This window comes from Pezoporus flaviventris, unplaced genomic scaffold (assembly GCF_033815535.1).
Source record: "Pezoporus flaviventris isolate CSIRO_AGI_PZ_B2104156 unplaced genomic scaffold, CSIRO_AGI_Pfla_v1 ptg000031l, whole genome shotgun sequence".
NCBI classification, from domain to species: Eukaryota; Metazoa; Chordata; class Aves; order Psittaciformes; family Psittacidae; genus Pezoporus; species Pezoporus flaviventris.
In genome coordinates, this window is record NW_026892579.1 from 22,483,170 (window position 1) to 22,605,065 (window position 121,896).

The window sequence follows — 121,896 nt, forward strand, 5'->3', positions numbered from 1 at the left end:
GAGCAAAAGGTCACTGAAGGTCTTGCCTGTGTCAGGGCAGAAGCCAAGACTACTTGACAGAGACTAGAATAACAGATATCACGAAAACCTACCAAGGATCTTCTTGCTTTAGAACTGCATTGAATGCTGCAATCTGCATGACTGTATCTTGAGATGTTACCTAAATCAAGCTTCCCTTTTAGGCATGAACATTAATCAGTACTGTAGTTCTGAGCAGCAGCTCTGCAAAACACGCCACATTTCATCATGGATCTAAAAAAAGACCCCACTTAAGTACATGCTTGGGTGTCATGATTTTAGGAAGATATTCTAGCAAATATTTAAGTACATGCACAAAATGTAAACAGACAGCTAAAGGTTTCAGTATTTTCAGTAGAACAGAGAAAACGTGGACCTCTAGTCAACAAGGTCTAATCTGAAGAATTTAAAGGTTCTTCTAGGGACTACTGGGTAAATGACATGAGAATAATCTGACTTGAACAGTGAAGACAATTCGTCTTTGTTCATTAGATAGAGGAGTAATGAGCCTGTTATGTGTCATTTCGTTAGGACTGAAAGGTGTTTTGACTAGTAGTATAAAGTAAATTAATTTGATACTTTAAAATTATATTTATGAGACAAGATGTTTTGACTTTGAAAGAATTCAGTTGTAAGAATAAAGTTAACATTTTTTTCCATAAATACAAAACTGTCTATGATAAATCAACAGAATATCATGCCCTGCTTTATCACTGAGTCATAATAGCCATGTGCCATAATTTAACAAGTATATAGGCATGCTGGTATGAAAACAAAAAGGGTCTAAGAATCAACATTTGGAGGTGTTCCCCAAAGTGACAACATGATGAACTTCGTTCAACCTTTCTTTCTGAGATTTTTAACGAGCTCAATCTTATAACTGACTTTGGTTTAGCAACTGAAGGAATATGTTTTATTTAGTGTGGTTTAGATTGGATTTTTTTTGTTGTTGTTTTTGCTGTGCAAACACACAGGTCCCTAAAAGGGATCTCAGGTAAGGTGTAGATCTACAATTATTCCAAGCTGGAGAATTGCTGAGTTACTTTGGCTTGCTTGCTGCTAGCCTAGGAAGGATAGACAACAGTCTCTAAGATGCAGAACCAGGGGAGTTTCTCTTCAAAGCCAAAAGGCAGGATTGCTTGGAACAGAAGACCTGCAGAGAATGCCTGTATCAAGATATCAATATCTGATGCAGCTGTCATGAGAGGGCTCTCAGGGCTGTGGCTGACATGGGGTAAGGCACTCTGCTACACACTCAAGAGCATATAGTGCAAGTTTTCTTTGGTCTAAATGAAGGAACTTGAAAGGCAAGTGTTGGAAAATGGTGTCTCCAGTGCTTATCTTGTTAGCCCTTTTTTTTGACACTATCAAAATCCAGCTGCCAGATTTTCACTCTCCCACTGACCAGAAAGGAAAACTTCCTTCTATGAAACAATTAACAAGCATTAACTTTGCTTGAAGTTTCCCACTTTGGCTACCATTAACCTCTCTGTAACAGAAATATTCTTCTGGGATAGTGCTGAAGTTTCTTTGATATGAATCAAATTATGAGAAAAAAGACTCATACAAAGATTTAAACAAGGACACCAATAGTTATATTTTTTTTGCACCATCCACTACATTTGAAAGGACTCATTATTCTTCCACTAACTTATTCTGATTCAATGACATACTGCAATTAATTTACAGTGAGGCTTTGTTATGCTTATTATTCTCAGAGAAATATTTAAATTATATTCTTTTCTTTATAGGTTCCAAGAGCAGGCTAATAAGGTGCATACCTCTATTGGGAAATCTGAGAGTCATTAAAGATCCACTGATTAAAAGAATATTACAATAAAAAAATCTTCTTACTGTTGAATCAATAACTTAGATTCTTTTTAAAGGTAGCTTTCTGGTTTTGGTATAGTGAGAGGATTCAGAATTCTGACACACAATTTTCCAAATACAGGATGATTTTATCAGCTTGGCATGCTGCTAGGGAAGTAACACATACTGTGCTGCACATTAACAGAAGGAAAGAATGCAACAGAATGCAAGAAGAACTTCTTTAGATAGATAAAAATACAACTTAAGAACCTATAGAAAATCACGTTTGAGTAATCAGATAACATTTTGCCAAAATGCAAACTCCACTGAAGAACATTTTACCTTTAGAAAGAGTGTCCCCCTTCCCCGTCTGTAGCAGTGAACTGCTTTTCCTAAAAATAAAAACAACAAAAAAAACCCAAAACAAACAAAAAATAAACAACAACAACAACCAAAAAAAAAAGAATTTTTCTAAATTTTCCTTTCAGCATTATATAAAAATTGAAACAGCTGTTCAACCAGGAGAAAAAAAATGCTTATTTTCTCTGCTGGCCAACCCAAATGCATAAGATCAAAATCCAAGGAAAAAATACAAAAACTGTAAGGAGTTCCTGATTTCGGAACTGAATTTGAATCTCAAAGGACAAAACAACTCTTTTATGCCATAGACAGCAAAGGAGGGTTGTGATTTAGGATAGCATCTTCTATAAAGTCTTAAAATTGAACATCTCTTAACCTTTTTTAAAAGGGTCAAGACTAATGTGAAAATGGGATATTATGTATTTCTGTGATGAAAAAGAGAATATACACTCCACATTTTCAACCACACCTCCGATAAACAGTGGTGAGAAATTCTTGTGACCATCTGACTCAGAGGTAAAAATGATGGGGGTAAACTATCCTATCCATCACCTATCTTTCCTCAGCGACAATAGGAGTTATAATGCCAAGATGGTAGACAAAACTTTTAGCTTTCAGAGAGCTAAGCTAGGTGAAACTAATTTTTCCTAAACAATGTGAAGCATGTGCTTCCTATTTCTAGGTTTATCTGTTAAACTGTGAGAAATCACAGCAACCAATCAAAAATCAGAGATAATTCATTATAAGCTGTAATTATGTAGCACTGGGGGAGTAAGTGTACAAAAGGTTTTAAATCTCTAATTAAAAAGGAAATAGGAAATAAAAAATGAAAAGTGACTGAATGTGCATAGTAATAAATGCAAGCTAAATTATGCTGCAGTGACAGCTCAGACAAAAGACTCCTTTTTCAGTGAAAAAAAAAAAAGATTTCATATTTAAAATGAATTCTTGAATACTAAGAATAACTGAAACTTGAATACTAAGTTTGTAGAGGAAAACTAATATAAGATATCTAAGATAATAGTGAAATGCCCACAGCTGTTACATTATTTTCTCCAGTCCAACACCTTCAAAATATTGTGACTCCTCCATCTGACAGAAGTTTACTCACCTTGCAAATTCATGAGGGGAAAGATCCTTAGAAGAATTTCAAGGATTTTCAGTTGCAAAAGCTCAACTTATTTCTATTTTTAATGTAGCATTCCTGCTTCATGTACATAATGAACAGCATTCAGGGGAAGGAGCAAGATAATCTACTGTGTTGTCATAGAATAACAGAATCATAGAAGAGTTTGGTTTGGAAGGGACCTCCAAAGGTCAACTAGTCCAACCCCCCTGCACTGAGCAAAGACATCTTCAATTAGATCTGGTTGCCCAGAACCAAATCCAGCCTGGGCTTGAATGCCTTCAGAGATGGCGCATCTACCACCTCTCTGGGAAACCTGTTGCAGGATTTCAGAAATGTTTATGACTTATAATTTGCAGCTGCACCTGAAATTGATGTTAAGAAATTTAACCTAAACCAACAAATTTCAAGTCCTAGGAGCTACAACAGGGAGACTAATTTAATAGAATGTACTCTTTTGGATGAAGTCACTTGTAAAACAGATATGTTCCGTTTAAGGAGTGCTGCCAATATGATTTTTTTTGAAGCACTCAAATTTTATGTGATGAACCATAAAGCTACAGTATTTTTTATTTTATGGGAGTTTGATTAGTGTGCAAGTAAATAATATATATGCATACATTATCAAAAAAGCAAAGTCAAGCATATGAAAATGTGTTTCCAGTCTTAATTTCAGCTGTTTTATATATATATAGCTATATATATATATATATATCTGTGTGTCTATGTATATGTATATATAAATAATATCTTTTAAAGATACTTGAATATAACAGAGCCTTGGACAGAGCCTTCACTAACATGGTTTAGTGTGAGGTATCCCTGCCCATGGCAGGAGGTTTAGAATTAGATGACCTTAAGGTCCTTTCCAACCCTAACTATTCTATGATTCTATGAATATATTGCAATACACACATACATGTACTAAAGGAAAAAAAAAAAATGTTTTTGTTGATCAAATGTCTCATCACCATAATTTTTTGAGAGAAGCATTACCTACTTGGGAATTATGCAGACAGTCACAGAAAGAATTAAAAATACATTTAATACAGTATTTTACATATTTCGGGGTGGGGGGGGACCTATTCTGAGATGTTGGAGCATTTTGGAGAGAAAATGGTGTATGAAAATCATGAAGCTTTTCAAAATGAAAAAAGGTTTGAGGAAGAGAAAGAGAAGATACATTTAGGATGGTCCTTTAAAATAAAAAACAACAAACCAAAACACAACTCAAACAACTGATGTTTTCCTATCACAAACAACCCTGCTTTAGTATTCTATATTAGTCTATTTCAGACTTTTACAGAACCAGAAGCTGAGCTGCATGGCTCTACTAGACATCCAGGAATTTCTACTCTCAGGAGATATGAACTCCACATGTATTTTTTTTTTTGCTTTGAAGGTCTAATAAATATAAGATTCTCAGTCATCATTTGTGCATAATTGAACAACACCCTCCTGTACTCAGACCAGCTTGTTTTGGAAGTAAAACCCCTCAGCTGAGAGACAACATGATTTTTAAAAGATAGAATGTCTATTTAAAGCTGCTTAAAGACTTGAAGCATTAAAATTTTCCTAGCCAAGGTAGGTTCATAGAAAGAAGAATGATGAAGTAGAGAAAATATTAGTGGCATAACAATTGCAGTTAATGATCTGACCCTGCAATTTATGATACATTTATTACTCTTGCCAACAGTCACTGTCTCTGTAATAGAAATAAGTAAGTGACCAGGCCAAAATCATAACAAGCCATTAATCTGCATTCAGGGATTAATTAAATGAACAGACAGTTTTAAGATAAGGACCAAAAAAAAAAAAAAAAAGTGGATGAACTGCAATGTAAAAAAGAGAGTTCTGACAAGACTGAAAAGAGAACAGATCAACTGAACCTGCTAGCACAGGAAAAGCCAGTCTGAACAGCTGATCTTTCTTTCATACTTAAAAGAAATACCTGGATCTCAAGGACACACTGTGGTGGGTTGATGCTGACTGAACACCAAATGCCCACCAAAGCTACTCTATCATTCCTGCTCCTCACCTGGACAGGGGAGAGAAAATATAAAGGAAGACTCCTGGGTGGAAAGAAGGGCAGGGAGAGATCATTCATTCACAATTAATGTCATGGGCAAAACAGACTTCACTTAGGGAAAAGTATTCTAATTTATTATAGATCAAAATTAGAGTAGGATAATAAAAAATAAAACCAAACCTTCCTTAAACCACCTTCCCTCATCCCTCCTTTCTTCCTGGGCTTAATTTCACTCCCTATTTCTCTACTTCTGCCTTAAAATACTCCTCCAACTTCTTTTATATTATTTGTTTAGAATACAGTAAGTTTAATCCTATCTTTCTGGAGTACTCCAGAATTTTCCCATACATCTATGCCCATTTTTTTCTCATAGGAGGCCAGTAAACATGAAAACAATAGGAGCTTTGGAATAAGAGGCAGCTTGGGAAGAGACGTCACATACAACACTGCTACAAAGCTGCTAGGACTCTTAAGAAATGAGGTAATAGAGTAGACAGGAGTCAGCTGGGGGAAAGAAAGGCTGGATATAACCCGTAAGAGCAGAAAATATATGTTCAGCATAGCTGCCATCATGGAAAGTAAGCACTTTCTTGGCAAGGAAAATGAGCCTGAATTTCAGCTTCTCTCTTAAAACTCCATTTGCTTTTCCTGCTCCCTGTTGTAGGACCTCAGGAGCTCTAAAAAATGCAGTATCTTTTGAGTAATACGACAAAATTCAACGTTAAGTTTGTTCGAGTTATTTTAATTCTCTTGCTGTGATTTCTGTTCATATGCACAATTCCTGCTGCTGCAGAATATAAGGTGATATTTACCATTCATATCTGTAAGCAGATTTATATTTAACATTTTGTATTTAGCAGAAAGAAATACAGACACTAACACAGTTCACTTGAAATATGTTCCTGCTACAGAAATGACATTATTCATTGACCAACAACTTTTGCTCCTAATTTGTTTCCTCACAAGGCAACCATCACGGTCTCATGCCATGCAAGAGTGCTTCAGCCTGAAACATTAGCTGCTAGCATCCTGACACACAACGTTGTCATGCCATTTTAAAAAACATTTATCTGGTTAAGCAACAATCTCCAGAGAGGCCTTCTTAAAGCTAAGTATTCTATAAGGAAACACAACTTTTAAGAAAAAAATAAAACCAGGAGAATATGCAGTCTATATGCAGTATTTAGTTCCTTAAGGTTTACCAGTTCCTGCAACATCATGCTCAACTGCATCAAGCTGCTGTAAAGGTGTATGAAAAACTCCCCATTTCCTTCCTCTGCAGAGTTTTCAACTATTTAGATTTCCCAACCTTCAAACTCACTTCAGATTACAGCTTGGAAGTAAGCCACTGTTTATTATATGCTCTTTCACATATTGTTGTTTTTCTTCTTCTCTTTCCAATATACTGTTATTAAGACAGACTAACACATTTCATAAAAGAAAATGCAATAACTATGTTCAATAACTTTACTTCAGAGCCTATGCCATAAACCCATTAAAAAGCAGCTTTACATCGTATAGCAGATCATACATTCACTTTCTGTTTCGCTCCTTTTACAAAGAATAATTTTTACATTTTACAAAGAATAATTTTACAAGGAGGATGGTGGATCAAAGCCTTATACCCCTTCAGTATGAAAACTTGTATTTGTCACCATTGTCCCTTTTTAAGCTTTCCAAACTGCTGTGCTTCTAAACAAAAGGTGCCACAAGATGAGCATATTCTCCAGAGGGCAAACTTTAGGCTCAGCTATTTCCACTACTCAGCCACTGAAAGGCTTATATGTGTATGCAATCACCAGCATGAGAATATCTGACAAATGGAATTGTAGATAGGAGAATAAAATGGGAACTAATAAATGAGAAAGCACAAGATAAATTTATTCTTGAAAACTCAAGTGTGCTAGTACAGGAAGAGTATTGTGTTCAGTTTAGTCCAAGATAGACCATTTACAGATTGAATGAGTTTCAAAACTGCATTCCCAAAGGAAGTTTTTTTAGTGTTGGGAAGACTGTGCATATGTCAGGATTCTATCTGATCCTTTTAATACTCAGGGGAAGAAATGCATCAGTGGATAAGGCAAGTAGATCATATAGCAGATAACAATTTGGTGAAGACAGATTTTTCATGACAGTTAATGTAACACATCTGCAAGAGATATTACCCATGACAGTCCATACACTGATAGAATGTCTCATAAAGGGGGGGGGGGGGAAGAGAGGGGGAAGATATTTCTCTAGCTTTTTTTTAGCATGTTATTTTATTTATCATCTTATTATTACATTTAGTTTTCATAAATAACTCATCTGCCTCACTTTTATTACTGAAGGCCAAATGGAATTGAAAAGAAAGCCTTATTAAATACAAAACCTAAAAGGAACGTGTTAGCCTGATCACCAAACATCCCCAGACAAGATGGTGATAATTTCTTTACCAGTGCAAAGAAAAATATTTTCAGTGTAAACTTAGATCTTACAAAACCAGCCATAAACAACCTGCCTTCCCAGTGCTACATCAGACAGATATTGCATTAGGAAGAAACTTTAAAATGGCTTGAAAATTAAATAATATCCAATAACTTATAATGATGTTAGGCATTAGGATGTTGTTTTAATGATATCTTTATTATGTCATGAAATCATAATGTAAGTGGTTATATGAATAATGAAATCTGAATCCATTGAAGATGTCCAGTTTTATATGGCACATTTATTCTAAATGTATATGTTTATATGTATATTTGCAACCAATTACACCACTAGCTTCAGCTAGTCCTACCATTTGTCACCAGGGTTCTAATTTGGCCTTTATCTAGCTGCACATTTCCAAAATATTAGCTGTGAGATGAAAATCTCAATTTTCTTATTGTAAAGTTCACTATTTAATATTGCAAATGCTGGTACACAGAAGATGGAAAAGAAGTACCTACAGATCACGTGGACTGTGAGAAACATTTGTATGCAGACACATGCAAACACGTAGCTTTTCTGTCCATCCTTCTGAAGTCATGATTTTCTTATGCACCTTCGTGTTATATCCTAGCAATTAAACAGACTTTAATGAACAAAATCTAGAGGCCCACTCCATTAGCACTTGAATGAGAACACATCGAAACAGCAAAATCCTATCTTTGCACCTGGTAGATAATGCATTCTTTTTCAGGCACACACAGTCTTTGCCTCAAATGAAACAGTCTTTTTGTATGCACAGAGCATTCAAAGCCAGGTGCATTGACAAGAACACATTATTTTCAATCACAGAGCCCAAGCACAATCCCACGCCCTTAGCTCATATTCTATCACAGTACAGCAGCTATCTCTTCACAAGAACAGTTCTCATCCTGCATCACAACTTAACAGCAATTCCAGAACAAAAGCATATGAAGTGTTATTACAGACCTGAAAGCTTTCTGGATAGAAGGAGCATGTACAGCAAAGGATGCTCCTTACATTGTTATTCCTAAAATACGGCAGCTACATATTTTGCAGTTTTGACTTGTGAACGCTGGTGGATTTAACTTGGTGGCTAAAGATGTTCCTGCCACAAGATATCCACCCATATATGTTCCTTGATTGCTGTTGCTATTCAGGAAGTTGGAATAGCCCCAAACCCACTGCAGCGTAGTCATGTAAACTAACATTTTCAGTTACCTTAGTACGCTTGACTGCAAATGATTCAGCCCAGGAATCGGTCCATGTATGCTTCAGCTAGTCCTGCCATTTGTAGCAGCAAGATTTGTTACAGAGCAAATAGAAAGCACCAGCTGCCTCAGACACACAACTTTAATCCGTTTTCTCTGCATTTCATTAATATCTCAATAATGGATAAAAATTCTCCCTTGCTGCTGTAAACAACAGCGAAGATGTGTAACAGATGAACAAATGCTGAGTTCTGTACATATGCAGTCTGAAAATAACATGAAAAGCGTCAGAGTGCCAACTAACAGTGTATACAGCTGCTATGCACAGTAATCTGTTCCACAAGTTGTATTTTTTTGAAAACCATACAATTTGTAGAGACAAGAGCAAGATCGAAGAACAAAATGGGAGACCATGTGCTGAAACTCATTTACACTGAGAAAGATTCTGAATTCATAGCAAATGAGCTAATTCAGCATCAACATTCAGCACAGATAAGAAAATAAGTGTGATTCCTGGATGTTTAGGACAGCAAATACTAAGCTTACTGAAGAGCTGCTATTTGTCTCTGTAAAGAGTATTGGTGAGACCATTACTGGAATATTATGTCGTGCTGTGCAGTGCATACTTTAAAATTACTTGGTAAGAAGTTAAAAGGGATTCAAAAGGTCTTTGAAATAACTTGTAATATGGAAAGTCCATCTGTGAAAGCATTAATAAGCTCTAATTAGTTTATCAATAAGATGTTACTTGAACAGCATCTACAAATACATGTATCTGAAAGATACCTGGTTTATAGGTCCTTAAAATAACAATTTTATAAACATCCAGTAACCAGAAAACAATGTAAGATAAATTCAGGCTAAGATTTCTTTTGCAACTCTGAGCCTAAAGGGTATTAGGAGGGAGGTGGGTTCTCAGACATTTTGTCTTTTTTAAATCTTTTCTTTCTTTGTTTCTTTTTTCAACTTACGCAGTATTCATGCCATATCTGCTGTATCTTATGCAGAAATTATATGCAGCCTGGGGACTGTCACTAAATTAACATAATGGTCCCTTTTGCTCTTAAAATTCAGGAAGTTCTGGGTATTCCTCAAATTGTATGGTTGAAATAATATATTTTTTTTGAGCAAGAGAGTCCCCAGGAAAAATATGTTTACTTTCCTATATGTTTCTCAAGTGGATGTCATCTAGAACAGTACCTAACTGTATTTCAAACTCTATTCATAACCTATTTGTCATATTCAGTACTCAAAGATTAGTTCCTAAAGACTTTCAAGAGACACGTAAACTGAGCATCAGGAATACCGAAGACAATCACAGACAACAGCAAGACCTGAAGCACATGGTGTAGACTGACTTCCAGCAGACTCTTTCTAATTAATCTCTTGCTTATAATACTCTAAACAATGCCTCTGCTTTGACCATCCTAGAATAAAATCTTCCACTACTCTGTATAGCTTGATTTTCAAAGTTTTGCACTTGCTCTTGTGAAGTCTCCCCTGTATACGGTAACAACTGTCAACAGCTGGACAGCCATCCCTTCATGTCTGGGATGCTTACAAAAGTTTGAGAACATTTAGGCTCCCAACTCTAAAGTAAAAAAAAATTCCTTTCTAGGTGAGCAGTTTTAACCTAATGTAATATATTCCCCATTTTTGATACCTCCATTTTACCCTATGGTTAAATCATATACAAGGACTGCAATTTTACCTTTACTTTGCACAGGCTTGGGCCAATAGAGTCCTAGGACATACATAGGTCCAGCTACCAATAAATAAAAAAAATAAATACATTTAACTGACAAAAGCCTTGAAGTTTACAATATTTTTGTATCTTTGAAAACGCTGAACTGTGGATAGAAAGTGTAATTCTCTAGCTTATGTTTATTGTTGCTGCTGTCCCCATCTGGAAGGTGACCTTATGGTGCAGACACGAGTCTTTTAGGACTGAAGTCTCACTTCAGTTCTTGAAAGTGAGTTCAGCTAAGTGCATCCTGTCATGGTTTAAACCCAGCCAGTAATTCAGCACCATGCAGCCACTTGCTCATGTCCTCCTTCCCCCCACACCAGGCAGAATGGAGGGGAGAATTGAAAGTAAAACCCACAGGTTGAGGTAAGAACAATTTGATAACTAAAATGAAGTACAATATGTTATTACTACTAATAATAGAATGGAAATAACAAGAGAGATAGCAAACTAAAGGGGAAAAAAAAAATAAAAAAAAAGCAAACAACAAAACACAAGCGATGCAAAATACAATTACCTGGCACCTGCTGACTGACCAGCCCAACCCAAGCAGCAATCAATCCCTTCCTAGTAGCTCCCCCCAGTTTATATACTGGGCATGACATGCTGTGGTATGGAATACCCCTTTGGCTAGTTTGGGTCAGGTGTCCTGCGTCTGCTTCCTCCCAGCTTCCCCTCCTCCCTGGCAAAGCATGAGGCTTAGAAAGTCCTTAGCCAGAGTAAACATTACTGAGCAACAACTAAAAACGTTGGTGTTATCACCACTGTTTTCAGACTAAAGCCAAAATACAGCACTGAATCAACTGCTAGGAAGAAAATTAACTCTATCCAGCCAACACCAGGACAGATATACAAAATCAGACTGCTTCAGAAATTAATATGAAGTTACTGCACAGTGTTTTTAAGCAAGTTCATTGAGTGCAAGCATCGATTTGTTTACTTCACAGTCACTTCTTTCACAAATACTTTTCTTATCCTGGCAGCATCATCTGCATCTGCTTCATATTAATTTGTTTGATTTTTCAACACTGTATAGCTATATTGCTGCTCATACAGTCTTAAGTCACCTGCTACCCTTCTTTACAAGTCTCATGCTCCCCTCTGCCAGTGGCCATTCACATTCCTTCTGTTGACCTCTCTCAAAATCTCTCTTCCATTGTTTGTCACCTGATTCCTGTATGCAGAAACACCTTTTTAAATATGTATATACATAAAACTTCCACTACCCTCTATAATCTCTCCTCTTTACCTGGTATTTTTCCTACAGTCTCCCCAGAAATAGTTTTCTGATTTACTACAAACTGAGGAGTGCTGCCTTGCTCTCCCCTGATTCATCGCTCATAGCTGAACAAATCTTGTAGTAATCACTTTTTAACATCTGTAAGATCATGTCTAATTCACTGATGTTTCTAAAGTTAATCTGTCAAGACGTGTACCATATGTAAATAACCATATGATATTGTTTCCATTACTTTCTTTTATTCTTACCTTGCATTTCATATGATTTGTTATTCTTGTTGCAGGGTGTCACAATTACACAGTAAGTCTCTGTAGATATCTCTGCTTACTCCACAATACATCGTGACCACTTTTGACTGCTACAGAGATGATTTAAGCAATGAAAGTTTTGTATGAATAACATGAAAAGAATTTTGTTAATTATAAGGAGCACTTTAAGAAAGCAGAAATCCCAGAGGGAAAAAAGAAACTAGAATAGTTCACTGCAGTGGGAGAGCACTATGAAGCAGTAACAAAAAGACAGGTGGTTAATATCAAAAAAATATTAGCTATTGATGATATAAAATATTATTTGGTAATGTTCTCATATACAAGTGCATCTTCATTTTAAACAAGTGAGCTATTACAAATTATACACAGCTGTGCTGTCAAGAAAAGGTAGCTCAACAACCAGGACAAAGTTGAAGTGGAATCTGACACAGAATGTGCAAAAATGAACAAACCAAAGCTCTTAAATATATATATATTGCAATTAGCCCTGCCTGTTGAAGTACAAGAGATACTGCATTGAGTCGTCTAGTTTCAGAAAGCATTAAGAAAACTAATGTGTGACAGAACATGTTAAACTATTTCCTATGTAAGGGGACATACTTTGACACCCAAAATTTACCACTGACCTTTTCAAAAAGTGCTTATGCACATAAAATTACATTTTCATTTACATGAAAAGCTAATGTGGAAAGTTTACATCTAGTGGTCCTTGTTGATTAGACACCTTCTTTTTACCCCTTGCATTAAATTTGTTAATAATGACATGTATTACCAATGCCATTCCCTTTTCATGGTTACAAGCCTTCAGAACTCTTCTTCAGGTTACACAGTGCTGTAGCTTTGATAGATAATTGAGGTGAGTATGTCCCTCTTCTTCTGTCTTTTGACCATGCTCCCACTCTCATAGAAACTTAGTTACAAACGCTAAAACAAACATCAACACACTTGTGCTTTGTTCTAACATTTTGTTTAACCAGACTTGATCTTGATAAGCACACTTTTAAGACTGCAGGCTGCATAAGAGAGGTGCATTAATCAAGCCTGATAACAAAAGAGATTTAATATCAGTCTTGCTTTGCAAAAACAGGAGGCTCTTTAGACTTCCTGTTTACATGCCATGTGGAGCATTCAGCAAAATGGGGCTGATTCAATGAAGGAAGGTTCTTTTAAGATGAACTGAAAGGAATAAGATGCTTTAGAGGGAAAACAACAGTCTTCATTCTGTTGCAGATGTCTGTGCAAATCTGGCTTTACTAACCTGCTAGTGCTACAAAAGTGCATGCATAAGAAAAAAGAAATTTACATGTGGCTGTCTTGGGGAGGAGGCAAAAGCAATCTTTCTGAGTTCAGTTAAAATAAACAAAGGCAAAATTATTATATATTAGTGATATATATATATACTGAATTTATAAATAACATTATATCTCATGAGGTCTTCATCTTATTAATTAATTTCTGGTAAAAGATTTAGAGCCAAATTTTGACAACCAACACCCTCCAGATCTTAAGTTTATGTTCAGAAGGATAATTCCTGACCTTAAATGTGTCTGGAATCATATGTGTCTTTTTCTATCTTATCCTAGTATATTGAAAGTCAAAATCCTGTTGTTTGTGCACACATCAATTATGTTAATCTGTGGATGGTGGCACAAAGTCAAAACCTGATTTTAAAACTTGTTCTGGAAATACTTTACCTAAGCTTTTCTGTAAAAAGAGAAAAAAAACAAAAAACAAAAAACAAACCAAAGGGTAAACAAACAAAAAGCAAAATACATTCCTGCTACTTAGCACAGCCTAGATGAAATTACATTCATATATAATTCATTTAAACTCCAATATTAAACAGGTTAAAACATTTTCATTTAGTGGGTTTCAGTCCTATGAATCCTTCAGTATAATAGTTAAAAATTGAATAATCTTGCATTATTTGTAACTATGGTGGAGATATGTGTTTTGGTTAGTGCAATTATAATGGAACTTCCCTGACCTGCAAATGTACTTTATGAAATTACCAAGTATTGTTATAGATGGATGTGCTAGGAAATGCTTGTTTTGCCCAGGACAGCGCAAATTAGAATAAATGAAGCAGCACTGTTCTTCTCAAGCTGCATCTCCGTATTTCTCTTCCTGCTAATTCTGAAATCGAGAGTATTCTAGACTACCTGCTGTACTATCTACTCGTTCTATAAATAAATTCATTTCCCATACATATTTTAAATCTATGATTTTCTCTCTTCAAATGATTTTCCATTTTAATGACAATTAAAAAAAAATGTGGAAAAATATGTATTTGGATTCAAAATGTAAACCTTTGTTTTCTTCAACAGAGCAAAAAGCAGGATTTTTTGTTTGTTTGTTTTTATTTCAAGATGAATTAAGATTCTCTTTTCCCCCATTTTTTAATAACTAACAGTTAATGGGATACACTGAGAAGATATTCACAGAAATGATGGGGAAGATCTGGTTGGTTTTTTTTTCAAGCAAGCCAAAACAGGGCCTTTCAGTCAGATGTGAGACTCATGTTCAAGCACATACCTGACCTTTCTGACAGAACTTGGACCTTTATATACCAGGAGAGTATCTTTATCAACAGATTCCAGTATATTTCTCTGTAAATTGTTCTCAATCCCTCTTCTTGACACCAACACTTCTTATAGAAAACTGCCATATATAATGCATTAGAAAGGGAATAAGAAGTGTTCTACAGATGAAAAATATCTTACTTGCAAAACCCAGTTTTCAGTCAATGCCTCAACTAAGATGCATTTTCTGCAAGTGGAATAGCAGGAGAGACCACTAGAGAAAGCATGCTTGCAATTTGCTGTGGAAAATTTAGACTAAAAGAGGCTACAAAACAATCTTTGGTTAAAAAGTGCTGCCTCCTTCTTATAGTTCTGAAATATTAATTCTTAGAAACAAACAGAAAAATCCAGTTCAAAAATCACAAACAGTTTTCCACTAAAGTAATTTTTAGTATCTTAAGTAAATAAAATCACCTTAAATTATCTATATCATTGAGCCAAAGGCCACCTAGATATTTCTGAGAAAACATTGTTATTTTGACACTTGAAGCAAAACACTTGCAAATATGGATTTTAAGACACATCTATTTCACTGTTTCAGATAGCAAGTTGGCTTATACCTAAAAATATTACAGTTGTTAGTTGAAGTTTGCACTTGAAAAACTTGTAAGGGTTTGCAGATGCCTGTCTTATGTTCAGCTATAATTTTTCCTCTTCTTGATTGTTTTTCGTAGCAGACTCCTATTAAACCAAATGAAAACAAACAAGAAACACTCCCACAGCTTGGTAATTCACCACACTCAAAATATTACAGTGTGTCTCCATATCAACTGGATAACCAACAGAGACTATAGAATAAGATAAATAATAATAATAATAAAAATAATAATAAAGATAATCACTTCTATTTTCCTGTTGAAGTATGGAAGGAGCTGATATATTGACCAGAATAAAAATATATATATATATAGCAGAAAATATTTTAAGTATCAAACTGAACCCCTAGTTAGATCACACAATAAACTTCAGATGATAAAATATTTGCAACTGACAAAAGGGGCTGTGAATACAGAATAACCCAAAGCAGTGCATTCCATGAAAGAGCCCAAGCCTCTCTGTATGGCAAAACAACACAGGCAGACACAGTGAAATGATTTTAGCTACTGGTCCCAAAAGAGAACAGGGGTATCCCAGTAACACTTGGTTAAACAAATGAACTGTGCTTCATAAGCAAATAATGATGCTTAGCATAAGTACTCCACTGCTGAGAGATGGCTGCATTGCCTCCAACTCTAGTTTGTTGGGAAGGAGTCTAGTGAGTACTAATTCAGGGTTGTCTCTATTGGGCTCTACTGCATGACATGAGCATGCTCCGAAGAGCTGAGGGACACAGCTCCCAGTGACTTTCAGTGGAACTGCCATAGCCCACCCTTGTTTTGTAAGTGGCTGTGACTTAAAAGTGAATATTTTTGCATTGGTGCTGTTAGGTGGAGCACCTGAGATATACACACTCATTTTAATAAAGAATGCTTCCCAAAGAGCTGGAGCAAGTATCAAGAAAGGAAAACATAAGCAGTACCTGTTGAAATTATCTTAGGAATCATTCCAGAGTGCCCAAAAAGCAAGGCAACTCATCGAGATGTTAGCAAGACAGGCAGCTGGCAAGCCCACAGCATTTCCACAGCAACAGCCAGAGCAGATCAGCTGCCAACTGATCAAATGTTGTAGCTGATGAGACACATATTTCCTTGTATTTAGCTCCACTACTAAAACATACTTTTTTGCTCACAAAAATAGAGTATGCAATGAAAAACTGATGTGAAAAAGAAATTTAGAGGCAAAATTATATATTCAATGTTAAAATGGCAAAGCTACATGGCATGTTCTAAGAATGCACAGAGACCTGAACTGTAGCTCATGACCTCTGCCTTAAAAGGGACATAGTATATGAATAAACTCAAACCTTCAAAAATCCCTTTATTCTACAGAAAGGCTTTACATATTATCCACACATTACTCTGCAGAAGTATTTTCAGACAGAGGCCATGGGAGCCCACCTGTGCAGATCAGATTATAAATCCAAAAGGAAACGCTGACAGGATCATCTCTTGGGCTTCAAACCACCTTATAAGACATCTCTTCATCCATAAGAGAGTGTATGCTTTAAGGTATAAAGTCCGAACTCCTGTGATAAAAGCAGCTTGTACCCTACCTACCAAGCCAAAGTCCAAACTACTGGTTCCTCTGGCAAAGCTACCACCACTGCTTGAAGGCAAGGGCTTAACTGAAAGGTGACAACTCATGGTCTAAGTATGTTGTTCTAAAACCAGGTCCCTGAACTCTACACTGGCTCCTGGCCACTGAGTTGCATAAACCTTTCACAAGGCATAAAAATGGAATATTTGCACACTGTTAATTATAAATACTAAACTATTTATACCAGCTGTTGGTGTTTGCAATAATTTAAACACTTCAGTGGCTCACTAGGCATTTATTTCTAAGCCTCTAGGACGTGTAGTAAGGGAAAGAAAACAGAAATACTATAAAACACTAAACTGGTCTCTCAAAGCGATGAAATTCAAATGGCCGCTCAAGTATTTTAATGCTGATTCGGTTTTGTGGGCTATGATCAGGTACTAAGTAAGGAAGTTAGCTAGAACCATGATGTCTTCATAAAAGCATTATATGACAGTTTGACTAGAACATTAGTTGAGAATATCTCTTTCCCAAACCTTTTATTAAAAATCTCAGTGTTCAGAGGCCACAAATTGAAAGTCTTATTCAAAGTTTGTTTAAAGACAATTCAGGAGAGAGGGACTTAACCTCACAAGCACTTGAATGTGCAGCATAAGGCAAGATACAAGACTCTTCAGCATAGTGTCTGAAGAGGTGAAGAATATGAAATAAAAACTCTGTTTGATTGAAATAAAAGATAATTAGAATTTCCTTGAATAGCAAGCTTCCCTGACAATACTGGCTTAATTAGGCTGTAAGCTAGCTCTGTCACTGACCACTACTAAGACACTTCCCTCCCATTCCCTGTAACACTGGTCCTTCCCTCCCCAGTGCAACCTGCAGGCTGTAAATCACACCAGCTACTGTGTTAGCGGTTTCATGATGTAAACAAACAGGGAATAGATGTTCAAGCTCTTCTTTTTGTAGACAGGAGACAGCCTCCTGCTTAAATTGCATTAAGGTTATGTTAGTGATCTTAATTCAAACCCCATCTAAATCACAGAGATCCCTAATCCGAAAGCCTGGTTTGGTTTCTTTTTTCTATTGTACCTAAGAGAATTTCTTCTCTTGCTCCGTCTACAATTTTCACATCAGAACTTCTTCTCTGAAGTTCTCAAAGTTCATCTCTTTGGAAAATACAGCCTTCTGGAATGGTCCAATCTGTCACCTTATTGCTTAATCATATTTTTAATGGTATTTTCAGCTCTTCAAGATTTCGATGTCTACAGAATCTAAAAAGGCAGTTCTCAATTCAAGAGGCTTTTCTTTTTTTCAAGGTCAAGTACAACCTGATCCCCTTATTTCTTTCCTTTCAACACTCAAGAGATGACATCTTAAGGAAAAGAGCAAGTTACATGAGGAAGGACAAAGGAGCCTGAGGTATTCCTACCTGTGTTGCTTGTAAGCCTCTAATATACTTTACCAAGTCTTTACCAAGTCTTGGGAAACGGGAGAGGTGCCTGAGGACTGGAGGAAAGCAAATGTCACTCCAGTCTTCAAAAAGGGCAAGAAGGAGGACCCGGGTAACTATAGACCGGTCAGTCTCACCTCCATCCCTGGGAAAGTGATGGAACACCTTATCCTTGGTACCATCTTAAGGCATATCAAGGATAAGAAGGTTATGAGGGGCAGTCAACATGGCTTCACCAGGGGGAAATCATGTTTGACCAATCTCTTAGCCTTTTATGAGGAAATAACACGGTGGATGGATGATGGCAGAGCGGTGGATGTGGTCTACCTTGACCTCAGCAAAGCATTTGACAGTCTCCCACAGCATCCTCACGGCTAAAATGAGGAAGTGTGGACTGGATGATCAGGTAGTGAGGTGGACTGCGAACTGGCTGAAGGAGAGAAGCCAGAGAGTTGTAGTCTATGGGGCTGAGTCTAGTTGGAGGCCTGTAACTAGTGGAGTGCCTCAAGGGTCAGTACTGGGACCGGTATTATTTAATATATTCATCAATGATTTAGATGAGGGAATTGAGTGTACTATCAGCAAGTTTGCTGATGACACTAAGCTGGGAGGAGTGGCTGACACGCCAGAAGGCTGTGCTGCCATCCAGCGAGACCTGGACAGGCTGGAGAGTTGGGCAGGGAGTAACTTGATGAAATATAACAAGGGAAAGTGTAGAGTCCTGCATCTGGGCAGGAACAACCCCAGGTTCCAGTATAGGCTGGGGAACGACCTGTTAGAGAGCAGTGTAGGGGAGAGGGACCTGGGGGTCCTAGTGGACGACAGGATGACCATGAGCCAACACTGTGCCCGTGTGGCTAAGAAGGCCAATGGCATCCTGGGGTGTATTAGAAGGGCGGTGGTTAGTAGGTCGAGAGAGGTCCTCCTTCCCCTCTACTCTGCCCTGGTGAGACCGCATCTGGAGTATTGTGTCCAGTTCTGGGCCCCTCAGTTCAGGAAGGACAGGGACCTGCTGGAGAGAGTCCAGCGCAGGGCAACTAAGATGATTAGGGGAGTGGAACATCTCCCTTATGAGGAAAGACTGAGGGACCTGGGTCTCTATAGTTTGGAGAAGAGGAGACTGAGGGGTGACCTTATTAGTGTATATAAATATATAAAGGGGGAGTGTCACGAGGACGGAGCCAGGCTCTACTCAGTGGCAAACAATGATAGGACAAGGGGTAATGGGTACAAACTGGAATACAAGAGGTTCCACTTAAACTTGAGAAGAAACTTCTTCTCAGTGAGGGTGACGGAACACTGGAACAGGCTGCCCAGGGAGGTTGTGGAGTCTCCTTCCCTGGAGACATTCAAAACCCGCCTGGACGCATTCCTGTGTAACATTATCTAGGTGTTCCTGCTCCGGCAGGGGGATTGGACTAGATGATCTTTCGAGGTCCCTTCCAATCTCTAACATACTGTGATACTGTGATACTGTGATACTTCTGAGAAGATAAATAGCCATTGTTTAAATCAGAATAACTACTTTGGCTATCTGGGTTGTCAAAGCCTGATCTGGAAGACAGCGGGTGTGTGTGAAAGGAATAGCTTCTGCAAGGCTGATTCTCAAATCACAAATATCTGGAAGGATAGTGATATGTTGGAACAAATTCAAAAAGAGAAACAAAGAGTTGGGGCAAATATTATCCTCGTCACAGAACAAAGATGACAAAGTCACCTGATTAATCACAAGCAGGTTCCTATCTTCTTGATGCAAACTAAACAAATGTTGTCTTGAGTTACAAAAACTACAAAAATAGCAAAATTACAAAATAATGGCACACAAAATAATCTGTTAAGAGAACATTATTAAAGTTGCCATGATGGAATTCAGACTTAGGAAGTGACAGAACTGTCTACAGACATCATCATTCACCTCTCATCTTCCCCAGGAATATATTATCTGCTGCAACATTTTGTTGCATAATCATATTCTAATCAACATTTAGACTCGGAAAATGGGCTCACATCTCTTTCTTTCTCACTACAAGCTCTATACCTTCCAGCACAACACTGGACTTTCCTCTTGTCCTGTAACTTTGCATTAGGCTTCCCCAGGTGCATGGATCTGAGGCAGTCTGTATGCAGCCCATGGATGAAGCACAGGGAGAGGACTTGTGCCTGATGAGTAATGTGCCACCCAGTGCTTTACCACTGTGGTCCACTTTGTGTCATGGTGTCCAGATGTATTGGATTGAGTACACTGAGAGGGGGAAAAAAGTGAGATGTACATCATCTCTTCAGGTGCAGAACCTGTCTGACTTGATTTACAGAATGGACTGTGCTCAGCTAATGGCTTGCCTATTTCCTGCACACTCTTCAAACCTGTTTATATAATATAGGCAGTATGATTAACTTATTGTCCTGGGTTCAGCAGTAGCAGTCATGTTTTTTTTCCTTTGTGTTAACTGGTGCAGTGCTGTGTTTTGACTTCTAGTTTGAGAACAGTGTTGGTGAAGCCGATGTTTTCGGTTGTTGCTAAGTGATGTTTACCCTGACCAAGGACTCTGTGAGGCTCATGCTCTGCCAGGGAGGAGGGGAAGCTGTGAGGAAGCAGAGACGGGGCGCCTGACCCGGGCTAGCCGGGGAGGTATTCCATACCACAGCACGTCATGCCCGGGGTGGGGGGGTAACTGGGAGTTACCCGGAAGGACAGGGGCTTCCGGGTGGAACTCGCTTTCTTGGCCGGTGGTATCGTATTCTCTTCCCCTGTTATTTTCCCTTATCATTGTTTTAGCTGATAGTAGCGGTGGTGATTTGTTGCTGGACTGTTCTTGTCTCAACCCATAGGAGTTGCACTCTCTCGATCCTCCTCCCTGTTCCTCCGGGAGCGGGGAAGGGGAGAGCCCCGGTGCAGGGGGAGGGAAGACGGACACGGACTTCGATTGTTGTCAGCTCGGCACCACTCACTGGAAGTGAGCGAACGAGTTGCCTGACTGGGTTTAAACCACGACACTTATTCACTACTCTTCCTACAGAGGTCCTCAGTAGAATTTTGGAGAACTCTGTGGGCATTCAACCATCTTCCCAAAGCACATCTGTGAAAGAGACTAGTGGCATTAACATTGTATGGCTGAACTTGAAGCGGATGATAAAGTCGTAGTTTTTCTCATACCGTTTCCAGGCCTGCCTCACTCAGAAGATCCTGAAGTAATTACCCTGTTGTATGAATTGGTTTCTGATGTACTTGGCAAGCCTGGTTCATCCTCTGACTCTTCCACTCTAATTCCTGTTCTCATCATTATGCTTTTGAACAGCTGACTCCCAGTTTCCCATTGATTTCCCCTTCTCCTATCATAACAGCAGGATCTCCATCATTCTTCATCCAGCTACCACAGCAAATTCCAGTATTCTGTTTTCTTCTTTTCTTCTTCCAACTCCTTTTTTCTTTGCTTTCCTTTCTTCTTCCAACTGCTTTTTTTGTTTGTTTTCTTTTCTTCTACCAACTGCTTTCTCCAGTTCTGGGCAGGTGAATAAGAGATGATTCTTAACATTTTAAAGAATTGCCAGGAACTGCTTCCTTAGCTGGATAAGCTAGGTAACTTGTGAATTTGTGACTACCATCTTAGCTGAACTCTTCAGATATACTGCAGCAAGAGAAAACCTACTTTACTTTTTGTTGGGGTTATGCAGGGCTAGATGCAGAGAATCTGGGAGGACTCTGTGAAATGAAGGATTTACAAACTATTGTAGGGTAGCCAGAAGCTACCAATTTCTAGATTCCCAGAAGTCCCCATTATAACCGAATTCTAAAAATTTAAGAGGAAGCTTTGATGTAAACATATGTATTGTGCTAGTTATAATGCTTGCAGTACAAGTAACTCTTACCCAAATAAGGCATTTAAATTAATTCTTCTGATGAGCAAGGGAGATCCTCTGCTTATTTGTCTAGTGTGGGTGAAGTGACCTGTGTGTGTGTGTGTGTGTGGAAGGGTTGGGGAGCTGTTTGTTTGGTTTAATGAGTATAATTTCTGTATTGAATTTTCAAGCATACCTGAAGTTTCAAGCAGACCATTATTTCTGTACTGAGCCTCATGGAAATATGCCCTTATAGATCTTAAAGAGAAGCTCATTATGTAGTTTGAGATATTTCTCCCTTCTACTTTTCCATAGAATGAAATAATAGTAATAATAATAATAATAATAAAAAATCCCACAGCAAAACTTGTAACTTTAAAAAATAGTATTCATCAAATATGTAAAAATAGTATGATGAAGACTCAAGTCCCTGATCAGCTTTCCAACCTTCCCAATTCGCCCAGCTACGGCCAGTCCAGTAAAAAGAAATAAATCCTTGATCCATATCTTAGGCCAGGTATTATTTCTTTGACATATTTCTGTCTCTGCCACAAAGGCTTGAAAGATTTTTAAATCTTTTTGTTTTACCAGGGCCAGAAGATTCAAATGCAAAAAAAAGAAATTTTACTCCAATAGTTAATTAATGATAAAAAGCACCGTATTCGTATTGTGTATTCGAATAATAATAATTAGAAAAACTTCTGTTCTTTGTCTGTTAGGTTTGAAAGTTCCCTACTGCCCAATATCTGCTCCCTTTTTTCCTGTAGACTGTAGTCAAATAAATTCTTAACTTTTCCTTCTGACAGAAATAATTTCCTTAAATGTATGAGTGTAATCCCTTTTTCCAGATACAAAATAATTTCTCTGTTTCTTTCCTAAATATATACCAATTTTTCAACTCATTTTTAAGTGTGAATTCCAGTGCTAGACTTTAAAGCCAGAACTTTGCCAAATATGGGCAAAATGTTATGTGAAGGCCAATCTTCTATACTGCCAAACTAGAAAAGAAAATCTGCCACCACTGAAGTGTTTATGAAAGTCAGCCAAAGCCCAAGTGAAACAGAATGGTACAAACTGCATGGTTTAAAACCTTTCTGAGAAAGGGGTCTTAAAAGTGCCTGATATGATTCTAGATGAGCATGATTCTGGACTGAATGATTCTGCCAGCAAAAGGAGACTACAAGCAAAACTGAGGTCACTTATAGATACCTTTTGTGTACGTTGATATTGGGTTGAGCCTGCTTCTCCCTCTTGAAAATGGTTATAAGCCAATCCGTGGAAACACAGGAGGTGACTGGGATTTACTGTCAGCTTTGTCATCATAGTAACCATACCCAAACCCTGAAATCCTTTAGCCCAGTTCATGATTTCATAGACCTTGCCTTTCAGAGGCATTGACTGTAGATCAGGTCAGACTGGACTAAGTTATGAATGGTGTGCAGACTTGTAGCTGTGCTATTAATATCACCTGCCTATGTTTTTTCTTTTCACTTTTCTAACCCTTTTTTTTCTTTGGCATATTTCTGTCTTAATTCAAGAATCTATTGTCTTAGCAGACCAGGAATATCTCTTTTGAAATATCTTTTGAGTTCATGGTTAGTGAAGGACTAGAAGTAATACTCAGCAAAACGTGACCAGCACAAATTTGTTCAGCTTTGGAGTGTGCTATTGTAGCAGTCTTCCAGCAATGAAGTTAAGAGTCATTATCATCCTCAAAACTACCAAAACCAAGTCAGCCAGGCGGGTTTGTCTTCTAGAAGTACTCACTAGACGAAGGAATAAAGAGGTTTATATAAATAAAGCTTGTATTTCACAGCTGTTGCTGAAGTTGACATACATTTCAAGTGCTATAACATCCATCCTAGATGTATTAACATTGAATACTGGTCATCTACCATAAACCCTAAAAAAAGTTTTTAAAAGAGAAACCTCCTACCCCTTATGTGCATTTACCACTTTACTGGCAGACTAGCCACTTTTTGACTCTCCAGCTTGAAATAAGAAAGGGGAAACTGGCTTCATATCCCAGTGAACAGAGAAGTGTGCAGACTTGTCCTCATTCCCCCACAAGGGGGTCATCAAGAAGGGATGTGATGTAAATTCACCTATATACACATCAGAAGACCCCAATACAACTCTACTGGATCTCACACAAGGCCTATGCTTTCTAGGATTACAGTAAAAAAGTTAGAGTTTGTTTACCATTTATAATTCAAATTGTTTATAATTCAAATGTGTTACTAATAACATATTTCACATAAAAATGGCAGGAAACTACAGTCAGAAAAGACTATGTTGAGGTTTTTTGATAATTACCCATGAAACTTTCCAATTTCTCTTTCCCTTTTAACAGGAGGTACTTGATAAGTGCCTAAAAGCCAAAACTGTAACAATCAGCAGAAATAGTCTTTCTCTTCACAGTCTTGTCATTTTACTCAAATGTGTTTTCTTTTGTCTTTGGAACAACCTTTCAGTCAAAAGCTGCACAAAATCAATGGGATTATTTTCTTTTAAAGCGCCATTTCTTGTTTCACGTTGAAACCTTAATAACTTCAAAGCAACTCATCCTTCCCAGGGGAGGAGAACTTGTCAGCATCTGAAATCTACTACATGAGCTCTATGTTGTACGAACTAGATCAGACAACCACTATACAACATAATGCAGTATAAATCTGTATTACATTAACTCGGTTTAAGTGAAATTCTGTCAGGTTACCCTGAGATAATCAGAAAGTCAGGGAAACCTCGCCCAATACAGGAAAAATAAGATGAACGAATGGATAGCAGTATTGTCCAGCTGGAGGGTTCTACCTGAGAACTAACGCAATAAGCACAAAAGTGTTAATAAGTCTTGTTAAATTAGTCGGCCGGATCTCAGCCCTATCCTAAGAACAGATCCCATGACTCCACTTTTCACTCCATTTTGCTGTAACCTCCATATCCCCCACCTCATTCCAAAACCAGTATTCTCCTAACCTTCTTGGCTGACCGAGAGCCAACCTCCACTCCCTCTCTGTTCCATACCCCTAATTGTTCAGGCTCAGCTCATATGCTTTCAAATAGGTGCCTATGATGACTGCACAATCATTAGAGCCCTTACATAACTGCTTCTGCTTCATCTGCAGGAGAAGTCACTCACATCCTTCAAGTCCTCAGCAGGACCCTGAACCACTGAATCAGCTGTTTCCAGTCAGCAGAGAGTATGCTGGAGTACTTCTAGAAGTATCAGTGATTGGTAACAGCCTGCACTATACAGGATGCAAGGGAGGAAAAAACATCTTTTTTGGAAGACTTCTTTAGCTCAGACCATTACCATATAGCTGCACTGGCAAAGCAATTGGTGCTGAGAGTTATGGCACAAGAACTGGTTTGAAGGACAAAAAGCAAGACCAAAGCTTCATCAGCTGGTTTTGCTGCCATAGACAAATGGAAACACCAACCTAGTGTGCTCAGATGTCCTGGAGAGCAACGCAGGCTCGTCAAGGACGAAGCAAGGGCAGGAGAGGTTCACAGCCTGGGCAATTCTATGTCCCCCCACACCCAGGCTTGTCCTCTCATTTTTGGAAGGGGGCATTCACAGCAAAGACATTTGGCTCTCAGTGTGCTATGTCTTTTCCATTCCAAGGAAAGTGCCTTGCAGAGACAGAAGCACTTTGAAATGGAAAAGCCTGTCCTGAGGCCGGCCAGTTTCTAAAACTATGCAGCCATGCCTTTTTATATACCCCAAAAGAAAATCCTGACAGAAAGATTTGTTCTAGCAGAAGTTGTTTTGTGAGGAAGAACAGGGAAGCTCCATTTCACGCACTCTTCCTTCTTTTGTTTTTTTCCCAGGTACACTGACAAGAAATTAATCTCATCTCAAAGTTTAAAGGACTTAATTCCATATTCTTTTGTCACTGTTAAAAGAAGCAGGAGGCAAATTTTAATACAATATGAATTTCAATTATTTCAATTACCACCCCCTGCCTAAATGAAGTCTGTTCTTTCAAAGTCATGTGCAATTTTACACTCATTTGCTCTTAAAATAACATTAATTATAATAGTTTCACTGGATTATAAAAAAAATACATGAACAAATTAAGCAATTACTTAAAGATGCTAAAATGTTGCATACATGTTTAATTTATAAATTAATTATTTACCTTACATAATTAGTCATGCAACCAAGTCTAAACAAGTACCTCACGAATGTAACATGAGATTTTGATCCCTGTTTTACACATATTGCAAGAGTTATATTAATAAGGGATCCCATTCTGGAGGCCATTTCACAGAACAGAATAGGTGAATCTTAGGTTGTTGATACTTACAAAAAGCAGAGTAAAGTGGTATAACTTACAAGGGAAACTATCATGCTATCATTTTGGTGCTTTTTCTGGGATGGGGATGATAGGTGTTGATGGGACTTCTTCTCTGTGTGCTAGAGTGTGGATCAATGAAACGAAAGAATAAAGAGGGAAAAAAAGAAATACAAACAAAGCAAAGGAGAAAGTAAAAGAATGAAATACTGTTGCACAGTCAGAAAAGGAGTGAAGTGACCATGAAGCTGGCAATGGTGCTTAACACAGAGACTCAGGCCATCTACTGCAAAAACCCTGCAACGAAAGAAATAGATAAAGGCCCACAAAGGAAGGAAGGCAGGTCTTTGTGACATTTGCTGTAGGAAAAAAAAGTATTTGTCAGTCTGTCAGGATTTTCTTTCAGTTGTTTGAAATAGTAGCGAATAACAGCCTTACAATGGATAAAATACATTGGTGTTGTAAGTATTCAGAAGTGAAGTGAGTTTTAGTTACAGACTACCCTGTTCTGTGGTGGTTGCTACCAAATTTAGTCAGAACAGAAAATGAACTGACACAAAAGGGTACATTTCTGAAAGATCCAATTTAAATCATAATCGTATTTTGTGTCTAACCCTAGAAAAATGTTTCTGCATCCAGAAAAGGAGGCAGGTGTTGTATTTTTTGGTTAAATAAGCAGGAAGTAATTTAATTTCTCCTTAGACTGCCAGATTCCATTCAACCTTACCTGTGGAAATCACCCTTGATGTATCCAGAGAGAAATGGAACAAAACATGTAAAATCCCAGAATGAAAAATCTGCATATCAAAACTTTTTTCCCCAGACTTCAGCCAGAGAAACTACTGTGGGCACTGACAACAAAACAATGCAAGTAACTTTAAATTTCTCTGCCCTTTCTACTGTGCTCCACAGCACAAACTGACACCACTGCGTTCCTGGGTTCAGTGTCAAAGACACCCCCACTTACTTTCAGAGTTCTTCTGTGAAACATACATATTGGCTTCCCAAGACATATACGTACTTAAGGTGCATACTGATTCTGCATTATTAGCCTGTAAGACTGAGTCAGAAAAACAGAAAAGACTATGATTCATTTATTTTCTTTTGTTTTACAAAACCATATTATTTGTCCTATTTAGATCTAAAGATGGAGTTTGTAATGAGTCTGCAGGGGGTGCTGTATATTAAAAATATAATTTTTTTGTTCATTGTTCATTTCCCTCTGCTTAATCAGATATTAGCAGAAATAGACATGATTCACAGAAACAAGGAAAGGTCACTTTGTGAAAAATCTGTCATGTTTTTCCATGATTTTTCTTTTTTACACAGATAAGATTCATTCTTCATAGTGATACAGTTTCTCTTAAAGTCGTAGAATATAGTTTAAGTAGCTTTAATGTTTAAAAGGATTTTTCACAATTATAGAATTAAAAAATTATAGAAATTGATAAGAGTTTTATTCACTTTTTTAATTATTCTAGTCCATGATAAGTCACAGCTCTGAAATTGTAGACTGTGGACCCAATTCTGTTGACGCTTTTCAAGATTTATCAGTTCTGCTGTCATTGGAGACACTCGTGGAATTTGCTGGTGAGTGAAGGATGGACAGGAGTCTTCCTTCTGCTACATTGTCACCATCTAAGTAACAGTGAATACAACAATTAACAGGATAAAGGAGGCTCAGATCTGAAATAGTTCCCCTGGAAAATGGTCTTGTTGCCTCTTTCAGAGAACAGAACACATAGAATCTCGGGCCAGAGAAAGGAAAGAGCTAGATAAGCTATCTGAAGAGCCCAACATTCATAGAGGTATCTCCTTTGTCCTTTTTAACCCATCATCCAGTGGCGAATTCCCTGATATACTAATTTCAAAATCATCTCCTTGGCTACCTACATGAACAGCAGCACAAAAGCTACATAGGTAACTCTAATTCTCACTTGAATGCATGTACTTCCAAGGATACCCACTATTTGTCCCTCCCCAGAATTACATGACAGGAATGGTGACAAAATAAAGCTGACTGTTATCATCATATTTCAATAGGATATTTCTCCAGGGGAACATAGGTTGGCCTAACCTCTAACGCTCACTAGCAGACATGGAGCAGAAGGAGACATTTCCCAACAAGTATTCTTGGAGAATACCACTAACAAAAGGAATGGCAGACAAACTGTCCAGTCCTCCCTGAGAAGAAAACGGCACGGTCTGAGGCTAAAACCGGAGCCCAACCTAAGAGAAACTGAATGCCCATTTAGTGTGTATACAGAATGTGATAGACTTTAAAAGAGAGAATGGAGCATTGGTCAGGGAGCTCCTGACCTGCTGGATGGGACATCTGAGGTACATATCTAGCAGATGCCTACAGATCATATAAGAAGACACTTGACCCAAGATTAGGGCATAACTGAAGGCAGAGAGAGTGCAAGCAATGTTTTGTGCTTCTTCTCCACTATGTCAACCACAATACCTCATAATATCCTCAATAGTAAAAAGGCTGGACAGTCTTGACACAGGTCCCATGATCACCTGTGGAGGGCCTGTGTTGCTGACATAATCACTGCTGTCTGAATAATTGTACAATTTGGAGATAAAGTAACTAATAACTGGTCTAATGTGTAGAGCACATTATGAACATTCAGAACAGAAGTCAATACGGATGTCATTCAGCACAACCCAGATCAGCAGCAGATAATTTAAAACAAAATTGAAACTGATCACTGTTGAAGATGGACCAACTATGTTCTGCATACTAAATCTATTGTTTGAAGTTTTCATGCAGAAAATTGAGTACAAAGTCTCATTTCCAGGTCTCTGGAGAAGTCTAACCAATAGGCAGTTCTGTAAAATGGTAGGCACCACGTTTGTGTTGTTAGAGAGCACTGACATAGAGCATAGTGATAATATTCATTCAAGAAGCACTGTGGTAGCATTGGCTGCCACTGCTGCCACTCACTTCTTAAGTTCTGAAGAAGATGAGCCATGAGGTTCAGAGAGAAGGAAATCAGAGCCATATATTTAAGTTGTATCTGCATACATCTAGCTCAATGTGTGGCTTTCTGAGATTGCCCTAAAAGAACCCCAATTTCTTTACTGCTTAAATAGGGAACCTAGCCACCTGTTGATGCTGCTGGGCTAAAACCCTAGCACTGAAATATTTAGAACTTCAGCAGGCATAAGGGTTTTCATGCAGAGCAGTATTTTCCTCAATACTTATCAAAATATAAGCACTTCTTTTCATTCAAGAGGTGATCATCAGCTGAGAATAACCAAATACTAGGAAAATGAGACAAAGAAAAGAAATACATACTATTTTTATGACTCTTCCTGTAACCTAGCAGATGCTTTGAGAATGGCCCATTATGGCATGTTGCAGGAAATAGCACTACTTTAAGGATGAGATATTTTAGTTGCCTTGCTACTTAGAATTTTTTAGTAGACAACAAAAGCTTTCTTAAGAAGGAAAAAAAACCCAGCATAAATAATATACATACATGTGTATTATGTATGTGTATTATTATGTAAATGAAAATAATGCACATATATTAGCTGTCTTTTGAAAAACCTTCATACTTCTTAACCTAGCCCAGAACAGGATCTAAGAAAGAAAAGTTATACAGTCAGAAACATCTTACAGAAGCATTACAGAAAAGAAGACTCTACATATGTCTGTCTATTGCAATACAAAGCAGTTAAGAGTGCAAGCTTAGCAACAACTTCCAGGCAATTGTACTCACTGGTACAATCAACTTTCTTTGGGTAGGAAAAAAAAAACAAACTGTAAAGTTTGTCACTGACTCCTTTTACATAAGCATCTAGTTTCACATGTTTCTTCCAATTTCTTTCTGTCTTTGCTATTGCAGTTTTCAGCATCCCCTCCAAGGCAAAGGAAAATCAGACTAAACTATAATTAAAGGACAATACTGAACTACTGTTGGTTGGCAGATTGGAAAAAATAAGAAGAAACCAAGAATATGTTAAAAATATTCTGCAGATGTTTTCTGTTTCCACAGCTAAATGATTCTCAGCTAAATGAAATTGTAAATACAGTTCTGCAGAGTACATGAAACCAATGTAAATATTCTTCACTATAACTATTTATAGATATTATGTTTTTCTACCAATATTTTACTTCAGCCATCCTTTGTGTTTACAGCAGTGAAGTCTTTGAAAGAAGCAGCTGTATGGATAGATGTATGCTAAAGAGATCTTGCCATCAAAGCCTCATGGGTTGTGAATTAGGCAAAAATCACGTTTGAGCACAGAATTAAGTAAAATGCTGCTTAACCAAACACACTCTCTCTGCCCATAAGCAAGTGATGATGCTTAGAGAAAAAATACAAGAAAGAAGGTGACTAAAGATTGATCATTTCCCTAGTGGCCTAGTGGATTCCCCAGCTTCCTAAAAAAAAAAAAAAAAAAGCATTTTGAAGGATTTCTTCAATCAGAAGTTGTAGACAGACTCATCATGTTTAACAGCTGCTTCATAAATTCATCCATTATTAAAACCTGAATAGTCTTTTGGACTCTACAGTATCCCAAATGCAATAAATAACAAAGCTTAATTAAGTTTAATCAGCAGCTCTTCTTTTTATTTGTTTTAAACATGATGCCTGATCATTTCACTGAATATTCCTTCCTGGTATTTGAAATAAAGAACTACTCCTAGGTATTATTTTTACAAGCCGTGAGACCTCCAACCATTTTGTTATCCTGTATTACTCCTTTTCTTCTATTTCTAGGATGAGCAGAGCTTCATTCAGCACATGCAGATGGAGTATACCCTGTTACAACAAGCCCAAGTTGGCAAAAATTTAGTTTCAGCCGTGCTACTAAGCAGCAATTTTCAATTCTAGCCTTCACTACAACTGAGCTGAAGTATGAATTTCACATATAAATTGCTTAAATAACAGATTTTAAGACAATGAACTGTACAATGAAATAATAGACTGTCATGGTTTAAACCCAGCCACACACCTCGTTCACTCACTCCCCCCCCCCCCCCCCCCCTACTCCTGGAGGGACGGAGAGGAGAATCAAAAAAAAATGCAACTTCCACAGGCTGAGATAAGAACAGTTTAGTAACTAAGGCATAACACAAATCACTACTGCTACCACCAATGATAATAATGATAAAGGAAATAACAAGGGAAGAGAATACAACAACTGGCCACCAGCCGACCAATAACTCACCCCCCCCACCCCCCCCCAGCCTGACCAAGCACCAACCGATACCTCCTCCAACCCGCAGTCCCAGCCCTTCTGGATAACTCCCAGTTACATCCTAGGCATGACGTGCTGTGGTATGGAATACCTCTTTGGTCAGTTTGGGTCAGGTGTCCTGTCTCTGCTTCCTCCCGGCTTCCCCTCCTCCCTGGCAGAGCATGAGGCTCACGAAGTCCTTGGTCAGTCTAAACATTTGAGCAGTAACTAAAAACATCGGTGTTATCAGCACTGTCCCCAGGCCGAAAGTCAAAAACACAGCACTGCCCCAGCTACTAAGAAGGAGAAGCTACTGCTGAAAGAGAAGCTACTGCTGAACCCAGGACATAGACACTGAATTTCAGTTCTCCTCCTATCTTCAAGTTATAGAATCCTACTTTTGATTTTTAGGGTTCTTATATTATCTATTAATTTCAGAATAAGGTTTTTATGTTTGCTTATTTTCCAGTAATTATCTTTTTCTGGTTAATCCTGCAATGCCCTTAATCAATCCAAGTTGAGAAATTACAGTCTAAATTACAGTCTCTCATAGTAATAGATTGAAATATTATAAAAAAAGAATTTGCCTTTCAAGCAGTATCAAAAGAAGTTCTGTTAAGTTATATCTAGGAAGAAAGATTTCTAATTCAAATACACATTTTTTGAATAAAAACAAGTGGAACACAGCAAAAAAAATTGTTTTTTCTGTCAATTTTTATTTCTTGCAATGAAATTATTTTTCTACTGCATAAAATTAATCAGAATTTTTTTTAAATTCTAAATAGTATGTTAAACACTTGACCTTTAATACAAATGTGTAAATTAGCTGTTTATGTCTGTACCATACTAAATAATAGCTTCACTGATTAAGAAATTTAATAAAACTTCAATAGCAAGCCACTGATCTAAACAAACTAGAAGCTGATCTTTTATGAAATGAGATTGGTATGTGCCTCTGTATTTTCTGAACAAAGTTAAACATATTCAAAGAGTGCTTTCAAACGGTGTTGTATTAAATACCATGTTGAACTCCTATTATTTTCTGGCAGGTCCATTTAAGTTCAGAATGCATTTGTATCTATCAGATAATAATATCACTGTTTGTACTGTGAACCCTGACAAAAAGCAGTTTGCACACATGAAAAGCAGAAAGCCCTCCAGATTGATCCTTTTTATCTGGAGTTACAATTTGCAAGCTATTCTGAGTGCAAGGACTTGAAAAAATAAATACAAGAAAGTGCCAGCTTAAGAAAGCACTGAGAACCTCCTCCCTTCTTAACATCTTTTTTATATCTCTGGATATAAATAACAGCTGTAGAGAAATAAAACTATGCTTTTACAGTCTTGAGATGATAAAATGTGATTCTGTCAATTCCTATGGTGTAATTAGGTGACTGAGATCAATACATTTATTTTTCTTTTTCAAGTAGCTTACATGATTATACAAATGCCTGATGTATGGCTTCAGTCACTTTACCACACAAAATTTCAATATGAATGCCTTCTAGAATGTCCATGATTATCACAAAGTCAAATATACTTTGTAGTTGTGTCATTTATTAAACATTTGAAAATAATTCCTTCACATCTAATACAGATTAAGTATTATCAAGTTAAAAAATCATGTCCTAATGAAAAAAAGAAATTCTATAAAATTTTCCTTTAACTAACAGATTATCCTTTAACTAACAGCCTATCCTTTTTATTTCAGAAGTAGCTATATCCCAGAAAGAGTACCTCAGGGAAGAGGTGGCTTCACAAAGATGGCCACAGAAAGGCTCAATCAAAAGGCATACAATGACAAATTCAATATTACTGAGAGAAATAGGAAGTAGTCTGAACTGGAAGATGGCAGCCAACAGTGCTAAGTAAATATGAAACAAAACCTAAAGCTTATTCTACAAAGAGAAAGCTGTAAAACTATTTTTCCTATAAAAATACAACCATTAATAGTCGAAACAGTTACTCTGAATTTCAAATACAAAATTAAGCTGGGTTTGCAGAGTTTTCACTAATTTATTTGTCTCCCTTAGGCAGTGGTAAGCCCAAGGCCATAGCAGAGCAGAGAACACATTGTCACTATTACTGTGTGATACTGACTTCAGAAAAAGACCTTAACTAGATAGTGACTTGGGTTCTTTTTGTGCTAGCAAAGGGAAAAATTATTATTACAGTTAAGACTATTTTCCCAAATATCTAGGGATTGATGTAGTTATCTACCTTGGTTGAATGCCTAGGCTTTCAGCTTCGTGTGATGAAAAGTGTGACATGCAGGATCTGTTCCCCTCTAGGCTTATGTACTCACCTTTATAGGCAAAGGTAAGCCTCATCTGCTACTAAACGAACCAGTTCCGTTTGTGTTCAGTACTTGTGTAACCACATGCAGCGTACCCTGACCAGTTTGGTGCTCTCAGGGTACAAGAAAAACATTAACACACTGGAGTGAGTCCAGTGAGAGCCACTCCGGGGCCAGAGCACAAGATGTACGAAAAACTGGCTGAAAGAAATGGGCTTGAACAGCCTTAGGAACAGAAGACACGGGAGATTTCATAGCTGTCATCAGCTATGTAATAGGCAGGTATACAGAGGACAGATAGCTAAATTCCTCTCAGAGGTTAACAGTTTTTACTGAGCCACTCTGATAACAAAGGCAGAGTTTAGTGAAGGCTGATAAAAAGTTAGGAGGGTGAATTTACCCAGTGTGCTATGTTCTTTCATTGTGGTGACATCTATATATTGTGGCTACATGTCTAAATGTGGCTTACACCTCTCTCTGCACTGGCAAGATAGCATGGGTCTGCATAGAGTCACATGGTGATGACTCTTGAAATTAAATGACACTAATACAAAATAAATTGGCATTATAAGTGGTGAGGGAAATAAACACAACTTGGAGTCGTTGTACAGATTTTTCCTACGTACTATTAGTAAAAACACAGAGGGCTTACTTTCAACTTTACTGTTCTACTTCCCAGACGAAATACTTTCAGGTGCAAAACTGTTCAGTCCTTTAGTTGCCTGTCAAATCTTTATTCATTCAGCAGGAATGATCAGACTCCTATTCCAGTATTATGATTCCAGCATGCTAGCACAGTTTTCTGAGCGCTGGTCATGTATTTGACCTGCAATATAAAGTCTTTCTCATATCAGTCAAAGGAATTTGCTTATAAAATATCGAAATTTTTCCTTCTTTCATAAAGAAAGCTTTAATTGATTTGTAGTAGCCATATCAATTTAAAATGTCAGCTAACAGGCCTACAAAACTGTTGTAGCTTGCTTCTGTTATTTTGGTTTAGCTAAGTGGACGGAGCAAGCAGTTATTAACGCTTCAAGAAACTTCAGTCTCTCCCTGGTACTTGAATTTGTGGCAGATGCCAATGAAGGTGAAATTCTGCCAGTCTTGAAGTATCTTTTAGTTTGCCTGATGGAGCTCTTCCACTGATGATTTGATGCAGTCAGCTCTTCCTCTAGTTTAGTTGGACACTCTGGTTTACATTTGCTATTTGATAGGAAGTGTAAGGGAAGTTAAGTAACGCCAAAAAGGTTTGTGCTTTGCCTTCAAACACACTTATCAGTAGCAATACAACATTCAGTAATTCTCCAGCAGCTCCTTCAATATTAATAGACCTATGCTTGGCTCAGAAAAGCAAGGAAGTGTAACTCTCCTGATTGACAGCTCCATTTATACCCAAAATTTGCCACTAATCACAGTGCTGCAGATATCAATTTATCAGATTTTAAGAACACATTGGTTGTTTCCTCACAGCATCTAAGAAGTATATTTAAAATCATACTTTGAAAATTTTCCTAGAGGTACTTTAGTAAATATGGAAGACATTTGACTCTTCTCATTCTGTATTAGTTCATGTTCATACTGGAGTATGCAATAGATCAGGCAAGTTCTCTAAACATTCAAGAACTCTGAAGATCTAATGGGTATATAAATGTGAACAGGTCACTGTGTGCATTTAAAATCATATTCTTAGACTTGATACGTTCATATCCAAACTAAGGTAAAAGGGCTATATGCATGATTAAATTTGACATCTTTAAAATAAAGTACGAAATGGTATCATCTGCTAAAGACAAGTTATTATATCCCCCTTCTGAAAATACTGCAATGTGCACTGTGCATTCTTCAAACTAGTTTGCACTGTTTATGTGGGAGAACACAATTAAATCTGTATATCACATTCAGAAATCTTAAAAACTTTTTACTTTGAAAAGCATAAGAATGACTTCAGCATTTATTTAAATTCTGTTCAAGCTCCATAGACATAACAAAGAACTTTTCCTCTTCTGTCATTTGAGAATATGATCTAGTTCCACAGTTCAGCTGCTGAAGCTTTTAATACGTATTAATCATGAAAAAAAAAGTATACATTTCTTCACCAACCTGTAAGGGAAATAATGATCCTGATTTGTCTCTCACTTGCGTAAGTACTAATAGCTACCAAGTGACTGAAGTTTAATAATTCATTTATCCAACATATCTAAGAACAAAGGTCTGATGAAAGGAAGCACACATTATGTATATTGATCTGCAGCAATATAAAAAAAAAAATTGTCTAATACAAATTCTTAGAAAAGCAGAATTACTACATAGGTTCTGCAGGCATTCTTCAGAGCACATCCTAGCATTGTAACAGAATGGCTCCGGGTGAATGAGTGAGTGCCATAAGAACTGTCTACTAAGTCAGTCTCAAACTAAAAATCATTTTAGTTAAAAATATTCAAATTAGAAATCCAATGAGTATCATTTTTCTCTTGAGGGAAAAGGCCTCATGATTTGGCTTTTTGGCAGTATGTTATGACTTTTGTACTGCCTGTGAGTCACAATTGCATTCCTATGCAAGATTAAGTACATTGTCAAAACTCCATAATTAACATTTATAGTAGAAAAAACTTATCAAAACAGTAACTCAAATAATCAATAAAGTCACCGAAAAAGAATGATGGGAAAGACACTATTTTGCATATCTTTTAACATTGACTCCATACAGCTGCCTTCCATCTCCGACGCTTCCAAAGCACTGGAGGGGCCCAGTGGGCTAGATACTTGCCCATACTGTCCCACACACCCTGCCACTCATGACTGTTCCAGCCTTGGAGAAAACCTCTTGGTCCTCCCATATCGTCTTCTAACCCCAGAGAAGACCCAAACCCTACTCTGCTTAAATTTCGGGATCAGACAAAATGGTTGTGGGTAGAACACAGTCTGTGTGTGTGCCAACATGCTGATCCCCATCACAGTCAGCAGGCAGGTCCCAAGGATACCCAAAGGCCATTCAAAACTTTCAGAACTCTCAGTTGATGCTGCTGTACTTGTCACTGGGGCTGGTGTAGCTGCTGTGCTTGCCGGCTCTCCCACCGCCAGCTTCTCTTTTCCTGAGTCCAGCTCTTCCTCCTCTGCCTTGCTGGGAAATGCTGCGTGGTCTCCTGCATCCTCCTGGGGCTCGGCGGGCGGCTTCCAGGGGATGCTCTCGGCCGTCGCAGGGCTGGGCTGCTCCTCGGGGCTCGGCTCCTCCACGGGGCTCGGCTGCTCCGCCGCCTTCTCCCGCTGCTCGGCAGCCGCCTCCTTCCTCTCCTCGACCGCCCCGACCTCCTCCACCGGCAGCCGTCCCCTCGCGGCCTCCGGCCCCGCTCCCGCCGCCGCTTGGTCCCCGGGGCCGCTCTCCTGAGCCGCTTCGGCTGCCGCCGGCTCCCGGGGCCGCTCCCCCTCGGCTCCCCGCGGCCTCACGAAGACGGAGGCGAGGGCGAGGGCCAGGACGGTGAAAAGCAGCCGGACGGCCAGGTACAAGTCCACGGCCACGTCCGTCCCGCCCTGCTGCTAGAGCCCGCCCGTATTACAAGTCATTGCCATAAAGCACAGTGAGACAAGAACCTTAGCCCAAGCCCCACACTTGATAAACACTTCCCTTGAGGAAGTGCTTGGTTAAGACTATAAAGTTCTCCAGCTCAATCAGGCTCCAGGAGATTCGTTTTAAAATAGCAACAACAACATGAATAAAATCTAGCAAACATATTTTACTTCAGCAAAGTTTCACACAATTACTTGTACCTATCAATTCAACAGAAAAAAGAAAAAAAGGCTGAAGGGGTATTGTATTGCTGTTTACAGCTACCCACTGCAAGGGTATAGAAGGGACAAAAGCAGACCCTTCTCAGAAGTTAACAGTAAGGAATGAAAGACAACAGGCAAAAGCTCCAGTGAGGGACACTCCAATAAGATACTCGGAAAAAAAAAAAACACCATGAAGGTGATCAAGTACAAGAAAAGGTTGCTTAGAGATTGAGGAGCCTCCATCCTTGGAGATATCCAAACTCAACTGGTCCAAGTCTAGTGCAACCGCCTCAGATTGGATCTGTTTTGATGGGAGAGCTGGATCAAATTACCTTCGGAGACCTCTTAACACCCACATCATTCCATGACTCTGTTCATATATGTGTCAGAGTTACAGTACTAAAGATTTTCAAATACCACAATAGAGAATCTAATATTAAAAGTGATACACTTCCATACAGCAGTAATCACTGCACATACGTAAAGGTTTGTAAAAGCAGAACAGATAGTGCTTATTCATTAAAACTTTCATTGCAGTGAGAAAAAAAAACCACAATTTACTTAACCATTGTGCTAAGTAATTCATATTTATAGCTACAGATACAGCTATGTCCTGAAAGAAATGTATTTATTATATTTATACTAATTGGTATATTTTAAGAACATACTCTATCCCTAAAGTGCTACAAACATTCAAAACAGATTTATATTTTTCATGATAAGTGACTTACAAAGAAAAGAGTTAAACAGGGCTCATGCGGTATCTTACAGCTCTTTCACCGCAGTCATGTGTATAATTTATGAGGTTTAGAAAGTTCTGTGGAGACTTACTACTACTTACTCTATTTTTATATTTTGATGCTAAATATTTGCCACTGTAAAATGGTGAGAGATAGACAAATCGAAAAAAAAATATCTGGCTTGATCCATTTTGCCTATTTATAACTTTACTGCGGTTTTATGAAGATGTTAGAATCATAGAATCATAGAATGGTTTGGGTTGGAAAGGACTTTACAATCATCCAGTTCCAACCCCCTTGTCATGGGCAAAGGCATCTGTTAAAAAAAAAATATATATATTTATATATATACTGTGTTTGTGCTTTTTTATTTTGAACACAATAGTTTTATAATGTAATCAAATTTCTTCTTTTAATACAAATCTTGGATGTAAGTTTTCAGAGGGGAGATTCAGGCTAGATATATGGAAGAATTTTTTTACAGTGAGGGTGGTAAAATGCTGGAACAGTTTGCCCAGAAGGTAGTAGATGCCCCATCCCTGGAAACATTCAAGTCAGTTTAGACAGGGCTCTGAGCAACCTGATCTAGTTGAAGATGTCTCAGCTCCCTGCAGGGTGGTTGGGCTAGATGACCTTTGAAGGTCCCTTCCAAAGACAAAACAGACTCCTCCACCTAAGCAGTGCAGTGTCCCTTATATGACACACAGTAATAAACATTATTTATGAGTGGTACTAGAACAATTAGCTGTATTTAAAAAAAAAAAAGAAAGAAAAAAGAGAGAGAGATCTGAAACAAAGTAATTCTCAGTAAGATTGTTCAGGAGAGATAATAATTTCAGAATTCTTCCAAATTTTTTCATAGTCATGGTGTTTAATGCTCTACTAGCTCATAGAAATGGTAGAGGTTAATCAGTCACATAAACAGTCTTAAAGTTTAATTTGTATACACAGAGAAAAGTACTTTCTTGAATTTTATTTTCAGCAGGTGCCTTGTTACAGATACTAAGATTTTATGAAGGATTTATATCATTTGGGAGCTACAATAGGTGCAGGATGAGCAGAAAACTTGTTTCGCAGGAATTTCAGACAGTGGATTAACATTTTGAATTCATCAATATTCATGGTGTCTCTGTAAGCATTAAAAAATTTTGCTGCCTTAAATGCTAATGTGATGTAATAATAATGCTTTGCACCTATTATATCAGCTCCCAACTACAGGTCTCCAGATAGTTATCAGGCATCCATAAATTAAACCTCAAAAAAATTATTGTTACATCAGATTGTTTTGCTGCAGAGGAAACGGGAAAAGAATGGTTCCATGTCTTGCTAAAGGTTATTCAAGAAATATTGTGGCAGAAGGATGATAGAACCAAACAGTATTTTCAGCAAGTTATATGAAAACTTTACATAAATTCAGGGTAATTTCTCTTCTGTTGGTGGTATTCTCCAATCCTGTCTTCGTTTTAACTGAGGTGTCAACAGGAATAGTTAGGTCTATGTATCTGGGAGGCTCTGTATTCAGACTCCAGTGAGGAGTTCCTGTTATTTCTTCTAATACTGACTACATTGTATACATCAGCCATGAATTATGTTTACCATCTTACTGCTCCTAATTTCCTCGGGGGTTACCCTAAAGGTTATCTATAGAGTCACAGACAAACATGACAGATCTGAATAGTGATATTTTCTTGTGGCCAATATATCTGCATGTATTTTTATATAAATACATTGGGACAAACTGTATTCTAATGTAAGATGGCATGTCTCCTTTGATGTCAAAGAAACAACACATTTACTACTGTGTAGAATTAAACCTTTTAAAATTTTAGTCAGGGAAAGAGTACATTGCTGCCATCAATTCAACCCTTCTCAGCAGAAAAGTATTATTAATATATTGGATAGTTTCCTTTTTTTTAATAACATTCATTTTTGTCTTTTAATTATCAACCACATAGACAAACTGATAATTCTGAACCACAGCATAAATATACTTCCGTAATATTTCTGCTCTCTCTGTCTATAGCTCAGTGTTTGCAAGGCTTCTAGTAATTGTAAGGGACAAGCTTGAAAAAAGTGCGCAAATTGGATCAGTGCAGGTAAAATCAAACAATCTCTCTGAATCTATATGTAAGGTTCCTATCCTAGTCTTACATAAACAAAACAGCCCTTACCTTTTCTACAAATAAGCTATCATTCATGCTCCAAGAACACTGAAAAGATTATACAGATTATTCCTGAAAATCCATTTTGTAAGAGAAAGACACATACAGAGAGAACGTACAAAGGCAGGAATTTGCTTTCCTTCTTGAGGAGAGAATTTTTTTAATGAAAAAAGTGTATGGAGAAACAACATCGATGATTTAAAAGCAACAGGAGGCCTGTAAAGTATGAGAAGACACCTCAGAGTCCCCTGAAATTTCCAACCCAGAGAAAATCTGTCAGAGATTTTTTTTTTTTCTTGGTGGCCAATGGGAGTTATATAAATCTTAGAAAGATATTAAAGTTAAGTAGGCAATGACAGGCAAACTTAATAATATCAGAGTTACATGAAATCTTTCATAACAGTTCCCACTAACTGAAGAGTCATCTCTTGATGAAAACAGACCTGACCAGATAGAAATTTCTTTGCTAGAGCTTTTATTTAGATCATTAACCTTGACTTGAAGTTGTCTTGTCTGGTATTTAAAGTCCTCAAGAAAATTTCTTTTCCTGCACAAGAGAGGAAATCTATACGATTATGAGTCAGCTAAGTGTCTGCATTTACCTTTTGAAGTTATAGGTAAGGTTAGCAACTATGCTCAAGTTAGTCCCCCAGTTTTGAAATATCTGTGAATAAGTACTTCTCTTACTATCATAAAAGCTCACTTTTTAAACATGTTTACCCTCCCAATACTGCCTTGAGACAGAAAAGTTTTGTGTAAATGAGTTAGACAGATCAACAAAGCTCCAGATCACCAAAGGCTATTAAGCCTCTAACTCCCCTTGAGTACAGCCTTGGGGATCTGACTCAAGGACTTTGCTGAAGGTCACAAAGATGCCTGTAGATGAGCACAGAATTCAATCCAACTTTCTAAATTCCAAGAATAATGTTCAAATAACACTTCCTTGAATCCTTATGCCTTAAGTAGATTACTGAAATAATTTTCCTATGAGAAATTTATGGTTTTTTACATACAGATACATCCTGTCATTTTAAAGCTACACACTGTTTGGTGGCAATAACATGGAGGATGGAGGCTGTTGGTTTCAAATTGTTTCAGTTAGCTTTATTGAATACTGCGTCGGTCACGATTATCTCAGTTACAGCCTCATTCAGGGTTTTCATTCAGAAAAAATTCAGGGATTTTTGGATTATATAATGCAAGATTTGCATATATGTGTTGTAATTTTCTGAACACTAGCTTTATCTTCACCCACCCCAGCCTTTCCTGTAATAAACTTATTTCTTGTGTGCTCAGGTAACTTTAGTACGTGCAGTTGCAGTCTCTGATTCAGTCAGTAGATGGCCCTGTGCACTGTGAAGGATTCTGTGTCAGGTGTAGTCCCTGGTAAACTGTAGAACTGAACTGGATCAGTTCTGGGAAGTCAGCTTGTAGTATTTATGCTTGTTACTATACTGTCAACAGACCTTCTCTCTAAGAAGGCTTGCTGTTTACCATTTTGAAGATGTAATCCAAGTGATTACATATCCAGAAACATCAATTGGCTAATCCTAGTTAAGTAGCAGAGTTCCTTTTATTCAGTAGGACCAGATGCTGTCAACTGCCCTTTAAGTCAGCCCCTTCAGTTTGTCCAGTTTAGATGAATAGCTTTGCCAATGAGAACTAAAGACCTGTTTAACTTGCTCGTGTACCATGAGCGTCTTTGCATCTTTCTTTCTTTCTTCACTTAAGCTTGTGCTTTTGTACAGCTTTCTGGCTTTTGCTCTCTACCCATCCTCCTTGTGCAATGTACAGTCTCCTGAATAAGTCAGTGGGTCCTGATGAGATCCATCCTCTGGTCCTGAAGGAGCTGGCAAATGAAGTTGCAAAGCCACTGGCCATCATATTTGAGAAATCATGGCAGTCAGGTGAAGTTCCCAATGACTGGAGAAAGGGAAATATAACCCCATTTTCAAGAAGGGGAAAATGGATGACCTGGGGAATTACAGACCAGTCAGTCTCACCTCTGTGCCTGGCAAAATCTAGGAGCAGATTCTCCTGGAAGGCATGCTAAGGCACATGAAAATCAACAAGGTGCTTGGTGACAGCCAGCATGGCTTCACTAAGGGGAAATCCTGCATGACCAATTTGGTGGCCTTCTATGATGGAGCTACAGAACTGATGGACAGGGGTAGAGCAGTTGACGTCATCTACCTGGACTTATGTAAAGCATTCGACACTGTCCCACACGACATCCTTGTCTCTAAATTGAAGAGACATCAATTTGATGGATGGACCACTCGGTGGATAAAGAACTGGCTGGATGGCCGCACGCAAAGAGTTGTGGTCAATGGCTCAATGTCCGGCTGGAGACCAGTAACGAGTGGTGTCCATCAGGGATCAGTGTTGTTCAACATCTTTGTTGCTGACATGGACAGTGGGATTGAGTGCGCCCTCAGCAAGTTTGCCGATGACACCAAGCTGTGTGGTTCGGTTGACACGCTGGAGGGAAGGAATGCCATCCAGAGGGACCTCAACAAGCTTGTGAGGTGGGCACATGCCAACCTCATGAAGTTTAACCATAACAAGTACAAGGTCCTACACCTGGGTCGGAGCAATCCCAGGCACAGCTACAGGTTGGGCAGAGATGCAGAGCAGCCCTGTGGAGAAGGACTTGGGGGTGTTGGTCGATGAGAAAATGAACATGAGCTGGCTTCAGTGCGTGCTTGCAGCCCAGAAAGCCAACCGTATCCTGGGCTGCATCAAAAGGAGCGTGACCAGCAGGTCGAAGGAGGTGATCCTGCCCCTCTACTCTGCTCTTGTGAGACCTCACCTGGAGTAGTGTGTGCAGTTCTGGTGTCCTCAACATAAAAAGGACATGGAACTGTTGGAACAAGTCCAGAGAAGGGCCACGAGGATGATCAGGGGACTGGAGCACCTCCTGTATGAAGACAGGCTGAGAAAGTTGGGGCTGTTCAGCCTGGGGAAGAGAAGGCTGCATGGAGACCTCATAGCAGCCTTCCAGTATCTGAAGGGGGTCTATAGGGATGCTGGAGAGGGACTCTTCATTAGGGACTGTAGTGATAGGACAAGGGGTAATGGGTTGAAACTTAAACAAGGGAAGTTTAGATTGGATATGAGGAGGAAGTTCTTTATTGTGAGGGTGGTGAGGCACTGGAATGGGCTGCCCAAGGAGGTTGTGAATGCTCCATCCCTGGCAGTGTTCAAGACCAAGTTGGACGAGGCCTTGGGCGATATGATTTAGCGTAAGGTGTCCCTGCCCACGGCAGGGGGGTTGGAAAGAGATGATCTTAATGTCCTTTCCAACCCTAACTATTCTATGATTCCATGATTCTATGATTCTATGATTCTAATGGAGTAGATTCTGTGGGGACAAACCCTGCTGATTTTCTCATAAGTTTGCAGTTCCTTATTAGATTGGAATCCTGGACTCAGCAATTTAATAAGCAGTTCCCCTCATATTCACTACAAATTAGTTAAGAAGCCTTAAAAAAATAAACAATAAATTGTAAAATACAAACATGGTTATGAAATACTACACACTGATTCCCTTGAGACCGTAACAATTTCAACAGGAACACTGACTGCACAATTAAAGCAGAACAGGCCAGTTTGTATCATATCAAAAGAATGAATATTATCTGCCATATCAACAGGAGGAATGCATTTTTGCAGCGCACTCAAACAACAGTGGAATTTCCAGCACTTAATGTCAGTATCAAAGTATCAATTCTGCATTTATGGACATGAAATAAGCCTTGCAAGAAAAAGGGAGAAAAGATGCTTTTCTACCCTATCACTTAGCAAACTGAACGGGTGTTACACAATATTTTCATATTCCCTAATGCTTCAGTAGCTGTCATGTAAATTTCACAAAGCCCTTTTATATTACAAAGTGGAAAATATATACAGAAGCATCAGAATTTCCCGATATTAAATATTTCTGTAATGAAGTCTCTGTAAATGTAACAAAAGCAACAACTGTAGCAATTATTCTAATTATTTTTCTATAGCACTGAAATAAATGATTGCATTTTGATGGAAATTTTATCTCTGCAATTTATCAAAGATGTGTATTCTTCCTATTTCCATTATATTGCTTTCTGTATTATGAACGTGTAGGACTGTGCAGGTTTCTCTACCCTCAACAAGAGTCTCAGCAAAAAGATTTTTAGTGAACTTTTTACTTGCTGATCTTTTCACTATTTTTATATTCAGTATAAAATGACATAAATGAAGTATATATTTTTAAAGATGTTCTGACAAAGTGTGTGTCATGATACATTCCCATCCTAAATTTGTACCAACCTTTTTAAAAGCCAGATGCATTTAAATTCTTATGTAAAAAAAAAAAATTAAGCTGTCTATGAAACTACAACGTACTTTTAGAATACAGTCACAACCCAAAACAAATCCAAATCCAAAATTCAAAACAAATAGCCAGTTTGGCTTGGTATATTATTTATAGTATGTCTTTGCCACTCATTTAGGATTTTAACATTTCTGCCCCTATAAATTGTAGCTGACAATTTAAGGAGATTAATACATTTATTACGTTGAAATAGGAATCTATCAACATAAGAAAAGTATATATTGAGGGCTTCAGTCATACAAACACATGCATGGGTGCTACACTGCTTACAGTGAAATTGTGTACTTTAAGTCAGTTATATAATATTTTGTAGAGCTGAAGCCAAAAAGATGATGGAATAAGCCCTTTATTAAGAATACACTTCGGACATTTAGTTACAGGGCCCTTCAGGATATAGCTCTCCATCTGTTGTTTGTTAATGGGAATTAGAATAAAGCTAATTTAAGAGCTTAAAGGCTATGGACTTTCACTAAAAGAGCACAAATCCAGTCTACTAAGATGGTTACGAGAAGAATCAGTAATGAAAATGTAAGATACTTATCTGATGTTGCTGGCTCTGTGCAGTTTTCTGGAAGCAGAAGCTCTCTTCCTGTTCAGCAGAAACCCTACCTTTAGTCTCTGCAAGTTTTCAGTAGAACTCTGCATTCATATTTGAATTCTATAGAAGAAAATTATTAAATCCCATATGGGACTTTACAGTTACTCTTGCAAAACACTTAAGCTGATAACTATTCTACAGCACTCAATTCCTTGTGGAAAGTAATGTAATTTAACCAATGCGATACATTTAAGCATCTAGCTTAATATAAAACAATTTAAATGTCTGTGACATTAACCACTTTTCTGCAATAAAGCAAAATATAATTTGAAAACGTTTCTCATCCATTGTAAATAAAGACCCAATTTTGAAGTAATGATGATCTATTACAGAGACCTTTCTGTACATTTTGCTAGGCTTGATAACATTGAATGAAGGGCTATGCATCTCTGTTTTATGCTTCTCAGCCAGCCTAGCAGTGGTAGCCAAAAGGCTGTGTTACAAACAAGTGTTAGTTCTGCCAGATAAATCACTTACACCCCTAGATCTAGGTATATGAAATTAACATTTTCCTCACAGTGAATTCCATTTTTATCCAGTCTGTTCCTGTGAAATGTGCAGCACACACGGCTTCAATACAGCTTGAACAAATTAGATAGTGAGATGTTTTATTCACCGATTTTGCTCATTTATTTACTTCACTGTGAAATTTGCTGGGTAAGCAGTGATTCCAAGATACAACACGAAATCAATGTCAAAAATCTTGCTGAGGGAATTCTGATGTATTTGAAATTCTTTTGCCATGTTAGTTAGTCTATGTTACCTTTCTTATCAAGAATATTTTTGTCACTTGTGATAAGGCTTTTGTTACGACATTAGAAAAAATAATACTGATAAGAGGCTATTGCAGATGATGAAAATTTGTTCAGAGTGCCGTATTATAGTAGAACAGTAGCCCATTTCTTAAGTCAAAAAAATACATTATAAAAGAACATGGAGTACACTAGCTCCCTTACACAGCTGATGCAATGATAGTGGTCCTATTCATAGATTTCTAAGATATTTGAAAGGTTGGATCTCAGTCCATGTCTCCCATCTTGCCTGGTTTAGAAAAGTTATAGAATATTTAGAAAAAATTCTCTCTCTTTCCTGGGTGTTTATCTGTAGCACTATATTCCATTCTTTTAAACATTGCTATTTCTCACATTATTATTGTTTGCTACTAATGTTTCTCCTCTACTTTTCCCTTATGATCCATTTTGTTTCATTGTGATATCTACATTCCATCCTTTCTTTACTGTTTTGGTTTGTTGGGGATTTTACATTCACTTTCACATTATGCTTCTGGATGAAATCCTGGTCACCATGAGGGATTTTTCCTAATCATAGTGGGATTTTTTCTAATCACTTCCATAACACCGAGAACTCAGTCTTTTAATCTATGCAAATTAAATTCTCTTTTCTGACCTTCATGTGTCTTCTTGCCTAACTTGTTTGGAGATTTTACTAACTTAGGCAAGATACATTTTATAGTACAGAGTTTAAAAGATATAATGTTTCTCAGAAGTGGCCATTAATCTCTCCATATCCTAATATGGTGATAGACTTTCTGGGAAAGGGAGTAATTCACACAAATCCATTTAATGGTATAAATTGTGTCTCACCTCTGTGTTGCAGGAGTAAATTGGGCAGATGTCCGACCCCAAATCCAAACAGCATCAATCTCAGTACTACAGTCCTGAAGATATCAGTATGGGAAACTGCCCTACTTGACACTAGAAAGCCTGAGTGTCAACAGTTTTTACTGCATGCTACCCTTATATCTCTGACCTGAAACCCTAACCTGATACTCAGATCAACCACAGACATCCCAATGAGATCATTCAAAAGACAAACAAGCAAAAACATTGCTTCTTACTGTCTATTGTTCCATTTTAAAATCAGCTGTCTAGATTATGTTACTACTCCTAAGACACAATGCTAATTCAGAAATTTCAGCTTGGCGAAGAATTCTCTTGCATTGTTCTTGAAAAATTGTTAGGCTTCCCAATAGTTAAATCTTTCCAGCTAAGAACAGAGAGCCAATTTCAACATTAAGATATGTAGACATGTTTGCTTTGGATGAAAATGAGAATCAGGTAAAAATATATGAAAAGAAAAATTGGGATAAATAGGAATTCAACATTATATTACATGAAAGCAGAACAGAATGTTGTGTTCACTTTGTTACTGTAGTCTAGATAATCATACACTTATCACTTTCCCAGGGTAAATCAAATGCACTATAGAAAGGATTCCTGCAAAGTAGGGCTATTTGACTGATGAATTCCTCAAAGGTATTTGAGCAAATGACCCATATGGACAGCCCACAAATTATCTTCAGAGAATACTTAAGTCCCAAGAATGCAAGAGATTCTTCATGTATGATAAGCACACTTACCCACGTGGAAAATGAAGGACAAGACATCTGCTAAAACCCTACATGGGCTCCCCATAAGAGATGCTGACATCTGAACATTCCACATGTTCAATGTTTCAAATAGGGACGAGCATGCTTGTTTTAAACTAGACAATTCAGTCACTGCCAAATAAAAAGTAATATGGAACTTTGCACTGCCTGACAGCTTAATTTTTTCTTGCCCTGGTTTTACAGGCAATAGTGAGTGTGTTCTGTTGTGCCTGTTGTGCCTCCACTGCTAGCTACACATAAGCACAGATGAACTTCAGGTATTGCTACACAAGTTTAAAAAAGTTCTTAAAACTGCTCATTCAGTCTGAAACCAGAGGCTTCTGTGGTAAATGGAAGAAATACAGGGCAGTGGCCTCCCTCCAAATACACTACCTTTCATCCCAAGCTATTCAAGACACTTGAGAGAGTAAGTTGGAGCTGCCAACCAGTGCAGCATGCCCCCGTGTCCTCACGTGTGACAACAGGTCAATGAGACCTGTCTGTTTTAAAGTGCTGGTTTACAAAATGTTCCTGGAACCTTTTCATGGGAGCTGTCACCCAGGAAAACATCTGAGCCTTAAAAAAGCTTCCAGCCTGATGGAAGGTGGTCTGTTTCACAAGCAGGACCTGTTTGCAGAAGCAGGATCCCAAACGCACAGCAATAAAGTGGCTGTTACTAGCACCCTGAAGGTAGGGCAACAGCAGCCCCTGATGACCTTCAAATTTAGTGTGATAGTAGCACTTATTATGTATTACCACAGTGCTTATGAAAGCAAGGCTTGTACCATACACACACAGCATCCCTACTCCACAACAGCTTCTTATCTAAATAGACAAGAAGATAAAAGCTAGAGAGAAGGATTAAATATACAAACAGAGCAAGAGGAGTAGTAGCCTGCAAATTTCATGTCAGTTCAGCTACTTTTATTTATTTGTCCTTTGGGCAAACTTTAATTAGTAAGGGATTAGTTGACAGAAAGACAAAGGACAGGGGATGTTAAAGATAAGCATGAAAGAGATAACGCAATGGCCAGAGGGAATGAGGAGAGGCACACAGAACGTTGGAGTGAGACTGAGTCCGTTACAAAGGAAACTCAGTGTTGCAGAAGGTGGCTGCACAGCGCAGAGGAGAGGTATTTATAGTCAGGACTGTAAAAACAGTCTGACATCCCTGGTGTTAAATGTATAGGATAGAGGTACTCTCCTGTCTTGCCTCTAACAAATTCATAGTAAAGAGGTAGCTCTGAATGGGTAATAAGTATACTCAGCCAGACTACAGGGTGTCTTGCATAGATGTTATACAGAAAGTTTTGGGGGGTTAACTTCTTCTGTGCCAAAATCAGCTTTGAGCTGGCTCTTCCAAAACCATTTGTTTGATAATCTCTGTGGCACAAAAAGCTGATGCATCTCAGACAGCTGAGGAGTTGCAGGGACCTCCAGTCCACTGCCCAGTTGTCTCAGGGCTGATGGGAGGAATCCACATAACACATCCTCTTCCATCAGCATTAAGCAGAGCACAAAGCCCAGTTGACAACAGGGACAGGTTTCTGGAGCCTACTTTGGCTCCAGGAAAGGTTTCATTTTACTGTGGCATGGAGAATCTGGGGGCCACTGTAAGAAACTGAACGTAGCAGTGAAGAAAGAGGAGTTAGAATGAGAAAGATGGATGAAAAGAAGCTAAATAAACCCTTATGTTAACCTTCAGGTTAACACAATCCAATGTAGGGGATGGAAAGAAGGCACAGCGCTGTTGTTTGTTTTTTCCTAGGAAAAAGGTAAGCTATTTAACCTTTTAAAATGATAATTCTATTGTGACTTTTGAGGGCAGGAGCTACCTATACACTGAGATACCCATCACTGAAATGCAGAGGGAAGGAAGGAGGAACTGCCAGTGGAGGGTGGTATTGTATAAGATAAAATAAGCAGCTTTTACCTTCTTTGGAGTTACCAACCAGGGGTAGCTAATAAACACCACAACAATCCTCCACTCCACACTTAACTTTCAAAATAACACACAGTAATGGGCTGGAAAGCAACTTCAGTTCAAGGACCTTGGAGAAGATGAGAAAACTGTGGAAAGAAGCAGAATGAAATGAGGAGATGGGATGCAATTGGGAGATTGGAAAGAAGACAAAGCAGAAATGGAGAGGATGGAAAATCTGGTGGAAAGAGATGAGACAAGAACCCACATGGTCACCATAGCAGAAGATCAAAAAACGGTGCTTGGGTAAATAACAACATGGTTGAGAATGTGATTTCTAAAAATGGAGCAGAAGATGAGAGGAAGATTAAGTATTTAGGGTTCACTCTGTACTGAAGGGGAAGGAACAACAGGATTTGCACCTGATACAGCTTCTCCCTTCCTGTCATCCATATACATCATCAGTGCTGTGCAGAGGATAACTGTTCCCTAACTGAAGGATGCAGATTATAAAGGATGCAGGTTATAAATCAGAAGAAACTTAACCACAATTGATCCTATTTATACTGTGAAAATATTTCTGAAATCCTACCCTTATATTTTAATCAATCCTGTGTATTCTTTTTCTGGAAATAGAACATCTTTAACTGAGCATTTGCACAGTGTGACTTGAATTGTTGGAGCCTAGTTTAGGAATCACAGTAAGAATGATAATTAGAAAATAAAACCCTGAACAAGATATTAAGGTCATTTCTAACAATACACACAAAGAAACTTTTTCCACATTATAGAATTCTGTTCCAGAAATTCTAGAACAAATTCTAGAGGGGTTTTTTCCCTCACTCAGTCTTAAGATTTCTGTCTTTAAAATCTTATTTCAGCTTTCTAGACTTGATAAACTCCTAACTGTACATGGAATAATTCTACTTGTTCTGTGTGGGTTATGCTCTACAATCTTTGTGTGTAAATATATTTGTTACATCAAAGAATCCCACTGAAAACTCTGTTTGGAGTTGAATGTGGCTTATACAGGCCCTACAAAAGGTGGAAATGGTGTTCAAATAAATCCGAAAAATAGTTACTTGCCCTTTTATGGGGATTTGTTTCTGTTCAGTCACTATGAGAGTATTGTAGAAACACAGAATGGCTGAAGCAGGAAGGGTCTCTGGACATCACCTAGTGCAATCTTAGAGCAAGTCCAGGACCAGCTAGATCTGGTCTTACTGTGGTCTGAGCTGGTCTTGAGATTGCTCAGGGCTGTGTCCAGTTGAGTTTTGAGTATTTCCAAGAACCATATCACTTTTCTGGAGAGCACTGTCCCAGTGTTGAATCACCCTTATCTATAAAATATAAAAAATAAAAAATCTGTTCACATGGAATTTCTTGTAATCCAGTTTGTGCCCATTACCCCCCTAATCCTTTCACTGGGCAACACCAAGAAGTCTGATTCTGCCTCTTTACTCCCTCACATCAAATATTTAAAAATGTTAAGATTCGTCCCTGACTCTTCTCTTTTGAAAGCTAAATGATCTCACCCCTATTCAGCATGCAGAGTAACGCATGTATAATACATTTGGTCTTGTAGAATAGTACAGTGAAACTGCAAACAATTCCAGAAATACAAATCTGCAAAAAGGCAAAATAAATGGGAGAGGCAATTGGAATCTTTATAGAAAGTCAAGGTCTCAACCTTACTAAATAATACATGACAACATCTCAGGCTGCTTAATGAAAGCGAAAAAGCAATTTTTAAACATAGGAACTTTACAATTGCCACTTTTGGAAACAACAACATGTCTGTCTTCACAGGAAATAGTCAAAACATATTCAAATATTTTCTGGCTAAGAACTCATCTAAATTTTATTTCCCTTAAAGTTTACCAACACCAAAATATAAAGATCAGAAAGAGCAACTGAGCAATAGAAACAAGAACTATAAGATACTTTGAAAGAACTGGAGCAAATATTTCTAAACCCTTAGAATGCATCAGGTGTATTTCCAAAACTATAGCTATAAGATGTGGAAGATGCCCCAACTGGCATAGAGGCCTTTGGAAAGAATGTAAAATAATAATAATAAAACTTTATTTAACAGTCTAAAACAATGTGGCTAGCAATACAAGGAACAAAACGTGATCTGAATAGTGGCAATGTTACACTGCTAATGTTATACTGAATAAACCATGAACAAGTTTGATGGTGGTAACTACAGCAGTTAACTTTCTGAGATTCCACGGAGGGATCCAGAAGCAACAGTACTGGGAAAACAAGCTTCTGCACATACACAGAATCCATTATGTAAAAATGACAAGTATGATATTGTCAGCTGGATAGAATAGAGATGGGAATTTATCAAAAGCACAAATCAAGCTTGTTAGATGAGAGGCCAAGTTGACATATAACCTGCTTCTTAAAGCATCTTTGAAAGAAGACGTTTTTCAAAGCATTTCTCAGAGTTCAAACACAGTAGGCTCATTACTGAAAGTAACTGAAGCAAAGAGACCAATAATAAGGATAACAGCAGTCTTCACATCACTTAAAAAATTCTCTGAGCCTTCACAGGTCTAGTTAAATGCAACCTCCGCACTAATTCTTCCAATTTTCCTACATTTTGTTAAGAAAATATTGGAATTTAGATTTTACTCTTGCTGAAACTACATTATCACAGCCATTAACTTTGTTAATGACAGTTATTGTCACACACACAGATCAGGAAGTTCCAGGGTAGGGTCAGGTCCATAAGAGTCCTGCTGACGCTCACCTGTCCCACACCAAAAACAAAAGCAACACACACTCCTCCTGAAAACATGAGTCAGAAGCAGTAAAGTATAAAAAAATTACGTAGTTTCCACCATAATTTCCATACACTTACACATATTTTTATCTTTCCAGGTAGATTTTTAATTTCTCTCTTTTCAACAGCTTCAGCACCACATAACACTGGAGCACAAATTAGGGCTTTTTGCAAGACTTTTCCTTGAGCCAAAAACTCTTGCCTACCAGGTCAGACGTCTGCACAGGAAATATGGTCATTTCATACTTCATTTTCCTGTGGTAAACCTAGAAAGTAAAACACTGATAAAGAAATGCAGTCACTGTGCATGACAAGGAATAACTGAAAGAAAAACTGTGAAAGAAAAAACTGAACAGCATTAGGCTAAGCAATAAAGAGTAACTATTTGCTCGTGCCAACTCCCTCAAAGAAGGAAAATCTAAACTTCTGTAGAGATACAAGCACACCGAATACTTTATATATCTCCCTTCTTGCCTTCTCACTCACTACTAAACATGTTCTCCCATTACTATAAGAAGAAACTGACCTACCAGCTTCTTCTATGTTCATGCTTCTGACTGGAAAACACGTATTGTAAAAGACCACACTCTGCAGGCTTGCTTCCATTAGATAACTCTATCAGTTAAATCTAGAAAGATCCTTTCTGAGCATCAAGAGAAAAACAATTTGTCGAGCATAGGAAGGAACATGTCTCAGCTTATTACATGGCTCCCCATGATGTAAGCTTAAGCACCTAAAATAATAGAAAGTTGTGTTTTGGGACATAAGCAAGTGCATGAGGTCAGGTGGGGCATTTTCCTCTTAATTATGTTGAATTACTCTGTTAATACCACTCTTTTTTCCACACCCTTATCTCTCTTATCACACTAAACAGCATCTAAATACATTAATTAACAGTGTACAGTATCAAAAGTTTTAGAAGAAAGCACAGATGATTGGGTCAAGCAGTCATTAGAGATGTATCTGTGACTCATCATGTAAATGTATGCACCTAATATTTTTTCCCATTCTAAATTATAAGGGTTTTAGGACTTCATAACTGCAAAATAACAGCAAAAGAGCAAAGCTTTTTAAAGACCCTAGAGAATCTTGAAAATACCTTTCAACTGAAGAAGAGGTCTAGGTTTATGTTCATGAAAAGGGACAACTGCATTATCACCTGCTTCAATTCTGTGTTCAGACCAGAATTCCACAATGTTTGCTGCAACTATAGAACAGAGCATCAGGCTCCTTGTTTTGGAGAAAACAGATAACTATGCGACACCATTCAGTCTGAGCAGGAGTTGTTAAAACTACTGGGTAGACTTGACTTTAATGGCAGGTTAGTCTGTACCACAGCTCAGTGCTTAACAGTAGTCACGTGGGGTCAGATTAAAGACCCAGTTAATCTAGTAATTTATCTATATTTATGGCAAATAAATAGGTAGGGAAATAATACAAGGAATAGGCAAGGAAAAGTGATCCAGTTCTTAGCTTGCCTTCACAGTGTTTGACTATTGGTGATTAACAGACTTTGTGCAACAGGATCAGCATGTATATCCCATTCCTCGATGATCTAGTGCTCCTGACTTTGTCAGATTCCTTCTGATTCTTATATAAAGGAAATAAATTTTCATAAAATGCAGAATTAAATTGTGAAATTTATTGTCCCAGCAAGCTGCAGATAAAAATATAAAAGACACCCAAATAGAAATGTAGTGCATTATCCCAGTGCTGTCACTATGGCCACCAGCAAAATGAGTTATATGGCAGCCTTCCAGGATATACTGGCTAAGTTTTGTTTTGAAGGTAAAATGTAAGAATTTCCAGAAGACATGTGTTAGACAAAATTTGGTTTGAAACACAAGAGAACATTTGCAAGCACAACATGTGGACACTGATCAGTTCCTTCAGGGAGAAAATTTTTTGCTTAGTTTCAAACTGGCTTTCCCTGATGTGATCATGTTTGTTCCCTGCTACTAAAAAGAGACACCAGAAAGAGGAATTGTCTACAAAATATAAATAAAAACAGAAGAAAAAAAGGGTTTATTTTACTGTCTTGAGAGCTATGTGTTTGGGGTTTTTTTATTTAATTGACTGAGTAAATATAAATCTTGCATTAGTTCAGTGGTGGCTGCACAGCAGTAGAGGGCAAAATACAAATACTGCCCAACTGGAAAAGGGCAAAGAGCAAAAAGACATGCTCTTCATGACAAGCTATTTAAATCCACTACAGGATGCCTATATTTGATATGTACACCAGAACATCAAAAATAATATACTGTTCTTAAAATTTAAAATAATAATTTGTGAAATATTTTGTTTATATTTTAACGCATGAGAAAGGCAAGGAAAAAAACCCATTCTTCCTTACATGTGTTACCTTGTTTGCTCCTACAGAAATTTTTCTCTCTCTCCCAGGGTCATCCCCTCCATTTGCAGATATGGAGGCTGAGATACAGGGCTTGGTTTGTCCAGACTCAGCAGCAAAAAAGGGAGCAGAAAAACCCGGGTTTCCTCACTTTTAATCAGAAGTCTAAAGCTATGCCTGCTGCATGCTGCCTGCCAGGTGCTAATCTGGCTCCTATGGAAATAAAGAGTGCCGGAGAAAGACTTGTATTGTACCTTGTAATTATATATCTTCCCTTCTTCAGGGCTGGACAGGCCTCTTAGGTGAACACAGCATGGAAAGTATAAGGAAAACAGCTGGCTAGACCAGTAGGAGAAATTACTTGAGACAGCTAAAACCAGAAGTCAAACTTAGGTGTTACAGACTGACTCTGATGGTATAGAATCTGACTCACTTGTATGGGTAAAATGAGTTGGCTGGTTTTTATACACATATAGGGTACCTAAAATTGAGCACTATGCATAGCAACTTTTAGATCATAGTTATGAGATGAAAGCCCCAGCAGTACCAGCAGTTTACATCAAAATTCTTCTAAGCAGAGTCCTTGACAGCCTAAACTGTGATTTTTCTTCAAGCAAAGGAAACAGCTTTAGTTGTATTTAAATGGCACATTGGTTTATTGTTCTAGGTATGTGCAGCAATTCACTGAGGTGACCATTAACAGCTCTGATTTAATCCATTTACAAGCACTTATCCTGGATGAATGTATATTTTAGCATACAGTTTCATCCTTTCCATGTCTTGGTAGTGTATTTATAATGCACTATTGAATTTCAGTAGAATTCTTTTAATCATCTCTTTAGGAATATATATTATTGATGACAGCACATGAACTAGAAGAAATACTTTTAGATTAATTAACAGTGACCTGTAATTAAGCACTACAGTACTTGGAGATGGAGTGGTCCCTAGAGAATATTGCTTTAGCTTTAATGAGTGTTTATCATTCTTGTTTGCTTCCCTTGTGGCAGTTATCAAGGTTATTTACAAAGTTTCTTAAATGCATATACCTAGAAGGCATTGCCTTAACAGAAAAGAGCTTAAAATAGTCATGACTTAAGCATCATCTCAAAGTGTGCAGACTCCTGCCCTACAAATTTTTAGTCACAGTTTACCTATGGAGCTCAGTATTTTCCTTAAGCCATACCTGACACTAAACACTGTGGTGTGTTTGGGATTGTTCATGTTCCTTTGTCTTTGAAAGGTACGAGTATGTTTTATTAAATGTTTGTCTCTTCCAGTACATGAAAGACTCAAAAACATGTTTTTAAATGAAAGGTTGGTGAAGGATTTTTGATTCCTGGCTCTTGCGTCACTGACAAGTCTCTGCAGAGTAATTAAGTAAATCTTTATTGCACATTTTCAAAATGCAGTCTGATGCTTTTTTTTTTAATTTATAATAGAATTAAAGGATCACATTCCTATCGAATTTCATGGGAAATTTGGAACCTAAGGTGATCTGAGAAAATAATCTGATTTATGCCAATCCTGCACTTTCAGATGTCACCTGAAACAGCAGATCCCACCTGAGAAAAATTCCCCACATTTCCAGTTGTTGCAGGTTGAGAGCTGAAACAACTAAAATTAGATAACAGGGGAAACTTCACCTTTAGACAGTAACATGCTTACGAAAGCTTACACGGTTTGTAGAGGTACTTATATGATTACAGTATATAGCATATGATTATGATACATAAAATATAAAAAACAAATATTGCTACTGCTAAAGAATAATCCTTAGGTATTATTTGAATTATCTCCAGTGGAAATCCTGATTATCTCCACCATTACTTTGCATTGTGTTGCTGGCAAGGTATTGTTAATTAGTTTTATTTGAACAATAAAACAAGATGCATGAAGCAATAAACATAAAGCATTAATATAAGCACTGATCATAAGAAGATTGTGAAAATAAAATTTGAAAAAAAAAAAGCAGATCTTATTTGGTCCCAGACCTATCTCTGAACTATCTGGTCTTAGCAGTTAAAATTAGGCAATCTTGGGAAGGGAGGAAGGTTACAATTGTTTAAATCCTAAGTAAAAATAGAATACTGACTGAGTTCAAATGAAGGTTGTTCTGAAAGTAACTTGCACTTACAGATTCTTGCTGCCAGTCTAGATACTTCCTATGTTAAAGCACAGTTCACAAAAATCTCTAAGGGGTACAGACCATTACAAGTGCCCACATGGTAACTTTTCTAGATGTAATACAGCAAAAAATGTCCTGGAAAATAAAAAGTAAGTCTAGAATTCTTACACGTGCCAAATATTTAACCAGAATAGTTATTTGGGAGACTGGAACAAAGCTGTTTGAAAAGTGTATTCACTCGCTGCCAGTTCTTGTCCTGATTATAGCTATGCGGTTGAAACAGCATTTCCTACCACCGTTTCTTATTCTTCCTCCCTGAAACATCTTCCCTCCCCCATTTCCAGTGTGGCATCAGATTGTGCCAGCCTTGAATATTGCTGCAATTTACTGCTGAATCATCATTGCCCTGCTGTCATAGATCATCATCATCACTGCCCCAACAGGAACATTGCAACGGCAACCTTTTGGTATGAGAAAGGAGAGCAGCTTCCAAGACACATGCAGTAGAAAAAGCTGAGTATAGTATGTTCTTTCAGAAAAGGCTGTCTTCCTCTTCAAAGAAAGTTCCCTGGGGTCTATGATCACTCTTTTGGAAACAGTACAATTATTTCCTGCCATGATTTCGCCTCTGCTCACACGCAGTACCTCCAGAATGCCCAAAGGATCAATGTTCAAAGGCAATGAGCAGTAGAAGAGACTTCCGTTGTTTATCATGGTGCCACTGAAGTCTTCTGGGGTTGACAGATGCTGCTCCAGAAGGTTAATAAGATGAAGAAAGCTCTTCTAGCTGGACCGTAAGAGGGATTATGTCTGAGGAGCAGATAAACAGATTATTCCAGAAACAGACACTGCTTTTTTTTAAGACTTCGTCACTCTTGTCTTACCCCTCCAGCTCCCCAGGCTAAGTGTGTGTGTTGCAGGGGTTTGCCCAGCTCCAGCATTCTGGCACCTGTTGCACTCTTTGCTTAGTTGCAAGTCAATGCAGTACAAGGCTGGGATACCTGAAAAAAAAAAAAAGAGGGAAGATTTGTGGGAACTTTATTTAGTTGTTTAAGGAAAAGAAAATTATTTTAATTGACTTAAATATTTTGATTTCCTGCATTATTGATCTTGAAAACTGTGAATGATCAGTAGACAGCATGCATTTGAAAACTGGATTGATATTTTTGATCATTTGCCTTGCTCTTCAAGTTCAGGGAAGCAGAGGTAAGTTCATATATTAAATGCTTATATGAATTTACATTGTTTCTGTTGAAAAAAAAGCAAGTTGAAATATCAGGTTATTTTCATATTACAAAATTGTTTGTTTGGAATTTGGTATTTCGACAATTCAGCTAGAGAAAACACAGTTACTGACACTGCTATAAAGTTGGAAAAGAAACACTAGCAAGAGTTCTTATGTGTGTTTCCCAGGCTTTACAATCTCTGTATGAGATGCCATTTAGTTTTCATTTATCTGCACATGTTCTGTTATGAAAAAATATAATTTCAGAAACAATTGTAGGGAAGAGGTATAATAGCTAAAAAATGTCTCAGTGCTGAAATTGTTAAAGATGGTCTGTTATCCTTGAAACAAAGTATATCTTTGTATTTACTAGCCATTGTCAGAAACATCTGAAACTTTTATATATATACAAATTCTGGAGGAATCAAACATACTGGCAAATATAGAAAAAATGCAATACCGTTAAGGATTACTTTAGCTATAATTGTAAAATTATTTGTAAGAAAACAAATATAGACAGCTCCTGTACTTAGCACAACAGCTAACTGCTGCTCCTTTTAAAAACAGTAAAAAGTTCACAGTAATTTTAAGTCTTCTTTAACAACAAAAAAAGTATGATGGTGTGAGTTTTCCCTGTTCAGTTCCATATTCAATACATTTAGAGCCTTGGGGAACATATTTAATTTTGGGAGAGGTTTCTTACTAACTTTTCCATCTATGCTTTGATATTTACATAATTGAATTAAAAGTCAACATTACAGCTGCTTTATGCTTGCCCAAGTCAATGACCTCCTATTTATGTCAATCTCACTCATTAATTAAATGCAAAGAATGTGAAGTGATAAAAGGGAAGTCTCCTCAATGGCATTTAAATATTTGTTAAAGAGATGGTGTGAAACAAAACAGGATCTGCTGTCAATAATACATAGAAATTTTTATTTACACTTTTTTTTTTTTTTTGGTCCTGTTTTTCTTTGCACCGATTTTCTTTAAAGAAAAAATAAAGAACGCAGTTCTTTTATCTCCCTGAAATGATGTAAATCTTCCCTAGTGGTCAATTACAGTGCTGAAAAACTCCTTGGGAAAAAGTCATGTGTTAATTAACGCTAGGTTTATATTCTGTTGCTCTTTGAGTTTACTGTTTAATTCCATTTAAATAGTGTCGTTTAACAATTAATGGTATTTTGGAAATGTAACAAAAAGTGAGAGAATGAGTGACAGTTCATATCTGACAAGAAGAAAAGTTATATCAAAGTGCACTACTTTTGCATTTAAGTTGCATATTCTATGATGGAAAGAGCTAGAATGAATTCCAGGTAATTTGTGCATGCTTCATGGCATCATTACAGTCCGCATTTATAATTACGATCTGAGAATGCGACAATGTAAAAAGTGGGGTCACACAGTTTCAACCATTGTACAGTGTGACTCTATGTTACAACTTATTTCCCATAAGAGACTTCAGCAAAATCCTGGGAGGCTATACAGAACTGTGTGTTATTTTCCTAAGAGTTGTAGTAGAAGGTTTGGTGCATAGAATGTTTTCAACTCTAAGGAAACAATGACCAATAATAAGCGTCATGTAACATCTTGCTTACATAGCAGTGTTGTGATTTGCTCATTTTTCATAGCTTTGAGAGTAAAAAGATTTTTTTTTCATACATGCATGTAAATGATATACATAAATGTGAAATAATTACCTTTTATTGTCACATAGTCATAACATATATAAAATTTTAAAATTATGTTTTCCCAAGTATATGCACACACATCTCAAAAGACTTAATGCTTATATTTAACTTCTTTACTAGAGCAAGGATGCTGCCATTTGGAGGCTGTCCAGAAGCACCTCCAATTCCACAGTAAGCAAACAGGAAACTGCAGGAAACAAAGTCTTTAAAGAGAGAGTGTTTACCCTTGGCCATGACTAGTGCCAGAATCCAGGATATTACTTCAGGACTTGAACTCACGTCTTTGCTACTGTCCTGACACAAATCATCTCTAAAATGGGAAAGAAAAGTGAGGGGATAAGAACTTTGCAATAGCAAAAAAATCTATGCACAAAATAAGACACTAGAGCAATTTTTAACTGTTGAATTCTAAACCACTGAAAACCCAGACCAACTAGCAAAGTACAGAGAAACTCTGAACTCCCCAAAACATACACTGTTGCTGGGTAGATCTTAGCAATTTATACTGAAAATTTAAGGGAGCCAGAGACTGTCCAAGGCTGTTTAGTGTTATTTTTTATTCAGCAAGCAAATATCTGCTGTTTACTCAGCCATCCTTGAGGACACAAAGGCTTTGTGTGTGCTCTATGAAATCATTTTAATGCATTCTGACTTGCTCAGCTGTTCCAGTTCAACACTAAGTGCTGAAGATGTTCATTACTATAATTGCACTTGAAAAAAAGGTTAAGCAAATTTTTGCTAAAGGGAAAGGGAAGTCAAAGAATATAAGGCTTCAAAAATTAAAGAAAAAAAAAAGAAGACATCTGCTTTTTGAACTAAGATAATTTTCTACTTTCATCCATAAAATAAGAACTACTAAGTTAAAGTTATGTTTCCTGGTTGTGAAAATTAAACTGTGAAAAGTAAACTTTTATTCCTTTTCTAAAAATGTAGCACTGCATTATATGTGGGATTTAATCTTATCTATTTTCTGGCTAAAAGCCAAACCTGAATAAAAATACTAGAATATTGTTGCTGAACCTTAAAGATTAATTCCAGCTATAATCACATCCATACCATAATGATTAGTGAACTGTGTGTGAATGAGCAGTTAGATATGTGGGATTTTTTCTCTGAAAACAGCTGTGGTCAAAATGATCACTATTAATAGTAACAGGGTTTTCCCCTTTACAGGGAATTAATTTACAAGCTGCAATAAAGTAACTTTGCCTAGAGTCTTAACCTGCTAGAAATGCAGACTACTGTTTATTGCATTCTTAATTTCTCAACTAATTGTCCTAGTGGCTTCAGCAGTGCACTAAATGGTATGGCAAAGAATCATCAGATGCAGCACACACACTGTCATATTCCCAGAAGGAAAACTGTATGCATTTTGGTGCTTTTAAATATTTTAAATAATTTTTTTCCTCTATGCTTTTCTACCTCTGTCCTATTCTGAATCCCTCTGTGATTAAAATGAGTCTTCTGTTCACAATAAGATCACAAAATCCTTCCACCTTTATCAGAAATTAAGTGCACTATCCTGCACATTCCATGTGCTTTGCACTTTGGAATTCCAGCTGCATTGCAAACAATTGCTTCCCCTCAGAAATGAGTGATATTGAACAACACTTCCTAAAAAGAAATATCTATTGACCTGTCTGCTTGTCTATACGTATATACTGGCATACAGTCACTATCAGCTGCTATTTACTGGACAGACACTTCAGAATAGTAGCACATCTTGAAACATAAGATTAACAATCACTTGGGAGTACGCTGACACCTGATAGAGTGTAGGTATGTTTATATACCCTTACATAATTGCAGGTATGTTTATATACCCTTACATAATTGCAGCACACCTTATCATTTTCTGCAAGCATGCCAGCAGTATAAACCTTATAATATATCTGACAGAGTAACACTGTCATCCTCATTTCACGAAAGCAAGAAGACCTCAGGTGTAACACAGAAACTGAAGCCCTGACCTGTAGGAAGCATTGCAGTCATAGAAGACAACAGCAGTTGGTTCCTATGCTAAGACAGTTGGTTTTAGAAGCAGCAGGCTGATTCTCAAAGCAACTGCCTAGTCACATAGATGTCTGCAAAGCGGAAAGACCCAGACTCATCTCTACAAAGCTAATTGTACTTAGACCACCATGTTTATCTTTGCAGTGATGAGGTTCTATTGGCTTATGAATTTCTACTTCTGCGCAGACCCAAAATTACCTTCTTATGGGTTCCTCTGAATCTTTCAGTACTCTCTCAGACTTCACCTAATTGAATATTAAGTCTTGGTGACCCTGCTACCTGAAATACCAGCTTTAGTGGGTATGCTCCAGGTACATATTTCATACATATGATTCAACAGAGACCATAGAAGCCCCAGCAGTTTCAGGTAAGAAGCAATAAGGCACTCAGCTTTCATTTTGTGATTTTATGGTTACAGCACAAAATGAAGACAGTTCTAATCAAGTTCTTTTTCCTTTTCTCTTCCTCAAAACTTGATCAATCTCATCTAGCCCAGAAACTGGCCATGCTTGGAGCAAGAAATTGGACAAGGTGACCTCCAGGTGTCCTCCCAACCTAACTTGGTCTATGCAACTTGACACATAACTAAGTAAGGTTAAGTCCAAGGCATTCTCTGTCAAAATGAGATGAAGAAAATTAGCCAGAGAGTGCAGACTGTATTGCAGGATGAGTGCTCCAAACTCTGAGTAAATTTGAACAGTTCCAACCACACAAGTTAATGCAAAGAGATGGCACTATGGGTTCTCACTCCTAAAGATTTCTCATATGCCAATCATCCTAATTGTCATCATATTTGAATGCAGTTACCTCAATAAGCCTATTCTATACTGCAGCATTTTGACTCACACCATCAAAATTGTTGAAATGTTCATATATACAGCAAAATATCACTGGAACTTGAACTTGTGTTGTCTCACTGACTTTCTCAAAGTATCAAGATTCCAGATCTTGATTAAGACAGATTAGAAAATGACCAGCAGAGGTGCACAAGTGCTTCATCATGGCGGATTGGACACATCCCTCCAAAAACTATGCTAAAAGAATAAAGCATTTTTTTGTATCCTTTGATGTAAACCATATCAGATAATAGAACGGCATTTCAGGTCAAATGTTTCTAAGATGGCCAAGGAAATATGAATAGATACATTTCATATGTCGACATTAAAACCAGTCATTCTTCAATGATGTTTCTAGCCTGGGTCATGGACCTTCAGAGACTGTTACAGGATTTAGATGTTGGCATGAAACCATAGATGGCCCTTGGTATTCTTTATGAATTCCAGCAGCAGAAGTTAGTAGAGCTGATGAATAACAAGGAAGATTCTTGACCAGAATTTGCACTTATCTGTCTGAAAGAGATACTAAGTTAAGAGCAACTAAATTCTTCATCTTCCAATAATTCTTTATCTTCCATAAATGTTTAAAGGAGTATTATCACGCATTCCCACCAAGAAGCAGGATTTATGAAAACCAGCCACTTACTCAAAATCTCAAGGAAAAACCGTTGGTACAGGTCTAATTCAAAACAGGAACACAGTCTTTAAAAGGCTGACAATTACAGAACTCACCTTTTAACCAGGAGCCAGGAGCTCTGCTCTTGTATCATAGAGAGCTTGACCATGGCTTGTGAACAAGTGCAGGTGATGTTTTGTCATGCTAAATCCAAGCAAGAGAAACAAGGATCAGATGTATTTTGTCTTCAGTACAAGTTCCCACTGTACAGGCAGTGCCTAGCACCTCCCTGACATTTAAGACAATGCCATGTCTTGCACAACACAATATATTAGTAGGTACATGAAAGGTTCTGTAGTGTGTAGACACCATCTTTGTGGTATTCATGCAGGAAGTCTTCTAGTGAACACTGGTCAGCTGAACATGGTCTTCCCAGCTGTGTCCTGGAGCTGGCCCCCATAGCTTTTTCTTTGGCACAGTCAGATACCCAGGCTTCATTCCATGGGTAATGTTGCTATTTAGTGACATTTAAGAATGTCATTCACACAAGCCAACATACCAAACGGGACTACAAACCTTATAATTGTCAATATTCATTTGAGGAATTAAAATTAATTACTTTTAATATAAATGCCTTAGGCTTCTTCCTCTCTTTTAGGAGCATGGGCATTCTTCCCTGGCCGCTGTTCATCTTCTTCTGAAGCTAGGTATCAATGTCAGCTCCTTATCTGTCAGCAAAACATTCCCACAGTAGTGGATACTTTTTTTCCCCAGCAGTTCACTGGCTATGTACACTAAACATGGAGAAGTGAGATCCGAACATAGTTCTCTGCTGTGCCTCAGCTACCACACTTAGTTCACAAGTAAGACCTATTACCCACCAGAATGCAATAACTGCTGGGGCAGAGTCCCCTCAATAATTACTCTCAAAGTTCTTCCAATGTGTATATAAAGTAGTTAAAGGGTATATTGGACCCCAATATAAGTACAGGCAAGACATGTAACCTTGTGTTTAAGAGCACTGATCTCTCAGAGACAAGACATGAGCGGATTAATTATTAGTATTAACTTTTCTAATATGGGATTCCATACTTTCCAGTTCTTTAAGTTGTGAGACTTCATGGTTGTGAAAACAAACTTGGAAATGCAAACACAGGCAGATCTATAGTGTCTGGCAAAGCAGCCCTTGACATCAGCAAGAGTATAAGGGCTGGGCCTTTAGTTCTGCATCTGCATGGGAGGATAAAACTTGTTGCATGTTTCTCTAGGAGAAGATGGGTGCTGCTCCTAGTACTCATGGAGGATTTAGGCTGCATTTGGTGATAAAGTCATGCCATATTTTAATCTGTCCCTGTTCATCTAAGCCCCTTCAACAGTTTTGTGCTGATGTCACTTTGAATTTTGCCGCTGAAACCTCTAATTATCATATTTTAAATTCTTCTCTTTGTATACAATGACATCTTAACTTCCTAAGGTCAAATGAAACCAAATGTGTACTTCCAAGTTAATGCTGTAGGTAAATGTTGCTACACTGAGATTGCGGAAAAAAAAACCCAAAACCCGGAATAAAATTGGAGGCTGCTCAAAACTGATACTATCAACAGCTACTAATGAATAAAGCTGTGTAGAAAAGCATCTTCTACAGTTATACAAAAAAATAGTATGAATACAATTTTCTTGCTCCTGTGTTTATAAAAGGAAAATAAACCCAACAACGAAACACTGGCCAATTATTTGAATGGCTTTAAACTCTTTTTTTCTAGAATGCAGGTAAATATTGATGTAATTTCCCTTTTCACAATGCAGATTATTGAAACCACATAGGAACTGTCTCTTTTTAAATCTGTTTCTCCTGACTTGGTTTTATTTTTTTTTTAGTGAGGATATAAATGTAATAATTTAATGATTAATTTAATGAGGGTATAAATTTAATAAAACCACAGGGGTGAGGCCTGGCCTAATTCTAATGATTTTAGATTTTTAATTTGAGAGATCAATACCATTTACCTGTCTGAAAACAAAACCCGAGAAACGATACCATGTGCTTGAGAGACCTGTATGAACATCGAAGCACTTCGATTAGGCCCTGTATGAATAAGAATGCTTGGGAAATTTTGGGAATATTTGGGAAATTACTTTGCCATATTTTGAAAGTCTTTTGCTGTATTTGTCTAAGTTCAGGCCCAGAAGTCAGGAACTCCAAATTTTAATAATGGCTGACAGTGACCCTGTAGATCACCTGTAGATCAATAGCAACTTTTTTCCTCAAGTATGCCACGTAGAAAATGGGGTGAATGATGAAAATTCTTTCATGTGAGAATAAAGTACAGTTACAGCTTTGTTTAGGACACCTTACAGACTAAGATAAATTGCAGTAAATTGTTATAGGACTCTTACAGTTATCTGCCCTTCTGCCCTAGAACTGTCAAAGCAAACTAAAAATCTCAGACATACTTTTGAAAGGTAAAGCTGAGACAGTCATCTTTGTGAAACAACAGAATTAAAAAGTCAAATTGGACAGGGTAAACACTAAATATATTAATGGCATACTGTTCTCTTGATAAAAGAGAACAAGAACAAAATTACGAAAATCACTTAAGTAAAACAGCCCAGTACTATTGGATTTTATTTTTTTTTTTTACATGATCTGTAAAATTTGCACCACTCCAGTTTACTCAGTTACTGTGTTGCGTGGTAAAAAGGGATCAGCTAAAATTAATAGGTTCAATTTCATAATAGCACAAGTCTTTTGTGATATTTTTTTTCCCAACCCACGACACTGAAAACAAAGCATCTGAAAAGTTGCAGATGGATGCATACTACAGGAAATGATGTGGCTGAGCCCTCTGGCAGTCTTAAGTAAAGAATTCTCAGTTCAGAATTTACACAGGTGCAAGGGAAAGCACAGGACTGAAGAATTATGAACAAATATTGTTTATACCAGAAGACAGGTTTTGTATTCACATTCAGCAAATATTACGAAGTTTTGGACATTCATGTAGAGAGAGGGGCTGATTTCTCTAGTTCAAATTTTGCTTAAGTTAGTAAAAAAGGTGATTTCAAGAATCAGTGTTACCAAAAGTTTACTCTAGCAAGTGAAATTTATTAACCACAAGATATAAATTAAATTAAACCTATTACAATAAGTATACGTAACCAACAGATCCCTCACACACACACACACACACAAATTAAAAAAAAATATGGAAATTGAAACGAAAGAATGAAAAGAGAAAGAAATTATGCCTCCCCTGAACGGGCTAGCAGAACAGTGACAGCTGGAAGCAGAGAATGCATGGTTACCTTCTCAGATTAAAAAGCCCAACAGTAAACCTGTCATATCAGAGTTTGAAATCATTGCTACAATCATTTGAGAAGAATCTCCTTTGTCAGTGTTATGAATAATGCAATTCTTAATTCAAGTTAAAAACTTAGGGGTAAATCCTGGGGAAGAAGCAAATCCTTCAAGAAAGGCCTCTACTCCACGCGAATGCTGGCAAAGTGCTTAGTGACAAAATCCTCTGCCCCAGTTGGTCAGACTGCCTGGGCAGCTGATCCTTTACAGTTAATATATCTTGTAAAAGGTAACAGACTCACAACTGCCTACTTTCCATAGAAATTTTTGGCATTTTCTCCTAGAGGATTTCAGAAATCTGCGTTGAGTTTTCAATGGCATTTGGATCTTTCTCTCGCACCCCACGTATCATTCAAATAATTAATGTCTAACTGATCCGATGTTTGGCCACTTGTGGTTTCTGATGAACCCAGAGCCCTGTTTTCACAGGGGAAATTCCTTTTATGCAATCTGTATTTATGGTTCATGATCTGACATTACTGTGGAAAAATTACTTCCAGTTCATTTAACAGCAAACACTATATGACTGCATTATTTGAAATTACCTTGCAACAACTAAACAGTTGGTGCAGAGGTTGCTGCCTCCAACATGCTTTACAAAGCATTAACAACCACCTGTTGCTTTCATTGTATAACCCCATCTTCATATAATATTTATCATAATCAAGCAGTCAACTTTTTTCCATACTAGAGTACCAACTATCTCATAATAAATATATGATTTCTACACAGTAAGGATTAAGTGTTCATTTTGAAGTTAAATAAGAACTGAAACATATATATATACATACACATATGAACACCAACATATATGGTAGAGCTTTTCTCATTCTTTACTCCAAGAGCTATCCTTTTTCTAACAGCGTGCCTTTCATGCCTTTCAATTATTTTTCTCGTCATCTGCCCACTTTTCTTTAAACATTTAACACAGTTCCAGATTACCAAGATAATGTGTTTTCACATTCTTTATTTTCTCTTGATTTGCCTAAGAACATGATTAGTGTGTTATATGCAGCATTACATTCCTTCTTTTCCAGCAAACTAATAATTTATTTTTATAGTATTACAGCCACAGTAAGCCCTGTTATTTCCCTTTATTCTTCTTTAACAAGTTTTTAAACCATTCTTCAAAGCAATTTTTTCAATTCATCATTCAGATACACATATTCTATGTCTTTCTTTCATTTTCTCCCTTAAAGTTTTCCAATTATCTGCAAATTTTACACTTTCCTTTCAAAACAGATCTTTCAAAATATCTTTTATTCTGTTTATGTTATTTCTTTATTTTTATTCTGTAATAACTGCATCGAATGTATGAAAATGCAACCCAACAAAAGAATTTCCAAATTAACTTTAACGTTTTTATTAAAATGTATGCAAAATTTTGGAAGACGATCTCAGATACTAATTGCTTGTTACATGATCCTGCAAAATGCCATATTCCAGCTCATTTAAATGTGTACCTGAGATGCTACTTTTATCATCAAAATTTTTACATTAAATTTTGCTATGTCACGTAATACCACATCACAAGCACTTTGGAAGTGAACAAACTAAGTCCTGAATTTTTATGCGCCTTTTAAGATGGGGGTTCCTATGCTTGAGGCCATTTTGACACCCTAGAAACATTTTTTGTAACTGAATAGCTCCATCAGTAAAACTTAAGCCTAGATCTCCAATTCCCCCTCACTGTTTTCACTTTTTTCTACTGTAGTTGTTCCACTTTACCAAAAATAGAGATTTATTGAGATACACCACCAATCATTGGGTGGCAAAGAAATATAATTGCAGTCTGCTCTGATTAATATTCTAGTCTATGTGGGGGAAGGAGAGAGAAGCACACTGTGGAGCAAAAAAGGGAGACTGGAAACAGCATTTTCTTTCAATAAAACTTCTGTTCAGCTCTTGGAAATAAAAGTGTTTCAGGTCCAGTTCTTGGGATGGGTTCAAGTCCATGAACCTGATGTGAAGGGAGATGTGCTTTGAAGCCCAAAGGAAAGATAAGAATATCTTAAAAGGGTGCAGATTTAAGGTACAACTATTTCTCATTTTACTTACCTGCTAGCATAGACACCTTTTTATACTGTAAGCTGACACAGATATGTTTCACTGTCCCCAAGCTCCAGACTGTTATCACTGTACTGTAAATTTCTCTACAAGGTGACATGCTCACAGATGAGATGCTGTAGCATTAAGTTCAAGCACTTAACTATACTTTGTGGATCTAACCCAAAGTCACTTCAGAAAACAAAACTTAGGGCTTTTGAAAAATTTTACCCTGTGTGTCCTGGAATCATGTATTGAGATATAAGGAAATCAGATACCAGGTCTCTTGAGTTCCAGTTCCCCCGTGTGATCACAGGGCATTTCTCTTCAGCGTAGTAATTCAGTCAAGTCACTGACACCAATGAAACGTAACAAAAAGAACACTCAGGTCCTTGCCAGTTTCCAGACATGGTCTTGCATTGGATACCTACTGCCTATGCAATGTATGTTTATGTACATGCTCGCTTTTCTTCTTTTCCAGAAATCCCTAATAAACTAAACCGTGGTGAAGCCAAACATCTTGCAGAGGCCTCAGGGTCAGAAAAAACAGAAAGAACAACAAAGAGGTCCAGAATATCAACCATAAGGCGGATATTTGACATGGCAAAGCACCGAACAAAGAGGTCATCCTTTTTCTCAACTGGTGTGAAAGTTTGCCCACAAGAATCAGTGAAGCAGATTTTGGCAAGTCACCAAGCTTATTATAGATTAAGAGGTAAGATCATGATTGCAGTATATACTTCTTTCTTGAAAATATTTCTTTTTAATTGAAGAAACAATTATCCAGAATCTTGTTCTCTTGCTCCGGGCAATGTACATGCTATTTGCTTTATGCTTTATTTTTACACAGACAATCAAATGTTTCCTGTACATCAGCATCATTCAAGGCAGACAGTTACCAGAACAGAACAAACAATGCACTCAAAAGACTGATGAACTTAGTGTAACTGCATAGTGTTCTAGCATGGCAGAACATGAAGACCAAATTATGCTTGCATTACTGTGTAAGGATGTACCAGCTTTCTCAAAAGTGCAGTATCATCATTGCTACTCAGAATTAACCCCACCAGCTCAAGACAAGTGATGAAACTATTCATCAGTCACTGCATAAAAAAGTTGGTGGATATGTAGTTAATATTAAGTCTGTGGCAGTGTTGGCATGATGCAAACACTGAGATAATTGCCAGGAGTTCAAAGACCTCAGTCTAAATTTTAAAATGCCTAGAATGTTTTTCTGCGCTTTCCCAATTAATTCACTCCCTCTCCAGCCCTTCTTTACCTCTCTTGATTGTAGAAAGCCTATAGAACTACCAGTCCAATTCAGCCTCTAGAGAGCACAGTGAAAATAGGTCCATGTTTTTCATGATTCCTCTCTTCCTCCCTCTACCTCTCCCAGTCTTTCATTCTGTGGTTGTTCAAATTTGCATTAGAAAAATGCATATTTCTGTGCTTTAGCTAGATGGTCCAATGCTAATTCTAAAATCCAGTCAGCACTTCTAGGATGCAAGCATCTAAGGTAACATCTCTCTAAATCAACTAGCATATTCCTTAAATCAGCTTTGCTTACCTATTTGATCTCTATGTTGGACTTCAACCAATGCAAGTTGCATGTATCTAACTTGCCTGCTCCTCAGTTCTCTTTCAGCGAACCAGCTAGTTCCCGCTGATATAAAACCCAGATGCAGAGCTGCAAAAATTTTTATCCATGGTCCACTTGCTATAGGCAGAATAGACAAACTACACCAATGTCTTTATCAGTTCCTATAGATACAAACACATTTGGTGTCCATTGTCGGAATGAATTCCAACTCAATTAGACAGAATTCTGAAATGTTTTAAAGAGACTGATCCAAGAAGCCTTTCTTAAATAGTAATCAATCTTCAAAGTTTCTAAAACTCACTGGTCATATCCCCGAAAGTAAGTTATCCTGGGAAAGGCTGGTATCATTGACCTTAACTCAAAGAACTGCAACTAGGACATTTTCATTTAAAAACTGATGATGACAATACTACCACCTTTCTGGAGAGCAACCCATCAGATGGAATATTGGGATCTCTGAGTCTTGTAGTGCAAGCAGGTTTAAACTTATGCCTCTTCTTTCTCAGCAGTGTCTTACACTCACAAAATTCTCTGCGTAGGCATCATCCAGTTCTGAAGCTGAAGCTGGAGTACTTCCCCAAAAGTATAAAAGAGAACAGATGACTGCAGCTGAATAATTTTTCCGCTCATTCAGCAAAAAGGTGTTTCTGCTCCCCTGAATATCTACACATTTTCAATTACAATGTCTTTTGTTAAAAACTCAAAAACAAAAAAAATCATTCCTTCAAGAAAAGATCCAAACCCAAGCCTTCTGTCCTCCCAGCTGAGCATGTCAATTTACCTGGTGAAAGTGGTAAATGAAAAAAGGTAAAAGTGACAATGTGTTGGTGCAAGCATTATCCTTGAAGCTGTAGTGACAGTACAAGCCTTCATGAAAAGATAATCTGGTAGACACAATGGGGTCTCATAGCATATGCCTATCCATGGAACAATAATTTTGTACCTTTATGTCCGTTCTTTTCTGTATCTAAAGTCTAGGAGACCACTTCCACCCCTCCATTTAGAATTGTAATGGCACTATGGATCATACCTGCCCTCATTTCATTGCTTCCTAAGAAAAAGTACAAGTTTTTTTCCTAACTTTTTTTACATATACCTATTCCATGCTTTCAGGAATGAGCACACAACACAAAGCGGCACAGACAGTTGCTACTTGATACCCTGAGCCTAATGTGACCCTATACCAATAAGACACCGTAGCTTAAGTCACCATGAAGACAGTCCCTCATGCATGGAATCATCTGTGACACCTCCTCAGCTCTGCAGGTGTCATGTTTACTAAACTCTGGTAACTGGATTACTTTTCATCAAATAGTATATATTTATTCACCAGTTCATGCTCAGAAGAACAGATAACAGAGTTGTAAGAAAAAGATGATAGAACGCAGCTTAGGTGCTTGCTGATAATGAGCAAGTCTCTTCAAAAGACAGCATATTCCTTTTTAATAGTCTGACCACATCTGCTCCACATGCAGCTGCTCTACTGGGAGGGCAGGTTGTTTCTGAGGTATTATTGAGGTGCCCTGACACAGCTAGGTGAGTTCACCCCTACAGCAAGCTTAGAAAATACCTAGAAAAACTGATTATACTAATTTCAGACACACCAATATGAAATACAGATAGGAACTGGGCGCTCCCCAACCTGGTGCACCCAACAGACTACTACCCGCTGCTGGTCTTCCAGACAGGTGGGGAGGAAGCTGCTTCCCGCAGTCTGAGGGGGATGAAGAAAGACTACAGGGCCTTGGGGCAGATGGTGAAAGAGTCTGGGGCTCAAGTGATCTTCTCCTCTCTCCTTCCATCTTCCACTGATGTGGGAAGGAATGGGAAGATTCAGTTCATGAACAATTGGCTTCGAGACTGGTGCTACAGGCAGGGCTTTGGATTCTTTGATAACGGCTGGTTTTATAGGGCACCAGTCTGGACAATGACAAGTGAGAAAGGTTTGTCTCACAGAGGGAAAAGGATGCTGGGGCACGAATTAGCAGGGCTCATTTGGAGAGCTTTAAACTAGATTCGAAGGGGGATGGGCTTGTAGCTGGACTTGCCCCAGTGGGGCAGCACTCCAGAATTAATGAAGACTGGGAGGCCTCCTATAATCCTAGGGTGAAATCGGTGTGCTCAGCTCGCTCCCTGAAATGCCTGTACACCAATGCGCGCAGCATGGGAAATAAGCAGGAGGAGTTGGAAACCTGTGTTAAGTCAGGGACTATGATCTGGTGGCAGTTACAGAGACGTGGTGGGACAGCTCACATGACTGGAATATAGTCATGGAGGGCTATGTCCTTTTCAGGAAAGACAGGCCAGCCAGGAGGGGTGGTGGGGTTGCTCTTTATATGCGGGAGGAACTACAATGCACCGAGTTCTGTCCAGGGACAGATGATGAGCGAGTTGAGAGTCTGTGGGTGAGAATTAAGGGGCAGGCTGGCAGGGGGGATATTGTTGTAGGTGTCTGTTACAGACCACCGGATCAAGGTGAGGAAGTTGACGAGGCCTTCTACAGGCAGCTGAGAGCGGCCTCACAGTCACAGGCCGTGGTCGTCGTGGGGGATTTTAACTTCCCTGATGTTTGCTGGAAGGACCACTCGGCAACCCAGCCACAGTCCAGGAGGTTCCTCCAGTGTATGGATGATAACTTCCTCCTGCAAATGGTGGATGAGCCGACCAGGAGAGGAGCGCTGCTGGATCTCATCCTCACTAACAAGGAGGATCTGGTCGAAGCAGTAAGGGTTGAGGGCTGCCTTGGCTGCAGCGACCACGAGATGGTGGAGTTCAGGATCTTGTGTGGCAGGACTAGTAGAATACCAAGTAGAATTGCAACCCTGGACTTTAGCAGGGCAAACTTTGGCCTTTTCAAGCAATTGCTAGGGGAAATCCCATGGGCAGGGCTGCTTGAAGGTAAAGGGGCCCAAGATAGTTGGTTGACATTCAAGGACTGCTTTTTCCGTGCTCAAGATCGGAGCATCCCGACACGTAGAAAGTCAAGGAAGAGGGCCAGGAGACCTGCGTGGCTAAATAGGGAATTGCTGTGTATGCTCAAGTGGAAGAGGAGAGTTTACAGGTCATGGAAGGAGGGGCTGGCCACTTGGGAGGAATATAAGGCTGCTGCTAGAGGATGTAGGAAGGCAGCTAGGATGACTAAGGCCTCCTTAGAATTAAACCTGGCAAGAAGGGTCAAGGACAGCAAAAAGAGCTTTTTCAAATACATGGCAGACAAAACTAACACCAGAGGCAATGTAGGCCCACTGATGAACGGGATGGGTGCCCTGGTGACAGAAGATAAAGAGATGGCAGAGTTACTGAATGCCTTCTTTGTCTCTGTCTACTCTGCTGCAGGCAGTCCTGAAGAGCCCTGTACCCCTGAGACCTTAGATGAAGTCAGGTCGACGGAGCGGTTTGCCTTAGTCGATGAGGAATGGGTTAAAGAACAGTTGAGCAATCTGGACATCCATAAATCCATGGGTCCAGATGGGATGCACCCGCGGGTGCTGAGGGAACTGGCGGAAGTCATTGCTAGACCACTCTCCATCATCTTTACCAAGTCTTGGAAAATGGGAGAGGTGCCTGAGGACTGGAGGAAAGCAAATGTCACTCCAGTCTTCAAAAAGGGCAAGAAGGAGGACCCGGGTAACTATAGACCGGTCAGCCTCACCTCCATCCCTGGGAAAGTGATGGAACACCTTATCCTTGGTACCATCTTAAGGCATATCAAGGATAAGAAGGTTATGAGGGGCAGTCAACATGGCTTCACCAGGGGGAAATCATGTTTGACCAATCTCTTAGCCTTTTATGAGGAAATAACACGGTGGATGGATGATGGCAGAGAGGTGGATGTGGTCTACCTTGACCTCAGCACAGCATTTGACACAGTCTCCCACAGCATCCTCGCGGCTAAAATGAGGAAGTGTGGACTGGATGATCAGGTAGTGAGGTGGACTGCGAACTGGCTGAAGGAGAGAAGCCAGAGAGTTGTAGTCTATGGGGCTGAGTCTAGTTGGAGGCCTGTAACTAGTGGAGTGCCTCAAGGGTCAGTACTGGGACCGGTATTATTTAATATATTCATCAATGATTTAGATGAGGGAATTGAATGTACTATCAGCAAGTTTGCTGATGACACTAAGCTGGGAGGAGTGGCTGACACGCCAGAAGGCTGTGCTGCCATCCAGCGAGACCTGGACAGGCTGTAGAGTTGGGCAGGGAGTAACTTGATGAAATATAACAAGGGAAAGTGTAGAGTCCTGCATCTGGGCAGGAACAACCCCAGGTTCCAGTATAGGTTGGGGAACGACCTGTTAGAGAGCAGTGTAGGGGAGAGGGACCTGGGGGTCCTAGTGGACGACAGGATGACCATGAGCCAACACTGTGCCCTTGTGGCTAAGAAGGCCAATGGCATCCTGGGGTGTATTAGAAGGGCGGTGGTTAGTAGGTCGAGAGAGGTCCTCCTTCCCCTCTACTCTGCCCTGGTGAGACCGCATCTGGAGTATTGTGTCCAGTTCTGGGCCCCTCAGTTCAAGAAGGACAGGGACCTGCTGGAGAGAGTCCAGCGCAGGGCAACGAAGATGATTAGGGGAGTGGAACATCTCTCTTATGAGGAAAGACTGAGGGACCTGGGTCTCTATAGTTTGGAGAAGAGGAGACTGAGGGGTGACCTTATTAGTGTATATAAATATATAAAGGGGGAGTGTCACGAGGACGGAGCCAGGCTCTACTCAGTGGCAAACAATGATAGGACAAGGGGTAATGGGTACAAACTGGAACACAAGAGGTTCCACTTAAACTTGAGAAGAAACTTCTTCTCAGTGAGGGTGACGGAACACTGGAACAGGCTGCCCAGGGAGGTTGTGGAGTCTCCTTCCCTGGAGACATTCAAAACCCGCCTGGACACATTCCTGTGTAACATTATCTAGGTGTTCCTGCTCCGGCAGGGGGATTGGACTAGATGATCTTTCGAGGTCCCTTCCAATCTCTAACATACAGTGATACTGTGTGATACAGATAATTATCTCACTCTAAGGCAAAGCAGGTATCAAGTACTGAAAATAAATGTCCCTTCTCACAGTAATGAGCTTTGCAAAGTGCTAAAGGCAACAGCTTTTAAATTGCTAGCAAGCTTTTTTTTAAATTTTACTTCTAATGCTTGAAGATAGCATTCTACAAAAGTATTTAACTTTAAACAACATTTTGGATAAGTGTTCCTTCATCTTGAATGTAAATTATATTTTCACAAAGCCAAAAGTATAGCTGGCTTTGTTGACTCTAATACCAGAGCAATCAGCAAGCAGTGACAGAGGCAGTCATCACCCATGAATGGGAAGGTATAGCAACAGCTGAGATAAACTGAACTGGTTCTGTTCAAAAGACATTGGTTCTAGCAGGCACAGAGCCATGTTGGTTATCCTACACAACTGAGTTCAGACACTGCACAGTATCTGTGAATCCACCACACACAGATTTCAGAGGACAGCCTGTGTGTGGTATGTTAACCCACCAAAGCCACTCTATCATTCTCCTCCTCAATTGGTCAGGGGACAAAACACATAATGAAAGACTCATGGGTCAAGATAAAGACAAGGAGAGATCATTCACTGATTACTGTCACAGGCAAAACAGACTCAGCTTGAGGAAAACTTGATTTATTAACAATCAAATCACAATAGGATAAAGAGAAATAAAAACCAAATCTTAAAATCACATCCCCACCCCCACCCCTCCCTTCTTCCTAGGCTTAACTTCACTCCTGATTTTGCTACCTCCTTCCCCCCAGCACAGAGGGACAGGAAATGCTGGTTACTGAAAGGGAATCTGAGCTCCAGCACCTGCAGCATCTCCTCTCCTCCTCCTTCTTGGTGTCTGCAGAGCTGTTGTTCTCATCTAGTCTCACTCTCCAGTCTTCTCCAGCTGCAATTGCTGAAGCGCAAATATTTTGTGTGTGGAGTGGTATCTAACTATAACCCAATATATATTAGCATAGTTAGTCAGGTAGGCAGTGGCTGTCTAGAGGAGGAAACAGTTCATCCTCTGGGATCTTTTCAACTTACAAAGAAGAGGAAACTTCAGCAAGACGTTTTCAAAAGTTTATTCAGAAGCATAGGCCCACCTGACCATCCACCTTTGTGACTCTCAAAACCTCACTTCTGCAAACATATGCAAGACCTGCATTTCCAGAATCATCAATGGAAAGTAAACCTTTATGAACTAGCTGCTGCTGCTGCTTTCTCCTCTCCCTCACATATTCATGCATGTCTCAGTGCTAGAGAGCAAGGTCTTTGCAGCAGGAACTTATCTTTTGCAATTTTTCCCTTAAATGCCTGACAGAGTTCCGACTGCTAGAAAAATAGATCAAAAAACTAGATGCCAAGCCAAAATAGGTATTCTAATGTATTTTGGAACATACTGCATCTGAACTTCACAGCTTTCTTGCAGAAGGACTGAGCCAATTGAATATGTAAAAATCTCCATTGTTATGTGTTTCACATAATCAGTTTGCATCCAATAAATTAAGTTCCCTTAAACCCATTCCTGAATATCATCTTTTTAAAGTCTTCCCTTCTGTCTTACTCTCTATATTCATTCTCATTCCCCAAATGATACGGAACACTACTGTTCACTCTGCAGCCAAAGTACATGTTAATCTTGTGTGATATAGCCTGGCATTTTACCAAGTGATTCATCACCATGGAGGAAATATCTAACACTGAAAAAATAACTGTGTATAGTAGTGTAAAGAGGAACAAAAACATGTTCTTTCTTTTCAAAGGAATTTTACTTTTAATAACGGATATTAAGTAATTCAATTTTTCCACAGGTGTTTAAAGAAACATAAAATTATGTACCTGCTGTAGAACACACTTAAGATTTTGAAACACTGAATTACTTTGAAAATCTAGAATATAATGAAATCATTTTAGCCTGTAGCATTTTTCCATTAAGAAATTTTTTATCTGTGTAGGAAATATAAAAATTTTAAATATGTTCTGCTTATCTTTTCTAACATAGTTAACATAGTAGTGCACAAATTTTTTTAATACAATTAAAATTGTGATTATTCAAGTATGATGACTGCTATATTACTAGAATATCCAATATGCATCCTTGGATATATGTACTTTTGAGATGAAGAAGGTGTGCTCTGTGTTTGCCCCTTATTCACCATGATGATGATTCTATGATTCTATGATGATATCAAGCCAAATTAATCTTTCAAAATGAGAGAAATCAGCAATTGTTAATTTAAAGATGGCTACTCCTTCAGCGTAAAGCCAAGAGCAAGGTCATACACTTGGGTCAGGGCAATCCCAGGCACAGCTACAGGTTGGGCAGAGAAGAGATTCCAAGCAACTGGGGAAGGACTTGGGGGTGTTGGTCGATGAGAAAATGAACATGAGCCAGCTTCAGTGTGCGCTCGCAGCCCAGAAAGCCAACCGTATTCTGGGCTGCATCAAAAGGAGTGTGACCAGCAGGTCGAAGGAGGTGATCCTGCCCCTTTACTCTGCTCTTGTGAGACCTCACCTGGAGTATTGTGTGCAGTTCTGGTGTCCTCAACATAAAAAGGACATGGAAGTGTTGGAACAAGTCCAGAGAAGGGCCACGAGGATGATCAGGGGACTGGAGCATCTCCCGTATGAAGACAGGCTGAGAAAGTTGGGGCTGTTCAGCCTGGAGAAGAGAAGGCTGCGTGGAGACCTCATAGCAGCCTTCCAGTGTCTGAAGGGGGCTATAGGGATGCTGGAGAGGGACTGTTCTTTAGGAACTGTAGTGATAGGACAATGGGAAACAGGTTCAAACTTAAACAGGGGAAGTTTAGATTAGATGTAAGGAAGAAATTCTTTACTGTAAGGGTGGTGAGGCACTGGAATGGGTTGCCCAGGGAGGTTGTGAATGCTCCATCCCTGGCAGTGTTCAAGGCCAGGCTGGACAGAGCCTTGGGTGATATGGTTTAGTGTTAGGTGGGTAGGTGTCCCTGCCCATGCAGGGGGGTTGGAACTTGATGATCTTAAGGTCCTTTCCAACCCTAACTATTCTATGATTCTATGACTGCCAACTCAGAAATGTTTAAAAGACCTAGAAGTCTAAAAATACCTAGAAGCTAGACTTTTTTACTAACTACAATAAAATGTGTAAATCCCAAATCACTTTAAAAAGGCTTTCAAGTTTACTTTTTGTTACAAAGCATCCATCTCCAGCCTCTTTCTTCTTACTCAGTCTGCCAGGAAGCTGTGTGGGAAGCCTTTCGTATTTTTTTTGACCGGATTCCTGATACTTCTGAATATCAGAACTGGGTTACTGCCTGCCAGAGGGAAACTTTCTGCATATTTGACATTGGCAAAAACTTCAGCAACTCCCAAGAGCACCTGGAAATAATCCAACGGGTAAGGATTACTGACATTTGTTTAGAAACTGTGGGAGACTCCCAAGTCCCTCCCCATCTGCTTTTATAAAAGCAAAGTAATGTTCAGGAAGAGGAGGGGGCATGTATTAGAAGGAAAACTTAAAAGTACAATAAACAAAAGAGCTAACAGGACTCTGCTCAATGGTTGGATACACCAACTAGTAAAATGTTGTTTTTCTTAATCTTTTTGCAGCGAGTAAAACATAGAACCTTCCAGGAAAGGTAAGTAGCACAAGCAGAACCTTGCTACTTCATGTTACTGCCTTTTGTGAAAAAGATACGTGTAGATGTGCATGGATGCGAACAGATGATACACAGATAGCGCTGTGATGTATTTGGTGTGTGCTGTGAGAGCTGTGTTGTATACTGTAGGTATCATGGTACACAGTGACTGAATAACAAATAATGAAGGTAGACAAATGTCTGAGTTGCCTGTTCACCTTGAGACCCTACAGAATGTCTTCTTTGACTAACGTGAGCATGAAACAGTGACAGAGCAAGGGCTATGCATTCGACTAGTGTTGATTGGGAGCATGACAAAAGATTACCCAGAACATCTATCATTCTGAAAAGGAAATTCAGCCTTTAATCAAAGTTTATCTGGAGGTTACATTGAGCAGTAATATAAAAACACTATGCCTTCACTTTATCTTTGCCCTACATTTTTATGTATCAGCATAGTGTTAAATAAGGTGATGCTTTACTTCATAAATTCTTGTAAAAAGAAAAAAGTCTCCTGGCAATGCTCAGAAATCTGAGAATGGCAGGATTAAAGCTGCAATACTGAATTCTGTCACTTTGCATATAAATACTACAGTACAGCCAGACAAATCATTGTTCACAGTTTCTCTGATTTATATATTTTTTTTCCTTTGACTTTTCTTAGATTTTAGGGTGCAGCAAATAATCATTCCTGCTCCTTAATTACACTGTCTCATGATCACAGAAGATTTTTGTATGTTTGTTCATCATGACATGGGAGCTTTGAGCATTATTCTTTCTCAGAAATATATTTTTAATAATGTAGGGCCTAATTAAACTTCCCAGAACTCTAAAGGGAGGTCTTTTCATTCAGTCTAGTGCAAACACCAGCAGCAAAGCAGTAACCAAAGTGACTGATCTCAATTCTTGTGCTCTTTGTGTACAGTACGGTTTTCCCTAGACACAGTTCAGAAAGTGAAGTAAATTCTATGAAATTACTGATATTCTAATTGGAAATACATGCAAACATGATTAAGCACTGTTGAACTTCATCTTTAGCACTTTGTGATTTGGGAAACATTTTGTATCTTCTGTAGATGCCATGTAAAGAAATCAGTCTCCAGTTAAAGACATAACACATAATTAGTTAACATTGTGAAAACTCTACAAATATTTTAGTTCTCACTACACAAGGTATCCAGAGGATGTGGTAAATACAGTTTTTTCATGTTCTTTATGTTATTAAATAGCCAGCTTGGTCCTGTATAGAAATGCAGCCCAGCTACCTTTTCTGTCTATGCTACAAGCTTCACATTGTCTCAGTTAACACAATATATTATCTGCAGTATCCTTAGTTCCTTCACTCCTATTAGTTTTCACAAACCCACCACTAGTGCACTGCCTTAATAACAGCTATTTCTATAGAAATCATAATTCTGTCCTCATGTATTTATATGATTGGCCTTTTTTTTTTTATGCTGTGGGGTTTTTATCACACTACTTAGAACCTGAAACAGCCGAAATCCTTCACCCACAAATTTCACAAAAAAAATAGCAAAACATGAAAAGATTCTTATCTAAGACTCCAAAAACTAAAAAATGAATGACATAATGAATGATTCCAAAAGCTAAAAATGAATGACATTTTGGTTTTAGAGCAGAAATTATTCTATAGACTTACCTCCACTAAAATTTAACACATTTATTATAAAATGTATTTATGTATACATACCACCTCTGCTTTTCAGGCAAATGAACAGTTTCAGTTACACAATTTATTCATCAGCACATGACTATAAAGCTTGCAACAGAAAATTATATCAACAATACAAAACCAAAGCCTGTGATGTGAGGCAGAAAATCTGTACATAACACCCACTATATTCTTGAGTTTTCAGCTGCCTACCATGGAGACCATGGCAGGCACTAATCCATGAATATTACATCTAGATCCAGTCATAAACATTCCTAAAATTCAAAATAATCTTCATCCAGGAATCTGATTTGAAATTATCATTAGTTGGAAGCATTCTTATAATAGTATAATGCAGGCTGACAATAGAAAATGGGAAGTTTAGATTAGATGTAAGGAAGAAATTCTTTACTGTAAGGGTGGTAAGGCACTGGAATGGGTTGCCCAGGGAGGTTGTGAATGCTCCATCCCTGGCAGTGTTCAAGGCCAGGTTGGACAGAGCCTTGGGTGACATCGTTTAGCGTGAGGTGTCCCTGCCCATGGCAGGAGGGTTGGAACTAGATGATCTTAAGGTCCTTTCCAACCCTAGCTATTCTATGACTCTATGAAAAATAGGTCACACATCCTCTCCTCACACCAAACCATATGAGACACGCTTGAAACCATGAGATGTCCATTAGTTCTAAAACTAGAGCCCTCATTAAACTATCTTAATAGGAAGAGATACAGCAAAGGAAACAGTTGTTGGTTTAGATAATGTACAAGAAGTCTTGATTCCATTTTAGTCAGCTGTCAATCTTTCATAAACTTCAAAGGGAGAAAAAGTAGACCCTGTGCAATGATTTAATCTTTGTGACACCATCCCTCTAACTGCTGGCAAAAATCAGTCATGAAAACTTATAAGCACACTTTTGACCGGACTGGTAATCCTTGGTAGAGGAATATATCAAATCAGTATTTTTATTTACTGTAAAATCAAATATCATATTGAAAAAAAGGAAAGGAAATATATAAAATGTTAAACATAAAATATGATCTGCTGTTCCATTGCCTGTTTAACGAGCTTATCAAATATTCCATCGGAAATAAATTCTCTCATTTAAAGTACACTAAATATAGGGGTTATTTCCTTTTTGGTTTTTTTACACCTTTGCAATTGCTAGTACAGCATGCTGATCTTTAAATCATTCCTTTCTATTTGATTGATAGGAAAGATGAAATATCCACAGAGAAAACAGGTGGCAAAAAGCTAGAAGACATTTCTTCCATTCCTACAGGTAAAATCAATTCTGCTTGCTGTGTGCCTGCCCATTAAATAGACTTGCTAAAACCAGTGATTCACAGATCTTAGAAGGCTGTAATTTAACAAATGCCGTAGAAGCATGACAAGTACAGTAAAGTACAATGACATGCTTTAGCAAAATAAGCTATAAGAAGCAATTTTTTATTTGTTTACACCATGTCTGCTGCTCAGATGCAGCATTCCAAGTTTGTTTCAGTCTTTAAATGCACCCATTTTCCTAGTTTCACCTGTAGAGAATAGAACTAATTTTGCTTCAGTTATGAAATAACATTTAAAGTGTCAGCTGCCACACTGTTAGCCAAAACAAACAAGTCAAAAAGCCACAATGATATCAAGACATTCATTTGAGCAGATTATTCCAAATAGACCTACCAAAACTGTTGTGTGCTATAGTTCTTTCAAATAATATTAGAAATTTATGCAATGGTAAAATTCTGCAAATATAAGTGGTTTGGTTCGAGGACAAAACATCCTGCATGCATATTTTTGAGGGGAAAATATGACAGAATGTCATTAAAAATGACAGCATAGTAATTTTGTCCCTAGATGGAAAATTCTGTCAAAGATTCTTGTTGCTTTAAATTGAGCCTTTAAGAAAGGTGGCTATCACAGAGACGAAGATCTCAATTGGCAAAATTGAGCTTAGACATTTGGTGATGTCGTGGTTTAAACCAAACCAGACAACTCGTTCACTCACTCCCCCCCCTTCTTTCCCTCCCCCTACTCCTGGAGCGACTGAGGGGATAATCGAAAAGAATGCAACTCCCACGGGTTGAGATAAGAACAGTTTAGTAACTAAGGTATAACACACATCACTACTGCTACCACCAATAATAACAATGATAAAGGAAATAACAAGGGAAGAGAATACATCACCTCATCACCAGCCAACTGATAACTCGCCACCCCCAAGCCCAACCAAGCACCAACCCATACCTCCTCCAACCCTGCAGTCTCCCAGCCCTTCCGCGTAACACCCAGTTACCTCCTGGGCATGACGTGCTGTGGTATGGAATACCTCTTTGGTCAGTTTGGGTCAGGTGTCCTGTCTCTGCTTCCTCCTGGCTTCCCCTCCTCCCTGGCAGAGCATGAGGCTCACAAAGTCCTTGGCCAAACCAAAACATCAGTTATCAACTCTGTTCCCAGGCCGAAAGTCAAAACACTGCACTGCACCAGCTACCAAGAAGGAGAAAAATGACTGCTACTGCTGAACACAGGACAGGTGACATACAACACAATATGACAGGAAATTATCAAATTTAATTCACATTATTTCATTGATGTCCATGCCATTTTTGCCTTTAGTCACACACATACAATGCTATTGATGTTTTGACCTGGAAAGAAAGGCCATTTACTGTATAAAAAGCAGCAGTTTTACCCATGCCATAAGTCATGAGCACCTTCCACTAGTAGAGTCTTCTGCTCAAACACGTCCTCCATAAGGAAAGCTTCTTAGTGAGTTGACACCTGACCAACAGAGAAAGATAGTAATTTTTGCTGTGCAAACCCGTTCTTGCCTGATTTCATTTTTAATCCCCCCAGGCTTCCCTGGCACATCCATGACTCCATACGTAACTGCACCTAATGGCACACTGCTCAACGAAATTGTTAATGACACGAAGATTCCTGTGAAGGTGAGAGCAGCCCATTTTGCTATTCCACTTCTCACTTACCTCTTGGTTTTGAGCTCAGCTAGAAGAAAAGAGGAGGAAATCTTATAAACACTTAGCACTTATAAATCCTGACTGCTCCCCTCTATTACCGCTAATGGGACTAGAGGTTTTTATTAGCATCCATTCCGTACTGGAATAGCGTGTTATGTTTCTTGTATACACAGTAGAAAGCATAAAAGTACTGCAACAGCTTTTATGCAAGGCCTTCATTCTTTTAATAAAAGGCCCATTGCCTATTTTGCACCATTTTATGACCTTGATGCTCATTAAATAATGTAAACACTAATGGTTTCTGAGCTTTTTATAACACAGAAGATGGTACAGGACCTACTTGCCAGGCAGCCAGCTGCCAAACAGTAGACATCCACAGAAATCTCCTCACAAGAGCCGTGCAGCAAATATCTTTTCATCTAAATGTTTATAGAAGCAACCACAGGTTGTGTCTGAGGCAGAGAAAGGGATGATAGGAAGGGCTGTTATTTTCCCTCTCCTAATTGCTGCACCTGGTGGTGACAAAGAGGTGGCCCTGGTCTCAGCACAGCTGTGTTGCTTCAGGGAACCTTCTAGAACCTTCCCCTAGAGAAAGACCAAGGTCTTACCAGGACATGAGGGTGGACGTTCTTGCTGAGGAGCCACAGGAGGAAGTTTGCCCCTTCTGTTTACCCTGGGCTTTGCTCTGAGCCTTTTTTCAGTTTCTAGATATTTTATCTGCTATAGCAGCTCCTTGAAGAGTTGCTCCAGGGTTGGGTTTTTTCTTTTGTACATACTGGCTGAAGGAAGAGGCTCATGTCACCTCTTCCCCACTTGGATGATCTCAAAGTCTTGGTGCTGCTTCTGCCACGAATTTGAGGGCAGAAATGCTGCTCAAAGCCTCATCCATTGCACCCCTGGCAAATCTCCACTGTTCTCCATCCTGCCTCTGCAAGCTTCTCAGCTCTGGCACAGGAACTGCACTGGAGTCATCCCATATAAATGCTATTTTTACTGTTCAAAATGATTACAACCTCAGAATTTAAAACAGCAATATAAAGCTAATATTCTCAACTGTGTGTTACCCACGTGTATTATAGTTGTTGGAGCAAAAGAACAGGTAGAATATAAGGGAAAAAATGGTTTTAAAATTACTTATTTATGATATTTCAGATGTACTGGGAGATTGGGATTAATCAGTTCCCCCATGTTGTTGGTCTCCTCGTTCTTCCTTGGCCTAGTCCTTTGTGATCAGCTCCCTAAAAGCTGGCTCCTCAAAAGCTATAGGGGAGCTATATAATTAATATAGATATATAATCTTCTGTTTATATAGTAGAACATTACAGAATTCTCTTTCTGTAACTGATGAGCTGTATTTTTATATATGAAGTTATTTTGTGGATATGTTCAAAAGGTAACCCTTCCACTTATTAAATACTGGGGAAAAAACACACCTAGTTTCATTTCTTTCTTTTAATTCCTCTCCACTCTTCTTCCAGGAGCTGGGAACAAATACAGTCCCAGAACTGCCTGTGGAGCAAATGGTAGAATTCAGTGTCACTCTCACTGACCAGGAGTACACAGCTGAACTTAATGATCCCAACTCCCCACAGTACAGACAACTAGCTGCAAAATTTCAGCTACAGGTAAGGAGGCTGGGTGAATGCCAATATGTTGGCTTTCTACCTTGGCTGAGATTCATATTCTGAAACTACCTTCACCATGAAACAGAATTAGAATCTACTGCCCTCACTTGAAATAGATAATTACTGTTGTCTTAAGACCTTCACTTTTCCTTCACGTATAGTCAACTTCTCCTCCCATTTAGGCCATCTGTTCAGCCACAAAGCTATCAAGTCTTTGTCAGCAGTAGGGACTCAGATAACTGATGAACAGAATAACTTTAGGAATATCATTTGGGTTTAATCAGAAATTCATGGACAGTACTTTGTTATAATTTAATTTCTACAATAAACCTACTGAGAAATGTAATATAAATGTTAAAAGTAATTAGCTACTGTTGTCTGAACTGTTCTTCAAAGGACTTCCAGTCATTTTGTTCTTCATTACCAGAGTTTCTGTAAGAACTGGAACATCTGCGGTGTTTTCATATAATTAATAATATTGACTGCTCAGCTATCAATTTAATAGATAGCAGTTAATGAGTTGAGGTTTCTAAAAGATTGTCTTAGTAAAATTAACTACATCTTCTTATTCGTTTCATGAGCATTCCTTAGTGTAAGCTATTTAACTATCCTGCTTCAGTTTCAGATATGCATAGAAAAATGTTGAAGAACGTTTTGGCAGAGCTGATAAAAAGTTCCTTCTCTGGAGATTTCCAGATTATCCTTCCACAGAACTGCCTGCCGATTTTGTTTACTACACATATAATGATGTAATTTCATAATCTGGCTTTTAAGTTACCTCATTAAATGGAGGGGGAGAAATGCAAAGTTTCTTGACTGTTCAATTATTTTCCACTGTCATCGGATTTTGTCTGCCACTTTAAAGGATCCAAAGCAGTTCTTGACATTCAATGTGGAATAGAAAATTATTTGTGTTCCAGTAACATGAAATACACCCGATGTGCTTTCCTCCAAAGATAGGCCATGGAGGAGGCAGAGGGCAATCTTGATACAAGACAGTTTTACGAATGCAATCAAAAGGTGAGAAAGAGGAGATTAGATTCACAATTAAAACCTTTCCAGCTACATGAGCTACTGTACAAATTCCAGAGAAGGCTTTGTGAAGGTTGATGCTGTTGAGTTCCAAGTTCAGTTTATAATTAATTCCAGGATGCAGCAAGAAGAGTTACAGCAGACATTAGAGTGCAAATATTCAGAAGTACATCTGTATACTGCAATATACATTTAAAATAACCTAGATAATGGAATGCAGATTCAGATGTATTACACTACTCAGTAAATTGAGATTAATTTGGGAAAAGCAGGAAATAGGAAGCCACATATATGCATACAGTTTTTAAAAAGGCATCAAATTCATTGTGATATTAAGAGAAGCAAGAAGAGACTGGCCAAGAAAGTCAGCTAGCAGAATATGCCTAAAAAGATATTCATTTACCTAAACATGGATATCTGGTGCCATTTAAGATGCTTCAGGTTGTCCAATACATCTGCAAGGGCCTCTCATATATGACAGAGCTGGACTCTTTAGAACAGCAACTGAGCAGAAGACATCATTAAGGCATCTAAAATGACAGTGCTTGTCTAAATTTAGGGAAATTGATTGCATTCTAGTGATTGAGGCCCTTAATCTCTGTTATTTTAAGAGAGCATTAGTCACATGAACATTGTAAATCTTCCCACAGTCTAATTGCTACTTCTGCACCACTTTTACTAAGTCAGACCAAGCTCAGAATGAGCTATTTACTTCTATTCCTTTCCTGCTGTCCTCTTCCAAGAGATGGACAAGGGGAGGGTAGATGGCAGACCTATATTCTGTGCTAGCCACCGTAGTCTCTTCTGTTGGCTGTGATAAAAAAGACATCTAGGTTTATATGGTGTGGTTCATACCTGTTATTGTGTTAACACACTGATCTTCTGCTACTTCTTCACTTAACCTAAGTAAGAGATGCAAAGAAATGTGTGGGTTTGACCAGCCATTCCCCACCTGCTCTGACAAATGCTCATGCATGAATGGGTGAGTTTTAAATGTATGCTGGGTTTGTACAGAATAATACAGTCAAGGAAGAGGAAAGATCACCACATTAGCTCATGCACTTTTTAAGTGATATGCTGAATTAAAAGGACCTGATTCCTCAAAAGGCTTTTTCACTTCTTTTCAAGTGCTGAATTCCCCTAAACCCACAGGCTTTGCTTGCAGATGAAAGGCTTAGGTGATGTGTTTGTTGCCTGGTACTTAACAGGACCAGAAAGTGAAACAGAAAGGAGCTGTGGAACTATGTTTAAAAAAAAAATCCTGTTCCTTTCACATAGTAGATCAACATAAAATGTTTCATTAGACTTAGCTGCATAAATGTTGCTGCAGTTAGAAAAGAGACAAGACTAGATCAATCTGCTGGGTCTCAAAACATTGTTAATTTTGAGGTGCTGATAAAAACATTTATTATCTTAAACTCTAAAAAATGTATACTCAACATTTTCTGCTCATTGTTTATTCTTCACACTGTCTTTTCTATTCAAATCATGTAACTGCACATTTTTTGCATCAGAATTAAAAATATACAAAGTTATTCTATTTATACAAGACAGTTATAACTGCTTAATTTAGGAATGATCTGACAAATAATCTAAATCCACCTGCATTTGGTTACTATTTCTAAATAATTAACTATTTACAGTTAAGGTGACTTGAAACACAAAGTTATTCATAGACCAAAACTGCTGAAAATGAGAAAAATATTTGATTCATTTTATTTGACTTGCTTTATTATGGACTAGATTATCACTTATTTACATAACTACATTACTAAAAAAGATGTATTTCATACTTAATTTTGCCTATTAACAGGTAATACAGGAAGCATATACAAATGAAATACTGTGTTTGCGTTCAGCAATGATGATACCACAGAGGGCAATAGTTGAGACTGTTTCCCAAAGCTCTTTCTGAAATATGGAAAATATTGTCCAGATAGTCCACCTTTGCTTGCTTTTTACCAGTAGAACTTACAATGTATTAATGATTTTATTATTTTCTATAGATGCAAAAAATATTTGAGAAACTTCCAGGATTCAAAGAAATCCACGTGTTAGGATTTAAGTAAGTAAGAAAATGTGACTCATTTTTCTATTGGCTATGAGGATTCACCTCCTCCTTCTATCCTTCCAACGTGGATAGACATAGAATAGTGGTGGGTGTATTGCTATAGACGAAAAATAGTTTTCTAGAAACAACACAGAGACAATGTGGAGAGAAATGCAAACATATTCCAAGTGAGACTATGAGGTTTTGAATTACTAAGTAGAGCTAGTTTTAATTCCCTGACGGGTGAAGTAATCAATAAATCCTTTGAAATTATTTGCTAAAAATATTGTATTAAGGACTTTCTTAAATGACAAAACAAAAAGAGCTAGGAGTATGATTATTAAGGTGGCTATCTTTTGTGTGCATATCCTGTGCCCTTCATAGATCTCAGTGAAGGTGCCTTGGCAAGAGAAGGTTGCAGGAGGATCCATGCTTACACACATAAAAACTTTTCCTATAGGTGTTTCCCAGGTGTCTCAAACAATTAAAATGGTTTTATATTTTAATAACTTTGTGTTCTATCTTTTCATTTTTTTTACTTTTAGCTTCCTTGTATATTTACTGAGAATACAAGCTACTGTGCATTTTTTTCAATAGAGAATCTACAGGGAAAGTGAGAGGAATCAAAACCTAGGTATTTTATATGGGCATGCTTCTAAACATATAGAAGCAGAACCATAGATAAGAGCACATTATGTAAACAATCAAGGGAAAAATGAATTACTAACAGTAAGAGATAACAAAAATTAAAAGCAGGAAAAAAAGACATAAATTCACATGGGCTTCTGGCACAGCATCAGGAACATTCAGTGCTTCTAGTACTATTTAACGTATGTTGAAGAACTTTCATATTGCAATCCAATTTTAGGCAAGGGCATACATCTTCCTGACTTTTCTCTCTTCAAAATTGCTGGAGGAAAGGACAGAATAAAGCAAAATAAAGTAAAAATTAGTTGCCTCCATTTTTATTATGAGGTAACAAAACAAAAAACTTGTTACTGCAGAACAAGCAGAGAAAATATCTAGTAATAACTTATAGTTACATATTGCAATAAATAACCTCCTGGAATCATAGAATCATAGAATAGTTAGGGTTGAAAAGGACCTTAAGATCCTTTAGTTCTAACCCCCCTGTTATGAGCAGGCACACCTCATACTAGACCATGTTGCCCAAAGGCTCTGTCCAACCTATCCTTGAACACTGCCAGGGATGGAGCATTTACCACTTCTTTGGGCAACCTATTCCAGTGTCTCACCACTTCAAGTTGTGACTTCAGGAGATCAGAGATCCATTTCTGTTTAGTATCTTGGATTAGGAGCTGATATGAATGTACATTCATCAGTGTGGAAGACCAGGATTGTTTCCCATCATCTAGTAATTTAGTTAGCTTCTGAGAGTTTCAGATCAGCAAAGACAGGTGATGGTGTCCATTCTCCCTTAGCCATGTTACTATATATATTTTAGCAGTATTTCCCCCAAGACAATGCAGAAGGGCAACATCAGAGATAGGCTAGAGAATTCATCATGGAAAATAATGGCATTATATAATGGAAAGTCATCATAGACATGCATTCTGGAGGTTATTAGGTCAAGTTACCCCTGTGACTAGGATCTGAGTAGGCACCATAGCAACAGTAGTAGTTGCTGCTATTGTCACAGGTATTCATTGCCACCATAGAGATACAGATTAACAATGGCAGTGCTCAAATTGCACCATTTATAGTGGGAAATATGAAAGTAGATATTTCAAACTATCAAGGTAAATCAAAAATCCTGTTTCCCCATTCAGAGCATGGAGATCCCTGTTGTTTGGAACACAAACAAGGAAATGATGGAGAATAGGCTGTCATTTTCACAGAGATAAAAATTATAGACGACACATGGAAGATAAATTGTCAAAAGAAGTTTTTTGATATACAACTGATTGATTTCCTAGTATACGTGAATTTATCTTTTTTCTTTCTTTTGCAATCCTTTATTATGCCCTTCGTTATGTGTTGAAATGAAGACAGAAGAAGGAGAAAGATGGGTAATTTGTCTGTAATTCGTAATTAAGATTAATCATTTTATAGACTATTAAATGTCAATAGATACATCAATAAATGTTTTTTATCTTGATGTAACAAACTGAATTGACTGTGTTCTGCTTACATACACAATCTGTGATATAAAGCAGCAGGGATAACTTTTACCTTAATCTGAAATGTTCATGTAATCAAATTTTGCCAGGATCCCTCTGAAAGAAAGAAAAGTGTTTTACCTAAGAAAATTAACATACAGATGATTAAAGATCTCTATCAGTAATATACTGAAAGTGAAAAGAATAAATAGGGAAACTTGATATTTACATTTTCATTTTTGATCTGCTGCTTCCTAGTATTCCCAGATCTGCATTATCTTCAGTAAGTACGTAAAATTTGATTTGTTATCTGCATTAGCAGTGCAGATAGAATGGCAAAGAGACCAGTTACTAGCTTGATAAAATGCAGGGAGTTCTTGACTGGTAATACAAAGAGCTACAGAGCCTGTTGTTGCTTAAAAGTGCTGCTGGGGAATAATTTGTCTAGCAGTTCCCAGAATTTTTAACTTGCAGTTTAAAAGGAAGAATTGCCTAATGCTTTTCCTGAATTCTTGCAATGTAGTACAAATGTAAATACATAGCGCATACTACATAACTTGAGATTCCTCTCTCTATAGTATTTGATATTATAAAAGGCAACATAGTGGAGTACAAATGTTTTGCAATGTACTCTTTTTTTCATTTTAATTAGGTGAGTTTAGCATTTATGTAAATTGATTTATTAATAATGGTGAAAGTTTGAGACTTCTGTTAAACAAGGACCTCTAGAGAGAAGCTGTATCCATTAATTTGGACTTGGAAAACAAACTGCCATTGTGAAAAAGTGATTTGCTTGCCATATTAACTAACTTTCTTGTTCTTCAAAAAAAAGAGTAAAAAAAAAAGCCCCAGATGTGATAAGGTTTTTGCTTATCTGTAGTTTTATGAACTGCCTAATCCCTTTCCTGCATAATTAATAGGTGATTATGGCTTCTAGTGAAACCAGTATGCATTTATGATTGTTTGAACCAATAATCTGTAACTTCAAGTTACCTTAGTATTTCTGCAGGTCCCTGAGTCATCAGGTTAAACTGGATTATGTTAGAACACTTTTATAATTTTCTTCACTATTGGAATTTTAATTAAAAATTATGCATAGAAAAAAATAAAGATTTAGGCGTTACAAAAGTAATTTGAAGATGACAGTCTCATTAGGAAGAAATATATCTGCATTATTTGTGCAGAGTGTAATATGTTCTGGTTATATATATTTTTGTTGGTTTGTTTGTAAAATCAATTCTCAGCCAGTAACTGATTTTGCTGCACTGGGCATTTTGCATCTTCCTCTTGCAGGTCAAGCAGCACTATAGCACGATATGTGGTAAACTTTGAGAGAGATGGCTCAGAAATCAGAAGCACAGCAGGTGACATCTCAACTATTGGATCTAATAAGGTTGAAAATGAAAAAATTCCACTTTCTCCAAAGGAAGAGAGGGAGATATCAGCAACAAAACTCACAGTAACAGACCTCCAGCAACTGGTTGCCATAGCACTCCACGAAGACCAGTCCCTGCCAGTGGACCTTGGAACACTTCAGTTTACTGATGGTCAGTAGGCAGGCAGTGCCAGCCACAAGTTTCACCTTTTCAAACTGATGCAATTTCAATAAGGTCTCCTTTGCTCTCTAACAGGTAGTTTTCATTTGCTGTATCTCATTCTCCTAAGTGTTGCAGTGTCCCAAGGATGCACAGATCTAAGTTAAACTTGATAGCAAAATGTCTTTATAATTATACAGCCTAACTTCCAATCATATTGGAGAATCCGCTTTTCTTGCTTGTTTGTTTAGAAAAGCTGGATATTTTGCATACTAAGAAAAATAAGGGAGGGGTGGAGAGTGCAAAATACTATGTATATTCATAGTATCATTTTAATTTCCCGGTCTCCTTGATGAGGTAAGAAGTGAGGGCTTCCTCTAATGTAAATTTAGCTTTCTGAAAGGTAAGTCTTGACTTTAAGGAAGCCATCTAGCCTCCTAGTGAAATCAGAGCGACAGACACCTTAAGGAGTATTTGATCTCAAGCAAAAATCGATGGTGTGAAACATACTATAAACTGCATTTTGCTCTCTGAAACACAGAAGAAGTGTAGCTGGCTGTGAAGACCTCCAGCAGAAAATTTAAAGGTTTCATCCTGTTCAGTAATCCACCTAATAAATATCCCCATTTAGTGCATCAGTGATCTTTCTCAAAGCTAGCATAGCCCTAGTTTTGGGGAGGTGGGTTAAAAATGGGGAAAATAATTTAAAATATTTTTACATATGTGAATTTACCTAATCTTAAACCACACACCAAATTGCAAAGTGTTCCATTTACAAACAGCATTTTCTTGCAAAAAAATATATATATTTCAATGAACTAATACTTTCAGTAAGAACAAAATCTCATTGTTTATTGTAGATTAAAAGGCACAAGGAGAGGGGGAAAAAAGAGTGGCTATAGAACACTTTAATAATAACTATTTTAATCAACTTTCCTGCACTAGTTATTTTTAATAACCAGTTTTAGAAAACAGCTTGCATGTAACTATGTTTAAAGAGCTTCTCTGAGAGGGTGAATGGAACCACCAGGCACTAAAGCCAAAATTTTGAGTGCAGCAATGGTGTGGACTTTGGGTAGAACTGAAAAGAATATATGCTTAATGAATAACACAATATAATGAGTCATCATAGTCCAAGTGGATTTAACCAAGTGCTTCACACTTCAGCTGATTTTGAGTATCCATCCATGGTTCAGCTATCTGCAGACCTATCCCGTTTATTCTAAATAAAGGAGTACAAAGAATGATGCATATGAAGTTCTTGGTTTCCTCATAATTTCTAGCTTAAATGGAAATTTATGCCTTTTTCTTCTTAGCATGGAGTTTTAAAAGTTTTTTTTTTTTATGGAGGACAGTTTTAATAATGGTTTTTACTGAGTTCATTTTGATCAGTTTTCAGGGTGCCACCGCTGAGATATTGCGCACTATTTAATTTAGTGCCTTTTTTTTTTTTCCCAGAATCTATTGGACCATCTAGTGATTTTGATAATGATATCCAGGCCATGGTCACTATTCCTCTGGCAGGCCCTGATTTGGTAAGTTAATACTGGTTGGTATGTTTATTTATTTATTTCTCCATGAATTGAGGAAAAACATTAAATTCATAGACCCATAGAATAGTTAGGGTTGGAAAGGACCTTAAGATCATCTGGTTCCAACCCCCCTGCCATGGGCAGGGACACCTCACACTAAACCATGGCACCCAAGGCTCTGTCCAACCTGGTCTTGAACACGAACACCACCAGGGATGGAGCATTCACAACTTCCCTGGGCAACCCATTCCAGTGCCTCACCACCCTAACAGTAAAGTACTTCTTCCTTGTATCCAACCTGAACTTCCCCTGTTTTAGTTTGAAACCGTTACCCCTTTTCCTATCACTACAGTCCCTAATGAAGAGTCCATCCCCAGCATCCCTATAGCCCCCCTTCAGGTACTCAAAGGCTGCTAATTAAACAGTGTTAAAATATGCATAAATATATAGAAAAAGGATCTTTTGCTAAAATACATACCTGCCTTTTATAATGCGGTAAAGATGAATGTTGTCTTGCTATACTTCAATGGAGGTATTGTTTAGAGCATTTGCAGGTGAAAATTACTGCTTGATTATCTTTTCCTGTTGTAATTACTAAATTTACACTGTCTCACCAGTTCAGTAGTACATTTCAGTGACAGAAAGAGAGCAATTGACAGGGACAGTGAAAGCCATCTTTCTTTGACCATTTTTTAAATTACAGGAAATGTGATTAGCATCACATGCCAAACATTTCATACATCCCATGACTTCATGCTGAGTTAGCTGTTTGCAAGTTCCTGTGGCTAAAGATTATTGGTGGTTTTAGCAGTGAAAGTTAAACATAATAATGAAAGCTGCTTTTTACAAACATTTTCAGGAGGACTCCATGAGCATGGAACTCCCACTGGGCTACCCCAGCCCAGCAACAGTGGGCCAAACTGGAGACATCCTGTTCAATGAATTTACAACTGGAATCCCGGTGTTAAGTGGAGACATCAGTGATGCTGAATACTTCAACAATTTTGTTTCATCTGAACCTGTGTTCCCTACCAAACCTTCCAGAGAGCCATTTCGGGAGAAATCTACTCCAGACACAGAAGATATCTCTGCTGACCACCAAAGTTTCACAGTGCCTTTCAGTGCTCTGGGTAGCACTGGTAGTCCTTCAAAACCAGAGGATTCCTATTTGCCTCCTCCAGCAGATGATTCTGCTAGCAGTGACTTAACCACTGATGGCTATGAGTCTCCAGTGGAGCAGGCCACCACACTGGCAGTTTATACCACAAGTAGCTTTATCCCACCTAGTCTTCTGCAAGAAAGAGCTGAAGCTGCAGATACAACAGGATCACCTTTCAAGGAAGCTGACCAAGACAGTCTGTCTGGACAAGGTAAGACACAAAAGATTTTTCTATAAAAGAGAGTAGAAGAGATCCAGTTGTTAATACACAAAGAGTTCTCAAATAAGTACAGTAATCATTCCTTTCAGCTGTGACAGAATTTTTTTCTGGACCATCAAAAGTAAAAAATTTACATTTCTGATGCTTACTTGAAAAAAAATCCTAAGGTACCTGACTTCAGGGTTGTCAAAGAAAAAAACAAACAAGCAAACAAAAACCCCAACAGCAATTCAGCAACAAATGCCTAAAGATGAGGCATGCCTTGTACAGGATATTATGGCAAAAATTCTTGTAGTCCTACTGAGAAAAGCATATCATACCTTCAAAAAACAGCATAGCATACCTATAAATAACATTTATTATAACCGTGGAAAAGTCTTACATTTGCAGGGGGAAAAAAGTTATAGGCATTTTTCATTGTATTTACTCATTGGGTTAAGGATTTGATGTCATAAAACCCACATAAAGTTGCATATTTATTTTGCAATTTGCTAAATAGCTGAAAAACCTTGTATCCTAACAGCTCCAAATGACTGAAGAGAAGCAGAGTCTCACCAAAAATGAGAGCAATTTTTGGTGAAGATACTAGTTTTATTCATTGTCTTCAGATCTAAAATTGTAAAGAATTTCCTTTGTAATTTATTACAGTTACTGCCTTACTGTTTTTCACTGGATGGGAGGAAGGATATTGGAGATGGACCTCTCCCTGGTCCCACGGTTCAAGCTTGCTTGATTGTTTCCAAGTGAGAGTGTAGGACCACAGTTCATTTGAGGCTTGCATAGGCTCTGATACATCAGTTCAAAATGAAGGTTACATTCTGTGTTATTAAATGATCCTCAGAGTTAATACATTAAATAGTTTAGTGAGTTTCAATGTCATCAGGCAAATATCAGACCAAAGGAAATTTAAGCGAGTATTATACAAATAGAAAGTTCACCACTTACCTACTAATACAAATTTCTTCAATCTTTCTCATATAATTTGAAATGCAGTAAAAAAACTACATCAAGGGTTTTCTTTTTCCTAAAGCCATTATTGCCTGCGCCCACACAGCATGGAATTGTTTGTTTAAAGAGGTGTGGATCTTCTATAACTGCATATTTGCTCCTGTAAACACCTGGTACTGACCCTTTAAACACTATTTTAAGAAATTATTTGTTGCATATTTGGGTTGGAACCTGTCAATCTGAGAAACAGAACAAACTGACTAGAACTGTAAAAAATAACTTCCCCAAAATAAGGCCCACTGCCTTGTTCCTCCCCGCTGAACACAAGTTATGTCTAAAACAAGCACTACAACACAAGAATTCCTTCATTATCTCTGCAGCTGGGTAGCAGGAAAAAAATAATTGTTCCCTGTCTAAAAGGAAGGGACACCTTATTAGCAGTGACACAAAGCTGGAGTTATTATATGCATTTAAACCCTTGCAGTACACAGAACATACTGCAAGCTTAACAGAAGAGAGAGGTTAAAAATCTACTTACTAAGTTTAGAGAAGAGTAAATAATGTATACTTTTAAAAATTCCTTTATAGTTTTTTTGTTGGTGGTGGTGGTGGTGGTGGTTTTTATTTGGCAGTTCTGAGTACAGCATTCCCTGTGTTGTTATTTTCTTCTTTCCCTAAATGTTGCATATTTCATAGGAGCTGATAGAATTTGATCTGGAAATTCAGGACTTGACAACATTTATGAAAGAGGTCTTATTAATGTCAACGGTGTTGGTGATATTAATTTTAACATGGCAAGCAAAATTCCTCACTATTAGGCACAGAATATTTCGCACACTGTACCTGGCTGCATTTCATAGCTGTGTTTCTTAGCATTTTTGAAACACAAACAAACAAACAAAAAACAAGAAACCCAAACTTTTAACTGTTGCAGGAACTACTTAGCTCTGTATGAACTTGGACAGAGGATTAAGGTCTGAACAGCTGCCTTCACTTCTACTACATTAATTCCCAGCCATTTTCTCACCTTTCAGTCCAGAAAGTGGAGCAAATTTTCTTCATCACATGTTTAGAACTTTAAATTCACTCTACCATGAAAGGAAGACATGGCTGCAAGAAATAACATGATCTGATATTCTTTTAGGTCTCCCCATCAGCTATGTTTCACAGATGGACTTTATTGCATCGGTTATCATGTGTGCAACTGTAGGCTGAACATTACTACAGACTCATGGACGCTGAATGTCTGTAACCTACTCCAACTACTTTAATTATGCCTATGTGAGGTCACTGGTCAAAGTAATAAAAAAAATTCTTTCACAGCTCCTTAAAAGATAATCAGACTCAGCTTTACACAAACAAATAGATGCAAAGTTCTGTGTACAACATGCAGGAAAAGGAAAGTGAAAAACAGGTGAGGGATGAAGAGTCGAACTAACAAGAAGTATCCTTCTAAGACATGCAGGATGGGATTTGTCAGGCTTGGGAAACCAGTGGGAGGAATGAGCCAGAAGCAGCTGTGAAGCTTCTTTCATGTGGGTCTGTGCTTGTTCAGGACAGTGATGCTGTCTGTGGTGCAGGTAAAGAGCAGGCCAGTGAGGATTAAACAGCCGTGATGGCCAAATAGTGATGGCATTTACTCTGCTCCTCAAAGTAGCCCAAAATTACTAGGAAGATGCTTTAAAGCAAGCCTAACCTTTGAATATCAAATTCTGTCTGAGATTTTACAATAGAATTCAGAGACAAACCCTCTTACTGAAAAATTCTGGAATGCGTGGATCGGATGTCATGGTTTAAACATTTGACTACTCAGAAGGTTTGCTATAGCTCCTGCAAAATCTCAGCTCTTTCCATTTTTCATTTAAAATCACTGCAAAACCTCTGCTTTTTTCTACTCTCTGAGAGGATACCTCTTCACTGTTCTCTAGCATTCATCTTTCTTCATACTTTTCCCCCTCTGGAGTTATCAGTATGTCTTCAGTATGGTTAAATTTCTTTTATGCCTCTGTGGTCTTCTTGTGACTCTACCTAAAACAGTATGACCATTCAGAAAGGAAGACACTTGTGTAATGTATTAGACAGATTGTTATTTCAAAAAGCAGTAACATTTCATCAGTAAAACAAATGCAAACAAATATATAAAGTGATAAAAGAGTTCATGAAGTCTGCAACAACAATAAATGATATAGTTCTATTTCCTAAACAGTAAAGAGAATTTGAATTTGAATTTGTTTTAACTGTAGTTACTAACAAATATACAACACAGGTAAATCTCCTGACCATCATGGAGGACACATTATTTCTGGAGCAGTTATTCCAGAAGCATAGGACAAAATAAAGGTAGCAGTAATACACTTCAGCTACTCTGTTGTACTAAATCTCAGTCTCACAAGCCTGGATCATTCTCAAGCTTTCCAGAAAGACTCTAAGAGAAGACTCTGCAGGATGTGTCACAGAGGTGTTTTTTTTACTGTGAGAAACTGACTGATAAGGAGTAGACAGGGATCACATTTCTGTATGTGCAACTGATAAAAGCCTCATTAATTTTGGTAATTACCCTCATATATTCACACAGCCTTGTGTCATGTCTTCCTACTGCCAGCACTTAATTCAGTTGTGCTCTCCTCACTCACTACTATTTCTAAGCAATCTAGAAAAACTGTTTTCTGGATGTCTGGGAATTCTTTCTGCATCTGGTTCATCTCCAGCTGCCAAAGCACCATCTGTACATAGCATAGTTTTCTGTTTGGCATAACCAGCATTGTGATGGAAAAGAAAGTCCCATTACTTCTTTCAAGAGCCACTCCAGATGTTCCCAGGATTGGAATTCACCCATCCTTTGTGACAGGAAGACTCAGCAGTTTTTCCATGTCTATGGTTATACAAGGTAAAGAACTCCTCTGTCTCCTTGCATGTTTTTCTGCTTTTCTTATGTTTTCTTTGATCGTAAACTAACAAGATTTTCTTAACATTCTCCCTCAACAGCTTTTCTCTGTGCCCTTTCACTTGTTGCTTGCCGCTTCAGATGCGCAAAGAATGCTTTTCACAAAGGTGCTGCTTCAGTTCGATGACTGGAGAAGTAAACAGGTAGGTGTAGCTATGTCATTTTCTCAAGCATTATGTATGATATTAGCCTAAAAGTTGTCTGTGAATTGAAGATGAGGCTGAATGCAAAAGTTTCAGCAGGCCCATATTAAGATATGTCAGATTTAAGAAAATGTGCATAGTGTCTTCCTTGTTGTGATAAAGCTGGAATAGCACACTCAGAATACTACAGGTATCCTGAAGAGTCCTAAACATATTGGAGTAAGTGATTAGTGTACGGCAAAGATGTAATGATAGCTCAACTATCACCATGCTGGGTACAGGAGGAAGAATATGAGTAGAACAAAACCTTCATCACATCTTCAAAACATAATTAAACATGCTAAAATGAAATGGCTAATCCAAGCAAAAATATACAAGAGAAACAGTGCTAAATATTTTCCCAATTTAACACATCACTTGTTTAAATTATTAAGCTATCCAATCACTTCAGTTTTAATTTGAAGTTAAGCTCTGCTTCCTTCAAATATGATTTCTTATACATCTCCAAATACAAGATATAAATGCGTAAACATTAACCAAAACAAATGAAATGAAACTTTATATGCAATTGGTAACTCCAATGACTCATTGAAATTACTGTGTGAAGTACAGAAAACAATTTATATTTCTGGCAAGAAAATCTGTTGATCCAGAGGCAAATTTGAGCTACCTGTATAATGAAAAAATGTAACACCTCACACCTCATTCTCCACCTAAGTGTTCTGGCACTTGTTCACTTCTATTTTTTATTTTTAAGTCCCTTCCGCAGACACAGACGCACATTGCTATCCCATTGTTTCCACAAGGCCCAGAGTCTCATATTCTACGCACACACCTGGGGCTTTTCTCACACAGGCATCACTGCATATTGCTAGTCAACGCCATTGTTTCTGCAGTTAGGTTCTCATGAACCTCATGTGTCATTTTAGACTCCCAATGCTAATGATCCTTCAGTACTTGTTTCCTGAATGCTTTCACTTCTATAATTAGCATTTCCCTGAGGATTGTTCCCTTCTGGGTTCATGTTTTTTCTCTCCAAACTAATCATCTCCCTCCCTCCTATTTCACCGTAATACTGGTGACTTAAAACCTATTCATTTAAGTAAGCTTTACATTGGTTGTAGGTAGCCCTCCACCATGAGTGAGATGTAACATATGTAATACAAGCTTTCATACATTTCAGTTTCAGATCCCATCTTGTGTTAAAACCAACCTTTCTGACAGTGTTCAGAGATTAGATCTAAGTGGAAAAACAGGAAAGTTCTCTTGCCTGTTTCCTATGAAAACAGGAGCAACCTCCTCTCCCAGAGGAGAGGAGGGAAGGTGTGCTTGCCATGTGATAACGTTGAAAACCTGACAAGCCTACAAACCACCCATAATTCTTCTTCATCTTTGTCATTGTGCATGAAGAAGCTCTCCCTCCAGGAGCAGCACGTAGCTGTTGCTGCATGTGATCTATTTGCACTTTGTTCCAGAAAACTAATTTTCTTTAGAACTTCAGGGCTAGAAACTTCTTTGAGGAAGTTTACTGTCTTCAGACATGATTACAGTAATTCTAATCCTCCAATAAAAATTGAATATAAAAAGGCCAGAAATAAGTTCAGAATTTGAAAATCCAGTATCACAAATAACTTTAATATATTAATGCCTTGAATAAAATTACATAAAAACCTGTGACTAATAGAGTAGTAAAATAATAAAAAATACTTTAAAACAAATAATACAGACTTTTGAGCTGGGGGAGGAAGATTACCCTTTGCCAGGTCATAAATGAATGAAACTAATTAAGTTTACATGCAATGTAGTCCTGTTGGAACAAACATCAGAGTGGCACTGCTGAGAGTAACATGCCTTAAATAATACATTTCCCTCACTCATTAATAATCCTTAGTCTTCCTAGAAAAGCTGGATTTGAGAAATAACGTATTATGATCAAACGGTATTAAATATTTTATTTTCTATAATTATTACAGTTCTCACTTTGGGGGATTCCATTTCCTTCCAGATTAAGAAACTCCACCTGAGCTCAGCTTGGAATCAGTTCCTTGTTAGCAGATAACTCATGCCACCTGTATTAGACTAGCATAGGCAAGTTGTAACTTAGGTGCTCTGAATCACGTCTCTAGATGGAGTTATGTATCTCTATCTGGAGAGAGGGCTTGGCCTTGCTTTTCTCAGCCGTACCTGAGATGACTCACATAATTGGCACTGATGCCAATATCTATTTAAGGTGTTTGTTCTGCAGTTTGAAAGATGTTATAGTATTTAAAACCAACAAACAAAAATACATAAAAACCTTAAAAGGAGACAGATTTATAATAATGTTTATACTAAATATAATAGAGTTTGCATTTGTGAAAATCTAGAATGTGCAAAACTCTTGCCAGGATAGATCTCATATATTTTCATATTGCAATTAAAAAAAAAAGGGGGGGGGGGGGGGGAAGTGGGAAAATAAGTTCTGACTTCTGCTTTACGATAAAATGCATTCTTTCCAACAAGTTCTTAATGTTGTTTTGTCAGTGCAACTTTACAGAAAGGTATGTAGAGGACAGGACTAAAGGCAATTTAAAGCAGTGATATCCAAGTGTAAATTAGAATGATGTAGAAATTTCACTTTCATTTTGTAGAATGGTAAGATCATTGTCTGCATTAGTAAGAACATGATTAAACGAACCCTGAATGCAAAAGATTCCTTTCTTGTTCATTTTATGTTTAGGTTTCCTTTCCATTCTTCCCCATTTGGTGGATTTCTTTTTCTTTCTAAGTTGAAGTGTTGTAGAATATAATACTTGTGGAATTGTGGTGCTGATAACAGATAACCGAGTTTACAGTCAAAATTTTATTTATGGCCAACCATTCCTCTAATAACCATTTTTAATGCCATGTAATTTGGAATGATGGGCTTTCAAGCAGCGTAGCCTACATGATACTGCAAAGCTCCAATAATAAATAAAAAAAAAAGTAGTGTGGCTTGAGGAGAATGAATGCCTGGAAGCATCAGCACAGATCTTAAAGTGCTTATCTGATTACAAGATTTCAAGAGAGTCACATTTTTTAACTTTCTAATGTCATGTTTGTTTTTTCTGTTTTTAGGTCCTTGGGTCAACAAATCACTTGAATTTATATCATGTGACTTCTATTTTGTTTTTACTGGTTTGCAAACTAATAAATTTCAGTATCACAAAACCGTCTTATGGTCCCATCACCTACAGAACTGTGCTCTTTATTTTTTCCTGTCACACAGTGGAGAAAAATAAAAAAGAGGGCAGGGATTTGGAGGGTACTTTCACGTCTGAAGGATAGGTATTGTAACCTGTCACATTTTGTTTCTAATTATTCTAAAGTCAAATGAATCAAAAATAACATTCCAGGTTCTCCATTTATGGTGCTCCAAAATCACTACAGTAGCATGGCAAGACTATTTACAATGTTTAGATGGTTACTTCTTTATGTTTCTAGGTTTAGGTTATTTTCAGGCAGATTTCATTAGTTTAAACTCATGAAATAAATTTCTCAAATTTAACTGTAGAATAATCAACAATAGGAATAAAAGCTGTTAATCCTTATGAAGCTATTGTCTTAAGTGAGATACTTCTTATTCAGCTTTGATTCCACTGCTATGTAGATGTGTATTAATATTTGCAAATTCAATGCTTCTCAGTTTTCTTCTCTAATTCACTAATGTGAACACCAATGAAGTCCAGACTTCTCAGTTTAGCTTCATGTCTTAGTTGTTTAAGATATATTTTAATATAAATTTAGTATGGTAGCAAACTGCGCAGAATTTCAATGCAGAATAGCCTATAATACTAAATAACAGTCCCAGCGGTCTCTGGCATTTTTACATGTTTAAACTGTAAATGTACTTATTAATTTCCTTCCTTCACAAGAGTATAATACACCAGTTGAATCATTTCTTTAGCAGGGACTTTAATTAGAAAACTGACTTTTAGAGCACTTGAGCACTAGTATGTCATTTTGTCTAACAATCTCAGCAGATGAGGTAAAAGTTCTTACATGGAAAAGTGATTTGTCATGTTATGGAAATAAACTACCACTGACCTACTGTCCATACAAGGTATCTTATTATACACCTGTCTGTACAGTTTTTCTTGTAAAAAGCAGGAATACAACCTTATAATCTCACTATAATTACTGTTAACTACCTAAAGCAATCAATATGGAATTACTGAGTTTTCTTCTGCTATAGTCAGAGAAGTGCTGAGGCAAATGAATGTTTCTGAGTCTTAACTGAGAGGCAGAACCGTCACCACAATCAGGTGCAACAGCTGTTGAATTCAGGGAAGAAATTGTGGTGGGATGGTGGTTGAGACCCAGGTTTAACAGATTATTGTTGATTGTTTTCCAATTTTCTGCAGATACTTCCATCGCATAGTTTCAGTGCAAAATGAAATCAAACACTGCTACTCATAGTCCTGGGGATGCTTTAAGCACCTGCTATTCCTATCTTGTTTAAAGTACTTGCGTGTTTTTGAAATGCTGAATCCTCTAGAACTGCTGAAACAGGAGAATGCCAAGGACAGTTGTTAAAGCTTAATAGTCAAGTCTCTCAGTACATGAATTTGACACAGGTCTAAAATAAGCTTTCCCTACTAATTGCATATGTATTGTATTTCCACCTGTTGTGCTTAAGTGACTGCTTTGAAGCTGAAAAATTTAAAAAACTCATATATTAACTATTTAGTTCATTATTTCAAAGCTTTAAAGAAATAGGCTTACTCAAAAAACATGCAAATAATGAGAAAACTGTTAGCAGATAGATAATTGACGTAAAGAAAGGCCTTAACAGAACAGATAATGACAAGGTGAATTATTATTTTTCAGCCATGCATTGGCCAGTGCATGTGAAAGTTAGAGAGAAAAATAATTTGTAATTGCACAGAAAACTGATATTTCAGGGGGCTTTTACAGGTACAGCGTCTAAGCATGAAACTGCTAAAGGCAGATGTGTTACTGACTGACTTCCATGAAAGTGAAGGGAGCTTGCATTTCCCAAGGAGAGATGGACCAACAAAAATATTAACCCTAATTTCATAAAGGGAATTCTTCCTTTGTACGGAAAACTTTGTGTGAGTTGAGTAAGACCAGCTAATTTACACCAGTGAAAAGCTTATGGGCAGTCAGACTGTTGTGAGACGCATCATTCTGCTTCTCTCAGGAAGAATTAGCTGCACTGAGAGAAAAGTTGCAGGAGATTAGAAGCAGTCAGGGCTTGGCTTTGTCCTTAACGATTTACTCTAAAGATTTATGCATCTTTGAGGGACAAGTGAAAAATTCTTTGCTTTTCATTTCTTCAGTCATTGCAGGAGTGTAGAACATTACTGATCTGCAAAAAAAAAAAAAAAAAGGAATTGATAAGGATGCTGATGCGAGATGAGGGCCATATCATAACTCTGTGTTATTTGGAGCAAACACTCCAAATCAAACACACAGTCTGGTGCTCCTGCCAAATTACTCAGCTAAGCATGAGTCAGTTAAAGAGGCTACCCAGTTTCACCAAACAGAAGGTGATCCTTGATGCCAGTGTGCAAAGCCCAGCTAAAGCACCCTTGGAAGATCCTTTCAGAATTAACAAAGACAAGAGAATACCAAGCTGTAGTTGCTCAACACCCTGAATTCACAGTATTTTATCTTTTCAGGTATTCATTTCGCAAATTTTATGTTATCCTCTTAGTTTTCACAGTGTCAGGTAGAACTGAAATGTTCTGAGAATAATGAGAGAAGATTATTATTACTAAGTAGTATTTTATCCTCTTGTGACAGCATGTCAGAATGACATTCATTGCACCTTTGGTGGTGAGAACATGATGATGAAGCACAGCTGCAAGATAAGAAAGTTTTCAGAATAAACTGAGGTGTTCTTATTTAAGTTACACAGAGCACTACACAGAAGTAGAGCTAGAGCTGCAGCTATCAGGCTGTCCTGCGAAAAAGCAGGCTCCTCAAAAAGTGTCAGCAGAGATGCTAAGGAAGAAAGGTTGAAAAATATAAGAAATTTTAGGACTGGAGATGGAGAAGAGATGGAATTCACTCCCAGTGCAGTGAGATTCACTGGAGTCAGTGGAGAAAGGGGTCTGTTGGTTTCACTGGACACTGAACCTGGCTTATGGGGAGCTCATATTGACAGACAGAATGACAGCCGTAGATCAGTCTGGCTCTTCTGCCTTGGTTTTACAGTTAAAAAGACAGAGTTAATAACGATGTGCTGCAAGACATTTGTTGTGACATGCTGGCTTAATGAGATTCTTAATTCTCTTAATCTTCATTTTACTTGTGTCCTAGTTAAAAATGAAAGACCTCAAACACAAATCCAGCACTTCATCTATTTATTTGTACACAACAGTCCTGCATTCAGGGATTTGTGGCATTTCAGGCACCAACAAAATATGTAGATTTGAATCCAGCTGCCTGATGTACCAGTCCATCTGGTATTTATATCAGCATAGCTGCCCATAAGGAGATTCTCACCCTGCATTATGGACCAGTCTCTTCATTGCACACTTTTTCCCTTGTTAGTTATTTCCTTCAGCCAGCATATATTCAAATATATATATGCACATTGCACTTCTGTAACCTTCATATACAGAACAATATTTGTCAGTGGACTGGAAAATTTTCTATTGCCAATAGGAAATGTCAATGCTTATTAAGCTCATGAGTGAAATGAAATACCAGGACCTCTCAATACATAATCTTCTGGGTCTGCTTATTAACACAAACCCATTAGAAAAATGTCTCATGACAATTTGACCTTTCCCCAACAATAACTCCTTATTCATGGTCAATTATAAAAGGTTTCCTCACTTTAAAAAAATGTAAGAGGACCAACTAATTAGATACCTGAAATGAAATAAAGCTGTTGAGATAGCAGATGATTCTTTCTGGTAAGTCAAACCTATGTATTTTACTCCCTCATCTGGGAATAAATGCCTGCATGCAGCACTCTTTTTAGAAAGATTTAATATAGCAATGCACCCAGGAAATTGCCTCTTAATTCAGTGTTTATACGTCTTTGCCAACAGCAGTTTAACTTCAGATATTAAACTCTCTTCAGTACAATATTGTCCATGTAATATGAAAAAGACATCTGGAGAGTTCAGTGAACATCTCTTTCGGAGGGTCAGTGGTGGCTAAGAGTTCAAATTGAGTTTTTCATTGCTGACAGCCGTTTTTAATTCCATTCTATTGTTTAACCTTAATGTAACATGGTTACTTTTGAGGTATATTTGAATTCAGTAAGTTGCAAGTCTTGCAACAGTAACATGATACACATTAGAAAACGTGTAACCAACAGAAGGGGACAATAACCCCTGTGCTCAAGGGTGGTGCTGTGCTTCACTAAGCACTCAGAAGCCTTTTAGGGGAGCCCATTTACTTTCACATTGCAAGAGTCTAACACCACCTCTGTGGTCGGTCACTGTCTTATATATCTCAGCTGGAGAAACTGTGACTGATAAGAAATGGCAACATGTGAACACAAGTGATACATGCACTGAGATCATCTTGGTATACTCCCAAGGTGTTTTAAGTTACTTTGCTTGTAATAAGAGGATGCCAGAAGACCTTTATAATCTATGCATAGACTATCTCTCTCTATATATAGATATACACACACACACACACATATACACAGCTATTTGCCAAATGCGTAATATATATGTTTATTCTGCTTCAAACTTGCTGCAATTTCAAAGCCATTCCAGTACTTTTTTCTCCTGTAGTTACCTTTTTCTAAAATACAATATGCCTGACAAATACTATCAGTCATGACCATGTGTATGCTGTCATGCTGAGAGAAGGTTGCTCTAGAGCTGCAGGTTCATCCCATCAGTAGATCATCCTGCATTAATGCCTCAAGCACTAATGCTAAGAAATCTGTCCTGAGTTCCCTTAACTAACAAGTGACTCTCACTCCCTATCATCAGCGTAACAAGTAACAGCAAGAGCTTTGTAAACAGAGAACATCGCTAGGCTTTTCTTCTCTAATCTGTCCATATCCTTGATTACACAAGAAACACGAGGACATGACAAGAGAAAAGCACCTCAAGTTCTCGAAGAAGTATTAGGGCATCAAGCTCTGGTGCAGCATTTGGTGTTTTATGCAGCATGAACAACAACACAGCAATTTGCTATTCTTTTCTGGGTGCTTTCTAGGGCTGGAGGGACTGGGACTGTAGGCCTTGTATTACACTGTCAGCACTGCAAATTACGTATTGCAACAAATAAAAGGAGACCACGCAACTGTGCTACTTTAAATGGGAATTTGCCATACACACATTGTGTTCCTGTTCCAGATCAGCACAGTCTGGCCCTGCAGTAGGGGAGAATACACCACTTGGTCTTTTTCTGCATCTCATCCCACAGATGCTTCATATTAGCAGTGTACTTCAGCATCTTCTCCAGAATCACCAGTGCTCTAGGCTCTTTGTTATTTTGTACATAAGCATACAAAATTTAACACATTTTGTGTCATGAACAGCCACTGGGGATGTGGTAAGGGGATGGGAGGGGCTCATAATGTGGAAGGTAAGAAGTTCACTGCTGATAAATATGAATTAGAACTCAGCCCTACATATCAAACTCAAAATAGGTGAAATATAGTCTCTTATCAAGTGGGAATTTTTGTCAGCTAAATCATTCTGGTTTCCAAATATTCTGCCAGTTAAAGTGAGTCTCCTGGGGGAAGATGTTTTCATGCAAGCAACTGACTATAAAAACTTTGCCTTGTCCCATATGGGAAAGAGGTACTAAATATTGACAGAGATGAGTGATCTTCAATAACTTGCCATCAGCCAGCTAGTGTTAAAGGCAAAATAGGTACCCCCTGTGGGATTCCATTGCTTTGCAGGTGTCTCCCCTAAAACCTGGTCTCTGGAGAGTCTTGGCTGCACTCAGCGCCTACTGATCTGTTCTGATGAGCCAAATCATAACAAAATGTTTGTCCATCAGCAGCAGCTGCCCAGGACAGTTTGGGAACTCTCTTTGATGACTACCCTACTTTGAGCTGCAAGATAACAGGGGAATCCTGCAAGAACATGAAACAGGAGCTAATAACCTGGTCTTCAAAAGAGAGGGAACATCTTGCAAGGCAGTTGCAATATTTTATGCATCCAGAAAGCAGTGATGTGGAAGTTGTCCTTTCCCTGATTACCCCTGTCAGAGTAGTGCATATCGTGTTTCTAGAATGCTTTTTTATGTGTAGCTATGAGAACATGCACTGCTGCTATGATTAAAATTTGCTCTAGCAAGAATTTACCTTATACTCCTGAGCACCTTGGCATCTATTACTCAATACCTATCAAAAACAGGTATTAATATACAAATAAACTCATCTGAAAGAACAACATAACAGAATAACATTTGCACTAGTTACTGATGTGTGACTGCATAAATAGAAGCAGCTGTAGTAACTTCCAGCCTGCTTTACCTGAGGAGTTCTGCTTCAGAATATTGTTTCTAGAAGTTCACTTCCCCACAGAACAGACAAAAAAAGTCTAGTTCTTCCATTAGCTGGGGCAAAACACTTGTAAGGAAGAGAAAACCTTAGAACTAAGAGTAGGAGGAGCAACTCTCCAGTAACACCTTGTCAGTGGTATTCCAGAGTAAAATGCTCTGAGCTTTCTCCCGGGCCTGAACCATGCTGCCCTGCTCAGAGTTTCGAACTACCACACAATGGAAAGTGTTTCCCGTTTTCAAAAAACTTCAATAGTCCTTGTCATACATCAGAGAACATCAGAGAAATCACCTTACAGTAGTGCCACAAGGGAGCTGAAGAGATTGATTTACATAACAGACTATGTAAGCAGAAAAGCAGGCATCATACATAAATTCGCTGTGCATGTTCTGAAGTCAACAGAAATATACAGGCACTTCAAAAGATGCAGAATATTTGGATGGTTTTCTTCAAGTGAGATAAATATCTCACTATTGACTAAAAAGGGAACAAAAATATTGGCTTAGAGGATGCATCTCATTTTTAGATACGTTCTAGAAGAGAGTTCAATACCACCTGAAGGTGTATCCTTAAAGACTCCTGAGCAGGAATTTGAAGTAGAACCAAAAAGTAAATCTAGCTCTCTCACAATCTACTCTAATAGTATAACCACTGGTCAGTCTATTATGTGTTTTACTTAATATATTACTATTGATACTATTATTTATAAAGATTTATTTTATATTTATATTTATATTATACTGTTTATTGTTTTCATATTAACTTATTTTATTAGCATGTGTTTTATCTCTTTATACTTTGTCACTGAATCACCATATATATATATACACACTATAACACACATAATGAAACAAACAATAAAGAGGATAAAAATATATATAACATCTCTTAACATAGGCTTATGCAAAGTGGTAACTAGATGGGAGAAAATTCTTTTCAAGCATTTAATTCTAGTAAAACCACATACCAAGCCTTAGAAGGATTCCTTGATGTTTCAAGAAGTGTGGTCAGCTTAGCAGAATGGGGCTATATAGAAAATAATCCACATTAGACCAAGGTATTGTACCTTCAGGGAGAAAGGAAAGAGTTTGTGTGTGCTGTTAAATTGACACAGTTTTGCTCTCTTCAGTTTGCATCTGAAGAGACTGCACTGTTTTTCATAACAGTGATTACTGTTTATGACTGCTGGCAAATAATAGCTTCAACCTCTTGCAGAAGGGAACAAAATGACTCCAGCATACAAGTGATCTGAGCAGACAGCTCAAAGATACGATCTACTCTTTCAGACAATATAAACTGACAGTGTGAGTAGGTACCTTCAAAACAAGAATGTGCTTTGGAGAGGTTCAGGAAATACTTACCAAGTGTAATTATTACTATTTAAACAGAGCACCCACAGAAATCTCATTACTCAATCCACCTCATGTGGATGAGTTGTTTTATTCCAGTAATCTTTCCTTGGTGACGGAAATACCATTTTCATGTTTAGGTAGTGTTAATACTTGTTTTTTTAAAATGCTTCGGTAGAACACAATAAACATGTTGTTTCCATGCTTGATGTTTGTTATGCTCGCTTTTCAAGTAGGTATTTCTTTTCCCCATTTTTCTGCAGCAGTTAAGATCATGGATGAACCAGAATCATCAGGTGATGACATTTTAGTGCCAGCCAGCACTTACGAAACTTTGCCTTTCCTTATTGGTTCAAGTGATCCCTCTACCACGCAGCCTGAAGACGTTATTACAGCTGTGCTACCATCAGATCAAACAGCACTGCTGCCTTCAGCAACCAGTCCATCCTACAGCCTCTCAGAGATCATCGAACAGTCCCTTGAGGTACCAGACTCCACAGTGCCTGGGACAGGAGTGCAGGATATTGCTGCAGAGTTAGATCACATTGGTGTGATGAGCACAGCCACACTGGATGAAGTGGAGCATGGCAGCGGTTATATCCCAGTGCTGACAACTGAGCCTGCAGAAGCCACCCCAGCTCCTACGCTGAAATATGTAACTACCAGCTCCATGACAACCGCAGCCAAAGGCAAAGAGCTAGTGGTTTTCTTCAGCCTGAGGGTAACCAACATGCACTTTTCTGATGACCTCTTCAATAGGAGCTCGACAGAATACAAAGCGCTAGAACAACAGTTCATGCAATTGGTGGGTGTAAATCAACTTGAACAACATATTGCAATAGTCAGGCACAGTTTAAAGAAATATACTGAAGAGCAGAGTACTTTGATAATACCAGACCCTGCTACAGTTCAGCCTGATAAAGCTGTATTTTGAAAGGCTCCATAAGCCTAGGATGACATCAGGGTATGAAGAAAGTTCATGAAGTCAGTCATGAAATTTTCTACTTGTTCAAGAGACTCCAGATATATGGGTGGCATGTAATTTATTTGTCTTTTCCTTAGCTTCACATTAACAGCATAGCCTTGCTGATTACATCTAAGGGTTGTGTCTACATGCTGTGTGTAAAAACAGGCCTTTTAAAACATATCATAGCTTAGCAGGGGGAATGGGATTAGATCTGGATTTTCTCTATGGGTACAATAGGGCAGCAGGTCAGCTCAGTAATGCACCTACTATGTTATACACTAACCTGCCTGGATTGAATGTTTGAAAATAATTAAAGTTGGCTTTTGAGTGAGGTGATTTTTTTCTATTCCAGATGAATAAACTCCTTAGATGCTATGCATTTTATTACAGGGAAAATTGCTGTCCATCCATCTCAATATATTATTGAAAAAGACACAAAAGTCAGAAGACAGTGCTAAAAGAAAAGTGGATTTGGTGGTACAGTTTAACAATTGCATTAAATTCAGACAAATAAACGCATGATGTGTTCACTCAATAATGAAAAGTTACTATAAGATAAATAACTAGTGGGTAGACATTAACATGAAGTTAAAATAAAAGGCGATTTTCTGTTTTGCAGCTACTTCCATACCTTCAGTCCAACCTGACAGGTTTTAAGCAACTGGAAATACTTAACTTCAGGAATGGAAGTGTGATTGTGAATAGCAAAATGAAATTTGCCAGGACAGTGCCATACAATATCACAGAAGCAGTACATTGCGTTTTGGAAGATTTCTGTGATGCTGCAGCCCAGCGCCTCAATTTGGAGATTGACAGCTATTCCCTGGATATTGAGCCAGGTAAGACTGTGGTAATAATGTATGTGCAAAATCGAAACCAAGCAGATAATCTTTTTCAGATTGTTACAGCTTCAGAGGCATCACTGTTTTGGAAATAACAGTATTAACAACAGCCTCCCAGTGATCAGGAGTAATAAGAAAAAAAAACAAATTATCTACAGGCATATTTTCATACTATAATGAAATGCCTAGGTGGAGGTGTTGGTCTGTCCATATACATCAACTGCTTTCCAGAGCCAAACATAGCGAACTAAAAATTCTCTAGAATAAGAGCTGGGCAAAGGCAGGTATGAAGAACAGTCATGTGCAGCTTACAGAAGCGACTTATGGAAATGTTGCACTTGAGTATTTAAACATAATTTCTGATGATTTTTGCAATGTTGTAAGCAAACCATACTTTAGAGAGTCATTAAATCTGCTTTTGAAGACTACAAGACAGAAGGAGATAATTTCTAGGAGTAACTGGATTGTACAAATGGTCACTGACCAGAGCATGACTATTATTTGTAGCACTCCATAGAGTTGTAATTCCAGAATCCCTCCTGGTTTAGTACCTTTCAAATAAATCTGTAGTCTTTCTTAGGCACTAGGAAGCCTGAAACACATCTGGACACTTGTAATGTCAGAAACTTAGAGTTTCACAAACTATATTGTTTTATAAATTTGAAGTCTGGATCTATTTTCAGAGTCTGGTAATAATTTCAAGGGCTGAATTTAATTTTATGGGCATAGAGAAGAACTATACCAATACCTTAGCATGAGGATGCCTCTAGCAGTTTTGGTTAATCTGTCTTTTTATGTGCAGATCTCTGACTACTCCAGAGCAAAAATCCATTTACAGTTCATGTGGGCAGTTTCTAATCTATTTTCATTTTACCTATCTCCTTGTGGCCACAAAGAGCATAGGTAGTGTGTGGTAAAGAAAGTTAACAAGGCACAGTATTCAAACTTTCTAATATGCCCATGATAAATGGATGTTTTGCTGAATAAAGTATTAAATGAGTTCACTAGAAAGAGTGAACTTCGGGGTACCACATGTTCTCTGCTTTGGTAGTGAATATTCAATAAATAAATGTTAGAATTATCTTCTAAAATGCAAACACAGAAAAAAAAAATTAAAATCTGTCACCTTCATCCATATCAACTGCTTTACTGATACGATATTTCAACATTAAATCCACTGAGTTTGCTGGGAGTACTGTTATTTCAAGGTTTACGAGCAGTAGTAAAATACCAAAATAGAATAAATTAGGTTTAGAAAGCCAGTATATTCCCATACAGGTGTTTCAAAGACCTACTGTCTTTTCCTTTAGAAAACAAAGAAATAAACCAAAGAACAAACAAACAAACCAACCCCAACCTGCTGAGTAAATTAAGGTAATTTAAGCAAATTACTAGTTCTTGTGAAAGTAAGAGCCATCTAGTGGTAATAACGTTATACTAAATGGAAACACTGATGGGAACTGACAGTTCAAAACATGTATCAAGACTCTACATCTGCAAAGGGCTGACAGCACTGGTCATAAGTAATGCCATAAAGAATAATATAGCGGGCTTTTAAAAATACCTGCATGCACTATTTTTGTAATCTAAACAAAGTGAAAACACAGAAGAGATGACAAGGTATGGCAGATAAGTAGCCCAATGCTTTGTTAAGGAAAACAAAACATTAGCATGAAAAAATGACCCTGTAACCCAGTGCAATAATCACACCAAGGTCTACTTGTCAAATGGAAATGAACTGAGACCTTTCAGCTTCTGAAAACTGCAGGACTGTAGCATGCAACCCTGGGTAATGCTTTGACAGAGCCCATGTCTCCGTATTAGCAGTATCAACCTTTATTTCCAATACTATAAAGGTAAACTGACCATTGACACTGGGGAGAGACTTACAAGAAACCTGCAATTAATACAGCTGTCACTGTTTTAATTAAGTCCTTAATCATACAAACTCTTTTATTAACCATTTTTCCTTTGTAAGAGTTCTGGTTTTGGTTGAAGTGCAATTCTGTGTGGGGTAAGAAAAGCATCTGTAACAGTTAATATCCCCTGTTCTGTTTCATTAGAAACTAAATTATGTAATATCCAAAATCCAGTACAAAACCAAAACAAAATACTTGAAATTTTTCTTCCCCCCTAATATAAACAAGGGAATAAATTTATTTTGTAAGTTATTGTGTTACTTTGTTGCCCATTTGTTAGAGTTCACATGTACATACTTTTACAGCGTGCACTTTCTCTAGACAGTGTTTCTAGGTTGCAGTCCTCACAGTATTGTGCAATATTAAATAATCAAGTTCCTTTCCCTTGTCATGTCCTAAATTACGTGTTTAAGATCATAAGAGCTGAAAGTATTTCTAACACATAGGCAAAGCTGTAGCATAGCATCCATGAGCATAAAACTAGCACTTACAGTAAACTAATAATAAAAATATCTTAATGTGAAAATTCTTGTCAGTGAGATGAAAATAAAATCACAGCTTAATATTGGTGGAGTAAACAAATTGTAAGTAAACATAAGCTTGGATGCCCGCTGTGTCACCTACAGAAAGAACAGTGTGTGTCCTTTTATGCTAGGCTACATTCGATTACCATGCACAAGTAGGAGGCCAGTAAACGTGAATAGTCTTCTCTAGCTGCCTCAAAGCCTGCCAAGTTTCTTTGGGGTAATGCATTAACGATTCATCCACCCGTTACAGCTGATCAGGCAGACCCGTGCAAATTCATGGCATGTGACAAGTTTTCCGAATGCATAATGAATGAGTGGACCAAAGAGGCCGACTGCCTCTGTAAACCTGGTTACGCAAGTCAAGACGGATTACCCTGCCGGAGCCTGTGTGAGCTAGAACCGCAACTTTGCATCAACGGGGGGAAATGTGAGTTAGTTCCAGGAAGAGGAGCTGTCTGCAGGTAAATAAATAGTACTTAACTTGAATTCTGTTAACAGACCTGGTATATCTGTTGCATGAACAAGTAGGGCTGAATATACACTTTTCAACAGCAAATGAAAATAAGCCAAGGGTAATAAGCCAAGATCTCAACATTCAGACACTTTGAGCTACATTGCACTTCCCTTCTTCAGTATAAATAGCCTAGCTCTGGACAAATCCTTTTATTCCTATTAGTATGCACAGCACATCACAATCTAGGGTTTTTTTAGAGATGTTTTAGAAATTTATTAGGAATTCAGCAACACTGGCAGAGATGACACATACGAAGCCGTGCATTCTTTTCTGATTTTGAAATACATCTTGGAAAAATGAAATAACACATTCACATTGCTATTGATTACACAGCAGTATTTCAAGAAACTACATTTTTCTAAGACATATTAAAAAGGAAATCAATATTCTTACAAGCGCACCTATAAACCCTGCTCTGATTTCAAACCATCCAATAAAGCATGTGAAGGCTGAGGCAGCTTTCAGCGCTTTCTGGGAAAGACTTGAAGATTAGCAGCTCCTCCTAACTGCAAATATACCCTAGGATTACACGTTCCATAATGATTTTTACATGAAATGATGTTAAGCCAATATTGAGAGCTACCACAGTACTTGAAAATATTAATTCTCTTTTCAAAGCATCAGGTTTCATCTCATTGTAAAGATAGGACTCCCCAGAGCAAGCTGTGAAACTGTTTACTCGACTACACAGTGGTAGACAAGTACTGTATGGCACATGTATAAGCAAGAGAGAAGTTAAAATTCTTGCACTTGTTTATTCTCTCCTAATATTGGCACTACAAGGTTAATGATACATCTTTAAGTAAGTGTACTTGGGGTTAACATCAAAACTACTGAGCAAATTATTCATATATTTTCACTGCAGCAACATAACTGCCACAATTCATTTTATGCAGTGGGCATCACAGAAACTATAATAGATTACACTGAACTCACCACAGTTATTGCTAAATTCCTGACTTGCAGAGTCACATTAATGCAGCTGCAGTATTTGGTATTAGAATCAGCCTTTGAGCTAACAAGGTCCTATTCAAAACTTTACTGAAGTAGCAAGGTCTATAAAGCCTACTCCTCCAAGATCAATACACTAAGGAAAGTAATACCTTTCCCTTTCAGAAAAACCCTGACTTGATGTACAGTAATAACCAAACCGGCATTTAGAAGGATAAAAGTATTAAATATAATAAATAAAACATTTTGTGAATTAGAGCAAGTTACAACTTCCCACCAGTCACAGACTGACAGCTGGTGCAAATTTGTACGGTCTAAAAAGAGAAAATTACAGCCTATTATTTGCTTCAGTCAAGCACTTGTACTGCTTTTGAATTTATTCAGAACCACAGTAGTTTTTCCATTAACTGGAAGCCCTGTGCTCTCATGTAAAATACGGGTATCTTCTCCTTTACTTTAAAGGGACTTATTTGTAGTAGAACTCTTATTTCAGATTAAGATCACCAATAAACAGAATATAAGCCTCAAAAATGTGTTTAGACATTCCCCAAAATCACACTTAACTTCTACAGTTCTAAACTGCAAATGTTATTTCAACTTCACCTGTGGGGACAGACATTTGTCAGAGATGTTTCAAATGCAGAATTTCCTTAAAAATTGTAGGCTGCCAAAGAGTGTATCAGTGTCTTTTTATTTATCACTCACTCTCATGGATCTAAGAATATTATCTTTCCTTTGTTAACACATTATTTGATACAGAAACATAATCATATTGGGAATACTGTGCTTATATTTAATTGCAGATTTTCCTTTGTTTTCATTTGAGGTACTCTGAATGTTATGCCTTCAAGTTCTGCACATTTTTCTCTTCCTCTCCCTATTTTAGATGCCCTGTACGTAGACACGAGCTTTACCAAGGACAGCGCTGTGCAAAATTTGCTCCAGAACCCACACAACCCTTCATTTTTAAACCTCTCCTTCTTGGCTTACTAAGCCTCGTTTTTCTTGTCATCATTTTAATTATTAAGTTAAGAAGAAAAAGCAAACGAAACTCTAATTTGCAGTAAGATGCTCACAATCTTTTTCTTCACATTTCAAAATATTCATTTTTTTTTTCCTTTTTCAATTTAAACTCTTGCCTAAACAAAACTGTTCTGCATTGTAGAAGTCCTACTCTCAACAGCTGCAGTTCAGAAAATGCTATAAGGATTAATCCTGCTTTTGAGCACGATGAACCCATAACTAGCTTTTGTCACACGGCTTGCAGTGTAAGTGCTTGTCTCAGTTCCTCAGAGATTATTGATCATGAAGCATTACACGAACTCGAAAACACAATTCAGCCTGGAGGTAAAATGCATGAAAATGCTTTTCTCACCCCTCAGCAAACAGCCCCACCTCAAATAACAGGTCCATTTTCATGTATTAACTCTACAACTGACTCAAATCCAATTCTAATCTCTTGCTTGGTAATTTCAGGACTAAAAATACTTATTAATTTACTTGCTTTCCACTTTTACTGCTGCATAGCTTTTGTAACAGGACTGTAGAACTGCTTTCCTTACAGCTCTCTTGCATGGCTTTGGTGGCCCAGCTTATTGGAGTGCTGTTTGAGATTTAGTGAAATAATTAATCTCGTGTTTCTGTTTGTTTTGTTTTAAACTGCTGTAGGTCACCAGATGAGGTTACAAAGCCAAGACTGACAAGTTAGTCTCTGAAATTCTTCATTTCCAGCATCAGCCGGATAAAACCAAGGTTTGTGACCATTTTCGAGAGCTTTAAAAATCTGTTCAGCTTCCTGTTTATCAATGTTACCAGGAAGCCTCTTTATACTAATTCCATACAGCGGTTTTGGATGCTTGATATGACCACAACAATCCCTTCTTATGTGCTTTTATGCAACAAAGTTCCTTTCCATAAACCCATTTGATGATGTGGCATTCACTGATCCACATAAAGGAAGAATGAGTATCTAAAATAACAAACCAAGACAAAATGCAATCCAAAGGGGAGGTTTCAAATAGCAATAACTGATCATCTGAAGGTAACTTTTGCCTGTTTAAGCTACACAGAGTTTTAAAAAGAGGGAATTCTAATTCGAGCATAATACTGCTCATATCTCAAACATTCATTTTGCAGCATGAAACCTCTTGTATCTTTGAGGTCAGGGAGGAGAGATGGGGGAAGCTGGGTCAAGAAATTCTCTAAAACTTGCCAGCCTGTCTCTTAAACCTGCTGTATCTGAGTATGCTCTCTCAAAGACAGAAAGGTTTGACTTCACCATTTTCATTTATCTGAATCACAGCCCAATTACAGCAAAACGATTTCACGACAGCTGTTAGTACCCCTCATTACTGAGAGGAGTATCAGTACAGGATTACGCTGGCACTAGCTATAGGCTATGGGAGACCCCACACACAGGTAATGTGAACTCTTGGCTTGAGCCAGTTGATATGCAAATGAAGGAACAAGCAGTGATACCATGTGGAAAGATTCAGTTTCACTGGTCTCTCAGGTTCTTCAGGTCACGGTTACAGACTGAGCTGATGAGGTGGGGACTGGAACACAGAGATAGAGATGGACAAGTCAGCAGGAAGCAGCAGTTTGGCTAATGAATTGACTTCACTGCTGACAAAAAAAGCACGGATGATTGCAATTTGTACTTTATATTCCTCTTAAAAGAAATGTGACTGTGGATAATTGTAAAGCAACTTTCACACCAGCTGAACTACTTAAAATTACTACTTACAAAAGCATTACATATTTTATGAAAGGAATAAAATGGCTCATCTGTGGGAGAAAACCGGGCCTGTGTCATCTAGACTCTATTTGAAATGTCTGAAGTATATTGACAAACCTCTTTGCAAGATCTAGTAAGGAAATTAATGAGAAGGGAGGCAATCACAAAATAGAAATGGGTTTTAAAAAAAAATTGGTGGTTTTGGCCATTTTTCATCATTACTTAAAAACAGGTGTTTACATCAGAGTCCTTATGTTGAATGAAATTCTGATGATGTGAAAAAATTCAGTAGAGGAAGAAGAACATATGTGCAACACAGCTTTCATTAACTGAAACAAAGAGCACCACTGCCATATCACAATTGAGACAACTCCTTAAAACCAGAACAGAGCTCTTGAATTCAGTTTTCAGGAGGATGTGGATATCTACAACTCTTAGGCTAAACTGAAAATTCCAGTCTTTAATTCTGGTTTGCAAAGTGTACTGACAGCAGTGACAGCTTTTTAGGACATATCTAGGATAAATGCAGCTCTGTATTTATAAAGGCATATGGGAAAATAAGCATAACATTCCAGCAGAAGCCAAAATAACCTTCAGTTTCTTCCTAAGCATGAAAAATGTTTCCAGTTTAATTACAGGGTCACTACGTGGAAAACTACTGAAAAACTTGGTTATTGGAGGGAGTTTATTTGGTTGGATTTTTACCTAATTGGTCATCCAGGGACTAACAAGCATGTTTCATGTCCAGGTGAAGAACTTGCTCTTCCTTTTCTCTAAGATCAGTAGAAAACACAAGTTAAACAGCTGAAAACCACAGCTGTCTCTACACATGGAGAGGTGTCTGGGAATTTGGTGCATTTAATTCCACCAACAGAATAATATGAGGTATAAAACGACTGCGAGTCATCTTTCTTTGGGACAAAGAAGAACATGACAATGAGCTACTCAAGTGAATCAGTTCACTGAGTCTGAGACATAAGGCCAATAAGTCCACATCCAGTTGGCCTGATATATTTGGAAGTCAAAGATGCTAAAGCTCTCAAAATTCCTGCCGACCTGACTTTCTGCTGACTACCTCACCTCACATGTGCTCTCTACTTCTTTGAAGCGAAAGCCAAAGACACAACCTCATTCAAAATACAGCTTTTCTCTTGCAGTATCCGATGTCCCTGTTAGTGACTGTGCTGGACCTTCTCTGTTCAGTGACAAAGGTGCTGAAAAACAGAGCACCTTGCTTTACAGCTGTAAGGGTCTTAGGTCCAACTCTCTGTAAAGTTTATTACTGTTCAGTTGGTCTAACAGATGCTTTTGTATAAACATTTACTTGTGCTTGTACACAGCATGGGCAAGTAGGCTTCCTTCTATCTGGCAAAATTCAGTAACGGATCTACCACTTGAAAGGAAAAAGCACCTCATCTAAAGAGTTTTCACAAACTTTTCTAGGCTTGTGAAAGAACTGTGCTGCAACAGATACCACAGAAAAATCAGGTTTAACAACCTTAGATAAAATCTCAGAGGACCAAGAAGTATTTGACATGATATAGCCCAGCAGCTTTGGAAATAAAGCACTGGTAGAATAGGTTGTTTCATAATGCTGAATCTAATTGGCATGGACAAAGACCACTTCATTGATTTAATTCAGATGAAGTTTAAAAGTCATTATAGATTCTGCCCAAGAAATACATAAAATACCTCATTCTTTGCTTATCAAAACCAGTAACTGACACATAGCACGGTCCTCTGGAAAACTGACAGCCACCAAGAAAGATGACTGAAATGACATTTGAGGTGAAGCCAATGACTACCATTTGTTTCACCCTCATGTCAGTCACTTGGATCATCGAACAAATTGGAATTTTGGATTACAGTAATACCACAACACAAGTTAGCCTGTTAGATCTCCCCCACCAGTATCAGAGACCTAGTGTTTCATTACCAGAATACATGGTAAAGATGACCTCAAGTGCAGTACAGAGCTGGAAGTGCTAAGCTCTTTGTTTGAGAACACCAGGTGTTAGGTTCTACCAGTTTCCAGTCTGCATGGCACAGTTGCCACCTTGACATTTAAAAAGACACACAGAAACCAAAAATCCTAAAGCTTATTTTCCCCCAGGTCTGCTGTAACTGTGACTCTTGCAGGTACTTCAGATAGAGCTTCCTTTGCAGCACACTGCATTCTCGTTACTTTACAGTCAAAAATATGTTCTTCAGATTCAGGTATCGGTGGCACTTGTTTGTTTTTTCATATAGAAACACAGCATGGTTACATCAGGGAGGAAAACCGGTAATTTTATTCTGAGCTCAGTGGTACGTAGTGGTATGTTTTAGTATGTAAAAAGTAACTTCAGGATTAATTCAATTCTCCTGACCATGAACTAGAGATTATCTCAACTGACTTTAGTGAGACCCTGCCTATTACTTGCAAATAAATAATACATCTTCAAATCAAAAAATGCTTTTCAAATGTCTTATAAGAGTTTCTCTTACAGGTATTAAAGAAAAGAAGGTCTGCATGATTCAAGCCTGGACTTCAGGTTGACTATGCGTATGAAAATAATACAAGGATTCCTAAAGACGCAACATTTTAGCTCTAAAATCAGTACACATTTTTTAAAAAGTTTTATTAAAGAAAAGATGACCCAATTGACCAGCTATTTGATCACGTCTCAGCTTTGCCTAGTCAGAAGTCACCAGTGTTAAGACACCAACATTCAGCCTCCACTGCTTGCACATCTTATTGGTGTTTTTATGTAAGAGCCAAGTGCTAGAAACAGGTTTTGCAGAGAAGTTATTTCTTTCAGTACTGTATGTCACAACCATTCTGGTAAAACTGGATGAAACTTTACATGTCTATGCCCTTTTCTTATCCTCCCTTACATACACCAACGTAAGAGGCAAACACAGAACCAAGAGCTGGGTGAACCAAACACCAACCCAAGGCCACATGAAAAGTGCTTGGGAAAGTCTTCACTCTGTCTCTCTACAGCACTCACACCACAAATCACACAGAAGTTGGGATTAATTTTTTAATGGCTTCTAGGAACATCAGATTCCTGTTTTTCTGTAAAAACGAATTATTTATCCATCCATACATACATACACACTTCACTGTTTAATTTCTGGTGACGGTTAAACTGCCAGCTTATCCTAATACGTCAAACTTTTTGCTGAGGCATGACACCAGCAGTTTCACCTTTTCAGAACATGAGATTTCTACTCAAAAGTACCCTCCCAGGAGCACGTAGGTTACAGAACCGTACATGAGCATGCATGCTTTGAACTTGGTATACATAGGAATGATTTTGAAAGGTTACTCTTAGTTTTTTTAGAAGGAATCTAAGCAGACAATGTGTGGCCATTAAGTATTTTATGCTAAGTAATTAAGGCTTAGTAATTTATGCTCTATGGAT

The 121,896-nt window shown here is 37.9% G+C and overlaps 1 protein-coding gene and 1 long non-coding RNA gene across 2 annotated transcripts; both read left to right on the forward strand.

Moving 5' to 3' along the window:
- The first annotated feature begins 57,867 nt into the window (after positions 1 to 57,867).
- Positions 57,868 to 121,331, forward strand: IMPG1 (interphotoreceptor matrix proteoglycan 1). The gene is made up of 19 exons (XM_061460441.1): positions 57,868 to 58,465; positions 69,523 to 69,756; positions 78,844 to 79,010; positions 79,224 to 79,252; positions 82,134 to 82,201; positions 83,773 to 83,864; positions 85,373 to 85,519; positions 88,558 to 88,616; positions 90,611 to 90,631; positions 92,015 to 92,268; positions 93,715 to 93,791; positions 94,648 to 95,158; positions 110,293 to 110,834; positions 111,616 to 111,835; positions 114,535 to 114,745; positions 116,636 to 116,812; positions 116,915 to 117,096; positions 117,418 to 117,501; positions 120,976 to 121,331. The coding sequence occupies exons 1-18, from the start codon at positions 58,399 to 58,401 to the stop codon at positions 117,447 to 117,449; spliced, it is 3,090 nt and encodes a 1,029-aa protein (XP_061316425.1). The 5' UTR covers positions 57,868 to 58,398; the 3' UTR covers positions 117,450 to 117,501; positions 120,976 to 121,331.
- LOC133272853 (uncharacterized) lies at positions 98,933 to 102,674 on the forward strand. Its single transcript, XR_009744587.1, has 3 exons — positions 98,933 to 99,002; positions 99,101 to 99,202; positions 102,299 to 102,674. It is a non-coding gene; the product is annotated as an uncharacterized LOC133272853 (long non-coding RNA).
- Positions 121,332 to 121,896: the final 565 nt, after the last annotated feature.

Bases quoted from the DNA above. Each gene is read 5' to 3' on its own strand.
- IMPG1 (XM_061460441.1), top strand. From the start codon at position 58,399: ATGCATTTGAAAACTGGATTGATATTTTTGATCATTTGCCTTGCTCTT. The intron at 111,836-114,534 runs GTAAGACTGTGG...CACCCGTTACAG, and splicing joins TTCCCTGGATATTGAGCCAG to CTGATCAGGCAGACCCGTGC. The intron at 117,097-117,417 runs GTAAAATGCATG...AAACTGCTGTAG, and splicing joins AAACACAATTCAGCCTGGAG to GTCACCAGATGAGGTTACAA.